Source organism: Bufo gargarizans, chromosome 2 (genome assembly GCF_014858855.1).
Source record: "Bufo gargarizans isolate SCDJY-AF-19 chromosome 2, ASM1485885v1, whole genome shotgun sequence".
Classification (NCBI taxonomy): domain Eukaryota; kingdom Metazoa; phylum Chordata; class Amphibia; order Anura; family Bufonidae; genus Bufo; species Bufo gargarizans.
Genome location: NC_058081.1, coordinates 410513255 through 410657433, shown reverse-complemented (window position 1 = coordinate 410657433; position 144179 = coordinate 410513255). Strand labels below are relative to the sequence as shown.

The 144179-nt window shown below is 43.9% G+C and overlaps 1 protein-coding gene across 1 annotated transcript; it reads left to right on the top strand.

The window, feature by feature from the left end:
* Positions 1–58783: 58783 nt before the first annotated feature.
* Positions 58784–122035, top strand: PFDN1 (prefoldin subunit 1). The gene is made up of 4 exons (XM_044277788.1): positions 58784–58883; positions 71839–72005; positions 97851–97935; positions 121898–122035. The coding sequence occupies exons 1-4, from the start codon at positions 58851–58853 to the stop codon at positions 121979–121981; spliced, it is 369 nt and encodes a 122-aa protein (XP_044133723.1). The 5' UTR covers positions 58784–58850; the 3' UTR covers positions 121982–122035.
* The last annotated feature ends 22144 nt before the right edge of the window (positions 122036–144179 follow it).

The following is a 144179-nucleotide window of genomic DNA, read 5'->3' as shown; positions in this document are numbered from 1 at the left end:
CAGGTGTAGGGGGGCACACTCCAAGAGGAAACACGAAGCGGTGTAGTGATGATACACTTTAATATACTAAAATATTAAGAACATACCCCTAAAACATACATAAAATATATAGCTCGTATACAGATAAAGGTGTAAACTTATATGATCCACACTCAGTCTCTGTGGCAAACACCGGTAAATCGCAATGAAACCGCGTGGTGGCTAATGGTCCCAATCAGGTATTCTCTCACAAGTCCTGTAACGCTGTCCAGAATCAATTTACCCAGCAAGTATTGTGATACTGAAAAGTTCTCATCCAATAGCCCACTTCACTGTTCAGTACAATGGTATAGTATCGGGGCACACTTAACTGTCCAATGCACTTGTAGTGTAGCGCCTGCAATCGTGAGCTCAATCTCGCTTGCTTCCACAAACAATACTAATAGTGATTACGCTCAAAACCGAGCCCGGTCTTACCTGTCTTTACTGCTTCTCCTGCAGCGTGAGTCCAGGTGGCCGCACACCCGCGGCGTCCCACGTGGTGTGCTTCTGCCTGTACATGGCGTCCCACGTGACCTGGTTACCAAGGGGACCGGATACACGCTCGTATGACGTGGATATTGAGCGACCACTCTCCAATCACTCAGAGCTACTTTGTTAACTTCGCTCTTCGTTGCCGGCTTTACTTTTTTTTTGGCTTTAGGTGGATCAACGCTCACTCTAACAACCGCAAGACGCGTTTCGGGGTCTCACACCCCTTCCTCAGTGGCCTACTGAGTGAACGGATCCTCACTCCTTATAAATGGCTAACTCCACCCACAATCCTCCATACACTACGTGCAGAATTATTAGGCAAATGAGTATTTTGACCACATCATCCTCTTTATGCATGTTGTCTTACTCCAAGCTGAATAGGCTCGAAAGCCTACTACCAATTAAGCATATTAGGTGATGTGCATCTCTGTAATGAGAAGGGGTGTGGTCTAATGACATCAACACCCTATATCAGGTGTGCATAATTATTAGGCAACTTCCTTTCCTTTGGCAAAATGGGTCAAAAGAAGGACTTGACAGGCTCAGAAAAGTCAAAAATAGTGAGATATCTTGCAGAGGGATGCAGCACTCTTAAAATTGCAAAGCTTCTGAAGCGTGATCATCGAACAATCAAGCGTTTCATTCAAAATAGTCAACAGGGTCGCAAGAAGCGTGTGGAAAAACCAAGGCGCAAAATAACTGCCCATGAACTGAGAAAAGTCAAGCGTGCAGCTGCCAAGATGCCACTTGCCACCAGTTTGGCCATATTTCAGAGCTGCAACATCACTGGAGTGCCCAAAAGCACAAGGTGTGCAATACTCAGAGACATGGCCAAGGTAAGAAAGGCTGAAAGACGACCACCACTGAACAAGACACACAAGCTGAAACGTCAAGACTGGGCCAAGAAATATCTCAAGACTGATTTTTCTAAGGTTTTATGGACTGATGAAATGAGAGTGAGTCTTGATGGGCCAGATGGCTGGATTGGTAAAGGGCAGAGAGCTCCAGTCCGACTCAGACGCCAGCAAGGTGGAGGTGGAGTACTGGTTTGGGCTGGTATCATCAAAGATGAGCTTGTGGGGCCTTTTTGGGTTGAGGATGGAGTCAAGCTCAACTCCCAGTCCTACTGCCAGTTTCTGGAAGACACCTTCTTCAAGCAGTGGTACAGGAAGAAGTCTGCAAGGTAAGAAAAACATGATTTTCATGCAGGACAATGCTCCATCACACGCGTCCAAGTACTCCACAGCATGGCTGGCAAGAAATGGTATAAAACAAGAAAATCTAATGACATGGCCTCCTTGTTCACCTGATCTGAACCCCATTGAGAACCTGTGGTCCATCATCAAATGTGAGATTTACAAGGAGGGAAAACAGTACACCTCTCTGAACAGTGTCTGGGAGGCTGTGGTTGCTGCTGCACGCAATGTTGATGGTGAACAGATCAAAACACTGACAGAATCCATGGATGGCAGGCTTTTGAGTGTCCTTGCAAAGAAAGGTGGCTATATTGGTCACTGATTTGTTTTTGTTTTGTTTTTGAATGTCAGAAATGTATATTTGTGAATGTTGAGATGTTATATTGGTTTCACTGGTAAAAATAAATAATTGAAATGGGTATATATTTGTTTTTTGTTAAGTTGCCTAATAATTATGTACAGTAATAGTCACCTGCACACACAGATATCCCCCTAAAATAGCTAAAACTAAAAACAAACTAAAAACTACTTCCAAAAATATTCAGCTTTGATATTAATGAGTTTTTTGGGTTCATTGAGAACATGGTTGTTGTTCAATAATAAAATTAATCCTCAAAAATACAACTTGCCTAATAATTCTGCACTCCCTGTATTTCTTGTGCACTTGTATTATATGGAGTGGATTTACCCCTTATGGAGCGGGTTCCCATTCCTAATAACATCATCATGTATACCTTTATTGATACATTATAACAGTTCATTATAAAAATTTGATTAAAACAATAAATATACCCCTGCAAAATTCATACCCTCCCATTTAAGGGTACCTACTCAATTTAAAAATAGGTAATGGAGAAGGCTGCAAGGTCATACATTCAATTTCAATAACCGCACAAAAAAAACGCATTGAAACCGCAAATATGTTCCCTGCGTTTTTTGTTGCGTTTTTCATGTTAAAGAAGAGATGTTCATCTAATGGTCCTCTAGTATTCATCCGAACATAAATGGGAGATTCATTCGCTGTTGTGGCTAAGAGGAGCCGTCCGGCAAGGAGGGGAGATCACAGTGTCGAAAAAAACCGCCAGACTGCAATGTCCCATCCCTACCGGACAGCCCTCACAGGAACCCAAAAACTTTCATTTCGGCATTGAGGCCCCTGGGAATAATTGTGTCATATTCAAAGATCCTCTGGGATTCTTGTCGTGACATATGTGCAATATGATTCCCCCCTCTCCATGCCTTTTTTACTCTTTCTATTGCTACAAACTTCAAACCCGTAGGGTCACAGTTGTGTGTTGTTTTGAAATGTTTGGATAGAGAGTGCGTCTCTAGGCCTTTCTTAATATTTGCCACATGCTCCGTTACTCTCTTTTTAAGTGTTCTTTTTGTCCTGCCTATATATTGCTTCCTGCATCCACATTGTAGCAAATATATAACATTTGTAGAATCGCAGGTTAGGCATTCCTGTATTTCCAAACTAAATTAATTCACTATAGACACTACTTTAGTAGTCTTTTTTGGGAAACTAGTGATTTTGCAATTAGCACATCTGCCACATTAAAAAAATCCATTTACTGCTAACCAATTTTCTTTTTTATGGCTTTCCTTCTTCATCTTCACAGTTGGAGCTATTTTACCGGCCAAGTTATTTGCCCTAGTATAGGTAATTTTGGGTACTTCACTTAAAAGACGGACGGCTCCTCTTAGCCACAACAGCGAATGAATCTCCCATTTATGTTCGGGTGAATACTAGAGGACCATTAGATGAACATCTCTTCTTTAACATTAAAAAAAAAAGGCAACAAAAAACGCAGGGAACATATTTGCGGTTTCAATGCGTTTTTTGTGCGGTTATTAAAATTGAATGTATGACCTTGCAGCCTTCTCTATTACCTATTTTTTAATTGAGTAGGTACCCTTAAATGGGAGGGTATGAATTTTGCAGGGGTATATTTATTGTTTTAATCAAATTTTTATAATGAACTGTTATAATGTATCAATAAAGGTATACATGATGATGTTATTAGGAATGGGAACCCGCTCCATAAGAGGTAAATCCACAAGAAATATGGAGGATTGTGGGTGGAGTTAGCCATTTATAAGGAGTGAGGATCCGTTCACTCAGTAGGCCACTAAGGAAGGGGCGTGAGACCCCGAAACGCGTCTGGCGGTTGTTAGAGTGAGCGTTGATCCACCTAAAGCCAAAGAAAAAGTAAAGCCGGCAACGTAGAAGAGCGAAGTTAACAAAGTAGCTCTGAGTGATTGGAGTGGTCGCTCAATATCCACGACATACGAGCGTGTATCCCCTTGGTAACCAGGTCACGGGGGACGCCATGTACAGGCAGAAGTACACCACGTGGGACGCCGCGGGTGTGCGGCCACCTGGACTCACGCTGCAGGATAAGCAGTGAAGACGGGTAAGACCGGGCTCGGTTTTGAGCATAATCACTATTAGTATTGTTTGTGGAAGCAAGCGCGATTGACCCCACGATTGTCGGCGCTACACTACAAGTGCATTGGACAGTTAATTGGGCCCCGATACTATACCATTGTACTGAACAGTGAAGTGGGCTATTGGATGAGAACTTTTCAGTATCACAATTCTTGCTGGGTAAATTGATTCTGGACAGCGTCACAGGACTTGTGAGAGAATCCCTGGTTGGGACCATTAGCCACCACGCGGTTTCATTTTGTTGAGATTTATACTAACTTTCTATGCAACGGTACCTTTTATCATCAGACGAAAGGTACCGCGATGGGGACCCCTTGTGCACCAACTTTCGCTAATCATTTTCTAGGGTGGTGGGAAGATAACATTGTTTTTTCAGTCACATTTATTTTTGGGGAAGATTCATTGACGACGTGCTGTTGTTCTGGGAAGGAGGAAAACCTGAATTTATAGAATTTATTATTAGACTGAATAGCAATGACATAGATATGCATTTTACCTTTGAAATTTACCCAAATGAAATTTGCTTTTTGGATTTAAAAATCCAGAAAGATGGAGATGGGCACATTCTGACGGATATTTTTCATAAGCCGATCTCGACAAATAGTCTCCTTTATTGGACAAGTTGGCACCTGACAGCACTAAAGAATGCAATATTTAAGAGCTAGGAGGAACTGTAACAAGGGGGAGGCTTTTAAAAGAGAGGCAGATTATCTATTTAAATGCTTTAGGGCTAGAAGTTACAAATGAAAAACCCTTAAAAAGGTTTACAACCGAGTGAAGAGTCAGAAATCAGAGGATCTCTTATCACAACATCTCTTATCAGATGATCTCTTATCACTTACCAGTGATTCGGACCTGAATGGGGTATTATCACCATATCCCAGTGTAACCTATAGAAGAGGACAGAATAAATCTTAAGGAAAATTTAGCCCATAGCTTCCTCCCTAAAATGCAATTGAGTAATGAATCTTGGTTAAAATAAAAAATTATGGGGTGATTTCCATGTGGGAACTGTACTCTATGTAAATACTTACCCAAGATCAAGAATAAATTTTGGTACTAATAAGTTTGGATAAATTATGTAAAATTGGCCTGCACAATTGGCTTTCATTATCCCTGGCTCTCCATATAAAACCATGATTCAATATAATATAAAAAATAACATGATTGAGTATGATTTATTAAAATAGTGTTCTAAATAATTTTATATGGTAAATAAATTCATTATTAATTATTACAATACCATAAGCAATATCAAGTAGCAGTGAACATCACAATACACAATAGCATGATCATGTAAAAAATAATTTATGAATATATTAAACAATTATGAACTGACGTTACATCATAATAAATATGCTAAATATGATATATAAATTAATTTGGTAATATAATAGATTATTGAATTAACTCTAACACAAATTGAGTAAACTGTAATCACATTAATTTGTGTATAATAAAGTGTGATGAGTTTATAATTAATTAAATACATGTTGTTGCTTAAGTTTTTATAATAGCAATTTGCATATACTCCAGAATGTTATGAAGAGTGATCAGATGAATTGCATAGTCCTTCTTTGCCATGAAAATTAACTTAATCCCCATTGCTTATGGTATTGTAATAATTAATAATGAATTTATTTACCATATAAAATTATTTAGAACACTAGTTTAATAAATCATACTCAATCGTGTTATTTTTTATATTATATTGAATCATGGTTTTATATGGAGAGCCAGGGATAATGAAAGCCAATTGTGCAGGCCAATTTTACATAATTTATCCAAACTTATTAGTACCAAAATGTATTCTTGATCTTGGATAAGTATATACATAGAGTAAAACTTTCCACTGCAGTTCATTGCTGTCATTAAAGGACCTGCTGAGATCATTTCAGTAATCGTCTTGTTAACTCAGGTGAGAATGTTGACGAGCACAAGGCTGGAGATAATTATTTCAGGCTGATTGGGTTAAAATAGCAGACTTGACCTGTTAAAAGGAGGGTGATGCTTGAAATCATTGTTCTTCCATTGTTAACCATGGTGACCTGCAAAGAAACGGGTGCAGCCATCATTGCGTTGCATAAAAATGGCTTCACAGGCAAGGATATTGTGGCTACTAAGATTGCACCTCAATCAACAATTTATAGGATCATCAAGAACTTCAAGGAAAGAGGTTCAATTCTTGTTAAGAAGGTTTCAGGGCATCCAAGAAAGTCCAGCAAGCATCAGGATCGTCTCCTAAAGAAGATTTAGCTGCGGGATCGGAGTGCCACCAGTGCAGAGCTTGCTCAGGAATGGCAGCAGGCAGGTGTGAGCGAAGACTTTTGGAAGATGGTCTGGTGACAAGAAGGGCAGCAAATAAGCCACTTCTCTCCAAAAATAAAATCAGGGACAGATTGATCTTCTGCAGAAAATATGGTGAATGGACTGCTGAGGCCTGGGCAAAGTCATATTCTCCGATAATGCCTCTTTCCGATTGTTTGGGGCATCAGGAAAAAGGCTTGTCCGGAGAAGAAAAGGTGAGCGCTATCATCAGTCCTGTGTCATGCCAACAGTAAAGCATCCTAAGACCATTCATGTGTGGGGTTGCTTCTCATCCAAGGTAGCATGGCTCACTCACAATTTTGCCCCAAAACACAACCATGAATAAAGAATGGTACCAAAACACCCTCCAACAGCAACTTCTTCCAACAATCCAACAACAGTTTGGTGAAGAACAATGCATTTTCCAGCACGATTGAGCATCGTGCCATAAGGCAAAAGTGATAACTAAGTGGCTCGGGGACCAAAACATTGACATTTTGGGTCCATGACCTGGAAACTCCCCAGATCTTAATCCCATTGAGAACTTGTGGTCAATCCTCAAGAGGCGGGTGGACAAACAAAAACCCACTAATTCTGACAAACTCCAAGAAGTGATTATGAAAGAATGGGTTGCTATCAGTTAGGAATTGGCCCAAAAGTTGATTGAGAGCATGCCCAGTCGAATTTCAGAGGTCCTGAAAAAGAAGGGCCAACACTGCAAATACTGACTCTATGCATAAATGTCATGTAATTGTAGATAAAAGCCTTTGAAACGTAGAATGCAGCATTTTTTCGAAGCAAGGCCTCGAAGTGGTGCATTCTGCCAGCCCTCTATAATGGTGTGGTAACATTTCCGCCATTTTGTGTTTGTACCGGGGGTCATTGCCACCCAGTACTGGTCCTTGCCCTTTATGCTTTTTATACGGGGGTCCCTCTTCAAACACTGGAGCATGAAGGCCCCCATTTGAACTAAACTGGAAGCGGTGGAGTGGCCTGGCTCCTGCTCATCATCCAGGATAATGTCGTCCTCATTCCCCCCCCCCCCCCCCATGGACGACACCAGGTATCCCAGATACGTTTAAAGCATGCTCTTTTTGCTCTTCCTCCACCCAGACACCATCCTTCTCTGACTCCTGTTGTTGACTTGTCTCAGATGGAGTAGCCCCCCCTGGGAATTCATCCAGCATTGCGACTTCCTCATCTTCCATCTCCTCGACGGCTTGATCAATGACACAACACAATGCACGCAGAAGTCAAATGGCCGCAGAAGTCTGCATACGTCGTGCATGAGCAGCCACTGGCGCGGTGAAAAAAAACCAAGGTACCCAGATCCTGTCCTGCCGCAGAGTTCCTACAGGTAGTCATTAATTGCACGTTTCTGCTGGAGCAGATCTTCTGAAATGGCCAGAGATTTTCCTGGCCTGCAAGACCTCCTGGACCCCGGGGTATTTGGCAACTAATCGCTGCTCAACTAAGTTCAGAAGGTGTGCCATGCACAGCACGTGTCATTTTGCCCTGTTTCAGCATGCTCAGCAGATTGGCACCGTTGTCGCACACTACTTTACCAACTGTTAAATTGAGCGGGATTAGCCACTGATCTGCCTGTGACCAAAAAGCTGAAAGGAGTGCAGGACCAGTGTGCATCTTGGCTTCCAGGCACAACAGACGCAGCACAGCATGGCAACGTCTCACACGGCACATCGAATAGGTTCTGGGGATCTTGGGGGGCTGAGCAGAAGAGACGGCAGCAGAGGAAAAGGAGGAGCCAGCCGAGGAGGAGAGGGAGGATGGAGTAGGAGGAGGAGAACAAGAGGCAGGCCTGCATGCAATCCGTGGCGGTAAAACCAAATCTACACGGGTGCCACGGGTTGAATGCTTGACGGCCATCAGAAGGTTCACCCAGTGGGCAGTAAAAGTTATGTACCTTCCCTGCCAGTGTTTGCTAGACCACATGTCTGTGGTCAGATGTATCTTGGCAGCGACACTGTGTGCCAGAGATACATTCACTTGCCGCTGAATGTGGCCATATAGCTCTGGGATGCCCTTCTGGGAGAAATATTTCCTTCCGGGGACCTTCCATTGCGGTGTTCCAATGGCCACAAATTTTCGAAAGGCCTCCGACTCCACCAGTTTATATGGTAGTAGTTGGCGGGCTAGCAGTTCTGACAAGCCAGCGGTCAGCCATTGGGCAAGAGAGTTATCCGGCGTCATCATCTTTTCTTGCTTGAACATTTGGGGCAAGGAAGCCTGCTATTTGCCAGATGAACGCAATGACGGCACGGTGGAAGGTGGAGGATAAGTGGGAAGAGAGAGGAGAAAGAAAAGTTGCAGGACGGTGAGCGCAGGGAGTGTGGCTTTGTGGATTCTGAGGGTGTTGCTCCCACTGGGCTCGGTAATGGGAGGCCAGGTGCCTTCTTAAGGCGATCGTCCCTAGGTGAGTTTTGGGCTTACCGCAACTTATGTTGTGACAGCACAGGCTGCAGATGGCAACACTATTGTCAGCAGCGGACACATAAAAAAAAAGCCCACATTGCGGAGCCATGTGCCGGCATCCTGGGAGCGCCCAAATGTGACCGTGCATTGTGGATGTTTCGTTCCAGATACATTAGCAGTCTGCTTTTTGCCTCCTGTGCACTGTAAGTTCTGCCTGCTTCATCTCCCTATCTGCTTCTCCTCCCTATCTGCTGCTCCGTCTCTCCCTCTGAACTCCCCTCCTCTTCCTCTCTTGTGGGCACCAACGTGACGTCCATCGACACGCCATCATCGGATTCGTCACCTTCACCACCACTGACATTAGAGATCTCGGAGTAGGCAGCAACAGCGGGGACCACCCTCCTTGGGCTGATCTGGGTACTGTCGTCAGACTGCTGGGTGGCGACCGTTAATACCTCCTCTTCCTGAGGCGATGCCAAGAATGGCTGCACGTCGGTAAGGTCTTGGAATGTATGGGAAAATAATTCCTCTGACTAAAGCGGAGGGGATATGGGGGGGTGGTGGTGTCTTTGGGGGTGGACACAGCAGAGAGTGAAGAGGGTGCAGATAGAGAGGATGAGAAGGCTGAGTGAGACACTCAACCAAGTCTGGTGCATCCTTTGACGTAATAGCACGCACCTTCTGCAACTCTGGCCTGGTGCACCTGCCCGACCCCTACCACCCCTGCGGAATGGCCTGCCTCTTCCTCTGCCTGTCATTTTCAAAATGACTCTGTGACAAAAGTCCCTATAGAAGAGCAGTATTTGTGGAAAAAGGTATATCACACCCCTGCCTCAATAAGTTTAATCACACCAGTAGAAATGATTTCTTCAAATAGTGTTTGTCACTCTGTTTAGATGTAACTGTCACGAGGGTGTCAAGAGCCACGTCTGACACCGTTGTAACCAGGGTCAGGAAGTCGCAGCTGGTGGCTGCGCGCTCTATGTCTAAAGATCACGCTGTTTCCTAATGATAGTTTTCTATGTTTGCCTTACTATCCTTTTTGTCTCACTCAGGGATCCGTAGCTTCTCCTCCTCAGCTGTTTCTTGTCTGTCACTCCCAATCTCCTTATATTCTCCTCTCTCACTTCTCTGGTTGCCAGATATAGAGCTTCCTGCCTGGACTTCTATACTGACCCACTGGAGCTGTGAATCCTGGTTGTTGTTCCAGAGTGTTACCCTCCGGATCCCTGTTGGGCTTTTTGTTGTCTTCTGTTGTCGCCCACCTGGGATTATATGTTGTCTGTATTGCACTCCAGTATGCGGTTAATGCTTTTTATTTGCCGGACATAAGGGTCCTTTTAGGAACTGAGGCAACGTTTCGGGCAAAACACATGCCCTTCATCAGGCTGATGTAAAGAAGGGAAAGGGAAAAGGGGGAAAATGTATAAATACATATAATATTTGCAATTTAACATGATTACAAATTTAAAGTCACATGATTCAAACAAGTAATTAGTATCAATACAATCAGTAACATGACTCAGAGAAACATGACATAATTCAAAGAAAATTGGTTCAAAAAGCATGATTCCGTAATATAAATTAATATGATTAAAGAAAAAGTGCATAATTATTATTCAAAAATTCGTACGTTCCATAAGACGGGTATCCAGCCATATGGCTGATGAGTATCATGTACCGAAAGTGTAGTATTATTTACATCAAGCATCAGAACAAAGATGGACCACTGAATAAAATGTACAACAGTGGAGACACAGAAAGGAAAAGATAAGAGAGAAGAAAAGAGAAAATAATAAAGAATAGGAGGAGTACGGCCAGAGTGTATGCATATTGAGTGCTGAATACGCATGTATATATGCAGAGGGAAGATGAATACCCTCTGAGAGTAAAGTAACAGCACAGACAGAAAGATGATTGAGGATAAATGTTCGCTGGGCTTACCTAGTTGCGTGCATGGAGGGCCGGCATGTCTGAAGTATGTTCGGCAGAGCTTTAAATAGGCGCCTTGAAGGTGACGCTTGCGATCATGTGATGTTGGGGGAGTCATAGCTAAGCGCCGGCCTAGTTGAATGACGTGTTGTCAATCGGCGCATGCGCATAAAAATGCGCGCATGCGCATAATTGTCGGAAAGTGCGCGCATGCGCACAAGGGCCGAGAGGTGAAGGTCGGCCATCTTGGTTATGGGAATGTCTCGAATCTAGGCACCTGCATGCGGCAAATAGACGGCACAGCAACAGTCAATATTATATGGGAGAAGTAATGGAAATGTGTGTGTTAGACAAATAACCGGTGGCGACTATATTAGGATCGGAGGCTGATACATGGTGGAATAAATTTGCATGTACCACTAGTAAGAAAGTGTGATAGCTAATGTGTGTTAAGGGGCACATCTGGTGAGTCCAACCAATATAAGAGAAACTAATGGGGTAGAACCCTAGTAAGAGGTCAGTAATGTCATCTATTCGTGGTGGAATGGACACAGTATAATGGCTGGAGCATAAGTGAGTATAGATATCACATAAGACATATACCAACGGCTAGGGCGTGCTTCACGGATGTCGCCACCCGTTATTAGACGGCTCTGGCCCTAAAAGGGGAAACATAAAAACAAGATTAACATAAGGGAACAAACATACAAGGAAATAGAGAACATAAACATAAGAAAGAGGATGATTAATCAGTCTAAGATATAATCTCTATTAAGACCATGAGGTTCAAGAGTGTTAAGGCGTCGGATCCAAGATATCTCTCTCTCCTGTAAAACCAAGTTTATCGTACTGTGACCCGCAACTATCCAACGTCAGGTCCATCCACCACTCAAGTATCGGCTTCATCCAGCACTAGTGGTGAGTTTGATTTTTTAGAACAAGGATCACCAAGAATCAGAGGAGGAGGCCGCCGAGGAGGTCAGGCAGGAAACACCAGAGGAAGAAGACGTGGCTACTATCAACAACAACGGGAACCAATCCGCACGAGATCCACCTACCAACCATGACCACTCAGATCGAGGAACCTACTCCGCAAGATCTAATCATCAACTTATCACACAAAACCCTGTCGACCGATGAGATCTCCACACTGAGCCTAGGACTTGGATTTGTCCCCACGAATTTCACAGACCCTTACCTCCTAGACAAGGAAATGTCCAAATTCTTCAGGGCCATTAGGTTACGGGCCTACATCGATATTGAAAGACCAACATGGACTTTAACCAATGAGAACGTCCTTCCACCATTTCAAGATCGCATCAATGGATGTAAACCTCCGAGTAAATTCACCCCCCCCCCCACCAGGTATGAGGTGGTTGAGGACTACATTTCACACGTTCTACAAGACCTCAGATCCTTGGAGAAAAAATCCTCTTCTATCAAGGTAAGACATAGTATAACCAAACAGCAATCTCTTGCCTTGAAGAACCTGCGTGATGATAAGAACATAATCATCAAGCCGGCTGACAAAGGCTCAGGTATTGTCGTGATGGACAGAATGGACTATAGACAGGAGATCCTTCGGCAACTTGGTGATCGAAGGATTTACTCACCTATAGATTATGATCCCACCAGAGAGTGCCTCAATGAGCTCTCTGCTATAGTTGAGATTGCTCTCAACAATGGGATTATTAACAAAAAAGCTGCAAATTATCTTGTTCCAACTTATCCTCGTATTCCGGTCATCTACGTGTTGCCCAAAATTCACAAAAGTATGGATCACCCTCCCGGCAGACCAATAGTCTCTGGTTGTGAGTCGGTTTTCCAACCAGCTGCCAAAATGCTAGACAACCTTTTAAGGACCTATGCACAACAGGGTGCCTCCTTTATCCAGGACACCACTGACTTTCTAAACAAAATTCAATGCCTGAACCTGGAGGGTGATAATATTTTTTTTAGCAACAATGGATGTTAGCAGTCTCTATACCAACATCCCCACCGATGCCGGTATAGAATGTGTTAGAGAAACCATCCGCCAACAAGCAGAATTCTCTATTTCAGAACCACAATTTATCTTTCTCTTTTGACATTTGTACTCAAAAGGAATTATTTTCTGTTTGAAGATCAATTCTATTTTCAAATCTCCGGGACAGCCATGGGCTGTAATGTAGCACCAACTTTTGCAGTTTTGTACATGAACCACTTTGAACGCTGCCATGTATATACGAATGAACTTTTTTCTAAACATGTGAAATGTTGGTATAGATACATTGATGATATCTTTTGTGTTTGGCAGGGTCCAGTGGAAGACCTGTATACATTCCATAAAACAATCGACTCGGCCACAGACTCTATCTCTCTCTCCTTGACCTGCAGTAACACCGAGATTTCGTTTCTGGATGTCCTAGTCATGGTAAGCAATAATACATTGCAAACTGATCTCTATACCAAACCCACAGACAGGAACAGTCTCCTCAGACACAACTCATTTCATCCCCCTGGGCTAATCCATTCCTTACCGTACTCACAACTCATGCGAGTTAAACGGATTGTATCTGATCCAGATACAACAAACTTTCGACTCGTAGAAATGTCGAATAAATTTATCAGCAGAGGTTTTCCAAAACATGTTCTAGATGAACATATTGACAAAACCACCCAGTTGTCCAGGACCGATTTACTCAAATCTACACATTCCAGATCCAACCCTACACAGAAACGCATTCCATGTGTTACTACATTCTCCCATTTAAGTTCAGACATTAAACGGATCATATACAAACATTGGTCCGTATTATCCAATAATTTCCCCAACATCTTCCCAGATAAACCACTGATGTCATACAAAAAGGCAAAAAATATCAGGGACAATATTGTACGGTCTGACCTTGGTTCCAATAAAACACATAGCATACAAAGCACTATTACTGGCTCCACCATTAAAGGTACATACCCTTGCCTATCCTGCGCCCAATGCGGGAATGTTACGAAAGGTTCGACCTTCACCCACCTATCCACTGGGAAAAAATACAACATCAATGGTCACTACTCTTGTGTCTCCAGCTATGTAGTATACTTAATCAAATGCCCTTGTGGATTGGGATACGTTGGGGAAACCATTCAAAAAATAAAAGAACGAATATCCCAACATAAGTGTAATATACGTACCACCAAACTAGAAGCACCCCTTGTCCAACATTTTACCAAACATGGTCACTCAGTCAGTCAGCTGCGTTTCCAAGTTATCGACTGGATATCACCACCAAGACGAGGAGGTAACCGCGAGCTGCTTTTACAGGAGAGAGAGATGTCTTGGATCCGACGCCTTAACACTCTTGAACCTCATGGTCTTAATAGAGATTATATCTTAGACTGATTAATCATCCTCTTTCTTATGTTTATGTTCTCTATTTCCTTGTATGTTTGTTCCCTTATGTTAATCTTGTTTTTATGTTTCCCCTTTTAGGGCCAGAGCCGTCTAATAACGGGTGGCGACATCCGTGAAGCACGCCCTAGCCGTTGGTATATGTCTTATGTGATATCTATACTCATTTATGCTCCAGCCATTATACTGTGTCCATTCCACCACGAATAGACGACATTACTGACCTCTTACTAGGGTTCTACCCCATTAGTTTCTCTTATATTGGTTGGACTCACCAGATGTGCCCCTTAACATACATTAGCTATCACACTTTCTTACTAGTGGTACATGCAAATTTATTCCAGCATCAGCCTCCGATCCTAATATAGTCGCCACCGGTTATTTGTCTAACACACACATTTCCATTACTTCTCCCATATAATATTGACTGTTGCTGTGCCGTCTATTTGCCGCACGCAGGTGTCTAGATTCGAGACATTCCCATAACCAAGATGGCCGACCTTCACCTCTCGGCCCTTGTCCGCATGCGCGCACTTTCCGACAATTATGCGCATGCGTGCATTTTTATGCGCATGTGCGCATTTTTATGCGCATGCGCCGATTGACAACACGTCATTCAACTAGGCCGGCGCTTAGCTATGACTCCCCCAACATCACATGATCGCAAGCGTCACCTTCAAGGCGTCTATTTAAAGCTCTGCCGAACATACTTCAGACATGCCGGCCCTCCATGCATCCATGCACGCAACTAGGTAAGCCCAGCGAACATTTTTCCTCAATCATCTTTCTGTCTGTGCTGTTACTTTACTCTCAGAGGGTATTCCTCTTCCCTCTGCATATATACATGCGTATTCAGCACTCAATATGCATACACTCTGTCCGTACTCCTCCTATTCTTTATTCTTTTTCTCTTTTCTTCTCTCTTATCTTTTCCTTTCTGTGTCTCCACTGTTGTACATTTTATTCAGTGGTCCATCTTTGTTCTGATGCTTGATGTAAATAATACTACACTTTCGGTACATGATACTCATCAGCCATATGGCTGGATACCCGTCTTATGGAACGTACGAATTTTTGAATAATAATTATGCACTTTTTCTTTAATCATATTAATTTATATTACGGAATCATGCTTTTTGAACCAATTTTCTTTGAATTATGTCATGTTTCTCTGAGTCATGTTACTGATTGTATTGATACTAATTACTTTGAATCATGTGACTTTAAATTTGTAATCATGTTAAATTGCAAATATTATATGTATTTATACATTTTCCCCCTTTTCCCTTTCCCTTCTTTACATCAGCCTGATGAAGGGCATGTGTTTTGCCCGAAACGTTGCCTCAGTTCCTAAAAGGACCCTTATGTCCGGCAAATAAAAAGCATTAACCGCATACTGGAGTGCTGTCTAAATTATTTGAAATATTTACTAGTTCCGAGAGGTGGAGCAAGGAACGCACCTAGACGCGCACCCTAAACCTATCAGCCTCAGATAGAGTGCCGTGATCAACACGTGATTTTTATATGTTGTCTGTATTGTCTGTCCTCCCCTTGGTGTTTTCCTTTAGAGCTAGTGGTGCGGACTAGTGTTCCCACCGCCCTATTCACTATCTAGGGCTCATCTTAGGGAAAGCCAGGGTTTTAGGCACGCGATCGGCGTACAGGTGAGGAACCCGTCTAGGGACGTCAGGGCATTCAGGTGCCAGCCTCAAGGTGAGATAGGGGTCACCACCTTTCCCTCTCCCTTGGACAGGGCCTTCCCTTTTGTGACAGATCCATCTGTATAGACCTATATTGCTGGTTCGTCTGTTTGCCTTCATTTCGCTGGATTTCCTGTCCGTATGCCCCTGTTCGTGTGTTTCCCCACATACCGATTGGAACTACTGAACGGATGGCCACCCAATGGCCTCATTGTTCACAAAGGACTTGAACCAACTTGAACTCCTGGTCTAATTCGTGCCATTGTGGGACGCTAAATGTCTGTGTATTGAAAAGGGTTGTGACATTGTGTGTGTAAATGGTGATGTCTGTTCTGTTGTCCCCACATGTGTATTGGTGATTTCCCTCTGTCTTGGGAGATAATTGGATTATTCCTAGGGTGTCGCCAGGGCAGAGAGGAGAAAACCATAATGCATTGTGGGGATGTATTGTCTCTGTAGTGCTGCATGTCTGTCCTGTGTCCCAGTCTCCATTCTGGGCCCCTAGGGGCGTGTCCACCAGATGGGGACCTGCATAAAAATGGGCGGGTAGCCCTCAATAAAACATTCCCTGTTTGACTTTCAAGACGGACCTTGGTCTCGTTTATGGAGGGATTTATTATTGGGACAGCGCTTTCGTATATTGCTAGCTGTGGAAGGAGTTCGACTGAATTGCTGATCGGGAGTTGCCACGTTCGTATGCTCCATTCGGGGGTTTGATGATCGGCTGGATTAAAAACTGCATTCCTGGAGAAAGGGGCTTATTCACTAACCAGCGGCGTCATCTACCTGGTGGTGAGTGTCGTAACACCTTTTCCCACCCTTTGTGTCACGTATGTGATAGGCACGCCGGTCGTGATATTATATCTGGCCCTTATTTAAAAATTATTATTATTATTTTTTTCTCTCTCTATTTAGAATCCAGTATGGATCCTATTGCTGCTTTGGCAAAACAACTTCAAGGCCTGTCTTTGGAGGTGGCAGGATTGAAGGTGTCGGTCCTCCAGCAACAGCAGCAAATGCAGCAGACCGCAAGCCCAGCGGTTGCTATGGGTAACCAGGTTGTTGCAGAACCCAAGGTTGTTCTTCCTGACAGATTTTCTGGGTGAAGGGACAAGTTTGTGACGTTCCGTGAGGCCTGTCAATTATATTTTAAGCTGCGCCCTTACTCCTCTGGTAATGAAGAACAGCGGGTGGGGATTGTTATTTCCCTGCTTCAGGGGAACCCGCAATCCTGGGCGTTCTCTTTACCCCATGGTTCCCAGGCTCTCCGGTCAGTGGATGAATTTTTTGGGGCCTTGGGTCTCATATATGATGACCCTGACGAGTCGCCCTGGCGGAGTCGAAGTTACGGAGACTCCTACAGGGAGATCGGCCAGCAGAGGAATTTTGCTTAGAGTTCCACAGGTGGGCTACGGATACTCAGTGGAACGACCCGGCTCTCAGGAGTCAGTTCTGCTCTGGGTTATCCAAAAGGGTTAAGGATGCGCTTGAGCTATATGAGACTCCCCTTTCCCTTGATGCTGTTATGTCCCTCTCTATCAGAATAGATAGACGTCTTAGGGAGAGATTGAAAATTCCTGAGCAATTGGTAACCTCTCCCAAGCAGTAGTTAGTCTGTACTGACCTAGACGAGCCAATGCAGCTAGGAGGAACTACTCGTCAGGTCCATCCTCCTGAGGCCCGCCGTAGGCGTGGGGCTTGTTTTTTCTGTGGGGAAAGGGATCATTTCATTAATGTCTGTCCTTCCTTTCTCAAAAACAAAAGACTGTCGGAACCACTAACCCCAGGCTGTGCGGAGGATGTCAGCCGGGGGGTATACGTTTCCTCCATACGAACATCTCAATTTGTGTTGCCAGCGGTTATTGTTTTTGGTGTTAAGACGGAGACTATTTCTTTCTTTTTAGACAGTGGAGCAGGGGTAAATTTGATTGATGCCCATTTTGCCCGCACTTTGGGTTTGTCTCTCTGTACGCTGCAGAGACCTATTCCCATATTCGCTATTGATTCTGCTCCTCTGTCTCAGAGAAACCTCACTCACATTGTCCATAACTTATACCTTCGGGTAGGGGACCATCATAATGAGTGTCTTTCATGTTACGTTCTGGAGGGCCTTCCCTCTCCTGTGGTATTGGATCTTCCCTGGTTGGTAGCGCACAATCCTGTGGTGGATTGGCAGGCCAGGGAGATATTGGAGTGGAGTGAGCATTGCAGAGAAAATTGCTTAGGGGGGCCTACAATCTGATTCGTATCAAGGAAGGGGATGAGTGGAAGACAGCTTTTAACACCCCTGAGGGGCATTATGAAAATTTAGTCATGCCTTTCGGTCTGACCAATGCTCCTGCTGTCTTCCAACATTTCGTTAATGATATTTTTAGTCATCTTATCGGCAGGTTTGTGGTGATATACCTAGATGATATCTTAATTTATTCGGCTGATCTGAAAACACATGAAGTACATGTCAGACAGGTACTGCAGGTCCTACGAACGAATAAATTATATGCGAAAATTGAAAAGTGTGTCTTCGCCGTTCAGGAAATACAGTTCCTAGGATATCTATTATCTGCTTCAGGTTTCCGTATGGATCCTAGGAAGGTCCAGGCAATTTTAGATTGGGATCTTCCTGAGAACCTTAAAGCTCTACAACGTTTTTTTGGTTTCGCAAATTTCTATAGAAAGTTCATTAAAAATTATTCAGTGATCGTCAAACCCCTTACTGACATGACTAGGAAGGGGACTGATTTTACTAAATGGTCTGACGCCGCTAAAATTGCATTTTCCTCTCTAAAAGAGAGATTTACTTCGGCACCTGTTCTAATTCAACCCGATGTCTCCCAGCCTTTTATTGTTGAAGTAGATGCGTCAGAGGTGGGAGTGGGGGCTGTACTGTCTCAGGGTCCGTCTCCTGGCAAATGGCGTCCTTGTGCTTTCTTTTCCAAAAAATTATCTACAGCTGAGAAAAACTATGATATTGGAAATAGGGAACTATTAGCGATTAAACTAGCGTTTGAAGAATGGCGTCACTTCTTAGAGGGAGCAATCCACCCCGTCACGGTGATTACGGATCACAAAAACCTTCTGTACCTCGAATCGGCTAAGCGTCTCACCCCTAGACAAGCTAGGTGGTCGCTATTTTTTACCAGGTTTAACTTTGTCATCACCTATCGTCCTGGGGCAAAAAATAGCAAGGCAGACGCATTATCTCGTAGTTTCCCTGGAGGGAGTAATGTTAGTGATCCGGTACCCATTTTACAAAGAGGAGTGGTTGTCTCTGCTGTACACTCTGTTCTGGAGGGGAAGGTGTTAGAGGCCCAGGGGGGCGCCCCAGTCTCTTGCCCCTCAGAGAAATTGTTTGTACCAATAAACCTGCGTCTCGAATTATTAAAGGAACATCATAATTCGGCACTTGCTGGGCACCCGGGTAGTAAAGCAACCTTGGAGCTATTGTCTCGTTGATTTTGGTGGCCAAGGTTGCGTCAGGATGTAATGGATTTTGTGTCTTCTTGTTCTACTTGTGCGCGCGCGAAAGTCTCTCATACACGTCCTGCAGGGTCCATCTGTCAATGGATTTCATCACTGACTTACCTTTGTCTGCAGGTAAAACAGTTATCTTGGTTGTAGTAGACAGGTTTAGCAAAATGGTACACTTCATTGCGTTACCCGCACTTCCTAATGCTAAGACTCTTGCTCAGGTGTTCATCAGTGAAATCGTGAAGCTTCACAGGGTCCCTTCCGATGTGGTTTCGGATCGGGGAACCCAATTTATTTCTAAGTTTTGGAAAGCTTTTTGTTCCCGTTTGGAGGTACACTTATCTTTTTCCTCAGCTTTCCATCCTCAGTCGAATGGACAGACTGAGCGTACCAACCAAAACCTTGAGACATATCTAAGGTGTTTTGTGTCTAAAAATCAAGAGGTGTGGTCATCATATTTACCGTTAGCCGAGTTTGCCATAAATAATCGCCGTCAGGAATCCACTGGCAAGTCACCATTTCTTGGTGCATATGGTTTTCATCCCCAATTCTGTACTTTCAAAGAGGGGGGGGTCTTCTGGGGTTCCCGAAGAGGAACGGTTTTCTTCATCGCTTTCATCTGTATGGCAGAAGGTGCAAGCTAACTTGAAAAATATGGGAGGTAAATATAAATGCATGGCTGATAAGAAACGGTCGCCAGGTCTGTACCTAGGAGTGAATGACTATGTGTGGTTATCTACTAGGAATATTAAGTTGAAGGTTCCCTCTTGGAAACTGGGTCCTAGGTTCATTGGTCCTTACAAAATAGTAGCCGTCATTAACCCCGTGGCTTTTCGCCTGGAGCTACCTCAGACTTTTAAGATCCATAACGTCTTCCATAAGTCGTTACTCAAGAAGTATGTTCCACCTCTAGAACCATCACCACTGCCACCCCCTCCTGTTATTGTGGATGGTAATCTGGAGTTTCAAATATCCAAAATTGTTGATTCTCGTCTGGTCCGCTGCTCTCTTCAGTATCTGGTGCATTGGAGGGGTTACGGCCCGGAGGAAAGAATGTGGGTTACAGCGTCAGAGGTAAACGCCAACAGGTTAGTTCAGGCTTTCCATGCCTCTCATCCTGAGAGACCTGGTCCTGAGTGTCCAGAGGCCCCTCGTAGAAAGGGGGGTACTGTCACGAGGGTGTCAAGAGCCACGTCTGACTCCGTTGTACCCGGGGTCAGGAAGTCGCAGCGGGTGGCTGCGCGCTCTATGTCTAAAGATCACGCTGTTTCTTAATGATAGTTTTCTGTGTTTGCCTTACTATCCTTTTTGTCTCACTCAAGAATCCGTAGCTTCTCCTCCTCAGCTGTTTCTTGCTGTCACTCCCAATCTCCTTATATTCTCCTCTCTCACTTCTCTGGTTGCCAGATATAGAGCTTCCTGCCTGGACTTCTATACTGACCCACTGGAGCTGTGAATCCTGGTTGTTGTTCCAGAGTGTTACCCTCCGGATCCCTGTTGGGCTTTTTGTTGTCTTCTGTTGTCGCCCACCTGGGATTATATGTTGTCTGTATTGTCTGTCCTCCCCTTGGTGTTTTCCTTTAGAGCTAGTGTTCCAACCGCCCTATTCACTATCTAGGGCTCATCTTAGGGAAAGCCAGGGTTTTAGGCACGCGATCGGCGTACGGGTGAGGAACCCGTCTAGGGACGTCAGGGCAGTCAGGTGCCAGCCTCAAGGTGAGATAGGGGTCACCATCTTTCACTCTCCCTTGGACAGGGCCTTCCCTTTTCCCTCCCTTTGTGTCACGTATGTGATAGGCACGCCGGTCGTGATAGTAACGCAGCAAAACCGCAGACAAATGCTGCACTACCTAAATGCACTATATAGAACGTATATTATTGGTATATAACAACCCTGCTTCAATCAGTTTTTTTGGGGGGGCAACTGGTATATCACACCAGTAGAAATTATTTCTTCAAATAGCGTTTGTCACTCTGTGTAGCTGAGGTAACGCAGCATAACTGCAGACAACTGCAGCACTACCTAAATGCACTATATAGAATGTATATTATTGATATATAAAATCCCTGCTTCAATCAGTTTTTTGGGGGGGCAACTGGTTAATCACACCAGTAGAAATTATTTGTTCAAATAGTGTTTTTCACTGTGTGTAGATGTGGTAACGCAGCAAAACCGCAGACAAATACTGCACTACCTATATGCACTATATAGAGCGTATATTATTGGTAAATAACACCCCTTCCTCAATCAGGTTTTTGGGGGTCAACTGGTAATTCACACTAGTAGAAATTATTGGTCCCAATAGCGTTTGGCACTCTGTGTGGCTGCAGTATCGCAGCAGAACCGCACACAACTGCTGCACAATACAAATGCACTATAATATACTCTCTATGTTAGAAAGTATATTATAAGTATATTATACCCCTCAGTATGTCACACCTATTGATAGCACACCTATACCAGTCCTTAAAAGGACTTTTGTGGACCTATTAGCTAGCGTTTGGTGTCCCTAACAGTCTATCCCTGCTCGACACAGCAACCTCTCCCTACACTGGCAAAAGATTGAATGTAAAATGGCAGCCAGATCAGGTTTATTTATAAGGTAGGGGGTATGTCTATGTGCTGAAACGTCTCAATTGGCTGCCCTGTACCACCTGATGGATGTGTCATGGGTCAAAGTTCTTCACAATGTAAAAGAATATGGCGGGTGCGAATATCGCCATATGTTCACATGTTTGGCGAATCGCGAAGGTGCAAAGTTCGCCGCGAAATGACCACCGGATGAACCGCAGAGCCATCTCTATTAATCAGGTATTGTATAAGCATAAGTATAAGTTAAAGAGGACCTTTCACCGATTATTACACTGTGAACTAAGTATACAGACATGTAGAGCGGCGCCCGGGGATCTCACTGCACTTACTATTATCCCCAGGCGCCGCTCCGTTCACCCGCTATGCCCTCCAGTATCACTAAGTTAAAGTAGACGCAGTCTGCTGTTGATCTTGAACATTGTAATAATCGGTGAAAGGTCCTCTTTAACCACTTCAACCCCGCTAGCTGAAACCCCCTTAATGACCAGGCCACTTTTTACACTTCTGCACTACACTATTTTCACCGTTTATCGCTCGGTTTCTTACCACCCAAATGAATTTTACCTCCTTTTCTTCTCACTAATAGAGCTTTCATTTGGTGGTATTTCATTGCTGCTGACATTTTTACTTTTTTTGTTATTAATCGAAATGTAACGATTTTTTTGCCAAAAAATGACATTTTTCACTTTCAGCTGTAAAATTTTGCAAAAAAACCTGACATCCATATATAAATTTTTCGCAAAATTTATTGTTCTACACGTCTTTGATTAAAAAAAAATGTTTGGGCAAAAAAAAAAAATGGTTTGGGTAAAAGTTATAGCGTTTACAAACTATTGTACAAAAATGTGAATTTCCGCTTTTTGAAGCAGGTCTGACTTTCTGAGCACCTGTCATGTTTCCTGAGGTTCTACAATGCCCAAACAGTAGAAAAACCCCACAAATGACCCCATTTCGGAAAGTAGACACCCTAAGGTATTTGCTGATGGGCATAGTGAGTTCATAGAACTTTTTATTTTTTGTCACAAGTTAACGGAAAATGATGATTTTTTTTTTTTTCTTACAAAGTCTCATATTCCACTAACTTGCGACAAAAAATAAAAAATTCTAGGAACTCGCCATGCCCCTCACGGAATACCCTGGGGTGTCTTCTTTCCAAAATGGGGTCACTTGTGGCGTAGTTATACTGCCCTGGCAATTTAGGGGCCCAAATGTGTGAGAAGTACTTTGCAATCAAAATGTGTAAGAAATGGCCTGCGAAATCCGAAAGGTGCACTTTGGAATATGTGCCCCTTTGCCCACCTTGGCTGCAAAAAAGTGTCACACATCTGGTATCGCCGTACTCAGGAGAAGTAGGGCAATGTGTTTTGGGGTGTCATTTTACATATAACCATGCTGGGTGAGAGAAATATCTTGGCAAAAGACAACTTTTCCCATTTTTTTAATACAAAGTTGGCATTTGACCAAGATATTTATCTCACCCAGCATGGGTATATGTAAAATGACACCCCAAAACACATTGCCCAACTTCTCCTGAGTACGGTGATACCAGATGTGTGACTTTTTTGCAGCCTAGATGCGCAAAGCGGCCCAAATTCCTTTTAGGAGGGCATTTTTAGACATTTGGATCCCAGACTTCTTCTCACGCTTTCGGGCCCCTAAAAATCCAGGGCAGTATAAATACCCCACATGTGACCCCATTTTGGAAAGAAGACACCCCAAGGTATTCAATGAGGGGCATGGCGAGTTCATATAATTTTTTTTTTTTGGCACAAGTTAGCGGAAATTGTTTTTTTTTTTTTTTTCTCACAAAATCTCCCTTTCCGCTAACTTGGGACAAAAATTTCAATCTTTCATGGACTCAATATGCCCCTCAGCGAATACCTTGGGGTGTCTTCCTTCCGAAATGGGGTCACATGTGGGGTATTTATACTGCCCTGGCATTTTAGGGGCCCTAAAGCGCGAGAAGAAGTCTGGAATATAAATGTCTAAAAAAATTTACGCATTTGGATTCCGTGAGGGGTATGGTGAGTTCATGTGAGATTTTATTTTTTGACACAAGTTAGTGGAATATGAGACTTAGTAAGAAAAAACAAAAAAATAAATAAAAAAATTCCGCTAACTTGGGCCAAAAAAAATGTCTGAATGGAGCCTTACAGTGGGGGTGATCAATGACAGGGGGGTGATCAGGGAGTCTATATGGGGTGATCACCACCCTGTCATTGATCACCCCCCTGTAAGGCTCCATTCAGACGTCCGTATGATTTTTACGGATCCACGGATACATGGATCGGATCCGTAAAACGCATACGGACGTCTGAATGGAGCCTTACAGGGGGGTGATCAATGACAGGGGGGGTGATCAATGACAGGGGGGTGATCAGGAAGTCTATATGCGTGATCACCTCCTTGTCATTGATCACCCCCCTGTAAGGCTCCATTCAGACGTCCGTATGTGTTTTGCGGATCCGATCCATGTATCCGTGGATCTGTAAAAATCATACGGACATCTGAATGGAGCCTTACAGGGGGGGTGATCAGGGAATCTATATGGGTGATCACCCGCCTGTCATTGATCACCCGCCTGTCATTGATCACCCCCCTGTAAGGCTCCATTCAGACGTCCGTATGTGTTTTGCGGATCCGATCCATGTATCCGTGGATCCGTAAAAATCATACGGACGTCTGAATGGAGCCTTACAGGGGGGTGATCAATGACAGGGGGGGTGATCAATGACAGGGGGGTGATCAGGAAGTCTATATGCGTAATCACCCCCTTGTCATTGATCACCCCCATGTAAGGCTCCATTCAGACGTCCGTATGTGTTTTGCGGATCCGATCCATGCATCCGTGGATCTGTAAAAATCATACGGACGTCTGAATGGAGCCTTACGGGGGGGTGATCAATGACAGGGGGGTGATCAGGGAATCTATATGGGTGATCACCCGCCTGTCATTGATCACCCCCCTGTAAGGCTCCATTCAGACGTCCGTATGTGTTTTGCGGATCCGATCCATGTATCCGTGGATCCGTAAAAATCATACGGACGTCTGAATGGAGCCTTACAGGGGGGGTGATCAATGACAGGGGGGGGATCAATGACAGGGGGTGATCAGGGAATCTATATGCGTGATCACCCCCTTGTCATTGATCACCCCCCTGTAAGGCTCCATTCAGACGTCCGTATGTGTTTTGCGGATCCAATCCATGTATCCGTGGATCCGTAAAAATCATACGGACATCTGAATGGAGCCTTACAGGGGGGTGATCAATGACAGGGGGGTGATCAATGACAGGGGGTGATCAGGGAATCTATATGGGTGATCACCCGCCTGTCATTGATCACCCCCCTGTAAGGCTCCATTCAGACGTCCGTATGCGTTTTGCGGATCCGATCTATGTATCCGTGGATCCGTAAAAATCATACGGACGTCTGAACGGAGCCTGACGGGGGGGTGATCAATGACAGGGGGGGGATCAGGGAGTCTATATGGGGTGATCATGGGTTCATAAGGGGTTAATAAGTGACAGGGGGGGTGTAGTGTAGTGTTTTGTGGTACTTTACACAGCTACCTGTGTCCTCTGGTGGTCGATCCAAACAAAAGGGACCACCAGAGGACCAGGTATATTAGACGCTGTTATCAAAACAGCGTCTAATATACCTGTTAGGGGTTAAAAAAAATCACATCTCCAGCCTGCCAGCGAGCAATCGCTGCTGGCAGGTTGGAGATCCACTCGCTTACCTTCTGTTCCTGTTCACAGGAAATCTCGGCCCTCGCGAGATGACGCGTATATGCGTCACTCTGCGCAGGGCTGCCGCCTCCGGACCGCACGTCTGCGTTAGGCGGTCCGGAGGCGGTTAAAGGGAACCTGTCATTTGGATATTTGATTATAATCTAACTAATTATATACAATCATTAACTACTAAAAAGTACCTTAGATATATTCACTTACTGGTGTGACAGATAGTTACCTCATAATATACACACAAAGATGCCGCATGCAGCATGCTAATGAGCTGTTTCGAGTCCGGCGTGATGTCAGTGAGTTCAGCGTATATTTAATTCAGAGCTATAGCGACTCCCCTGCTGCTGATTCCTATGGAAACAAACTGTCATTCAGCGGCAGGTGGGTGGGGAGAGTCAGGAGCTCATGAATATTCATGACTCATCATTATCAGCTGGAGCTTTTCAATACAAGATGTTGGCAGATTGACTGGGTCAGTTAAAGAAAGTGACCCAGCATTTTGCTAAGCGAATCGGTCACTTATTTATGTTGCCCTTAGTTAGGACACCATAAAACTGGTGACAGGTTCCCTTTAAGGTAGTTTATATCAAATTCAATCATGTATAAAATAATGTAGGTTACATCGCATTTAATCAGGTACTGTATAAGTATGTCCCTCATTTATACTGTAATAAAGCTTATAGATGCCCCAAAATCCCTGAGCAGTCTACTTGTAGTCACAATGTATATACTGAGGTACTCTAGTATAAACTAGTTACATGTTTAAAGAATAATCCATTCAGCCTTGCTCTCCCGTCATTGGATATAGCGCGGGGAGCACCGAGAAAAGGGCAGTGGGGGGTAGAGCTGGAGCGAGTAGGAGACAGGTAGAGGGGCTGGAGCGCGGGCATCACACTGACGTGTATGCGCTCGCACTCACTACAGGCAAACGCCAGTACCTTTATCTCCCCTGACGAAGCCACACATGTGGCGAAACATGTTGGGAGGGGTGGTGTAGTGCATTTAGTTTTAGGCAGAGGACAGTGGAGGGTTTAAATTAATCAATACAGGGACAGTGAGAGGGCATATGTGCAATAGTAGGTGTGTGATATAGACACCTAGTGCTTGAATTGTGTGTGTATAGAAGACACGCTGTATCAGTGTGCTTGATCTGGTAGCCACATTGTATCAGACTGAGCAGTGTAGGCTCGTATGAATATGTATTCAGCAGTGTGCGTTTATAATATGCAAGGCAATTGAAAAGAGAATGCAGCTTACAAGAATAATGAAGCTGTATGATAACAGACTGTCAGATAATGTGGTCTATCTGAACAGCACTGACTATTATCATGGTTATAGAATAGCATGGGTAGCACACATCTCAGACCAAATACAATTGGTATATTTGCACCCCCCACCCAATATGATATCTGCTGAGTAGTAAAAGAGAGTGTATAAAGAAAGCGCTAAATAGACAAATAGAATCTAAGAGGTGTGACAGTGAATAAAGACTCATAATAACAACACCACACTAAATAAAAATAGTGTTTATTCAAACACAAAAAGAGTTCATGCCCAAATATTTCCCTCCCCCCTGTTCCACTGTCCTCTGATAGTTTTATTTAAACATGATTTTCCTTTTTTCACATTTATAAGGTTTTAAGGATGACAAAATAAAGGTGGAGTTTTAATTTGGGATTTTTTGGGGTCAGTTGACCGTTTGGGATTATATAGCCTGCCTTGCACAGATACGGTAAGAGCTGCATAGGTGGAGCAGGGTTTAGTGCACCTGTTGGGGACTGTAAAGAGGGGACTGAAAGGGGTCAATAAATATTGTGAATCAGGGACTGCTGAAAGGTGTTAATAATTACTGTGAAGGGCCTTCACAGTAGTTATTAACCCCTTTCAGCAGTCCCCCATTCACAGTATTTATTGACCCTAGCAGTCCCCTCTTCACAGTCCCCAACAGGTGCACTAAACCCTGTTCCACCTATGCAGTTCTTACCGTGTCTGTGCAGGAAAGGGGTTAATGCCTACTGTGAAGGTGGGACTGACTGGCTCCAGTACACCCCACCCCCTGCCCCTCCAGGACACCCCCAGCCCCTCCAGAACTCCCCTACACAAGTTTTTAGCCCCTGCAACTGCCGGAGATGGGGGCATGGCTTCACGGAGGTTGGCGTTGAGGTCCGGCTTTCTGGGGTGAAGCCAGTGTCCACCCTACCCTATAGGCTCCTTTGAGGTTCTCCCTGTAGACCATATGTTGTGGCCTGTATATGAAGTACTCAGAATGTATGAGGCATTCCTGGAGACCATATAAGCTCCTTTGAGGTTCTCCCTGCAGACAATACAGTTTAGCCTGCTCAGCACTGAAGTGCCTAGAATGTACTGGCTCCTTTGTGATTTTCCTTGCACATTATTCAGTCTAACCTGTATATGAGGTGCTCAGAATGTATAAGGCATTCCTGGAGACCCTTTGGGCTCCTTTGAGGTTCTCCCTCCACACAGTATATTGTGGCCTGTATATGAAGTGCTCAGAATGTATGAGGCATTTCTGGCAAACATATGAGCTCCTTTGAGGTTCTTCCTATAGACCAGGCAGTTTAACCTGTCCAGCACTTAAGTGCCTAGACTGTACTGGCTCCTTTGTGATGCTCCCTGCACATTATTCAGTCAAACCTGTATATGAAGTGCTCAGAATATATGAGGTGTTCGTATAGACCCTATAGGCTCCTTTGAGGTTCTCCCTGCAGACCGTATATTGTGGCCTGTATATGAAGGGCTCAGAATGTATGAGGCATTCCTGGCGACCCTATGGGCTCCTTTGAGGTTCTTCCTGTAGACCATACAGCTTAGCCTGTTCAGCACTGAAGTTCATAGACTGTAGTGTCTCCTTTGTGATTCTCCCTGCACAATATTTAGTCAAGCCTGTATATGAAGTGTTTAGAATATATGAGGTGTTCATATAGACCATATGAGCTCCTTTGAGGTCCTCAATGCGGACCGGATTTTGTAGCCTGTTCAGTACTGAAGTGTCTAGAATGTACTGGATCCTTTATAATTCTCTTTGCACATTATTCAGTCTAGCCCGTGGAAGTGCTTTGAATGTATAAGGTGTTACTGCAGACCATATGAGCTTCTTTGAGGTTCTCCCTGCAGACCCTATATTGTGGCCTGTATATGAAGTGCTCAGAATGTATGAAGAACTCCTGCAGACCATACGGGCACCTTGGAGGTTGTCCCTGCTGATCATATATTGTAACCTGTTCAGTAGTGAAGTGCAGCCCACACAATTTATACAATTATTTAAAGGGTAACTGTCATACCATATTTTTCGCCCTATAAGACGCACCAGCCCATAAGACGCACCTAGGTGTTTGGGGAGGAAAATAAGAATAAAAATATTTTTAACCAAAAGGTGTGCTTTTGGTGGGTTTGGAACTAATGGTGGTCTGTGGGATGCACTATTACTGGAGATCTGTGGATGACGGACAGTTATGGGGGATCTGTGGATTACGGACACTGTTATGGGGGGATCTGTGGATGCCGGACACTGTTATGTGGGGGGATCTGTGGATGACGGACACTGTTATGGGGGGATCTGTGGATGACAGACACTGTTATGGTGGGATCTGTGGATGACGGACACTGTTATGGGGGATCTGTGAATGACGGATACTGTTATGGGGGATCTGTGAATGACGGATACTGTTATGGGGAATCTGTGAATGACGGATACTGTTATGGGGGATCTGTGGATGACTGACACTGTTACAGGGGGGGATCTGTGGATGAGGGACACTGTTACAGGGGGCAGGGCCGGCGCTTCCATAGAGGCAAGGGGGGCAATTGCCCCCGGGCCCCCGAGTCCTTAGGGGCCACCACACGCCGGCCCACAACTAACTATAGGCAGGACAGTCAGTGTCACACGGAGATGAGAAGTGCTCATCTCCAGTCATCTGTATCGCTGTCCTCAGGACAGCGATACAGATGGCTGTGCAGCAGGGCAAGGGAGGGAGTGGTGTGTCCCTTCCCCTTCCTCTGATAGGCTGCAGGCACTAGGCCGGCAGCCTATCAGAGGCCGGAGCAGGCGGCGCAATGACGTCATCACGCCGCCTGAGCCCTGAGCGTACAGCGCGGGACACAGGTCTGCATCGCATCGCTGCCAAGGAGGTAAGTAGAAGTGTTTTTTTTTTTTTTATGTGTACTGTATGGCTACTGGCACATGATGGGGGGGCTCAGGCTACTGGCACATGATCGGGGGGCCTATGGCTACTGGAACATGATATGGGGGGGTTTGGGCTACTGGAACATGATATAGGGGGGTTCTGGCTATTGGCACATGATATAGGGGGGCTCTGGCTATTGGCACATGATATAGGGGGGCTCTGGCTACTGGCACATGATATAGGGGGGCTCTGGCTACTGGCACATGATATAGGGGGGCTCTGGCTACTGGCACATGATATAGGGGGGACTCTGGCTACTGGCACATGATATAGAGGGGGCTCTGGCTACTGACACATGATATAGGGGGGCTCTAGATACTAGCACATGATATAGAGGGGCTCTGGATACTGGCACATGATATGGGGGGCTCTTGTTATTGACACATGATGGTGGGGGGCTCTTATTACTGGGCGTGATTCATACTTAATATATATATTATTTTTTTTACACTTTTTATTTAATAACTATTTCCCCCCTTAGGGGCTAGAACCTGGGATCTTTCATCTCTTGTCCTATTCACCCTGATAGAGCTCTATTAGGATGAATAGGATCTCACACTGTCCCTGCTGCTCTGTGCTTTGTTCACACAGCAGCAGGGAGCTGACTACGGCAGCCAGGGCTTCAGTAGCATCCTGGCTGCCATGGTAACTGATCGGAGCCCCAGGATTACATTGCAGGGCTCCGATCAGAAGCTGCCACTGACACCAATGAAGAGGAGTGGAGGGGAGCCTGTGGCCACTGCCACCAATGAGAAGGGGAGGGGACCCTGTGGCCATTGCCACCAATTATTTTAATACTGGGGGGTTGAGAGGGGCGGGCGCACTGTGCCACCAATGATTTTATCGGGGTGGGGGGTTGAGGGGGGGGGGGGGTGCACTGCGCCACCAATGATAATTAACCCTTAATACAGGAGGTGGGTACTGGAAGCATATCAGCGGCAGTTAAACCCTCAGGTGCCGCACCTGAGGGGTTAACTGCAGCTGATCGCAGCTCCCTGTCAGAAACAGGGTGCCAGCTATGGGATTCTGCTGCCGGCAGCCGTCTCCTGTATTATGTATTATAGACGACCTTATATGGGTCCAGACTTTAAGTAGCAGGCTACACAGAGCAGCGCCCAAAGATGTCCCAGCACTTACTATTATTCCTGGGCGCCGCTCTGTTCGCCCACTGTGCCCCATTACTGTCTCCTGCTCCGTATGCTAATTACTATTAGAGCAATGGAGAGGAGACATCAGATTCTCTAAGGGGTGTCCTCTAGTGGGCGTAGAGCTTTTCTGTCTTCCCTTTAGTATAAACAGGAGGGCGGTTTTTGATGAAAACATACGACCCTGCCATATTTCACCTTAAGGACTAGGGGGCTGGATCTCACAGGCTGTCACGGAAGGCAGCCACGATGCCTAAGGAAGGCATCGGGCTGCCTTCCCTGTTATCAGGTCCCCGTCACAGCAGCGTGGGGACCTGATGGCAGCTCCCCGCAAGTACATTGCACGCGCCGTGGTCAGCGCTGACCGCGGCACATCAAGGGTTAATGCGCTGGTGCATGCAGCAGGGGTCCGGCTATCAGTGACTGACGGACACCTGCTGCGGATCGGGTGGGCGCATCTTCTGCACCCGCTGGATCACCGCGCCGTACTTGGTCCTTAAGTCACGGACACCCGCACATGTACGGTGCGGGCCCTTAAGGGGTTAATGGACTGTATGGGTTCCTTGGATGTTTTTGATGGTAGTAGGTAACTGCAGCAGTTATCATGGTAGCCCATATGTATGTGCTCCTTGAAGGTATTGATGGATATATTTCTTAATTGTATCATTTGGGAGAACAGGACATAGAGGCTGGGGATGGAGCCTGAAGGAAAAAAAATAAAAATATCAGCCAGAGGCTACCCTACTGGGCCCCCGATACTGTGTCCCCCAAAAGAGGTGTTGCCTCTGCTGTAGGCACTTCAGAGGAGGTGCTGGACACAGAAACTGATCACCAGGTGAAAAGCTCAAAATAGAAGTAGAGAAGAAGTGTTGGAGAAGTCTCCCCACGCTTGGAAAGGATTGGGAGGGAAGGAAGCCCTCCAAAGAATAGATAAAGGGTGCCAAAGAAAAGAGAATAAAATAAAAGAGGCAGAGAACGGTAGAGCTTACTCAGGATGGAAGCTGTGGCCGTCTAGTACAAAGCAGCGTGGGTGACGCTAGGGAGGCTAATCCCCATCACCGCCTGCTATCTCCGCATGAAGGGTAAATGCAACGGCGGTCGTGCTAGTATGAGCAGCGACGCGAATATCGGGGAGAGAGGTAAGTACAACTTCTGTGAGGGGCCTGGGCCTTTCATTTACACTTTGATCACTGGTAGAATACATTTTCATGCTACTTCAGCATGGCAATGTATTTTCCCTGTCAGTGCTTGGCTTCCAACCCTTGTGGCAGTTATGAAGCCTCTGCCTACCAGTGGGACTAGTGCTAGGCAAAAAAAATAAAAAATTTAAATAATAATCTTGATCATTTCAACTTTATGGATGATTATAGGTTATAATCGCAATTATTTATTTCTGGCAATAACGTTTTATTTGTCTGTTGGGGGTGCACTTTATGTAGAAGGGTGCACATATACATTAGATACTGTCCTTCAGTCCTCCCTTTACATACTATAATGCACTGTATATAGTGGAAGGACTGGATGAGAGTTTCTGATGTATACAAAGAAAGGGGTGGGAAAGGGTATACAGAGGAGGAGGGTATATAGAATATATATATATATATATATATATATATATATAGGGAGGAGGATATATAGAGTACATAGAGGGAAGAGGAGTAGTCCTGGTTATAATTGCAGGCGGCAGTGGGGGGCAGTAGGAGAAGAGCGCTTCCTCAGGACGGCGATACAGATGGCTGTGCTCCGGCGGGGCAGGAGAGGGAGAGGCATCTCTCTTCCGGTTCTTCTGATAGGCTGCATGCAAAAGTGTCTGCAGCCTATCAGAGGCCGTCTCAGGCGGCATGATTATGTCATTATCATCGCGCCGCCTGAGCTGGGCAGCACACAGCGGGGGACACATCGCATCACTGCCAGCCTCATGAAGGTAAGTATTAGTGTTTTTTTATTTTATTTTTATAGATTGCACATTATAGGGGGCACCTGGTGACACTAGGGAATTTCTTACTGGCCCATTTTTGGAGGGGCACTATGGGGGTATTTCTCACTGGCCCATTTTGGGGTGGGGCCCTATGGGGGCATTTATTTCTGGACCATTTTGAGGGGGGGACTATGGGGCATATGGTGGCACTATGGGGGAGTGGAGAACTATGGAGGCATCTGGGGGCTTTAAAGGTGCCTTTTTTATTGGCATATTATGGGGGTCACTGTGGCAACTGGTGGCACAATGGGGCATTATTTGGGGGCACTATGGGGCAGTGGAGCACAGATGGATGTCATATATCTGGACTTCTCCAAAGCATTTGACATTGTACTGCATAAAAGGTTAGTATATAAAATGAGAATGCTCAGACTGGGAGAAAATGTCTGTATGTGGGTAAGTAACTGGTTCAATGATAGAAAACAGAGGGTGGTTATTAACGGTACACACTCAGATTGGGTCACTGTTACTAGTGGAGTACCTCAAGGGTCAGTACTGGGCCCCATCCTCTTCAATATATTTATTATTGATCTTGTAAAAGGCTTGCACAGTAAAATATAAATTAAAAAAAAAACTAAACTGTGTAAAGTAATTGACACGGAAGAGGACAGTATACTGCTACAGATGGATCTGGATAGATTGGAGGCTTGGGGAGAAAAGTGGCAAATGAGGTTTTACACTGACAAATGTAAGGTTATGCACATAGGAAGGAATAATGCAAGTCACCCGTACATACTAAATGGTAAAACACTGGGTAACACTGACATGGAAAAGGATCTAGGAATTTTAGTGAACAGCAAACTAAGCTGTAAAAACCAGTGTCAGGCATCTGTTGCCAAGGCCAATAAAATAATGGGTTGCATCAAAAGGGGCATAGATGCCAGTGATAAGAACATAGTTTCACCACTTTACAAATCACTGGTCAGACCACACATCGAGTACTGTGTACAGTTCTAGTCTCCTGTGAACAAGGCAGACACAGCAGAGCTGGAGAGGGTTCAGAGGAGGGCAACTAATGTAATAACTGAAATGAGGGTACTACAGTACCCTGAAAGATTATAAAAATTAGGGTTATTCACATTAGAAAAAAAGACGACTGAGGGGAGATTTAATTACTATGTATAAATATATCAGGGGTCAGTACAGAGATCTATCCCATGATCTATTTAATCCCAGGACTATGACAAGGGGACATCCTCTGTGCCTGGAGGAAAGAAGGTTTGTACACAAACATACAATGCCTTGCAAAAGTATTCACCCCCCTTTTCGTATTTTGGTACATTACAGCCTTAAGTTCAACGTTTTGTTAATCTGAATTTGATGTGATGGATAAGAACACAATAGTCTAAGTTGCTGAAGTGAAATGATAAAAATATATAAATAAAACTATTGTTTAGAAATAGAAAACAGAAAATTGTCATGTACGTATGTATTCACACCATTTGTTAGGAAGCCAAAAAAAAAATCACATAATTAGTGAAATAATGTCCACCTGTGTGCAATCTAAGTGTCACATGATCTGTCATTACATATACACACCTTTTTTGAAAGGCCCAGAGGCTGCAAAACCTAAGCAAAAGGCATCACTAGCCAAACACTGCCATGAAGACCAAGGAACTCTCGAAACAAGTAAGGAACAATGTTGTTGAGAAGTACAAGTCAGGGCTAGGTTATTAAAAAAAAATCTAAATCTTTGATGATCCCCAGGAGCACCATCAAATCTACCATAACCAAAGGGAAAGAACATGGCACAACAGCAAACCTGCCAAGAGACGGCCTCCCACCAAAACTCACGGACCAGGCAAGGAGGGCATTAATCAGAGAGGCAGCACAGAGACCTCCGATAACCCTGGAGGAGCTGCAGAGTTCCTCAGCAGAGACTAGAGTTTCTGTACATAGGACGACAATAAGCCGTATGCTCCATAGAGTTGGGCTTTATGGCAAAGTGGCCAGAAGGAAGCCATTACTTTCAGCTAAAAACAAAAAGGCATGTTGTGAGTTTGCGAAAAGGCATGTGGGAGACTCCTAAAATGTATGAAGGAAGATGCTCTGGTCTGATGAGACTAAAATTTTACTTTTCGGCCATCAAAGAAAACGCTATGTCTGGAGCAAACCCAACACATCACATCACGCAAAGAACACCATCCTCACAGTGAAACATGGTAATGGCAGCATCATGCTGGGGGATGGGACTGGGAAACTGGTAAGAGTTGAAGGAAAGATGGATGGTGCGCTATTTGAGGATAAGAGGGAGGTTCACCTTCCAGCAGGACAATGACCCCAAACACACTGCTAAACCACACTTGAGTGGTTTAAGGGAAAACATGCACAGTCAGTTCCATAAATATTGGGACATCGACACAATTCTAACATTTTTGGCTCTATACACTATCACAATGAATTTGAAATGAAACTAGCAAGATGTGCTTTAACTGCAGACTGTCAGCTTTAATTTGAGGGTATTTACATCCAAATCAGGTGAACAGTGTAGGAATTACAACAGTTTGCATATGTGCCTCCCACTTGTTAAGTGACCAAAAGTAATCGGACATAATAATAATCATAACTCAAACTATCACTTTTTAATATTTGGTTGCAAATCCTTTGCAGTCAATTACAGCCTGAAGTCGGAAATGCATAGACATCACCAGACGCTGGGTTTCATCCCTGGTGATGCTCTGCCAGGCCTCTACTGCAAGTGTCTTCAGTTCCTGCTTGTTCTTGGGGCATTTTCCCTTCAGTTTTGTCTTGAGCAAGTGAAATGCATGCTCAATCGGATTCAGGTCAGGTGATTGACTTGGCCATTGCATAACACTTCTTTCCCTTAAAAAACTCTTTGGTTGCTTTTGCAGTATGCTTTGGGTCATTGTCCATCTGCACTGTGAAGCGCTATCCAATGAGTTCTGAAGCATTTGGCTGAATATGAACAGATAATATTGCCCAAAACACTTCAGAATTCATCCTGCTGCTTTAATCAGCAGTCACATCATCAATAAATACAAGAGAACCAGTTCCATTGGCAGCCATACATGCCCACGCCATGACACTACCACCACCATGCTTCACTGATGAGGTTTTATGCTTAGGATCATGAGTAGTTCCTTTCCTCCTCCATACTCTTCTCTTCCCATCACTCTGGTACAAGTTGATGTTGGTCTCATCTGTCCATAGGATGTTGTTCCAGAACTGTGAAGGCTTTTTTAGATGTCGTTTGGCAAACTCTAATCTGGCCTTCCTGTTTTTGAGGCTCACCAATGGTTTACATCTTGTGGTGAACCCTCTGTATTCACTCTGGTGAAGTCTTCTCTTGATTGTTGAATTTGACACACATACACCTACCTCCTGGAGAGTGTTCTTGATCTGGCCAACTGTTGTGAAGGGTGTTTTCTTCACCAGGGAAAGAATTCTTCAGTCATCCACCACAGTTGTTTTCCGTGGTCTTCCGGGTATTTTGGTGTTGCTCAGCTCACCGGTGCGTTCCTTCTTTTTAAGCATGTTCCAAACAGTTGTTTTGGCCATGCCTAATATTTTTGCTATCTCTCTGGTGGGTTTGTTTTGTTTTTTCAGCCTAATGATGGCTTGCTTCACTGATAGTGACAGCTCTTTGGATCTCATCTTGAGAGTTGACAGAAACAGATTCCAAATGCAAATAGCACACTTGAAATGAACTCTGGCCTTTTATCTGCTCATTGTAATTGGGATAATAAGGGAATAACACACACCTGGCCATGGAACAGCTGAAAAGCCAATTGTCCCATTACTTTTAGTCCCTTAACAAGTAGGAGGCACATATGCAAACTGTTGCGATTCCAACACCGTTCACCTGATTTGGATGTTAATACCTTCAATTCAATTCATTAAAGCTGACAGCAGTTAAAGCACATCTTGTTTGTTTCCTTTTAAATCCATTGTGGTGGTGTATAGAGCCAAAAATGTTAGAATTGTGTCGATGTCCCAATATTTATGGACCTGGCTGTAAATGTGTTGGAATGGCCTAGTCAAAGCCCAGATTTTAATCCAATAGAAAATCTGTGGTCAGACTTAAAGATTGCTGTTCACAAGCGCAAACATCTAACCTGAAGGAGCTGGAGCAGTTTTGCAAGGAGTAATGGGCAAAAATCCCAGTGGTAAGATGTGGCAAGCTCATAGAGACTTATCCAAAGCAACTTGGAGCTGTGATTGCCGGAAAAGGTGGTACTACAAAGTATTGACTTTAGGGGGGTGAATAGTTATGTACATTGACTTTTTCTGTTATTTTGTCCTATTTGATGTTTGTTTCACAATGAAAAGAAAAAAAAAAATGTTGTGGGCATGTTCTGAAAATTTAAATAATGCAAATCTTCAAACAATCCATGTTAATTCCAGGCTGTGAGGCACCAAAGTACGAAAAAAGTCAAGGGGGTGAATACTTTTGCAAGGCACTGTAGAAGAGGATTCTTTACGGTAAGAGCAGTGAGACTATGGAACTATCTGCCTGAGAAGGTGGTGATGGTGAGTACAATAAAAGAATTCAAGAGAGGCCTGGATGTATTTCTGGAAAGATAACAGGCTGAACCTTTTGGCCTTATATACTATGTTACATGGGGGACACTATAGGGGAGAGCAGCACTATGGGGCATTTGGTGGCACTAAGAAGGGGCATTTTCAACTGGCACATTATGGGGGCACTATGGGGGAGAGGAGCACTATGGGGCATCTGGTGGTACTAAGAAGGGGCATTTTTTACTGCCACATTATGGGGGCACTATGGGGAAGGGGGAGAGGAGCATTATGGGGGCATTTATTGGGGCACTATAAAGGGGTATTGTATACTGGCATACATTATGGGGACATTAGCTCAACTGAGGGCACTAATTGGGGGTATTTCTTGTACTGTCATATTATAAGGAGAATTATTACTACTATGGTGAGCTTTACTACTCCTGGGGGGCTATGGGGAACATGATTACTAGTATGGGCACTATGGGGTATTATTACTACTAAGTGTGCTCTGGTAGAGAATTATTTCTATTGGTGGGATTTTGGGGAACACTGTTACTTTGGTGGGCACCCTGGCACAGTGTCAGTTTAGCAAAATCATTGTTGGGGACATTATGTCCGGGATACTATTTTCTGGGAGCAGTATTTTTTTTAGAGCACTGTGTGCCAATAATTGCTGAAGGGGGAACTATCTGTGTGGTACTAATATTTTTTCTGGGGACAGTTTCTGCAGTATAGTATTGGGCAGCAGAGCTGGCACAGTATTGGGGGTGGTAGGATGGGGTATTCCAAAGATGTGAACATGATGGAAAAGTGGGAAACCAATGTTAGTGTCATGGAACCATGAACCAGACGTACAACAAGAGATAAGTGGAAAATAAGAAGGTTTTATTGAAGAGCAAGCCGTAAGCAAAGTCCGAACGGATGGCTAAACCGAAGCAGGGTCTTGCGGAGACAGAGGTCAGGAACCAGAAGGGTAGTCAGACGAAGCCAGGAACAGGAACCAACGGGGTAGTCAGACGAAGCCGGAATCAGGAACCAACGGGGTAGTCAGACGAAGCCGGAATCAGGAACCAACGGGGTAGTCAGACGAAGCCGGAATCAGGAACCAACGGGGTAGTCAGAGGAAGCCGGAATCAGGAACCAACGGGGTAGTCAGACGAGGCCAGGATCAGGAACCAGAAGCAGCAGCAGTCTTGGAAGCATGTGAACACAGGAGGACCAAGCAAGGAACTGAAGCCACAGACCTCCTATATATATGAGCTGGGCATCCAGCTCCTCCCAGTGGGAAGGAGGAGCCGCAGGGTGGGAGGCTACAAGAAAACCCAGAAACCAAGATGGCCGCCAGCACATGTCAAACGAAGGGAACAGCAAGGAGGTAAGACCATGACAGTTAGTCTCTGCAGAGATGGGAGATGGCTGAAAAATCATCGGTTGTGGATGAGATAAAAACAGATGAACCTCTTCTGCGGGAGCTGCCAAGTATACCATTCAAATGAAGCGTATAGTTTAAATGGCTTTTATTTGTCTATGCGTTTCAGGGGTGAATAACCCCTTTCATCAGGACATTAAAACAAATATATAACAGATGGGCCACATGTATTTATATGGTATTGTGGTTGTGTTCTGGCGCCAAAAACACTGTGGGGGGGGGAGAGTTTTGTGGAGGGTGTATCTACAGGAGGAGCGCCCCCAGAGTGACAGCACCGATTGGGGTGTTTTCTGGTCAATCAGAGCTGTGTCAGCTGTATATGTAAACACATGCTCTGAAGCGATCAGCGTGTAGGAGGGGGCGTAGTGTCGCAGGTATCTTCTCAACAGCGCTAGTGCGCTTGGCCGGTATAGGGGCGTGGTTTATGGTCCTGCCTCCCCTTTGTCCTCACGTGATTGGTTCCCTCAGCGGTGACGTCATAGCCACGCCCCGGCTAGTGTCCGGAGCTCCTAGTGTGTTCGCTGTGCTGTTTCTTACTGTCATGTCACCGCAGCATGAGCGAGCACTATAACGGATAGGAGTGTAGTACATAGGATTCAATGTAGCTAGGGCATATAAGTTGGTACTGTATAGGTGTGCCAGATGTTTACATATTTCTGTTGATAGACAGGTTCAATAAAATGCAGGGATGTGATAGTCCCTACTATTAAATTCATTATAATATAAAAAATACCTTATTATTGGTATTTTTAATTCATATTATATGGGCTGATTGGGTAATGCGCTGATTGGGTCACAGGAGACAGTAGACACTTTGTGAATGTTTCATACGCATGGACCTGCGTGATGATTAGTATGATTTATTCACATGTCTGGGGTGCTTTTGTAGGTTTGGCTGTCACGGCTGAGGATGAGGAAAACCCTCAGCTATGCGATGCCATAAGATGATGGTCGCTGCAAGGCCAGGACAGGGAGCAGGTCACCTCCTATCACATCCCTAATTCTGACCCTGATGGTAGGAGGGATCATACTCTGGAACTTAAAGATTCCTACTAGCCCTCAGGGTGCCCCTGGACTAGGAGCAGAGTAAGACAACCTGTACCTCCTGGATACAGATGAACAGGAGTTTCACTGGCCAAGCTACAAAGAAAGGGGAACATAAACAGCTTATGGCAGTGGCAGGTAAATGAAACAAGTACAACACCTACCTGCCACAGACACAAAGCCTGGAACCCATGTACAAGTGCTGCTGTTCACAACAACATAAAAGGACACAGCACACCACACATCAACACATCACACAGAAAGCCAGGACCATAAGCTGCAATAAACAGAGAGACCAACATCTTCATAACATCATGTATAACTTAAACTTATGACCACAAGGGTGGCCCTCACTGGCAGATGTTAAATAACCAGGAGGATGACTCCCGCTAACCATGGCTGAAGTACCCCTCAGATACTGGCATCAGCAGGAGCTAAATAGCCCCAAGTAGCCACACCCACACTCAGACACACCCAGTGTTCACAGACAAAGAAGGGAATTAACCCTTCCAAAACCAGGCGAGGGATGGACACTACTTAAAGGGGAAGTGCACACATACAGAAACCCCATGCAATACAAACAGGGAAAGTGCACACCATACAAGCTAAAAGCACACCTCACCTACAAAGAGAGTTTGCCAGGTGCAACCGCATGCACTACACAGCAAGCTGCCTCGCAACAGTACAGGCTGCTATACTGAAAATAACAACATGTTGCCAGCGGCAACCACAAGTGAGGCAACATACTAGCGGCCCTCATCTGTGGTTGAACAACCATGGTCGTGACATTGGCATTGCCAGACGTACGGGATTAAAAAATAGGAAAAGGGGACCAATATTATTATTAACCTAAGTAGAAGGTGATTATAAAAATACGCAAAATTTAACATTAAAAAAAGTAAAAGGTAAAAAATAAAAGGTATATATATGTAAATTAAAATACAAGTTATATTTAATTATATATTTAAAGAGATTTAAAATAATTTAGGCTGTCTCACAGTATTTTTGCATACATAAATTTATTACTCATTTAAAATACACTTACATTAGTGTCAACACTTCAGCATAATTGTATGGACATAAATAGTGCGGAGCTCACGCACACACCTATACGGCTGGAGTACTCCAAAATATATATGACCTTTGGTTAGTGTTATTTGCGTTTTTTCTGCAGACTTCAAATATATAAAAAGTTTAGTATGTACTATGTACTATTTTATCGGTTGTTGGAACCAAATAGTTCAAGGAACGTCCTTTTAGCGGCTGTTGGTGTGAATAATGCTATATTCAAATGTCGCCCGCTCGTGTTGGCGCCATATTTTATTGTATCCCCAAGATACACAAGGATCCGGTCAACCCCCCTGGAAGACCAACCATCATCCCAAAACTTGGGGCGGACCTGGTCCTATGGCGGCGCTACATTGACGACATTTTATTAATTTCGGGAGGGTCACATATGGCACTATTACAGTTTATAAATGATATATAATAATAATTAGCTCAATCTCAGATTCACAGCTAACGTTAACCCACATATGGTAGAGTTTCTGGATTTACGCATTGAAAAGAAACAGGAAACTTTTGTCTGTAGCACATTCCAAAAGGATGTGGCCAAAAACAGTTTTATTCTCAACACAAGTTGCCATCTTCCGCGATGGCTTTTGAATGTCCCTTTTAGCCAGTTTAGGCGGCTTAAAAGAAACTGCACTGAACAAGCCCAATTTGAGTTGGAGGCACAGCGTATGAAAGCGCAATTTTTAATGAAAGAGTATCCCAATGAGCTATTGGAAGACTCAATAGAAAGGGTGAGGAAATTAGATAGATCCTCCTTCTTTGAAAGGAAGGGCCAAATAGTACCCAACAAGAAGACACGACAGCGAAAATAATTTTACCATTCAACAAAGATTACAGGATGGTTAATAAAATTGTCCAAAAACATTGGTACCTATTAAAGGATGATAAAACTTTGGGTTCTTTACTTCCAACACACCCTCCAATAGTTTACACCAGAGCCCCCAATTTGGGACTCCAAGTAGCTCCCACGATAAGAAAAAAAGAAGGAAAATCAATGATAACTCCATGGTCTAACCTAAAAGGCTTTTTTAGATGCGGCTGCTGCCAAAACTGTAGACAAACACAGTTTGAGAGAAATATAAAGGAGATTACATCGACCTCCAACAACTTTAAGTGGGAAATCAAGGAAATCCTGTCATGTAACAGTAAAGCAGTTATCTATGTTATCCAATGTCCATGCCCAAAGCAGTACAAAGGGCACACAAAAAGGGTACTTAAAACTAGAATTGCTGAGCACATTAATAATATAAAAAAACAGTCAGAAATGCATCCTTTATCCAAACACTTTAAACTACACCATAAAGGAGATCCCAGCAAAATGAAATTTTTAGCAATACAATCAATTAAACAAGACTGGAGAGGGGGAGATTTCGTGGCCAAGATGTCTAGACAGGAATATAAAAAAAATCTTCGAATTTGGATCCCTGATGCCCTTGGGTCTAAACTCGGAGATAGAAATCTTTGGTTTCCTATAGGAGAGATGGGTTGTCATGCATAGGGAGTCGATGCCGGGCTGTTTATCACTACACATCCTTCCCCTCTCCTCCACACTCCCTCAAAAGCCAGAAGTTGCAGCAATCCATACATGTATATTTTGCATTTTATATCTGTTACACAATCTGTATATTTTTATGTATTTATATTTTTAGATAATTTGTGTTCTTTTTATATATATATATAATTATAATGCATTTGTGTCATTTTTAATGGATGGTTTTAATTTATGATATACTATGGCCAATTTTTTTTTTATATCTTAAGCAATATAATGGCTTGAGAATGGATCAGGATCGCACAGGTGGAAAATCTATTTGGAACAATGCGATCCGGAACCCACACCACTTTTTATACTAAACCTAAAATGCTATATAAGGACACAACCAAAATGTCTACATTCAGCATTTCACATCTACTGAGGAAGGAACATAGTTCCGAAACACGTCTAGTGTGAACCAGACCTAGCTATTGATGCGTTTTTTTAAATTTCATTTGAAAAAGGACTTCATTAAAAATAACGGGATATACACCTTCAAAAGGAACAAGCCTAACAGCGATTTGAGCTAAACTATCGGTAAACTGGACTGATCTATGCTCATATGCCCAACCTAGGCAACTAACTTTCTGATCAAAACCGGACCGCATACCGAAAGAACTGTGCTGTATCAGCTTCCACTACGCCATCGACCACAGGCTATCTTCCGGGAGGTCACGTGGGACGATGTGTGGAGTGAGGTCGGAGCCCATTCTGCAAAGATAGCTGGTGGAGTAACATCAGGTGAAGGCGGGGGCACCAACACCAGCGGGCGACATTTGAATATAGCATTATTCACACCAACAGCCGCTAAAAGGATGTTCCTTGAACCATTTGGTTCCAACAACCTGTAAAATAGTACATAGTACAAAACTTTTTATATATTTGAAGTCTGCAGAAAAAACGCAAATAACACTAGCCAAAGGTCATATATATTTTGGAGTACTCCAGTCGTATAGGTGTGTGCGTGAGCTCCGCACTATTTATGTCTATACAATTATGCTGATATGTTGACACTAATGTAAGTGTATTTTAAATGAGTAATAAATTTATGTATGAAAAATACTGTGAGACAGCCTAAATTATTTTAAATCTGCTTTTCTATCAGTTGGTAACTGACAGGCTGGGCTCCAGTAGTTTGCTGGTAGAGCTTTTCTTATCATATATTATTATATATTTAAGGAGTCTGTATAAAAATGCCTGACCCTGATAAGGGATAGAGGCATATGTCAGGCACCTATAGGTGCTTAAATCCTAGTTGGTCATATATTTCTTTGTTATTACTTTTTAGTTTTTTGATTATTTCTTGTGTTGATTTTTTTGTAATCATAAGAAGGTATACAGGTTTATCAGGAATGGTTCATAGTATAGTCTCGTTCGTTTCGTTTAGCCCGTATGGGGCTAACGTATCAAGTTGATAGATCCAGAAAACCTCTCTTTTTTGGAGGTTATCAAATCTATTGAAGGGATTCTCTGGTATTTGTTCAATGGGTGTCACTCGGATTGAGCGTTTTTCTTTTTCTAAGGTAGACGTACAATGTCTGGACAGACTGTGTTTTGCATATGTCTTTGAATGTTGTAACGATGTTGATTCATCCGGCCGTGTAATAGTGTAGTGCAACATATTGTAGGCCGCAACTACATTCGATCAAGTAGATGACGTAGTTTGCTTGACAGGACATGTGTTGTTTGATGGGGAATGTTGCGCCATTATGTTTAGACGCAAACGTAGTTTGGTTGAGTGTAATTGTCTTGCAGCATAGGCATCTATTTGTTCCACATCTGAAGCTTCCTGTCCTTAGGGGTTTGTATGTTTGTGTCTTACTGTCATCTCGTCTTATTTTATGCTGTTTTGGTTTGCTGGGGGCCAGGACACTCTTTATGGTGGGTGCCCGTCTGTAGGTAATCCTCTGAGTCTTTGGTAGGTGCTTTGCCAAGTATGGCTCACGGAGTAATATGTGCCAGTGTTTTCTGAGTGTCGTCTGGATATATTTGTTTGAAGTACTATATTGGGTGATAAAGTTTATATGGTAAAATCCTTCTTGTTCTTTGGGGGATGTATTTAAATGTTCTTTCTGTGTTTTTGACATACAACTATCAACTGCATTTTTGATTAATTGTTTTGGGTATCCTTTTTCTGCAAATCTTAAGTATTTTGGCCTGTGTTAAAAAGTCATCATTGTTGGTGTAATTACGCCGGATTCTTTTATACTGGCTGTACGGGATGTTTTTTAACCATTTTTTGTGATGGAAACTGGTGAAGTGAATATAGCTGTTCATGTCGACTGATTTAAAATAAGTTCTGGTAGATAAGGAGTTGTTGGTGTTTGTAACAATAATATCCAAAAATTCTATTTCTTTTTTATTGAACATGGGGGTAAAAGTGATCCCCCAGTCTGTGCCATTCAGAGACTCGCTGAATGATTTGGCTCCATCCCAAATTATAAAGATATCGTCTATGTATCTTTTGAAGTACACTACTTTATCCTTATATGTTGGATGGTCCATAATATGTGTTTTCTCGAATTCAACCATAAACAGGTTAGCAACAAGCGGCGCTACCCGCGTCCCCATCGCGGTACCCTTACATTGATGGTATGTGGTATTATTATATATGAAATTGTTGTTTGTGGTGGTTTCAGTGTGCCGTCTCGTTCTAGTACTGTCTTGATGCAATTGATCCCCAGTTCATGCTGAATATTAGAATATAGTGCTGTGACATCTAGGGTAAGAAAGGTGTACGAGTGATGCCAGTTGATAGTATACAATTCTCTAATTAATTGGCTGGAGTCATGGAGATAGCTGGGTAGTTCTTTAACGTATGGTTAGAGATATAAGTCAATGAAATGGGATAGATTACTGGTAGCACACCTAGTGTTTAGATACGATTAGCCTGCCAGGGGGGGTTGATGACACTCTTATGTATTTTGGGGAGATGGTAAAAATAGGGATTACAGGGAATACGTGGTAATAGGAAGTTCTTTTCTTTTTTATTTATATATTGTTTTTCGTAGGCAAACTTAATTAGATTTAATTTCTTATTAACCTCCGGAAATGGGTTATGTGTGACCTTGGTGTAGTAGGATGTGTCACTGAGGATCCTCTGTGCCTCCATTTCATAATCACTGTCATCTTGGATTACAATACCCCCCCCCCTCCTTATCTGCTGGACGTATAATTAGTTCGTCGTTATGCCTTAGATTCTTGAGTGCTTTCTGCTCGTGTATTGTGAGGTTTCCTTTATATTGGAGCGCATTTGGCTCAAATGGGACCCTTTTTAAGTCTGTGGTGACTAGGTCAAAGAAAGTGGGGATACAGTTACCTTGAATTTGTGCTGGATAGAAGTTTGATTTGGGGCGGACAGCTTCATGTTTGAACTCCTCCTTATCTGTAGGTAACAGATTCTGACCGTTAGTGGATTCGAGATCAAAACGTCTCTTTATAGTGAGGTATGAATGTCAATAAACCGTTCAAAGGGGTTGACCTTATTGTATGGACAAAAAGACAGCCCCTTTTGTAGTAGGATATTTTCAGATAAAGTGAGTTTGACAGGATAGATGAAATATTTAAATGGTTTTTGTGGGGCTATTCGTTATTAGTTGTAAGCCTTTATTTAGGTGTTTGGTGCGGAGCATTTTTCTAGCTTCCCTCTTTTGTTTTCCTCTTGTTTCACGGGTTTTAGTTTTCTTTTTTGGGGTGTGGATTTGAAGTATTGTGTTACAACATTCAAAGACACTATGCAAAACACAGTCTGTCCAGACATTGTACGTCTACATTAGAAAAAGAAAAACACCCAATCCAAGTGACACCCATTAAACAAATAACAGAGAATCCCTTCAATAGATTTGATAACCTTCAAAAGAGAGAAGTTTTCTGGATCTATCAACTTGATACGTTAGCCCCATACGGGCTAAACGAAATTAACAAGACTATACTATGAACCATTCCTGATAAACCTCCTTACGATTACTCAAAAAATCAACACAAAAAAATCATAAAAAAACTAAAAAGTAATGACAAAGAAATATATGACCAACTAGGATATAAGCACCTATAGGTGCCTGACATATGCCTCTATCCCTTATCAGGGTCAGGCGTTTTTATATAGACTCCTTAAAGATATAATTAAATATAACTTGTATTTTAATTTACACATATATATATATATATACACCTTTTATTATGTACCTTTACTTTTTATGTTTAATTTTGCGTATTTTTATAATCACCTTTTACTTAGGTTAATAATAATATTGGTCCCGCTTTTCCTATTTTTTAATCCCGTACCTCTGGCAATGCCAAACCTACAAAAGCACCCTAGACATGTGAATAAATCATACCAATCATCACGCAGGGTCATGCATATGAAACATTCACAAAGTGTCTCCTGTGACCCAATCGGCGCATTACCCAATAAACCCATATAATCTGGATAAAAAATACCAATAATAAGGTAGTTGTTATATTATAATGAATTTAATAGTAGGGACTATCACATCCCTGCATTTTATTGAACCTATCAACAGAAATATGTAAAACATCTGGCACACCTACATAGTACCAACTTACTATACTATAGCTACATTGGATCCTATGTACTACACTCCTATCCGTTATAGCGCTCGCTTATGCTGCGGTGACATGGCAGTAAGAAGCAGCATAGCGAACACACTAGGAGCTCCGGACACTAGCAGGGCGTGACTATGACGTCACTGCTGAGGAAACCAATCACGCGAGGACAAAGGGGAGGCAGGACCATAAACCGTGCCCCCTTACCGGCCAAGCGCACTAGCGCTATTGAGAAGATACCTGCGGCACACTACGCCCCCTCCTACACACTGATCACTTCAGAGCATGTGTTTACATATACAGCTGACACAGCCTGATGCGATGGACCAGAAAACATCCCAATCGGCGCTGTCCTCCTGTAGACACACCCTCCCCAAAACTCTCTCCCCTCCCCAGTGTTTTCTGCTCCAGAACACAACCACAATAGCATATAAATACATGTGGCCCCTCTGTTATATATTTGCTTTAATGTCCTGATGAAGGGCGTTATTCACCCCTGAAACACGTAGACAAATAAAAGCCATTTAAACTATACGCTTCATTTGAATGGTATACTTGGCAGCGCCCGCAGAAGAGGTTCATCTGTTTTTATCTCATCCACGTCCGACTCTTACTTCGGCACCCATAAGTGGGCGCAGGCAAGAACCCAGGCTGCAGCCATGACCCCGTTTGCTGGTTGGGATATACACCAGCAGGAGCCTATAATCTGGTAAGCAAATCTTTTATGCATATATAATAATACTGTTGCTGCTGCCACTAGAAGGCGACACTAGGCTAAAAAGTGTTAGCTCCTCCTGCCGGCTATACCCCCTCCAGCCTGGAGAGAGCATATCAGTTTGTGCACAAGCAGTAGGAGGAGAAAAAAAACTGAAATGAAATAACAGAACAACCAGTGGGTCCGAACACATAACTGAGGACCCCAACAATCAAACAACCACCATCACCCGTGGCAAAATTAGAGAACAAACAATGGGTGGGAGCTGTGTCCTTCAATGAACTCAGCGAGAAAGAGATTTAACAGGTGAGTCCTCAAAAATCTTGTTTGCTCGCTCATATCATTGGGGGACACAGGACTGTGGGACGTTCCAAAGCAGTCCATGGGGAGGGGAAAAAAACACACGCCTGTGGAAAGCACAATCGCGGGAGCCTAACATACCGCAGCCTGCAAGACCTTTCGGCCCAGAGCGAGAGCGGCGTACCCCGACACAAAGGTATGCACTTGGTAGAACTTGGTAAACGTGTGCAAGGAAGACCAGGTTGCTGTCTTACACAGTGTGAGACAGTGACAGGTCTCATGCAGGTTGGAGGCAAGGATGGGGTGGATAGTGCGGTCCACGCCCCTATTCCACCACAGGGGAGACCAGCTGGATGTAGTCAGACTGGCATAAAGCACCTCCCAGGGTGTCAGAAAGGGAAGAGTGTGTCACCTGTGGATAGAGGCCTGGAGGCTCTGTCAGTGTGCTATCAGCTGGGCAAGGCTGAGGGACCACAAGGCTGGGAGATAGCCTGGAGGTGGGGGACAAAGCGACGCCTGGGAGGTTCGCAGGGCTATAGTCAGGCGGACTACTAAGCCCCAATCCCCCACAAGAGACACTGGTCTGGTGGACAGAGGCCTGGAGGCTCTGTCTGTGTGGTCTCAGCTGGGCAAGGCTGAGGGACCACGAGGCTGGGAGATAGCCTGGAGGTGGGGGACAAAGCAACGCCTGGGAGGGTCCCAGGGCTATAGTAAGGCGGACTACTAAGCCCTAATGCCCCACAAGAAATACTGAACTAGAGACAGTGGGCGTACTGTGCTCTGTACAGCCAGGAGGGTGTGGGACATTGGCTGTCAAAGCCACATGAGTTCACAGGGTGTGAACTAGGGTTGGGCGATATACCGGTATCACGATATACCGCGGTATTAAAAAAACGGCGATATGGCGATATCGCCGTTTCCTAAATATCGCGGTATTTCGTGACGTCATAGACCGCTTCTAAATCCGCGGCCGCCCGCCCCAGCGTGAAGTACCGTACGGCACATTTACAGAGTACTTGCGGCGCTCTTATCCATTCGGCCGGCGTGAGGGAGGGAAGGAATACTGTGACTCGCATTCCCAGCACCCGACCTCTGAGAGGACTCTGTGATCCGCGCAATTAATCCCAGCGCGGTGATCACAGCGTCCTCTCAGAGGTCGGGTGCCGGGAATGTTCTTAAGTCCCTGCATTGGTGGCAGCAGTGGGGCAGTTCCGATCGGAGCCCCAGCAGTGTAATGCTGGGGCTCCGATCGGTTACCATGGCAGCCAGGAAGCTACTGAAGCCCTGGCTGCTATGGTATGTTAGTGAGCGGCATTATACTCACGTGCGCAGTGGCCGCCGGGCGCTCCTTTTTCTCATAGGTCTGTGCGGCGCATTGCTAATGCTATAAGCATTAGCAATGCGCCGCACAGACAGAAGAAGGAGCGCCCGGCGGCCACTGCGCACGTGAGTATAATGCTGCTTACTAACATACCATAGCAGCCAGGGCTTCAGTAGCTTCCTGGCTGCCATGGTAACCGATCGGAGCCCCAGCATTACACTGCTGGGACTCCGATCAGAACTACCCACTGCCACCAATGATGGGGGGACGACCCTGTGGCCTCCAAAGATTAATATTGGGGAGGGAGGAGGGGGGGCCCACTGCCACCAATGATGGGGGGACGACCCTGTGGCCTCCAATGATTAATACTGGGGAGGGAGGGGGGCCCACTGCCACCAATGATGGGAGGGGGACCCTGTGGTCACTGCCACCAATGATTAATACAATTAACGTCTCCTTGTGGCTGCCTGGCTGCCCCCATACAGTGTAACGTCTCCTTGTGGCTGCCCCCATACAGTGTAACGCCTCCTTGTGGCTGCCCCCATACAGTGTAACGCCTCCTTGTGGCTGCCCCCATACAGTGTAACGCCTCCTTGTGGCTGCCCCCATACAGTGTAACGTCTCCTTGTGGCTGCCCCCATACAGTGTAACGTCTCCCTGTGGCTGCCTGGCTGCCCCCATACAGTGTAACGTCTCCCTGTGGCTGCCTGGCTGCCCCCATACAGTGTAACGTCTCCCTGTGGCTGCCTGGCTGCCCCCATACAGTATAACGTCTCCCTGTGGCTGCCTGGCTGCCCCCATACAGTGTAACGCCTCCTTGTGGCTGCCCCCATACAGTGTAACGCCTCCTTGTGGCTGCCCCCATACAGTATAACGTCTCCTTGTGGCTGCCCCCATACAGTGTAACGCCTCCTTGTGGCTGCCCCCATACAGTGTAACGCCTCCTTGTGGCTGCCCCCATACAGTGTAACGCCTCCTTGTGGCTGCCCCCATACAGTGTAACGCCTCCTTGTGGCTGCCCCCATACAGTATAACGTCTCCTTGTGGCTGCCCCCATACAGTATAACGTCTCCTTGTGGCTGCCCCCATACAGTGTAACGTCTCCTTGTGGCTGCCTGGCTGCCCCCATACAGTGTAACGTCTCCTTGTGGCCCCAAGTGTTTTTTTCTTCTAAATGGGCATTTATCGCGATATATATCGTTATCGCGATAAATTTCTTAATATCGTTATCGTGGGTATATTTTTGATATCGTCCAACCCTAGTGTGAACTGTAACTTAGGTGAGTCAGGAAACTCTGTGTTAGTTAGAGCCCAGCAGGTCAAGTGTTTATTATTTTGTCATTTTGTTGTTGCTGGGGTTGCACAATAAATGCACTGTTTGGACATTATATCCGTGTCTGGTGAAGTAACCTGTGAAAATGACCCCCGGAGAAGAGCTAACCCCCCATAACAGCTATAAAGTGGAAGCCTGGTGGAAACGAGCCCAAGAAAGGCCCACCGCCCTGGTCGAGTTAGCGGTGATGCAGAGGGGCAGTGCCTTGCCCCGGGAGTATGAGCCACTACTTGGAGAAAGGTCTTAACAGGGGCCTTTTGTGCCATAGGTCGCTGGAAAAAGATTGAGAGTGTTCATACCTGCCCCTTTAGGGAACTAAGACCGAGACCAAAATTCAGTCCCAAGGAGAGGACTGTGGAAAGGGAAAAATGGAGTGGAGAGAGGCGATGGTCCGCACAGAAGAGAAGGAAAGATTTCCAAGTCTTATGATATAACTTGGACCACATTGGCCAAGAGCATGATGGGCTCCGATATCTTCCTGACAGGAATATATTGGCAAAAGTCTCAGCTTTTAATATCTACTTGTATGACTAGCCAGTATAGTCAGTGGTATATCCGTTTGGTGCAATGTTTTTGTGATATATGATTGTATTTTCATCCGCACAATGCCTTGTTGTGTATGGGATGCCTTAGTGGTGCATGTGGACCGGGCCGACATCCTCCATTGTATGCATTTTTTGATGGGGATAGTCGTCTGCTGCAGTCCACATGCGGTGGGACTGCTCCCCCAATGTAAACACGCTACAGTGTTCGGGGTTTGAGCAGTTCCTCCATATTTGCCACGATATTTTTGTGTTTTTTTGTTTGATATGCAGTGTATGTGCCTTTACTTGGCACTTAAGCACTTCTGCACCTGGTAACCTCCATCACATGGTCTGATATTGGTGTGGCTTACAGTCTTGCTTTGTTCACATTGCATTAGTTGTCCTGCTATGCGGTTGTGTGGAAGCTTGGCTGTGAGCTGGATTACATCACCTTCAGACCTTGTTCACACCATAGGTAGCTTAGTGGTACGACCCCTTGCCATGCTGAGGACCGTGACGTGGTGCATGATGGGCTCCGATATATTCCTGACAGGAATATATTGGCAAAAGTCTCAGCTTTTAATATCTACTTGTATGACTAGCCAGTATAGTCAGTGGTATATCCGTTTGGTGCAATGTTTTTGTGATACACACATTGGCTTCCTGGCCTTTATTATGGTGCATCGGAGAAACCCTGATGCTTCAGAATGGCGGTCTCAATAGCCACGCCGTCAAACGTAGCTATTCTAAATGCTGTTGGAAGACTGGTCCCAGAGAGAGAAGGTGGTCCCTTAGCAGAATAGGCCACGGAGAGTCTCCTAGAATGAATGAGATTGGTGTACCAGGCTCGATGCGGCCAACCCAGGGTGATGAGAATCACCCTCCCTCTTGATTCTGCGAAGGACCCGTGTAGGAGAGGAAGAGGGGGGAAGACATACAAGAGGGAAAAGCCGTCCTATGGGGCCACCAGTGCATCTACTGAGCATCGGGTATCTCTAGTCCGAGGGATGAATGTGGGAAGCTTGTGGTTGATCCTGGATGCCATCAAATCCACATCCAGACAGCCCCAATGGAGACAACTGGAGTTGAACACCTCTGGATCCACGGTCTCCTCGCTGAGGAAGTTCGCCATCCAATTCTCCAGTTCTGGAATGTGAACTGCCGACAGAGCTGGTACATGTTCCTCCGCCCACTGTACAATCTTGGCTGACAAGTGGAGGCAAAAATGGGATGAAGCGCAGAGCCAGTCGCCGCGAAGGCGGACTTGGTAAAAGACTCCAGGTGGCGATCCACGGGGTCCTGAAGGAACGTGCCATCAGCCACGGGGATGGTGCTATGTTTAGCGAGACTAGCGACAGGGGGGTCCACTTTGGGTGGGGACAACCATTTAGCAACCAAGTCCGCTGGAAAGGGAGATAGCAGATTGAGGTGCTTGGAAGTGCTGAAACGACGATATGTATGGTCCCATGCCTTGGCAACGACAACCAAAAAGTCTTCATGGAAGGGGAAGGCCTTAGGGGCTTGTCTGGAGCAGAGAAACTCCCTGGCGGCTAGCCGAGGGAGAGTCGTCCTGAACCTGGAAAGTGTCGCAGACAACTCAGGGCTCCAGACAAAATAAAATATCAAGGAGCCATTGGCTCCTAACCTGAAAAATTTAGGAGCCAAATGAATTTTTTTGTCGCCAAATTTTAAATGCATATAATATAGCTGGGATGCTTAGAACTAGGAGCATGGGGTGTTCTAAGCTACAGCCCACACAGTTTAAGGGGTTGTACACTCATTTCCATGACCTGTCAGACTAGCCAGATTCACATTGGTTTATCTAGGTGCTGGGTCCTGGCTCATTTGCTTCCCGACCTCCGCTGCTTATCTTGGGTTTCTCTATGAAAAGGTTAGACTGCAGTGGCATCAAAACAATCACTGGCCACAGTGGAGACCTGCTTCCCTTGCATCGCATGACAATTTAACATAATGCAAGGGAAGCAGACAGGAGTCCATGGGTGCAGCCACTGGCATCTAATGTGTATGAGGACCTTAGTCCTGAAGAGGGGAGTCACCCGATACAGCGACTGTGACCGGACTATCAGAGAGGGCAGAGGACGGCTATGGCTGTGACCGGACTATCAGACAGGGCAGAGGGCGACTATGGCTGTGACCGGACTATCAGACAGGGCAGAGGGCGGCTATGGCTGTCACCGGACTATCAGACAAGGCAGAGGGCGGCTATGGCTGTGACCGGACTATCAGACAGGGCAGAGGGCGGCTATGGCTGTGACCAAACTATCAGACAGGGCAGACGGAGGCTATGGCTGTGACTGGACTATCAGAGAGTGGCTGACTGTAGGGACTGTCACCAGGTCCCCAAACACAGCGAACACTCCTGACGGAACGTCACCTCCGCCCCACTGGCCGAATCCAGCACAGTAGGGGTTGTCAGAGGGACCTTTCAGAGAAAACTCCAGTGGGACACTTTACCTAGCACTGTGTTACCTTGGGTCTATGAACTGTTGGGGACCCCAGTGTGAGAAAATCCCTTCTTTGCTGTAACACATGGCAGTTATGATGCACCCAGGATTGTAAAGGGGTACTATAAACTAAAAATACACTTAATAAGATATAGTAAAAAAAAAAAAAAGAAAAAAGTTAGATCTTCAAGAGAGCAGAATTACATACATAAAGTGTGGTTAGCCTCTGCAGTACATGATCTAAACCTGGAGATCACACCGCTGTCATGTGGGAGGTTTCACAGGATCCATTCATCTTCGGCTACATGGCAGACTTGCTATGTAACCTCAGCGCTGAAGGTTAATACCACCGGTTCAGAGCCAACATGAAATCTAAGCTGAGCGGCTTCATGACATATTTCAGGGCAGAGGAGACAGAGATTCCATTAAAAAGAGCCCAGCCTCTGCTCGTCAGTCTCATTACCTGGTATGTGGAGGCCGCATCGTGCTCGGCAGAGGCACAGTCCTCAGGCAATGAGGCTCCTCCCACTGATGAATCAGTGGGAGGAGCTCTCCTCACCTACCAGACCAGCAGATTGTAGTTCCCGGGTTATACCTGGCAGCCAATGGTGAAGTGGGTAGGCGGGGCTTTCTTCTGACATTGAAGCGCGTCGGCTTAAAGAGACAGAGCAGCAGAGGGTTTAGGCGCAAATGGCGACAAGACTACAAAGTCTTGTCGCCATTTTCTAATTCTATGTCGCATTGGCGACCACTTTGGGCGCCATCTGGAGCACTGCAGCTGCGCCCAGGCTGTCTACCATGAAAGCAATCTTTGAAGATTGTTCCTGATCTGAATCTAGCACCTCCCCTTCGGACAGTGTCTCATCTGGAAGGGAGGAAACATCCGAGCATGGCCTGGGAGAGGGTGGAGACACCAAAGCATCAGAAGAAGAACAATGTACATTCTGGCTCACTTGTGCGAAGGTCTGCCACTGGGTCAGTCACCTGAGGAAGGAGCGGGTTGTGCAGGTGGGGACTAGGCAACCAATCGACCCAAGAGAGAGAGGGTGGATTCGGAAATCTTTGATAAATCCTCTACTGGCCGGGACAGGGCGCAGGCCCAATCCGGTTCCGTGCGGTCAGTGCGGCTGCTTGGGTGGGAGGGCAAGGGCCGGTTCTGGGCACACAGGGTGTCCGTCTGGTCACATTCTATGTTTCTATGGTTGTGAGGAAACTTAAGTTCGCATTTTGCTCAAGCGTAATGGGTAGGGGCTGATGGTGGGTGGGCATCACTTGTAGGATTCTGACATGGCTGAATAAGTATAAACCAAGAGCTGGAGGGATATAGGGCTGTCCTAACAGAAAAAGGTGCACGTGGAACCAGGTCCTGATGTCCCCCAGTAAAAGCTTACTCACAGAGCAGGCGCGGGAAAAAGAGGGAGCTCCACCCTCCCAGAGGCATTTGGTGGGAAGGAGAGTCCCGCCCCCTTAAGTGTAGGGGGAGGAGGGAGGGCCTTGAAGGTATTGCAGCCTACTAGGCCCCTGAAATCGGGGTCTAAATTAGTTGAGGCGGCAGGCCGTGAAGCGGCGCGCGAGGAGCGGGCGCTGCCCGGAAGAGAAGGCATACGCCAGAGGGCCCACCAGAGGGGGATCCTGAGAAACGCGGGGACCGGGAAGGCCGCAAACTGGGGTAGGCCTGAGATGGGACCGTGGCATAAATTAGAGCAGCGGGCGGCCGAAACGGCGCTTCCGGGCAAACCGCAAAAAGGAGTGCCGGAGGTGCATCCTAAGGTTACCAATACCAGGGGCCAAACTGTAGCCCTGGAGGAATAGGGGAGATGAGGAACAGGTGGACCCTGGGAAGGGGGGGGTTGTGGAGGGGAGCATAGTAATACTCACCCAATCACCCCATCTTCTTCCTCTTCTGTTCACCCTCCATCGGTGGGCCAGTAGGGTCACCTCCTCAACTGCTGGTGCCGATGTGGCAGGGAGCTGGCATAAAGGGAGGGGCTGCCAGATCCAGGTGCCCCCTGGCTGGCGGGATGCAGGGTAGCTGGGCTGCCCTGCTCCTCTTTTTCTTCTTGGGGGTGCTGGACCGAGAGGGAAACCAACCAGGTCCATGCTTCCCGGGGGGAAAAAAGATAGCAGAATTGACCCTGCAATGCAGGGAGGTCTGCCTCCTACGACACTAAGCTATAAACTGATATGCTCTCTCCAGACTGGAGGGGGCATAGCCGGCAGAAGGAGCTCACACTTTTTAGCCTAGTGTCGCCTCCTAATGGCAGCAACAGCTACAGGGCCGGTGCAAGGATTTTTGCCGCCCTAGGCAAGATAAAATTGCGCCCCCCCCTTATCAGATGATCTGCCCATATCATGACATCACATATGTTCCACCCGTTTCTCAGCATTTAAATTAAAAGAGAGTTACGGTATATGTTGCAATAAAGCCACCTATTAAGAACGGTGGAGAATAACTACCATAACTTAAGCCATAGCTAAAGAAACAAGCCTGGGATGAAAAAACTGTATATTGTGGGGCACAGTGTTTGCTATATGTGTATAATATAAACATATTTCATATGAAAACTTACAGTTACTTGGCTTGACCCTTGGGGATCTCGGACACCACTTCAACACTTTGGCTGGGGGGCTCGGCGGAGCAGATGTGTTTTATCCTAATGAGAAAGATTTCATAATAAGGATTTGGAGAAAGGGCAGAGTGATAGCAGAGCAGAGAGAGGCTGGTGCTGTTACTAGGGGTCATACCATGGGGGAGTAATAAAGCCCACCATAATGCCCCCCCCCCCCCAGTAGAAATAATTATCCTTATGATGTGACAGTGCAAAAAATACCCCCTTGTAATGCCCCCAGTTGAGCTAATGTCCCCATAGTGCCTCCATAATGTGCCAGTATAAAATACCCCTATACTGTATAATGCCCCCAGTAAATGTCCCCATAGTGCTCCACTCCCTCCTAGTGCCCACCATAATGTACCAGTATAAAATGCCCCATATATAGTGCCCCAGTAGATGCCCTGTGTCCCCCATAATTTGTAAGTATAAAATACCCCTTCTCAGTGCCCCCGTAGATGACCCCATAGTACTCCTCTCCCACCTTCCCCATAGTACCCACCATAATGTGTCCCAATATAAAATGCCCCTATATAGAGCCCCCATATGAAATAGCCGTTCTTTGTGGCCTCAGTAGATGCCCCTATAGTGCCCACCAATAATGTGCCAGTAATAAGTGCCCCCATAGATGTCCCCCAATAATGTGCCAGTAAAATGTGCTCTCATAGATGCCCCCCAATCATGTGCCAGTAATAAGAGCTCCCCCACCATCATGTCAGTAACAAGAGCTCCCCCCCATATCATGTGCCAGTAGCCAGAGCCCCCCCTATATCATGTGCCAGTAGCCAAAGCCCCCCCCTATATCATGTGCCAGTAGCCATAGGGCCCCCCCATCATGTGCCAGTAGCCATAGGGCCCCCTATCATGTGCCAGTAGCCATACTCCCCTATCATGTGTCAGTAGCCATAGGGCCCCCCTATTATGTGCCAGTAGCCATACCCCCCCTATCATGTGTCAGTAGCCATAGGGCCCCCCCTATCATGTGCCAGTAGCCATAGGGCCCCCCTATCATGTCCCAGTAGCCATAGGGCCCCCCTATCATGTCCCAGTAGCCATAGCCCCCCCCCCCCCCCCCCCGATGATGTGCCAGTAGCCAGAGTCCCCCATCATGTGCCAGCCCAGTAGCCACCAGTATTGACAAAAAAAAAGTATACTTACCTCCATGTCAGCGATGCAGGCCTCTTCTGGCCTCTGTCCTGCACTGTACAGCTCAGGCGACGCGATGACGTCACTGCGCCAGCCTAGTGCCTGCAGCCTATCAGCGGAAGGGACACACCTCTCCCTCCCCTGCTGCACAGCCATCTGTATCGCTCTCCTGAGGACGGCGATACAGATGACTGGAGATAAGCGCTTCCACCACGCGCCTAAGGACTCTATGGAAGTGCCAGCCCTGCTTACTAGACAGGAGGCGCGGCATGAGGGACGCTGCCGGCCACTTAATCTTTTTTTTTTTTTTATCTTAACGGTTCCGGTGCCTCCTGCTAAATTGCGCCCTAGGCGGCTGCCTAAGTCGCCTTACAGGTGGCGCCGGCCCTGAACAGCTATACCCACGGTCCTGTGCCCCCCAATGATACGAGCGAGAAATGTGATTTTTCATTTTTAGGTTTGGTATTGATGTATTCATATTGAGCCGCAGAATAAGGACGTCTGTCATTTTTAGTGCACAGTAAACGTAGTGATGGTAAAACCCCAAACACCCTTTGAGGATTTTTTTTTTTCCCAATTTAACCCCACAAATAATTTTTTCCCTATTTTCCAATAAGACATGGTAAATTAAATGGTACCCTTAAAAAAATGCAACCTATCCCACAAATAATGTGCCTTCATATGGCTATATGAAAGGAAATAAAAAAAAAATAATGGCTATTGGAATGTGGGGGGGAAAATGAAAATACTAAACTAAAAATGTCCCCAGTTGTGCAGTAATCTATATTTTTAGGTCATCAATATCCGACACCCTCGCTATCAGCTATTTGGAGAGAAGGTGGCGCTTTTTTCTCACAACGCCCGTCACTGGGAAACAATAGCACAGTTCAGCTATTCCCCATCACTAAGGTAAGGACAAGGTCGGGTAGGATGACAGCGGCCTATATGCTACTTCAGTTCAGGACCTGACACAACAGTCCTTACCAGTGAGGGGAAATAATTCACCCTGAGTCGGCTAATCCCCATCACTGATAAGGACCAGGTCCTTACGTAGAAGGGAATTTAGTCATAACCCCTGCAAAAAAGATCCATTCTGCCCATCCACACAACAACCAGCTTCTCCTCTCCACCAACGTGCTCGGAAGTGTTTCTTGCGAGTGTGAGACCACGCCTCTTAGACAACGAGACCCCGCCTCTTCCCGTGACGTCATACTACCGGGCGCAACAGTCTGCGCATTCTTGCCAGGGAAGCGACATGGCGACAGCTGTGGACCTGGAGCTTAAGAAGGTACAAAACGGTGCACAAATGGTGGTTTTTTGTTGTAATTGAAAGTTCCCTTTTGTTACGTTGCCGGGCACTGTAAGATCGTAGTATGTGTTGTCTCTGCTAAATCTGACAGAGAGCACGGGCTCCAGCTTAGGGTATGTTCAGACAGAGGGTATTGTGGTGTGCGGCGGTTTTCTGCGGACCCGCTCTACATTTAGCTGTGGCTGGAATGGAACAGTTCATTCTTGACATTGTGCTGCAGATATCCTCGGCCCAGTACCATGGAACATGATGGGAGCTGCCTTCAGCACAGATTTGGAGATGTTTTCGGGACAGTGAATCAAACAAAAATCCTTTTTTTTAAATATATTTATTTTTGTCACTTTTTTTCTTTAAAGGAAGTCTTTCACCTAAAATCACCATTATATTCCCTTCTATCATGTTAGTACATCAGGATCTCCATTACATTCCCCATATTAGAATGCTACCTTCCATATTGCTGTCCGTCGCCGATTTTCTCAGAAAAAAACTTGTATTCAATATGTTAATTAGCTTCTGAAGGTGCCCAGGAGCGGCGTTCATGTGGCCGGTGCCCAGGACCCTCGTCACTTTTCATACGAAACCCCCTCCCCTTTAACCCTTCTGGCCCGCCCTAGGTTCTTCTGATTACGTCCTCTTCTTCTTGGTGAGAACCGATTTGCCGCGCCTGCGCACTTCATTCCCCATTATGGGCAGAGGCCCAGGGTCGGCACATGCGCATTAAACACTGTTGAACGGCGCTGGCGCTGGATTTCTCACTAAGAAGAGGATGTAATCAGAAGAACCTAAGGCAGGCCTGGGGGTTGAAAGGGGAGGGGTTTTGTATGAAAAGCGACGAGGGGCCTGGGCAACGGCCACATGAATGCCGCTCCTGTGCACCTTCAGAAGCTAATTAACATTTAATAAGTGTTTTTCTGAGAATCTGCAATGCACAGCAATATGGGGAATGTAATGGAGATCCTCATGTTAGTGTTCTATAATGGTGATTTTAGGTGAAAGACTCCCTTTAACCTCTTGGGGACACAGGGTGTACAGGTACGCTCTGATGTCCCGGTACTTAAGGACACTGCGCGGCGGAAATCATTCTGCAGGCACTCTATGATAATGCCGAGCGGGGGGGTCCTGTGTATCGGCGATTGATGCAAACACATCAGAAACTTCAAAATGACAGAACTTTAAATTTATGTTTCGGCGGGGGGTGGGCAAGTAATCGCCCGCCCGCCCCCTCTCTCAGTATAGCCGGGCCGAATGCTGACACTCTGCTTGAAACGGCTGACGTCTGTGCTCACAGATGTCAGCCGTTTAACCCCTTCCATGCTGCGGTCTGTAGGGACCGCTCTATGGAAGGGGTTAACAGGGAGGTAGCGCTCTCCCATCGGGGGCTGCTGTGCCATTTCAGCCCTCAATTCTTGACAGGATCACAGAGGGAGGGAGGGCCCCCCCTCCCTCCCTCCCCATCACCCGCTGCTCTGTTGTGGCAGCGGGTAATGGTTACCATGGCAACTGGACGCCTTCACAGGCTCGGCCTGGTAAGGCTAAGTCTGATCAGACTTCTGCTAAAGGCAGAAGTCTGATCAGACTAAGTGTAAAGTGAAAATACATTACAGTACACTATATAGTGTACTGTATTGTATTATACAGACATCAGACCCACTGGGTCTTCAAGAACCAAGTGGGTCTGGGTCCAAAAAATGTAAAAAAAAAAGAATTTTAATAAAAAAACACATTTATCACTGATTAAAAATAAAATGCACTACACATGTTTGAAATCACCGCGTCCGTAATGAACTGATCTATAAAACGGTTATGTTACTTTCCCGCACGGTGATGGCCATAAAAAATAAATAAAAACCATGATGAAATTGAAATTTTGCCCACCTTACTTCACAAAAAAGGTAATAAAAGTGATCAAAAAAGTAGTATGTACGCTAAAATGGTACCAATCAAATCGGCATCTCATCCCGCAAAAACAGACATATTAGGTATCGCCGTGTCTGTAATAACTTGCTCTATAAAAAATATCAATCAACAGTCTTTAACTCCTCATGTAAATACCATAAAAAAAACTGTGTACATTTTTTATTTTAATTTTTTAAAATTTTTTGTCACCTTACATCACAAAAAGTGTAATGGCAAGTGATCAAAAAGTCATAAGCACCCCAAAATAGTGCCAATCAAGCCATCTCATCCCGAAAAAAATGAACCCCTACACAAGACAGTCGCCCAAAAAATAAATAAAACTATGGCTTTCAGAATGTGGAGACTATGGCTTTGTTATGTAAAACTGAAACAAACAACCCAAAAAAGTAGTCATATTTGGTATTTTCGTGTCCATGACAACCTGCTCTATAAAAATACCACATGATCTAACCTGTCAGATGCATGCTGTAAATAAAAACGGTGCCAAAACAGCTATTTCTTGTTACCTTGCCTCACAAAAAGTGTAATATAGAGCAACCAAAAATCATATGTACCCTAAAATAGTACCAACAAAACTTCCACCATATCCCGTAGTTTCCAAAATGGGGTCTACTCTAGGGGTGCATCAGGGGGGCTTTAAATGGGACATGGTGTCAAAAACCAGTCCAGCAAAATCTGCCTTCCAAAAACCGTATGGCATTCCTTTCCTTCTGCGCCCTGCCGTGTGCCCATACAGCAGCTTATGAACACATATGGGGTGTTTCTGTAAACTACAGAATCAGGGCCATAAATATAGAGTTTTGTTTGGCTGTTAACCCTTGCTTTTGAAACTGAAAAAAATGGATTAAAATGGAAAATCTGCCAAAAAAGTGACCTTTTCCATTCTAGTGGAACACCTAACGGGTTAACAAAGTCTGTAAAATCAGTTTTGAATATCTTGAGGGGTGTAGTTTCTAGAATGGGGTAATTTTTGGGTGGTTTCTATTATGTAACCTCACAAAGTGACTTCAGACCTGTACTGGTCCTGAAAAAGTGGGTTTTAGAAATTTTCTGAAAAATTTCAAGATTTCCTTCTAAGCTTTCTAACGTCCCCAAAAATAAAATGGCATTCCCAAAATGTTCCAAACATGAATGGAATTTTTTTATAAATAAAAATTTATTTTTTTGACTCCATTTTACCAGTGTCATAAAGTGCAATATGTGACGAAAAAACAATCTCAGAATGGCCTGGATAAGTCAAAGCTTTTTAAAGTTATCACCACATAAAGTGACACTGGTCAGATTTGAAAAAAATGGCCTGGTCCTGAAGGTGAAAATGAGCTCGGCCCATAAGGGGTTAAAGGGTTTCTGTCAGCAGGAAAATGGGTATTAACCTGGCTGACATTAGTGATGTACTAATGTCAGCTGAACATAACTATATTAGTGCCATCTCACTGCGCTTTCCGGCCCTGTCTCCTGTGGAAATCTCACGCCTGCGCAGTCCCGTTCAGTATTCGGAGCAGTTTGTGCAGCTGGCGAGCGTCTTTCACTGCCTGCGCCGAATACTGAATGGGATGGCACAGGCGTGAGATTTTCACGGGAGACAGGGCAGGCAAGCTGAGACCAACACTGCCTGGCCCTGTCAACGCCCCCTCCCCCCCTCCCCTCCCAGAGGCTCATTTGCATATTATGCAAGTTAGTTTTTCTAAATAACGGCGGCACATAGTGACATGGGACTAATATAGGTATGTTCAGTTGCTATTAGCACATCGCTCGTGTCAAATCCAAAGCTGCTTTTTTAGCTTGAGGTTTGTGAAGCAGATGTCCAGAAAATGCACAAAAAACACATGGATAATGGAGCTGTTTTTTTTTCTGCTTCCAATTCATTTCGATGGGAGATTCAGCACGGATTCTACCCCAAGATAGGGCATTCTTCCTTCTTTCGTCCCCACCCTCCCCTGTCTCCTGGCCATGATTGGCAGTGTTATTTTCTATACATAAGGGCTGTTTCACACGAGCGAATGCCGTGCGTAACATCCGCTGCGTGAATGACAGCCAAGACCCGATGCGGACAGCAGAAGCACGGAGCAGTAACATGACTGATAATGCTCCGTGCCTCTCTGTGATCTCTTTACTACGAAATCGCAGTGAGATAAAGTTGTCACCGTGATTTCGTAGTAAAGAGATCACAGAGAGGCACGGAGCATTATCATCAGTCATGTTACTGCTCCGTGTCTCTGCAGTCCGCATCGGGTCTTGGCTGTCATTCGCGGAGCGGATGTCACGCACGGCATCCGCTCGTGTGAAACAGCCCTAAGGCTCCTTTCACACGTCTGCAATTCTGTTCCGCATTTTGCAGAATGGAATTGCGGACCTATTTATTTCTATAGGGCCACACGATGTGCTGTCCTCATCTGGAAATACGGATCCGCCAGTTATGGCCAAGAGGCGGGGGAGGGCGGGGACCAGAGAACGCAATAATGCCATTGCAGGCAGTTTTACTCCCTAAAAAATGGCTAATGCGTATTCATAATGCATAATACGTTACGGACGTGACAATACCTAAATATGTAAACTTTTTTATTTATTTCACTTCAACACAATAGTTGAATTTTTTTTCAAACCCACAAAAATTATGTTTTAGTGTCTCCATGTTCTGAGAGCTATAGTTTTTTTTAGGCGATTGTCTTAGGTAGGCTTGAATTTTTTGCTGGATGAGGTGACGGTTTGATTGGTACTATTTTGGGGGGGCATACACCTTTTTAAACGCTTGGTGTTTTCTGTTTGTGATGTATGGTGACAAAATTATATATAGAGATAGATAGATAAAGATATGTATGTGTGTATATATATATATATATATATATATATATATATATAAAAAATTCCCAACAGTTTTAATTATTTTTTTAACAGTGTTTATCGGACCGGGTGGATCATGTGATATATTTATAGAGCCAGTCGTTACGGATGTTGGGAAACCTATAGGCACCCGTAGAAGGCAGGGCATTGGGCAGCCTCTGCACGGCATCGGGCTGCCTGCTCACCCATCGGGTCCCTGCAACAGCAGCGAGGGGACTCGATGGACTCCCTCACCCCCCTCAAATCCCTTCTATGTCGCAGTCAGCGCTGATCGCGCCATAGAAGGGGTTAATCCGCCGGCATCGGCTTGTACAGCGATGCCGGCGGATACAGCAGGGGCCTGGCTATCAGGGACTGCCGGACCCCTGCAGTGATCGGGCGCACACCGCTCCAGTGTCCGCCCGATCTCCATGACGTTATAGTACGTCAAAATGCGAGAACGCACTTGCCTCCGTGACGTACTATTAAGTCATATGTCGGGAAGGGGTGTTCCTGCCCCTGTAGAGGTCAAGGGGTAAATCTCGCGTGAAGCCGTCATGGTGGATTCAATTTAACGTAATTACCGGTAAGTCTAATTATAGTGTTCTGCATGGAAGACATTATAGAGAAAACTAGTAATGGTTTCCGTACATAAATACGGCCCCTTTCACACGAGCATGGCGGATTAGGTCTGGGTGCGTTCAGTGAAACTCCCACCATTTTGTAAGTAAGTCTTGTCTGCAATTACGTTCAATTCATTTTCTTTCCTCGCGGGTGCATGCGTTTTGATGCATTTTCCACACGTGTGATGAAAAAACTGTGAAGGTTTACAAACAACCATCAGTGAAAAACGCCTTGCATCCGCACTGGTTTCCGGATGCAATGTGTTTTTCACTGAAGCACTTTTCACTTCTATGGGGCTAGGGCTGCATGAAAAGAATATAGAACATGCTGCATTTTTCTCGTATACACAGACCCATTGAAATGAATGAATCAGGATTTAGTGCGGGTGCTGTGCGTTCACGTCACGCATTGCACTCGTGCGCAAAACTCGCTTGTGTGAAAGGGGCCTTAATGCTATGTAGGCCTACCTTATATATGCATAACTGCAATTTACATGAAGCACTGATGGTTGGCTAAAAATAGTAAGAGGAGTGTTTTTACTCTTCCGGAAAAAATGTAGTGCAGCCTCTGGTTGGCACACAAGTCTCATCATGATGGTCTCCCTTGCAGTGCTAGGAGTACTGAATACTAGCCCAGAAGTGACAGCTTGCTGAAACCAGTGTGAGGAGACAGGTTCCCTTTAAAATGTTATGTAGCAAAGTTCGCCGAAGCTGCATTTTTTAGCCCATTCGCTACCAGCGCCGTACGTGTACAGTGCTGGAGCGATGTGTAAACATGGAGCTATTTTGTATGTGCAGCGGGCGCCATGGCCAGCAGATCTCTATTGTTTCAAAATCCTCACAAAAAAATAAAAGAACAATGTTAAAAAAATATCAAAAAGTTAAAATCGCCCCCCCCCTTTCCGTATAATTAAAAAATAAATGCATAAATGATAAATATAAACATCATGGGTATCGCCGCGACCAAAAACTCCCATACTATTAAAATATAAAAAATAAAATCCAATACGGCGAATGGCGTAAAAGGGTCAAAATGGCCAATTTGCCATTTTTTCATTGCTTTTTTTTTAATTTTTATAAAATGTGATCAAAAAGTCACGCGCACTCAAAAATGGTATCAATAAAAACTACAGATTGTTTCACAAGAAATGAGCCCCTAAACGGCTCAGTAGACATAAGGGCTCTTTCACACCTGCGTTATTGTCTTCCGGCATAGAGTTCCGTCGTCGGGGCTCTATGCCGGAAGAATCCTGATCAGGATTATCCTAATGCATTCTGAATGGAGTGAAATCCGTTCAGGATGCATCAGGATGTCTTCAGTTCCGGAACGGAACGTTTTTTGGCCGGAGAAAATACCGCAGCATGCTGCGCTTTTTGCTCCGGCCAAAAAAACTGAAGACTTGCCGCAAGGCCGGATCCGGAATGAATGCCCATTGAAAGGCATTGATCCGGATCCGGCCTTAAGCTAAACGTCGTTTCGGCGCATTGCCGGATACGACATTTAGCTTTTTTAGAGTGGTTACCATGGCTGCCGGGACGCTAAAGTCCCGGCAGCCATGGTAAAGTGTACGTGATCGCATGGCACGTCATCCATGCGCATGGGGCGCTCTGACGTCACTCTGGAGCGCCCCGGGAGCCGCACGGATGGTAAGTATGCCGCTCCCCCGCTCCCCGCTCCTACTATGGCAACCAGGACTTTAATAGCGTCCTAGCTACCATAGTAACACTGAAAGCATTTTGAAGACGGATCCGTCTTCAAATGCTTTCAGTACACTTGCGTTTTTCCGGATCCGGCGTGTAACTCCGGCAAGTGGAGTACACGCCGGATCCGGACAACGCAAGTGTGAAAGAGGCCTAAGTCTAAAACAGTTATGGGGGAAGAAAATGGTAATATGAAAAAAATAATTTAAGGCTACTTTCACACTTGCGTTAGGAGCGGATCCGTCTGGTGTCTGCACAGACGGATCCGCTCCTATAATGCAAACGCTTGCATCCGTTCAGAACGGATCCGTTTGCATAACTGTTTATTTTAGATCTGATTTTTCACTTCGGAAAACTCAGATCCGACAGTATATTCTAAACACAGAAGTGTTCCAATGGTGATGGGGACGCTTCAAGTTAGAATATACTGAGAACTGTGTACATGACTGCCCCCTGCTGCCTGGCAGATGCTGCCAGGCAGCAGGGGGCAGACCCCCCCCCCCCCTCCTGTATTTAACTTATTGGTGTCCAGTGCGGCCCCCCTCCCTCCCCAGTATTAATTGTAACCAGTGCGGCCCCCCTCCCTCTATATTCATCGGTGGCCAGTGCGGATTCCCAGTATTAAATATGACCAGTGCGGCCCCCCTCCCTCTATATTCATTGGTGGCCGGCCAGTGCGGATACCAAGTATTGGAAACAGCCTATACATATGGGGTATCGTTGTAATCGTACTGACCTAGAGAATGAAAGGCATGGGTCAATTGTGCCGAAAATGAAAAGCCGTGGGAACAAAACCCGTAAAACATAGTATATAAGGCTGAAAAAAGACATCTGTCCATCCAGTTCGGCCTATTATCCTGCAAGTTAATGCAGAGGAAGGCAAGAAAACCCCTGTGAGGTAGAAGCCAGTTTTCCCCCACTTAATGGGGATAAAATTCCTTCCTGACTCCAATCAGGCAATCGGAATAACTCCCTGGATCAATGACCCCTCTCTAGTAGCTATAGCCTGTAATATTATTACGCTCCAGAAATACATCCAGGCCCCTCTTGAATTCCTTTATTGTACTCACCATCACCACCTCCTCAGGCAGAGTTCCATAGTCTCACTGCTCTTACCGTAAAGAATCCTCTTCTATGTTTGTGTACAAACCTTCTTTCCTTCAGACGCAGAGGATGTCCCCTCGTCACTAGGGATCGAACGATATAGATTTTTTTCTAAAGTGAATAACCCTAATGTTGATAATATTTCAGGGTACTGTAGTTGCCCCATTCCAGTTATTACTTTAGTTGCCCTCCTCTGGACCTTCTCCAGCTCTGCTATGTCTACCTTGTTCACAGGAGCCCAGAACTGTACACAGTACTCCATGTGTGGTCTGACTAGTGATTTGTAAAATGGTAGGACTGTGTTCTCATCACTGGCATCTATGCCCCTTCTGATGCAACCCATTATCTTATTGGAATTGGCAGCAGCTTAATGACGCTGGTTTTTACTGCTTAGTTTGCTGTTTATAAAAATTCCTAGGTCCTTTTCCATGTCAGTGTTACCCAGTGTTTTACCATTTAGTATGTACGGGTGATTTGCATTATTCCTTCCAATGTGCATAACCTTACATTTGTCAGTGTTAAACCTCATCTGCCACTTATCTGCCCAAGCCTCCAATCTATCCAGATCCCTCTGTAATAGCATACTGTCCTCTTCCATGTTAATTGCTTTACACAGTTTAGTGTCATCTGCAAAAATTGATTTTACTGTGCAAGTCTTTTACAAGATCATAATAAATATATTGTATAGAATAGGGCCCAATACTGACCCCTGAGGTACTCCTCTAGTGACAGTGACCCAATCTGAGTGTGTACCGTTAATAACCACCCTCTGTTTTCTATCATTGAGCCAGTTACTTACCCACATACAGACATTTTCTCCCAGTCCGAGCATTCTCCTTTTATATACTAACCTTTTATGTGGTACAGTGTCAAATGCTTTGGAGAAGTCCAGATATATGACATCCAGTGATTCACCACTGTCAAGTCTAGAACTTGCCTCCTCGTAGAAACTGATTAAATTACCGTATTTTTCGCCGTATAAGACGCACCTAGGTTTTTGGGGAGGAAAATAAGAAAAAAAATATTTTTAACCAAAAGGTGTGCTGTGGGTTTGGAACTAGGTGGTCTGTGGATGGCACTATTACTGGGGATCTGTGGATGACGGACACTGTTATGGGGGGATCTGTGGATGACGGACACTGTTATGGGGGGATCTGTGGATGACGGACACTGTTATGGGGGGATCTGTGGATGACGGACACTGTTATGGGGGGATCTGTGGATGACGGACACTGTTATGGGGGGATCTGTGGATGACGGACACTGTTATGGGGGGATCTGTGGATGACGGACACTGTTATGGGGGGATCTGTGGATGACGGACACTGTTATGGGGGGATCTGTAGATGACGGACACTGTTATGGGGGGATCTGTGGATGACGGACACTGTTATGGGGGGAACTGTGGATGACAGACACTGTTATGGGGGGGATCTGTGGCTGGCACTGTTATACATGTGTCATCCACAGACCCTCCCAGCCCATAACTGTGCCATCCACAGATCCCCCGCCGCTCCAGTATACTAATATAATATGTCTTATTCAATTAATAGTTATTAAATATGCCTCTTTATTCCTAATAGTACCTTAAATCCTAAGCGCTTCAGTACAATGCCGGCAGGCCGGGCAGCCGGCGCGGCGCGTCACTCACTGACGCCACTTGCCTGCGCCGCCTGCTTCATTCATAAAGTAGGCGGCGCAGGCACGTGACATCAGGGAGTTACGCTGCCGCCCGCCCGGCCTGCATTGTACGGATGCGCTTAGGATTTAAGGTACTATTAGTCATAAAGGGGCATATTTAATAACCATTAATTGAATATGACATATTTTATTAGTACACCGGAGCGGCGGGGCGGGCCTTTAGTACAGTGCCTGCACCGCCCCACCGCTATTGCCGGCCCCAGCTCCTCCTCCCAGTCCCTCCCCGAGTCCCCGCTCGCTTTACATCGCTGCCAGCGATGTAAAACTGACTGCATTCGCCGTATAAGACGCAGGGGCATTTTCCGAAAAAGTGCGTCTTATACGGCGAAAAATACGGTAGTTTGACATGACCGATCCTTCATGAAGCCATGCTGATATGATTTTATTTGCTTGTTTTCATTAAGATCGTCCAAGATAGCATCTCTTAGAAAACCTTTAAACAGTTTACCCACAACAGATGTCAAACTAACCGGCCTATAATTTCCAGGGTCTGTTTTTGCACCCTTTTTGAATATTGGGGCCACATTTGCTTTGCGCCAATCCTGTGGAACACTCCCTGTCAGTATAGAGTCTATAATTGTCAGAAATAAGGGTCTGGCTATGACATTACTTAATTCTCTTAGGATACGGGGGTGTATGCCATCTGGTCCTGGCGATTTGTCTATTTTAATCTTTTTAGGTCGCTGTTGTACTTCTTCCTGGGTCAGACAGGACACTTTAAATGGGGAATTTATTTTTACACTCTGCATTTCATCTGACAGCTTACTTTCCTGTGAATACAGTGGAGAAAAACAAAAATTTAATAGCTTTGCTTTCTCCTCGTCGCTCTCTGCAACTTCCCTCTCATTGCTCTGTCGAGGGCCGACACCTTCAGATTTATACTTTTTACCATTTTATATAATTGACGAACATTTTAGGTGGATGAATTACGTTTTGTTTTCCAATTCCACCCCATTTGGATTTTTTTTTGTGCTTCCCACTACATTTTATGCCATAATTAATTGGGGCATTAGAAAGTACAACCTGTCCCGCAAAAAATAAGCCCTCCTACAGCTATGTGACCGAAAATATAAAAGTTATGGCTCAATGAAAATAGGGAAGAAAAATGAAAACGAAAAAACCTCTGGTAGCCTAAGGGTTAAGTTTTTTTTCAGATGGGACAACTCTAAAGCCTCTTTCACACGGGTGTTAAAGGTGCATTGTGGGAAACCCACGCAAGTAGGCGTTCCGATGTTCAATTTTCTTTCCGCGCGAGTGCTCCAAAAGGTCCCTTTGCACGTGCGTGAGAAAAAACTGAATGTGATACCCAGACCCAAAGCCGGATTTCTTCACTGAAGTTCGGGTTTGGTGTTCTGTAGATTTTATTTTCCATTATAACATGGTTATAATGGAAAATAATAGCATTCATTAATACCGAATGCAAAGTCCAATGTGAATTGAGGGTTAAAAATAAAAACATAACTCACCTCATCTACTTGATCGCGCATCTTCTTTCTTCTTCTTTCAGGACCTGCAAAAGGACCTCATGTGTGAGGGCCTTATAGGATGCGGGTGTGTCGCGGGAAAATGCGCGTTTTTTTTTTTATTTTCACGCGAATGCAAAGCATTTTAATGCGTTTTGCACGTGCGGGAGAAAAATAGGCATGTTTGGTACCCAGACCTGGACTTCTTCACAGAAGTTTGGATTTGGGTTAGGTGTTGTGTAGATTTTATTATTTTCACTTATAATATGGTTATAAGGGAAAATAATAGCATTCTTAAATTTGTTTATTTTTAACCCCTCAATGGACATTTTACTAAGCATTCTGTATTAAAGCTATTATTTTCCCTTATAACCATGTTATAAGGAAAAATAATAAAGATCAGGTCCCTATCCCGATCGTCACCTAGCAACCATGCGTGAAAATCGTACCGCATCCGCACTTGATTACGGATGCTTGCGTTTTTCACGCAACCCCATTTACTTCTATGGGGCCTGCATTGCGTGAAAAACGCACAATATAGAGCATGCTGCGATTTTCACGCAACACACAAGTGATGCGTGAAAATCACCGCTCATGTGCACAGCCCCATAGAAATGAATGGGTCCGGATTGAGCGCGGAAAACGCGCCCGTGTGAAATAGGCCTTAGGAGCCAGGGACACAGTATAGGACCAGTCAAAGCAGTCTCTCCTTCAAATAGTAAAACTGCAGAGAGTAAAATATGTAAATTAGGCTACTTTCACACTAGCGTTCGATCGGATCCGTTCTGAACGGATCCGATCATATTAATGCAGACGGAGGCTCCGTTCAGTACGGATCCGTCTGCATTAATAACTTAGAAAAAATTCTAAGTGTGAAAGCAGCCTGAGCGGATCCGTTCAGACTTTCAATGTAAAGTCAATGGGGGACGGATCCGCTTGAAGATTGAGCCATATGGGCTCATCTTCAAGCGGATCCGTTCCCATTGACTTACATTGTAAGTCTGAACGGATCCGCTCCATTCAGACTGCATCAGGGCTGGACGGAGGCGTTCGGGTCCGCTCGTGAGCTCCTTCAAAGGGAGCTCACGAGCGGACCGACGAACGCTAGTGTGAAAGTAGTCTTACTCCTTTGCTTTTCCCACAAAAATAAAAATATACACTCAGGTGGACAAAATTGTTGGTATCCTTCCGTTGTGCTACTTTCACATCTGCCTAGACAGTTGCAGAAGTCTAATTTAGAAGAATTGCTTGACTGCAGTGCAGTTTAGGGTACCATCATTTTTGTCCAGGCCAGTTTTAATAGTTTGGTTTTATAAAATATTCTGTTGAACCACAATTCAAAAGCAATCTCTGATTTGTCATCCTTGTCACCAGTGCATTATCTATTTGCCATGGCAATTAGGTTATGTTCTGCCCTGTGTTGTATACATTGAAATTGCCTTCTCCATAACTAAAGTTGTCTTTCATTGTGAACGTTATTATATTAGTATTTTTATCACTTATTTTCTGCTTTCTTTCCTTTTTTTTTTTTTTTTCTTATTTCTCTGCCCTGTCAAGCATTTTTCTTATTCAGTTCTTCATTATTAAATTCTTTGTAATTCACAGGCCTTTACAGAACTTCAGGCTAAAGTGATGGACACTCAGCAAAAGGTGAAACTAGCTGACCTTCAGATAGAGCAATTAAATAGAACAAAGAAACATGCCCATCTTACAGACACTGAAATTAAGAACTTGCCTGATGAAACTCCAATGTATGAAGGTGTGGGAAGGATGTAAGTAAAAGTGTTCGCTATATTAATTTTTACAAAAGAACTGGAAGACTGTCCAGCCCATAATAATGCCATCTTGAGGAGCGCCTAGACCACAAACATAAGGCTTGATGTAGAGACACAAGGTTTTCCAATGTAATGAATGAACAGTCAGGATGTTATTTTGCTTTTTAATAATAAGATCAGATGCATCTGACTGTCAAATTCGCAGCAGCTTATAACACCGTAGTGACCAGCCTTCCAAGAGCTGTAACTTTTTTTTTTTTACTTTATGCTGTATGAGGGCTTTTTTTTTTGTCAGGACTAGTTTGTTGGTTTTTGGTATAATTTTTTTATTTTTTGAATCCCTTAACCACCTCCCGTCCGTTGACTATAAACGTCCGGGAGGTGGTTCTCTATTTCTGAATGGATGTTCCAGAACGTCCGTTCAGAAACTGCAGCTGTACGCTAATCGTGCAGCTGCTGATCAGGTTGCCCACTGTCAGTGACAGCAAGACAACCCACAGAGAAGGCAGGGACAGTGCCCAGGTGTCCCTGCCTTCTCACCAAGCACTGTGTATGCAGAGCAGGAAGCTCTATGCGCTTCCATGATCGCCCGGACCGGAGAGTGCAGGAGCTGTGTGAGGTCTTTCAGAGACCTTGATCAGCCCTGCACTAAGGCTGTACAGCCCCTCTGGGTGGTGTATTTCTCCTGTAACTGGGGCTACTATGTCAGGCCCAATTACAGGAGAAATCAACAGTGAAAAAAAAAAAAAGAGAAAGTGAAGTAAATGTCCCCCAGAGGTCTTGTATGACCTTATGGGGGACGAAAAGTGTAAAAAAAAAAATATATATATATTCCCCAAGTAAGGAATAAAAAAAAAAAGACATATTTGGTATTGCCGCATGAGTGACGGTCGGCTCTATAAATATATCACATAATCGACCCAGTCCGATAAACGGCATAAAAAAATAAATAACTGTCAAAACAAGCCATTTTTGTCACCTTACATAACAAAAAGTGCAACACCGAGTGATCAAAAATGCGTATGTCCCACAAAATGGTACAAATAAAAGTCACCTCATCCCACAAAAGATGAGCCCCTACTTAAAAAAAACTCTCAATAAATAAAAAACAACTATAGCTCTCAGAACATGGATACATTAAAACTATACTATTATTGTGTAAAACTTAAATAAATAAGAAAAAGTATACATATTAGGTATTGCCACGTCCGTAACAATCTGCTCTATAAAAATGTCACTTGACCGAACCCCTCAGGTGAACGCTGTAAAAATAAATAAAAACTGTGCTAAAACAACCAATTTTTGGGGTTACCTTGCCCCATTAAGTGTTATGATGAATGATCAAAAAATCATATGTACCCAAAAATAGTACCAATAAAACTGGCACCTTATCCCCTAGTTTCCAAAATGGGATCACTTTTTGGGAGTTTCTACTGTAAGGGTGCATCAGGGGGGCTTCAAATGGGACACTGCATCTAAAATCCATGTGGAGTTCCTTTTCTTCTGCGCCCTGCCGTGTGCTCATGCAACATTTTATGACCACATGTGGGGTGTTTGTGTAATCCGCAGAATCTGGGTAATATTGAGTTTTGTTTGGCTGTTAACCATCGATGTGTTAAAGAAAAAATTGGATTAAAATGGAAAATCTGCCCAAAAAGTGAAATTTTAAAATTTGATCTCCATTTTCCTTTAATTCTTGTGGAACGCCTAAAGGGTTAACAAAGTTTGTAAAATTGGTTTTAAGTAACTTGTGGGGTGTAATTTCTACAATCGGGTCATTTATGGGGGGATCCACTATGTAGGCCCCACAAAGTGACTTCAGACCTGAACTGGTCCTTAAAAAGTGGGTTTTGGCAATTTTCTTAAAAATTTGAAGAATTGCTTCTAAACTTCTAAGCCTTCTAACGTCCTAAAAAAATGAAATTACATTTCCAAAATGATGCCAACATAAAGTAGGCATGATGAATGTTAAGTAATATTTTATAAGGTATCACTTTCTGTTTTAAAAGTAGATAAATTGAAATTTGGAAAATTGTAAATTTTTGGTAAATTGGATTTTTTCATAAATAAAGGTGAAATATATTGACTCAAATTTATGACCATCATGAAGTACAATGTGTCACGAGAAAACAATCTCTGAATGACTTGGATAAGTAAAGGCGTTCCAAAGTTATTACCACATAATGTAAGATATGTCAGATTTGCAAAAACAGGCCTGGTCAGGAAGGGGGCAAATGGCCCAGATGGGAAGTGGTTAAGGATCTTGTCATTTTTCACCTTTTAAAGGGATTCTGTCACCTGGATTTTACCTATAGAGCTGCGGACATGCGCTGCTGGATCGCCGCTAGCAGGAGCCCAAGGGGCTGTTACTAACGTTTCGGGAGCCCAGCCACACTCACTGTAAAGGAGCCCAGTACTGCCCGCATCCTCCGAATCTCCTCCTTGCTCCCGGACGTCACAAAGTTAGAGCGCCGTAATCTCGCAGCTAGCGCATGCGTAGTTGGTTCCCTGAGGCTGATGCCAGCACAGGGAAGGAACACTATGCTGGTGTTCCGGAATTGACGTGGGAGGTGTGTCTCTCACCTCGGCTTCTCGGCTCTGCCAGGGGCTTGTCGGCGCAGGCGCGGAGGATTCACCCATAGCGTGAACGAGCCGAAGGTAGCATAAAATTCCGTCCCACTGCGCATGCGCGAAGAAGACGGCCGAAGGTAGCAGAAAATTTCGGCTTCGCGTATGCGCAGTGGGCCGGAATTTTCAGCTACCTTCAGCTCCTACTGCGCCTGCACCGAGCCATCTTTTTTAGACCACATTACGTCTAGCTTGAAGTGCTGACTAATATAACATTTTAAATCTTTATTTCATTTCCTTAAAACCATCTTCCACAATATAGACATAATACTGTCAAGTAAATGTCACAGAGATGCTGAAGAGGTCTAGATATTTGCATTTTGTTAACATTTACTGTTAACTGACTTGGAGCTACTGAGCCTGCCGTCTTTTTTTCGCGCATGCGTAGTGAGCCGGAATTTTATGCTACCTTCGGTTGTCTTCTTCGCGCATGCGCAGTGGGCCGGAATTTTATGCTACCTTCGGCGCGTTCACGCTATGGGTGAATCCTCTGCGCCTGCGCCGACAAACGACCGGCAGAGCCAATAAGAAGCCGAGATGAGAGACACACCTCCCACGTCACTTCCGGTAGTGACGTGGGTAGCAAAAAATTCCGGAATTGTCTGCTACCCGGAACACCGGCACTGACATGTCGTGTACTCGCGCATGCGTGAGAGTAAGGCGCTCCAACTTGGTGACCTCGGGGAGTAAGGAGGAGATTTGGAGGATGCATTTTATAGTTGTTGTTTTTTTGCCTTAATAAAAGCACTCAGAGCTATGTGGAATGTATATTGCGGATGTGCTAGCACAATCTAGTAGCACATGTCCGCAGCTCTATAGGCAAAATCTAGGTGACCTAATCCCTTTAAAGAGAACCTTTCACCACTCCTGACATGCCTGTGTTAATAGCTACACACATTTCCCATGAAATAACAATTCTGGAGCATCTATTCTTATGGCTCTATGTTGTGCTATTCCTTTATTATTTCAGTTAGAAGTTATTAATGAATTGCTAGCAGTTTGCAGTGAGGGTACAGAGAAGTGTTAATAAGTAGGTGTACCTGCACAGAGACTCTCTCTATCCAACTGGTTACCACCCCTGTGTACCCTTACTGCAGACTGCTAGCAATTCATTCATAATCTTCTAGTGGAAATAATAAAGGAATGGCACAACATAGAGCCATAAGAATAGATTCTCCAGAATTGCTATTTAACCGCCTCCGGACCGCCTAATGCAGATGTGCTGTCCGGAGGCGGCAGCGCTGCGCACAACGACGCATATACGCGTCATCTCGCGAGACGCGAGATGATGCGCTATACTGCCCGCGCATGCGCAGTTCGGGCCGGCATTTCGAAGAGGACCATGTTGTCATCAGCTTGCCAGCCAATGATCGCGGCTGGCAAGCTGATGATTTTCAAAAAAAACAATCACAGCGCCAGATAACAGATCATATTTGTAAAAATGATCTGTTATATGGCTGCCTGCTCCTCTGCTGGTTCTTTTCGTCGGTTGGATCCAGCAGAGGAGCAGGCTTCACAGTGAGTACACCAAACACTACACTTTAGCCCCAGATCACCCCCCCTGAACCCCAATTAACCCTTTGATCACCCCTTTGTCAATCACTAGTGAAAGGAAAAAAGTGATCAGTGTAAACTGTCACATTTTTTTTTCACTGGTATTGACCGTTTTTAGGTATAGTTTAGGTCCCTTGGTTAGGTAGTTAGCGATCAGTTAGCGCCCAGCCCACCGCACCGCAGTCCGTTATTCGCTGATTAGCGTATCGCTAATCAGCATTTGTACTTTTATAGTATCTGGAAGTGATCAAAACTGATCACGGTCAGATCTATAATAGTACTAGTGTCACTTTAGTTCGCCCTCCACCCAAAACGCAGTGTTTGCCCGATCAGGCCTGATCGGTCGCCCACACGTGCGTTCGCCCACACCCGCCCCACCGCAGTGACAAAAAAAATATTTTTTTTTGATCACTGCACAATCACTTTACACGCACTGCGGCGATAAAAAAAACTGTTTTGATATTTTTTATCAACCGCAGCGGCCTCCGGTACTTCGCTAGCCTCCCCTTTGTAAGACAGGCTTGCTTTTTTTTTCTTGGGTAGTCTCGGGGAATACCCCTAAATTTAGTTGCCCAAAATGTCAAACAGGGGGTATTCCTCTGAAGAGGCCTACAGGCTTCTGACCCAGTCGGATGAGGAGTGGGAACCCTCATCTGATGAATCCAGCGGGTCAGAATACGAACCTGTAGAAAGCAGTGGCTCTCTGACCCAAAGTTCGGACGAGGAGGCTGAGGTCCCTGATACCACCAGGCGTACCCGGCCCCGTGTCGCTAGACCACAGGTTGCGCAGGATCCGCTTCAAGAGCAGCAGAGTGGGGCTGGTGCTGTCGGATTATGTGGTGAGGCATACACCAGCAGCCCAGCCCTCCCTGGACCTAGTACCAGCACTGCCGTACAACCTGGTGAAGTAGCGAGCACCAGAAGGGCAGTTGAAGCTGGTACGGTGGCACGTGCAGTAGTGACCCTGTCGCAGCCACCGCAAAGACGTGCCCGTAGAGCCCCTAGAATCCCAGAGGTGCTGGCAAACCCTGATTGGCAGTCCCCAACTTCAGCCGCACCTGTAGTTTTCCCTTTCACCGCCCAGTCTGGAGTTCGGGTTGAGACAGCTCAGATCGGTTCGGCCCTGGGATTTTTTGAGCTGTTCTTGACTGCGAAGCTTTTAGACATAGTTGTGGCCGAAACAAACAGGTATGCCACACAATTTATCACCGCTAACCCGGGAAGCTTTTATGCCCAGCCTTTCCGGTGGAAACCAGTCCAAGTTTCCGAAATTAAAACTTTTCTGGGCCTCCTCCTCAACATGGGCCTGACAAAAAAGCATGAATTGCGGTCATATTGGTCCACGAACCCGATTCATCACATGCCCATGTTCTCTGCTGCTATGTCCAGGGCACGTTTTGAGGCCATCCTGCGTTTCCTGCACTTTAGTGACAACACCGCCTCCCGTCCCAGGAGCCACCCTGCTTTTGACCGGCTCCACAAAATTCGGCCCCTCATAGACCATTTCAACCAGAAATTTGCAGATTTGTATACCCCAGAGCAAAACATCTGCGTAGACGAGTCCCTGATACATTTTACCAGGCGCCTTGGCTTCAAACAATACATCCCAAGCAAGCGCGCCCGGTATGGGGTCAAATTGTATAAGCTCTGTGAAAGGGCCACAGGCTATACCCACAAATTTCGGATCTATGAGGGAAAAGATCAGACCCTGGAGCCGGTCGGTTGCCCTGACTACCTGGGGAGCAGTAGGAAGACAGTTTGGGACTTGGTGTCACCCTTATTCGGCAAGGGGTACCATCTTTATGTGGACAATTTTTACACAAGTGTGGCCCTCTTTAGGCATTTGTTTCTAGTACGGATTGGCACCTGTGGTACCGCGCGAACTAGTCGGGCGGGCTTCCCCTAACGGCTCGTTACCACCCGTCTTGCAAGGGGGCAGAGGGCCGCACTGTGTAACGAACTGCTCGCGGTGAAATGGAGAGACAAGCGTGACGTTTACATGCTCTCCTCCATTCACACAGACACGACAATACAAATTGAGCGAGCAACCCGTGTCATTGAAAAGCCCCTCTCAGTCCACGACTATAACCTTCACATGGGAGGGGTGGACTTCAATGACCAGATGTTGTCTCCGTATTTAGTTTCCCGCAGAACCAGACGCTGGTATAAGAAGGTGTCTGTATATTTAATTCAATTGGCTCTGTACAATAGTTTTGTTCTCTACAGTAAGGCTGGGAGAACTGGATCCTTCCTCAAATTTCAGGAAGAGATCGAGAACCTCCTGTACCCAGGAGGTTCCGTGGCCCCATCCACCAGTGTAGTTAGCAGTCTACACGAGCGACATTTCCCCAATGTCGTTCCTGGTACCTCAACCCAACTGTCACCCCGAAAAAGATGTCGTGTCTGTAGCAGGAGTGGAATAAGGCGTGACACCCGCTATTTCTGTCCTGACTGTCCTGACCACCCTGCCCTATGCTTTGGAGAGTGTTTCTGGAAGTACCACTCACAGGTACACTATTAGCATAGGGATCATCTCACCAGGACAGGCACACAGGGCTATTAGGGCCCATTCACTCACTGCTGCTGCAAACGTCTCCTTTCACATGGGACAAAGTGCATAACGCACTTCGCCACATCTTTGGGCGCTTTGCACATTGACCCATGGGGAAGGAGAGGTTTGTTCTACACTACGTGCAGAATTATTAGGCAAATGAGTATTTTGACCACATCATCCTCTTTATGCATGTTGTCTTACTCCAAGCTGTATAGGCTCGAAAGCCTACTACCAATTAAGCATATTAGGTGATGTGCATCTCTGTAATGAGAAGGGGTGTGGTCTAATGACATCAACACCCTATATCAGGTGTGCATAATTATTAGGCAACTTCCTTTCCTTTGGCAAAATGGGTCAAAAGAAGGACTTGACAGGCTCAGAAAAGGCAAAAATAGTGAGATATCTTGCAGAGGGATGCAGCACTCTTAAAATTGCAAAGCTTCTGAAGCGTGATCATCGAACAATCAAGCGTTTCATTCAAAATAGTCAACAGGGTCGCAAGAAGCGTGTGGAAAAACCAAGGCGCAAAATAACTGCCCATGAACTGAGAAAAGTCAAGTGTGCAGCTGCCAAGATGCCACTTGCCACCAGTTTGGCCATATTTCAGAGCTGCAACATCACTGGAGTGCCCAAAAGCACAAGGTGTGCAATACTCAGAGACATGGCCAAGGTAAGAAAGGCTGAAAGACGACCACCACTGAACAAGACACACAAGCTGAAACGTCAAGACTGGGCCAAGAAATATCTCAAGACTGATTTTTCTAAGGTTTTATGGACTGATGAAATGAGAGTGAGTCTTGATGGGCCAGATTGCTGGATTGGTAAAGGGCAGAGAGCTCCAGTCCGACTCAGACGCCAGCAAGGTGGAGGTAGAGTACTGGTTTGGGCTGGTATCATCAAAGATGAGCTTGTGGGGCCTTTTTGGGTTGAGGATGGAGTCAAGCTCAACTCCCAGTCCTACTGCCAGTTTCTGGAAGACACCTTCTTCAAGCAGTGGTACAGGAAGAAGTCTGCAAGGTAAGAAAAACATGATTTTCATGCAGGACAATGCTCCATCACACGCGTCCAAGTACTCCACAACGTGGCTGGCAAGAAAGGGTATAAAAGAAGAAAATCTAATGACATGGCCTCCTTGTTCACCTGATCTGAACCCCATTGAGAACCTGTGGTCCATCATCAAATGTGAGATTTACAAGGAGGGAAAACAGTACACCTCTCTGAACAGTGTCTGGGAGGCTTTGGTTGCTGCTGCACGCAATGTTGATGGTGAACAGATCAAAACACTGACAGAATCCATGGATGGCAGGCTTTTGAGTGTCCTTGCAAAGAAAGGTGGCTATATTGGTCACTGATTTGTTTTTGTTTTGTTTTTGAATGTCAGAAATGTATATTTGTGAATGTTGAGATGTTATATTGGTTTCACTGGTAAAAATAAATAATTGAAATGGGTATATATTTGTTTTTTGTTAAGTTGCCTAATAATTATGTACAGTAATAGTCACCTGCACACACAGATATCCCCCTAAAATAGCTAAAACTAAAAACTACTTCCAAAAATATTCAGCTTTGATATTAATGAGTTTTTTGGGTTCATTGAGAACATGGTTGTTGTTCAATAATAAAATTAATCCTCAAAAATACAACTTGCCTAATAATTCTGCACTCCCTGTATAAAGGTAAAAAAAAACAACACCAGTAAGCAAAAAGGTTAATGTTCAGTTAAAAAAGTTAAAGTTTATATGTTCTGTTGCAAAGTTAATAAAATTATTGCGTTGCGGCCTGGTGTGTTTTTTTTTTTTTTACCTTCCAGGTGGACCAACCGATCGACCAGCTGCAGCACCGATGTGCATTCTGACAGAAGCATTGCGCTGCTGTCAGATTACACGCAAGTCGGTGTATGCGGCGCTGCAAGACGGGATTTTCTCCTCTGCAGTAACAGATATGTTTGCCGAGGCATACGAGCTGAGGAGGAGGCGGCGTTCCTATGCTTTGGCAAACACTTTGTATATATATAAAAAAAAAATCCACATTGATCGATGCGAATGAAGAAATCTGTGCCGTTCATTTTTTTCTTTCAGCCCAGAGGCTGAACGGAAAAAAAAATCTCATTACCTGTATGCTCAATATAAGGAGAATAGCAGAAACTCCTAATGCTGGCCATACATGTAATGATTGCGGAGACCCTCAAATGCCAGGGCAGTACAAACACCCTACAACTGACCCCATTTTGGAAAGAAGACACCCCAAGGTATTTGCTGAGGGGCATATTGAGTCCATGAAAGATTTAAATTTTTGTCCTAAGTTAGCGGAAAGTGAGACTTTGTGAGAAAAAAATAATAAAAAAATCAATTAAATTTCTATGAACTCGCCAGGCCCCTCATTGGATACCTTTTTATTTTTTGTCGCAAGTTAGTGGAATATGAGACTTTGTAAGGAAAAAAGAGAAAAAAAATAAATCATCATTTTCCGCTAACTTGTGACAAAAAAAATAAAAAATTCTAGGAACTCGCAGTGCCCCTCACGGAATACCTTGGGGTGTCTTCTTTCCAAAATGGGGTCACTTGTGGCGTAGTTATACTGCCCTGGCAATTTAGGGGCCCAAATGTGTGAGAAGTACTTTGCAATCAAAATCTGTAAAAAATGACCGGTGAAATCCAAAAGGTGCACTTTGGAATATGTGCCCCTTTGCCCACCTTGGCATCAAAAAAGTGTCACACATCTGTGGCATTTGACCAAGATATTTTTCTCACCCAGCATGGGTATATGTAAAATGACACCCCAAAACACATTCCCCAACTTCTCCTGAGTACGGCGATACCAGATGTGTCACACTTTTTTGCTGCCAAGGTGGCCAAAGGGGCACATATTCCAAAGTGCACCTTTCGGATTTTGCAGGCCATTTTTTACACATTTTGATTGCAAGGTACTTCTCACACATTTGGGCCCCTAAATTGCCAGGGCAGTATAACTACGCCACAAGTGACCCCATTTTGGAAAGAAGACACCCCAAGGTATTCCGTGAGGGGTATGGCGAGTTCCTAGAATTTTTTATTTTTTGTCGCAAGTTAGTGGAATATGAGACTTTGTAAGAAAAAAAATAAAAATAAAAAATCATAATCATTTTCCGCTAACTTGTGACAAAAAATAAAAAGTTCTATGAACTCACTATGCCCATCAGCGAATACCTTAGGGTGTCTTCTTTCCGAAATGGGGTCATTTGTGGGGTGTTTGTACTGTTTGGGCATTGTAGAACCTCAGGAATCATGACAGGTGCTCAGAAAATCAGAGCTGTTTCAAAAAGCGGAAATTCACATTTTTGTACCATAGTTTGTAAACGCTATAACTTTTACCCAAACCATTTTTTTTTTTTGCCCAAACATTTTTTTTTTTATCAAGGACATGTAGAACAATAAATTTGGCGAAAAATTTATATATGGATGTCGTTTTTTTTTTTTGCAAAATTTTACAGCTGAAAGTGAAAAATGTCATTTTTTTGCAAAAAAATCATTACATTTTGATTAATAACAAAAAAAGTTAAAATGTCAGCAGCAATAAAATACCACCAAATGAAAGCTCCATTAGTGAGAAGAAAAGGAGGTAAAATTCATTTGGGTGGTAAGTTGCATGACCGAGCGATAAACGGTGAAAGGAGTGTAGTGCCGAAGTGTAAAAAGTGCTCTGGTCATGAAGGGGGTTTCAGCTAGCGGGGCTGAAGTGTTTAATGGGGAATGCATAAAGCTATGAAAACGGGGGTTGTCAGGAGTGGTGAAAGGTCCTCTTTAACACAGGCTGTTTTTTGGAAATCTGATATGTAATTTTATGTGGTAATAACTTTTGAGTACTTTTACTTATCCAAGCCATTCTGAGATTGTTTTTTTTTCGTGACACATTGTGCTTTGATAGTGGTAAATTTGAGTGGATATAATTCACCTTTATTTTTTATTTTTTTTTAAAGTTCAAAATTTACAGAAAATGAGAAAAAATTAGCATTTTTCAAAGTTTTAACTTTTTTGCCTTTAACCAAATTGAGATATCTCATAGTTATACTTTAAATATCCCATATGTCTACTGTAAGTTGGCATCATTTTGTGAGGCTTACACACTAGTTATTGAAAATTGACTTTACAAACTTTTTTAGGTGTTCCACAAGAATTAAAGGAAAATGGAGACAGCAACCGTTAACAGCCAAACAAAACTCAACTCCTCTATTACCGTGGATTCTGCAGTTTACATAAACTCCCCATCTGTATGGGCAGAAACTACATGGAATGGTGACAGTTTTATTGGTAGTGTTTTGGAGTACATGTGATTTTTGATAGCTCTATATTAGGCATATTATGAGGCAAAGTAGAAAAAAAAATTGCTGTTCTGGCAGTTTTTATTTTAGTTTTTTTACAATGTTCACCGAACAGGTTAGATCATTTTATTTTTATAGCCCAAATCAGTCTTTCGTCATAAAGCTTTTTTGAAAAAAAATAATTATATTTTCTCCACGGCACCACCTGGAGAGAACCCGCCTCCCAGGGGCAGTTAACAACTTGGAGACCAGCGCTTTAAATGCCTCCTCCCTCTTACCTTCTCCAGTTGTTTCCTGTCCCTTGGGATGCAGGTGTGGATCAGCGCTAGAGGTAGTAGTAGTAGTAGTAGTAGTAACATAAGGCCGTAAAAAGACATTTGTCCATCCAGTTCGGCCTGTCATCCTGCAAGTTGATCCAGAGGAAGGCAAAAAACCCTGTGAGGTAGAAGCCAATTTTCCTCACTTTAGGGGAATAAAAATTCCTTCCTGACTCCAATCAGGCAATCAGAATAAATCCCTGGATCAACGATCTCTCTCTAGTAGCTATAGCCTGTAATATTATTACGCTTCAGAAATACATCCAGGCCCCTCTTGAATTCCTTTATTGTACTCGCCATCACCACCTCCTCAGGCAGAGAGTTCCATAGTCTCACTGCTCTTACCGTAAAGAATCCTCTTCTATGTTTGTGTACAAACCTTCTTTCCTCCAGACGCAGAGGATGTCCCCTCGTCACAGTCACCGTCCCGGGAATGAATAGATGATGGGACAGAGCTCTGTATTGGACCCCTGATATACTTATACATATTAATTAGATCTCCTCTCAGTTGTCTTTTTTCTAAAGTGAATAACCCTAATTTTAATAATCTTTCAGGGTACTGTAGTTGCCCCATTCCAGTTATTACTTTAGTTGCCCTCCTCTGGACCCTCTCCAGCTCTGCTATGTCTGCTCTGCTCACTGGAGCCCAGAACTGTACACAGTACTCCATGTGTGGTCTGACTAATGATTTGAAAAGTGGTAGGACTATGTTCTCATCCCGGGCATCTATGCCCCTTTAAATGCAACCCATTATCTTATTGGCCTTGGCAGCAGCTGCCTGACACTAGTTTTTTGCAGCTTAGTTTGCTGTTTATTAAAATTCCTAGATCTTTTTCCATGTCAGTGTTACCGAGTGTTTTACCATTTAATAAGTACGGGTGACTTGCATTATTCCTTCCCATGTGCATAACTTTACATTTTTCAGTGTTAAACCTCATCTGCCACTTATCTGCCCAAGCCTCCAGTCTATCCAGATCCCTCTGTAGTAGTATACTGTCCTCTTCAGTGTTAATTACTTTACACAGTTTAGTGTCATCTGCGAAAATTGATATTTTACTATGCAAGCCTTCTACAAGATCATTAATAAATATATTGAAGAGAATAGGGCCCAATACTGACCCCTGAGGTACTCCACTAGTGACAGTGACCCAATCTGAGTATTTACCATTAATAACCACCCTCTGTTTTCTATCATTGAGCCAGTTACTTACCCACTTACAGACGTTTTATCCCAGTCCGAGCATTCTCATTTTATATACTAACCTTTTGTGTGGTACAGTGTCAAATGCTTTGGAGAAGTCCAGATACACGACATCCATTGATTCGCCGCTGTCAAGTCTACACCTTACCTCCTCATAGAAACTGATTAAATTAGTTTGGCATGACCGATCCCTCACGAAGCCATGCTGATATGGCGTTATTTGCTTATTTCCGTTAAGATGCTCTAATATAGCATCTCTCAGAAAACCCTCAAACAGTTTACACACAACAGATGTTAAACTTTCCGGCCTATAGTTTCCAGGCTCTGCTTTTGGACCCTTTTTGAATATTGGCACCGCATTTGCCATGCACCAATCCTGTGGGACATTCCCTGTCAGTATAGAATCTGCAAATATCAGAAATAAGGTTCTGGCTATGACATTACTTAATTCCCTTAGGATACGGGGGTGTATGCCATCCGGTCCTGGCGATTTGTCTATTTTAATCTTTTTAAGTCGCTGTTGCACTTCTTCCTGGGTCAGACAGGACACTTTTAATGGGGAATTTATTTCAACATTCGGCATGTCATCTGACAGTTTATTTTCCTCAGTAAATACATTGGAGAAAAAAATATTTAATCATGGAAGCCTTTAAGTTTTGTTAACCCTAGCAGGAGGAGGACCCCGGGGCTGCACGTTTAGACTCCCTCTTTCTCTAGGTGTAAGTCCGGCTGATGCCGGCATCCCTGGGCTTTCAAATGCTTCCCTGGTTTCATGGAGGCATGGGACAGTGGATTGGGGGCGTTCCCAGGGTAGAGGAACAATCATTTCAGTATGCAGGAAGGTGTGCCGGCAATGATGACGTCTGACGTCTGCCTCAGAAGAGGCGCTACATTTTAAAAAGGAACTCTGCATCCGCCGGGAGGTGTGTGCTTCTGACATCATGTCCCTGCAGCCAGAGAGCGATTTTCTCCCGCAAGTCCACTGATCCCTTGCTGCTTTCCAGCCCAGTAAGCCGATTCTCTCTTTTTTTTTTTTCCCCCCCCTCACTACAATTGGGGTGTTCACGTGGGGGTCCTTTCCTTCTTGGTGGCAGCCCTCTATTCAGGATATTTGATTCCTGGCTTAATTATGGCCCATTACTCTATCTTAGGGGAAGGAGGGTGTAAAGCTGGGTGGAGAGCCGTCACAAAAGAGGAGATGCCCCTTATGCAAAAGGGCCCTTTCTGCTTCATGTAAAAAAGCACTATGCGCAAAATGTACCGAAAAAGTGGTGTCTGAATCCCCCTGATTAGTGGAAAATATTAGATCACTAATAAAGGAAGAAGTGGGGGCTGCTATTGAAGCAAAACTGTCTGCTGCTCCTTCTAGACCTTCCACATCTAAAGCTTTATCTTCTCCACCGTGATTCGCCTCCACACCTATCCCTCGGTTGAACTTGATGGACTTATGTCTTTTTATGGCTCCAGATTATCAGAGGACATATCGGGTCGGCCGTTATGCTCCATTGAGGAAACAATCACTTAAAAAAAAATATTAGGGCCACTTTAAATCTGGAAGAATCAAAAAAAAAACTTTGTCTGTACAAGACCAAATGTTTTTGGGTTTGGCATGTAGAAGAGTCTTTCCAGTTTACAATTACATTAAAAAACGTATACTTAATGAGTGGAAAGGGCTAGAAAAAAAAGCAGACTACATCCCGAGTTTTCAAGCAAAAATACCCATTAAGGCTACTTTCACACTAGCGCTTGATCGGATCCGTTCTGAACAGATCCGATCATATTAATGCAGACGGAGGCTCCGTTCAGTACGGATCCGTCTGCATTAATAACTTAGAACATTTTCTAAGTCTGAAAGTAGCCTGAGCGGATCCGTTCAGACTTTCAATGTAAAGTCAATGGGGGACGGATCCACTTGAAGATTGAGCCATATGGTGTCATCTTCAAGCGGATCCGTCCCCATTGACTTACATTGTAAGTCTGAACGGATCCGCTCGCCTCCGCACGGCCAAGCAGCGTTCAGCTGTCCGCCTGGCCATGCGGAGGCGAGCGGAGCGGAGGCTGAACGCCGCCAGACTGATGCAGTCTGAGCGGATCCGCTCCATTCAGACTGCATCAGGGCTGGACGGAGGCGTTCGGGTCCGCTCGTGAGCCCCTTCAAACCGACGAACACTAGTGTGAAAGTAGCCTTACGGAGGAAGACTCCTCTTCTTGGGATAAGACGCCTAAGGTAGTCCGCTTTGCCATTTGAAGACTTAGGTCTTTTGAAAGAGCCAATGGACAAAAAGTCTTTGCTCAAAAAAATAAAAATAAAATGTGAGTCATCTACCGCTATCCTACACCCAGTTATTTCTGCTACATATACGGCCCTACACCCGAGCGTGCCTCATCTTCGCTTAACAGCCTGGATGTTGAACGGGCAATCTTAAAACAAAAAGGCCTATCTAACTCTGTAATCACTGCCCTATTAAGCAGCAGGAAGCCGATGACTTCAAAAATCTACCTAAGATCCTGGAAGGCCTTTCTTACAGTAAGAGACCTGGGACCCATCCTTGCCTCCCGATGTCAACCTGGTTTTAAGTTTTTTTGCAGTCTGGCCTTGAGAAGGGTCTTAGAGAGAGTGCATTTTAAAAGTACAGGTGGCAGCTCCTAGTGCCTTTATGGGTAGAAGACTAGCTGAATTGGACTTGGTTAAGAGATTTTATAAAGAGATTGCGATTTAAACTTGGTTCTGTCTGTCTTAATGGTACCTCCTTTCAAGCTTTTTTGTTAGCAATTACAACAGCTAGGAGAGTAGGAGAAATTCAAGCATTTTCCATTTTGCCTGGTCCATTTTAGAAGATCGGATTATTTTAAGGCGCTCTCCTAAATTCCTCCCCAAAGTCATGTCAAAATTCCATTGCCAACAGGAAGTTTTTTTACCTTCCTTTTGTCCATAGGCCGTATCGGAGAGAGAAAAGCTGTTCCATAATTTAGATGTGATAAGGAGTGTATTAAAGTATCTGGAAACCACAAAGCTCTTAAGGAAATCGCATCAGTTATTGATGCAGTATTTGGGGGCAAGCCAAGGAAAATCTTCCATTGCCCGCTGGATCAAATCTTGTATTACCATGTGTTATGAAATTAAAGACTTCTCTCCTTCGGCGGGGTTGAGAGCTCATTCCACTCAGGCAGTGGCCACTATTTGGACGGAAGGGGCTTCACTTGAGATTTGTCGGGCATCCACCTGGTCGAATCCTTCGACCTTCTTCAGACATTAGACTGGTAATTGAATTTTCCTTTAGCCTCCTTTTTTTCCCGCCCTTAAAGATTCTTTGACACAGAGGTTTATTTTGGCCATTATGTCCAATAGTCTTTAATTTGGAGAATGTGTTTATTTTTTATAGTTTTATTAAACTTCTGGCATCTATATTGAGTCCTAGGTTATTAACTGGAGAAGGTAAGAGGGAGGAGTCTTTTAACCTCTTAAGGACACATGACGTAGCGGTACATCATGTATGGTTCCGATCACCACCGCCTGCTCAAATCATGTCGCCCCCCACCCCATGTCTGCGATCACAGAAAAACGCAGGTCAATTCAGACCTAGGGTTTTCGGGTTATTCGGGTCTCTGATAACCCGGAACAGGATGGTGATGGTTGTGTGATTTCACCCCACCAATCACCATCCAGCGATCCTGAGTGGTGATGGTGACATCACCACTCAGGATCGCTTCTGATTGGTCTGTGGGCGGGTCGGTGGCAGATTCAAAAGAGGCAGGCGCTCCTCTCCTCCTCCTTTTGTGTTCCGGAGGAGAGAGGAGCTGCCTGCACATGTCGTCCGTGGGCACCAGCATCACCCCTGTGCCCCCCAGGACCCGATCTGTGCCGCAGCACCCCCCATCTGAACTTCAGGTACATAGGGAAAGTAATAGGGAAAGTTTGGGTTAGGCAGGGAAAAAAAAGGGAAAGTTAGCTTTGATTGGGTTAGCTGTGTGACCCTAGACCCCCCCCAGGGTGCTGCCGCTTGCCCTGCCCCCACTTCGGGCGGTTGATCAGTGGTTTTGAATTATTTTTATTTCACTTTTTTTTTTGTTTTGTTTTAGTATTAAGTCCGCAAACACCCATGCCCCCACACACGCAGACACACACTCCCCTATGGCCCGCCGGACGTTCTTGGCCGAGGAGGCATACGACCAGCTTGCCTCGGACTCCGAGAGTCCCAGTGAGGACGAGGATGACCCCACATTCCTGTTGTCATCCGTGTCCTCCTCATCTAGCGATGATGATGAGCCCCTAAGGCGGCGGAGACGCCGCCAGGCGGAACAAGGGGACTGCCATCTTAGGGACCCTGTGGCCCAGCCTAGTATGAGCAGCTCTGGGGCTCGTACTGGTTTCCCGGCCCACCAGTTAAATCCACCGGAGAACCCTGCCGGTGAACTAGTCTGGTGTATCCCAGAGCGATACGAGCCCGTGATTCCTGATTTTGTAGGCCAATCAGGAATCCAGATTTCCACAATGGGCTACACTGAATATTACTTTTTTTGCCCTTTTTTCAGTGACCCACTGGTAAATCTGATGTTGGAGCAGACGAGCCTGTACCGAACCAACAATTCGTTGCATAACACCCAGGCTCCTTTTTGGCCAGGCCCGGTGGCTGGACGCCGGTCAGTGCAGCCGAAATGAGGACATTTTGGGGCCTCGTGCTGCATATGGGCCTGGTCAAGAAACCCAGTGTCAGGCTGTACTGTAGAAGACCCCACTTTACAGTACGGCCATGACACGCTCCCGGTTTGAGGCCATCCGGAAATGTCTGCATTATTCCGATAATGCATCATGTCTTCATGGTAACGGCATCACCCCTGTCCCTGTGCGAGGTACCGCGGCAACGGTCCTCAAGCCCGATAGTATCGTCGACTACAATCGGTATATGGGAGGAGTTGATCAAGTCCTCAACGCCATGCGCAAAACCCGGCCATGGTACAAAAGTTGCGGTCTACTTGGTACAGGTTGCCATGTACAACTCTTTTTTGTGCTGTCCCGGAGCGCTGGCAACACAGGGACATTCCTCCAGTTCTATGAGGCAGTCCTCAAGGCCCTGATCTTTTCGGACCAGGAAAGAGCAGGCCGGAGTACCTCCGGAAATGTAGGCGCCCGTATCGTCCCTGGCCAACACTTTCAGGTGTGGTCCCCCATACTGGAAAGAAGGGACGAACCCAAAAAAGGTGCAGAGTGTCACAGGAGGGGGATACGGAAGGACACCACAACTCAATGTGACACGTGCCCTGATCATCCGGGCCTCTGCATTATTGGTTGCTTCAGGGAGTATCACACTTCCATGGAGTACTAAATTTATATCCCAATTTAGCACTGACATCGGATAAAAAAAACTGGTTCTCAGACTTGAGACACCCAAAGAATACTAAAATAATTTATTTAAAGTAGACATATTAGGTATCGCCGTGTCGGTAATAATCGCCTCTATAAAAATACCTAACCCCCCAGATTAACACGGTCCAGAAAAAAAGATATATATTTTTTGTCACCTTACATAACAAAAAGTTTAATAGCAAGCGTTCAAAAAGTCATATAGCCCCCTAAAATAGTGCCAATAAAACCGTCCGCTCATCACGCAAAACATGAGCCCCCACATAAGAGAATCAGCTAAAAATAAAAAATAAATTACACTTAGACTTAAAAAAAATTTGTATCAAAAAGGATAAAATAGTCAAAAAACCTAATCTCCTCTATAAAAATATCCCATGACCTAACCCCCCAGATTAACACAACCGCTATTTTTGGCACTTTTCCATTTCAATCTGTTTTTTCCGGTAACAAAACAAGGGTTAACAACCAAACAAAAGTTTATATTTATTACCCTGATACTGCAGTTTACAGAAACGCCACATTTGTGGTCGTAAACTGCTGTATCAGTAAAAGGGAGGCCGCAAAAGGAAAGGACCGACATGGTTTCTGAAAGGCCCCCTGATGCCCCCCCTAGAGTAGAAACTCCATAAAAATGCCCCTAAGAAACTACACCTCTCAAGGTATTCAAAACTGATTATACAAACTTTATTAACCCTTTCGATGTTCCTCAACAGTTAATGGCAAATGGAGATGAAATTTCAGAATTTCAATTTTTGGTAACCTTGCCTCACAAAAATGGAGCCACCAAAAATCATATGTACCCGAAAAAAAGGCCACCTTATCCCATAGTTTCCAAAATGGGGTCACTTTTAGGGAGTTTCTACTCCAGGGGTGCATCAGGGGGGTTGAAACAGGACATGGTGTAAATAAACCGGTCCATAAAAATCAGCCCTCCAAAAACCAAACGGCGCACCTTTCACTCTACGCCCCGCTGTGTGGCCGTACAGTAGCTTACGGTCACATATTGGGTGTTTCTGTAAACGGCGGTGTCAGGGCAATAAAGATACAGTCTTGTTTGGCTGTTAACTCTTGCTTTGTTAGTGGGGAAAAAAATGGGTTCAAATGGAAAATTAGGCAAAAAAATGAAATTCTCAAATTTCATCCCCATTTGCCAATAACTCTTGTGCAACACCTAAAGGGTTAACAACATATGTAAACTCGGTTTTGAATACCTTGAGGGGTGTCGTTTCTTAGATTGGGTCATTTTTGGGTGGTTTCTATTCTGTAAGCCTCGCAAAGTGACTTCAGACCTGAACTGGTCCCTAAAAATTGTTTTTTTTTTGTAAATTTCTGAAAATTTTCAAGATTTGCTTCTAAACTTCTAAGCCTTGTAACAGCCCCAAAAAATTAAATATAATTCCCCAAATAATTCAAACATGAAGTAGACATATGGGGAATGTAAAGTCATCACAATTTTTGGGGGTATTACTATGTATTACAGAAGTAGAGAAACTGAAACTTTGAAATTTGCTAATTTTTGACTTCATTTTACCAGTGTCATGAAGTACTTTATGTGACGAAAAAACAATCTCAGAATGGCCTGGTTAAGTCAAAGCGTTTTAAAGTTATCACCACTTAAAGCGACACTGGTCAGATTAGCAAAAAATGGCCTGGTCCTTAAGGTGAAATAAGACTGTGTCCCTATGGGGTTAAAGCACTGGTCTCCTAGTTGTTTCCTGCCCCTGGGAAGGCGGGGTACCCTCCGGGTGGTGCCATTGTGGAGGCTAAAGGGAAATCCAATTACCACTAAGTAATTATCTCCAATTTCCAAAAGCCAATTTTTTTTTATTTTTCTGCCAATCATCTTGTGTAGGAGCTTGTTATTTGCGGTAAGAGTTGACGCTTTTATTGATACCATTTTGGGGTACATATGATTTATTTTTTTGCCACTTGTCTGATGTATGGGCTCGTTACGGTTTGGTGCCATTTTGGGCTACTCACAACTTTTTTTTTTTTATCACTTATTACACTTTTTTTGTGAAACAAGGTGACAAAAAATGGCTGTTTATAACTTGTATCTTTTTTTTTTTTTTTTTTTTTTATCATGATCCATTATGATGGACTAATGCTTTGAAAAGTGGCAGGGCTATGTTCTTATCACGGGCATCTATGCCCCTTTTAATGCAACCCATTATCTTATTGGCCTTGGCAGCTGCCTGACACTGGCAGCAGAGATCTCCCCATTCATTGCTCTGCTAGATTTATATCAAGCTGGCAGCTCAAGGGAAGTGTTTTCTGCTGCAGCTAAGGAGGCATGTCCATGCTCTCCCTATCACAGCTCAGGAGGCAGTTGAAAGATGAAACTGAGCATGTGCAGCCTTCTCAGTGAATCAGACAAAGAAATAAGAAAAAGAACAAAGAGCATGTGGCGCTATTCACACATTTTATTAAGTAACTAAATAGCTATTTTTTTTTATTGCATATAATTACAAAAGTCTTTAGATCCAGATGCTGGTTTTAAAAACTGTAGAATATTTTTTGTGGGACAATCCCTTTTATTATGTACAGAAACTGGCGAAGGATAACCATTTTTACAAGTCCTGTCTGTCCTGGAAGGAGGACCTTGTCCTATACTAACACCTTTAATCTAGCCCTGTGAACCAAAAGGATCACTAGGAGTGCAACATTGTTAAAAGTGCATTATACCATATGTTGTGTCAGTATTAAACTTCCTTCTAGAATTATATTCATCTGTCTTTTATTGGTCTTGAGGTAGTCTGCAGATAATCTGTAGACCATCTAGTCATGATTCAGGGAAGTGTGCCAGTTCTGGGCGTGCAGCCAAAGAGTGAACCAAGAGACAAAAACATAGATAAGTGGAGTACAAGGAGTTTAAGGGATCATCCCTCTTCTGTACCAATTAATGGAAATGTCACATGTTATGTTTATGGTTTATGAAGGTTGGCTTGTATCCGCCACCTTTTCTGTAAGTATTAGTTAATCTTATAAACTGCTTCATTAAGGGCCTATCCATTTTTCACCTTCTGGCATGTCACTATATGTGGTGATAACTTAAAAAAACTTTTACTTATCCAGGCCATTCTGAGACTTTCTAGTCACATATTGTACTTCATAGCAGTCAAAAAATAAAAATTTTATTTATAAAAAAATACAAAATTTACCCACATTTTTGAAAAATTAGCAAATTTCAATTTCTCTACTTTTAGAATAGTAATAACTCCAAAAATAGTTATTACTTTACATTCCCCATATGTCTACTTCATGTTTGGATCATTTAGTGAATGCCATTTTATTTTTTGGGGACGTTAGAAGGCTTAGAAGTTAAGAAGCAAATCTTGAAAAATTCCAAAACTGCTGTACGGGCACATTGCATTGCGCAGAAGGAAGGGAAAGCCATATGGTTTTTGGAAAGCAGATTTCACTGGGATAATTTTAAGCTGCCATGTCATATTTGAAGACCCCCTGATGTAGAAACTCAGAGTATTCAAAACTGATTTTACAAACTTTGTTAACCCTTTAAGTGTTTAACTTTATTTTTTTACATAATAACAGCATTTTCTGAGTGTCTCCATATTCTGAGAGCCCTATTTTTTTTTTTTTTACATTTTTGGGCAATTGTCTTGGATAGGGTCTCATTTTTTTCAGGATGAGATGAGTTTAGTACTATTTTTGGGTTGCCTATGAATTTTTGATCGCTTGGTATTACACTTTTTGTGATGTAAGGTGACAAAAACAATGGCTTATTTGACACTGTTTTTATTACATTTTTTATGGTGTTCATCTGAGGGGTTAGGTCATGTGATATTTTTATAGAGCAGCACGGTGGCTCAGTGGTTAGCACTGTTGCCTTGCAGCTCTGGGGTCCTAGGTTCAAATCCGACCAAGGGCAACATCTGCATGGAGTTTGTATGTTCTCCCCGTGTTTGAGTGGGTTTCCTCCTACACGCCAAAGACCTACTGATGGGGAACTTAGATTGGGGACGTTAGAAGGCTTAAAAGTTAAGACAGTGTGATGGTAATGTCTGTAAAATGCTGAGGAATATAGTAGTGCTATATAAGTACATAAAATAAATAAATAGAGCAGGTTGTTACGACGTGGCAATACCTAATATGTATAATGTATTTTAAGTTTTACACAATAATATTTTTGAAACAAATAAAATCATGTTTTAGTATCTCCATAGTCTGAGAGCCATAGTTTTTTTATTTTTTGGGCGATTGTCTTAGGGTATCATTTTTGCGGGATGAGATGATGGTTTGGCGCTATTTTGGGGTGCATATGACTTTTTGATTGCTTGCTATTACACTTTTTGTGATGTAAGGTGACAAAAAAATAGCTTGGGCGCGGCATGTGGTATTTTGGGAGTATGTGGGGCAATGCTCTTCCTGGGATAGACCTCCTAAGATAGACTCTCCTATTGCCAAAATCTTCAAGAAATCAGCCTTACAGTTTGAAGATCTAGGGGCTTTAAAAGATCCAATGGACAGAAGAGCAGAAGTATACCTTAAGAACGCCTGGGAAGTCTCTACTCAGACATTCAAACCTAACATTGCCTCTACTTCCACATCAAGATCTCTTAAGTTATGGTTACAGGACCTGGAATCCCACATAGAAAACAAAACCCCAAGAGAACAATTACTAGAGGTTTTCCCTACCATCATGAAAGCGGCCGACTTTATATCAGATGCCTTAAAACTGAGTGCAAGATCCGCGGCCTTAGCCAATTCTGCAAGAAGAGCTGTATGGTTGAAAGGGTGGTCAGGAGATACACTATCCAAAAATAATGTGCTATTCCCTGCCAGGGGGATTTCTTATTTGGATCGGTTCTGGACGATTTTATTGGAGAAAGCCGCAGATGACAAAAAAGGCTTTCCATCCTCCAAACCTACAAAAAGCGTCCGTTTTTTCGTAAAAACAAGAGGGAATATAATCAAGATAAAAGACGAAAATACTGGAGGCGTAACAAGGCTAGGAAAGAAAAAGGTTTCCTTTTCAGCTCCCAGTCCAGTAACCGTTCTAAAAACAGTCAGCAATGACTGTTCCATTCCGGTGGGAGGAAGGATCTTTTTCTTCAGGCTTGGGAGAATATCTCTGCAAGTCCTTGGATTCTGGGCTTTATAAGAGACTGGTTCCGTCTAGAGTTTGCCTCTCCCCCACCGGAAAGGATGATCGTTACAAATCTGGATCAAAACTCTATAAAAAAAACAGGCCTTAAAACAAGTGTTACTTTCCCTCTTAAACAAGAAAGTCTTAATAGAGGTTCCGGAGTCAGAAAGAGGGAGAGTATTTTATTCTTCATTTTTTCTGGTCCCCAAACCGGATGGGACTTTCAGGATGATGATGATAAACAAAAAGTTCAAAATGGAATCGGTACAATAAGCAGTAAAATCAGCTGTTTCTGGAATGCGTAATGTCAACCCTAAACATAAAAGACTCATATTATCATATCCCAATCCATGCAGACTCCCAGAAATTCCTAAGGGTAGCTGTATCCATGGACGGCAGACCCACCACTTTCAATACAGAGCGCTCCCATTCGGAGTATCCCCAACTCACAGGCTTTTCACCGAGATGATGGCTCATGTGAGAGAAAAGGATATCCTAACAATACCCTATCTGGACGACATACTGGTAGTGGCAGAATCATAAAGCACTCTGTCCTCCCACCTCTCAGAAATAATCAGGATATTGGAAGAATGGTATGGTGGATAAGGCTGCTTTCACACTTGCGTTCGGAGCGGATCCGTCTGATGTCTGCACAGACAGATCTGCTCCTATAATACAAACGATGGTATCCGTTCAGAATGGATCCGTCTGCATTATATTTTATAAAAAAAATCTAAGTCTAAAAGTTAGTCAGACGGATCCGTCCAGACTACATTGAAAGTCCATGGGGGACGGATCTGTTTGACATTGCACCATATTGTGTCAATGTCAAACGGATCCGTCCCCATTGACTTACATTGTAAGTCTGGACGGATCCGTTTGGCTCCGCACGGCCAGGCGGACACCCGAACGCTACAAGCTGCGTTTGGGTGTCCGCCTGCTGAGCGGAACGGAGGCCAAACGGTGCCAAACTGATGCATTCTGAGCAGATCCGCATCCACTCAGAATGCATTAGGGCTGGACGGATCCGTTCGGGTCCGCTTGTGAGAGCCTTCAAGCAAAACTCACAAGCGGAACCCCGAACGCAAGTGTGATAGTAGCCTAAATTGGGAGAAATCAAGCTTAATCCCATCAAAGAGCTGTCCGTTTTTGGGCCTAATTCTAGACTCCGTAAAACAATGCTGCTTTCTTCCTCAGAACAAGATCTCAAAAATTCTGAAAGGAGTACAATCTTTAATTTCATCAAAACACAGAACCATCATACAGGGGATGGCGGCTATTAGGCAGGATGACATCCACAATTCATGCAGTCAAATGGGCATTGTTACGTTCGCGGAAGCTTCAATGGCAGATTCTGAGAGAGAGTTGCAGGGGTCTCTATCCCCTTTGGATGCCCCACTTCCTCTTCCATCCCAGGTTTTTTTTATTTTTTAAGCGATTGTCTTAGATGGGGGCAAATTTTTTGCAGGAAGAGGTGACTTTTAGATTAGTACTATTTTGGGCGGGCATACACCTTTTTGATCGCTTGGTGTTGCACTTTGTGTTTAGTTTTTAGTTTTTTTTAGCAAGTGCCCACTGCATGCCTCCTGAAACATAAGATTCATACTTGCCTGCTCCACTGTGCATGGTCACATGCCTGGTCGCATGTGGTGCATGGTCACATGACTCGCTGCAACCAATGACTGGCTTCAGTGGTGATGTGGCTGCAGCCGTACATGTGACCATGCCTATACACTGTTGGATGTAAACAGTGCAGGGACTGGAAGAAGGAGGCAGCGCAGAGGACCAGTGTGGTCTGGTCTGTGTGACTGGTACTTGCACTTTGTGCCAATAAACCTTAACTCTAAACTACTAAGAGGTCATAAACATTTATTTAAGCCACATTTTTATCAGTAAGATTAGAGTGTTTACAATGTCAGAGAGCAGAGATAAGGAGCCTGTCTGCTCCCCAGATGTGAACCCAGCTATGTGAACAAACAAGGATTCCATATTTTTAATAAAGAAAAGTGATTTTTTTTTAGCTCAAAATAAGTACAGTGTAATAATTGAAAAAATAAATAAAATACCCCTAAATTTGTACATAGGGATTCTGTCACCTCTTTTTACCCTATAGAGATGTGGACATGTACGGTTAGATCGCGCTAGTATGTCTGCAATATACCCGTCCCATAGCTGAGTGGTTTTATTGAGTGTAAAAAATGATTTTTTTATATATAATGTGTAAATCAGCCTGGTAAGGAGCCCAAGGGGCTGTACTAACCGTTCTGGAGCCCAGCCACACCCCCTTGTGAAGGAGCCCAGCACTGCCTGTATCCACAAATCTCCTTGCTCATGAAGTCAGATCGCTGTAATCTTGCGATGCACGAGCTTGCGCATGCGCAGTGCCGGCATAGTGTTCCTTCACTGTGCTGGTATCAGCCTGAGGGAAGGAACTGCGCATGCGCGAGCTCGAGCACCACGAGATTGCGGCGATCTGACTTCGTGAGCAAGGAGATTCGTGGATACAGGCTGTGCTGGACTCCTTCACAGGAGGGCGTGGCTGGGCTCCAAAACAGTTAGTACAGCCCCTTTTTTTTTTTTTCCTCTAAATAAAACCACTCCGAGATATGGGACAGGTATATTACGGACATGCTAGCGGCGATGTAGCCGTGCATGTTCGCCTCTCTATAGGGTAAAAAGAGGTGACAGAATCCCTTTAAGCCATAAATTGAACACAATATGCAATATTTGTAACCATTTCATAGATGTCTGTTAAACTTTTTACATGAATCCTATTAGCAAATATCACGGAATGCCTTTTGACATAAGCTGCCTCTTTTTAGGTTTGTTCTTCAAACTAAAGAAAAAGTTCACAGTCAACTACTTCATAAACAAAAAATTGCCGATGATAAGATAGCTGAAATAGAGGTTAGTACTTTTTTTTTTGTACCTAGCTGTTAATGTTATTTGGACATCAGTTGAATGTTGAGACTAGTGATTGGCTGCAGCAGTCAGATGATGTTGACTTGATGTCGCTACTGTAGAAGAGTAAGGCGTTTGTCATATCTCCGGTTTAAATTCCGGCATGCTGTTTCGGTTGAGAACAGCCTGCCGGATGCGGACAGAAAGTCCGCCAGCTCCATTAAGTAATATGTGGTCCGTTGGAGAATCTAAAAAGAGCCTGGCCAGAAGCACTACAGTTGCAGTCCAGGATCTGCCAGGTAGGTACTTACTAGTTCTTTATGCATACGCATCCTGAAAGTTGTCAGGTTTCCTTCTGAAACTAGACGACCTCTTTAAGGCCTGAATGAAGCAGCAAAAGCCACAAAGTGACAGGTTGATTGGAGGCATCTGGACACAAACAAATGGGGCACTACTGTCCAATCTGTACAGGAAACGGTGAAGCTAGTTTTCCAGTTCTACAGAGCAGTGAGCCCCAAAAGTACTATTTGGAGACCAGTGGAGGCAGAGAAGCAAGGGCACCAAGTACATGCTGTGTTGATGGAGGAGACTGGAACAGCGCAGAGAAGAGCAGCCTATCCCTAGAGCAGATCTCACGTGCCTGACCTAACCACCACTCCAACCTGGCCACTTGGTAACGGGGTCTGCAACCTCATGAAGTCTCAAAGACCACTTCCCTATTTAATGTAAAAGGGTTTTCTGAGTTCTTATTACTGATGATCTGTCCTCAGAATAGATCATCAGTATCTGATCAGTGGGAGTCCAACACCTGGGACCCCCGCTGATCAGCTGTTTGAGAAGGCACGGACACTCGCCATGTTGATGCGGCCTTCTCTCTGCTCACCAAGCACAGTGCAATCAATTTGATAGCAGCTGTGCTTGGTATTGCAGCTCAGCCACATTCCCATTAGTGGCTAGGCCATGTGACCTTTGAACATGTCCTCACATGGCCTAGGGAAAGCTCCGAGAAGGCTGTGGTGTTACTACAAGCGATGGTGCCTTCTCAAACAACTGATTGGAAGGGGTCCAGTGTGTGGACCTCCACTGATCAGATACTGAGAATCTATAGAGGATAGGTAATCAGTAAAAAGATCTCAGAAAACCCCTTTAAGGCTCCACCAGACCCGTTTCAAATATAAAGCACGGCAGAAACACTGAGAAGGTGGCTTTGGTGGCAGGAGCAATGAGCAAGCAGCAGCCACAGCCAAGAACAATAGAGAGCACAAGATAGCAGTTGACCTCCAGTGACAGTGTTTAGTAGTATAAATGGGAGAAAAAAGCCAGCAGCTTCTTCCTTTATTAAACATCCAACATGTACAAAAATAAGCAATGTTTCTGCTTATAGCAAGCCTTTCTCAATCCATTAAATCAATGACTTAACGGGTTGTCTCATCAAAGACAATGGGGGCATGTCGCTAGGATATGCCCCCATTGTCTTATAGGTGCATGTCCCACCGCTGGGACCCGCATCTATATCGAGAATGGAGCCCCACAAGGTGTTGGCTGGAGGGCTCCGGTCCGGCCACCACCAAGCCGGCTCCCCATAGAAGTGAATGGGAGTGTACCTCGCATGCACGGCCCCCATTCCCATTAATTTCTATTGGGCCAACGGAAATGGCTGAGCCAGCGCTCTGTTATTTTCGTCGGCCCCATAGAAAATGAATGGAGGGCGGCTGTGCATGCACATTGTCGCCTCCTTCATTTGCGGGGCTCTGTTCTCGATATAGGTGCGGGTCCTAGCAATATGCCCCCATTGTCCATGATGAGACAACACCTTTAAAGATTTAGATATCATATCAAGTAAGAGTGAGTAAAACAAATATCCAAGCATAGTGTATACCCATTACTAACATATATCTCATCTGTGAGCCAAACAATACTTCTCCATAAATCATCTTATTGCACAAGAAGAGCAGAGGGTCCGTAGAATGGATCCTCCACATGTTGGCAACATTCTTATGATGGAACAATCACCAGCTCATAGCTATGTCACAGATTGCCAGTTAACAGAGCCAACCAAGATTCAATACATAAAGTTTAGACAATAGTCCCTACCACCAGCCTCAAATGTTCCATTTGATAGAGTATGCCTTCATTTCACTCTGCACCAATCACATTATACATATCTAATACCAGCTCCCAAAAACCTATCCCCGTAATGATATGTCAGTACGTGATCTGCACTTTTCCATGACAACTCCCCTCCCTACAGTCAGCACAACTAAACAATAACTGCCCATACCCCTGAAGACTCCAACGAGCTTGGCGAAACATGTCGGGGGGCAGAGTGTGATTTCAGTGTTTTTAGACAGTTAGTGCCGCGGTACCAGTCATGACTGACAACTAACTATAGCAAAGTGGATGTTAGACGGGTATCTCACAAAACTAACAGGCAGCTCACTGTGAAATGAACAGAGCGCACACGAGTCAAGTGCTGAGCACTGAATAAACACTTAAGAGAGAGCCAGGGAGTGAACAGTGCAGTTCGTGTCTCATCCACAGACACCACTAGGATACTAGCGGTAATGCACCTAACTGAAAGTTTTAACTAAATTAGATGGCTCTAGGAGATTTATTTAAATTTTAAAAGTATATCAATAAATGTTAAATTTTAGGAAATAAATAAGCAGCACATGTCAATCAAAAGACATTTTTGGTCAAAGTGGCCATTTGTAAATAATAAAATATAGAAGTCTCAACACGTGCGAGTGGGTCTAATGTAAATGTAGTGAACACAACTAAATAATGGACTCCACAAGGGAAACCAAACTCAGTATGTGCTGTTGCATATTCCACTAGGGGCCCAGGTTTCACAGATCTTGCTATCTCAACTGCAGCGACTAGAACAACATGTATACCGTCATTCTAAATAAAACCGGGTGTCTTTCCACTGTCATATCTGTAGCTCCAAACAGCCCCGTAAACCCCTCTGCTCACCACCATTTACAAAAAGGAAGAAAATCAAGTGTTAATAAGTATCTATAACATACACCATAATTGTATAAAAACTCCATTAACCATTGTTGACCAGCCTGTTTTGGGCCTTAATGACCAAGCAGTTTATTTAATGTTTTCTTTGTCACATTCCAAGAGTTATAACTATATTGCGTCTATACAGCTGTATGAGGACTTGTTCTTTGTGGGGGGTTTTAATTACTGTGTACAGAATAAGTTACTTAATAATTGTGTAGTGTGCGTCATTACATATGCTGCGAGACAAAATACGTGGAGAGGATTTTATTAGCAATTTTTTTCAGTGGTATTTTATTTTTCAGAACCCAGCCATTTTTCACCTCCAGGACCAGGCCATTTTTATGTGGTGATAACTGTTAAACGCTTTTTACTTATCCAGGCCGTTCTGAGATTGTTTTCTCGTCACATATTGTACTTCATGACAGTCATAAATTTGAGTCAATATATTTCACCTTTATTTATGAAAAAATCTAATTTACCGAAAATTTGGAAGCGTTATATGAAAATAGTTATTACTTTACATTCCCCTTATGTCTACTTCATGTTTAGATCATTTTGAAAATGACATACATTTTTGGGGGACATTAGAAGGCTTAGAAGTTTAGAAGCAAATCTTGAAATTTTTTAGAAAATTTCCAAAGCCCAATTTTTTCAGGACCAGTTCATAAATCACCCCATTTTAGAAACTACACCCCTCAAGCTACTCAAAACTGATTTTACAAACCCTTAGGTGCCCCTGTTAACCCTTTAGATGCCCCATGAGAATTAAAGGAAAATGGGAAGGAAATTTCCAAATGTAACTTTTTTTTTTTTAAACATATTTAAAATTTTTATCTTTTTTTTTTTTTTTTCTGCAACACATAGTAACATGGTACATAAGGCAGAAAAAGACATTTGTCCATTCAGTTCGGCCTGTCATCCTGCAAGTTGATCCAGAGGCAAAAAAAAAAACTGAGGTAAAAAAAACCTGTGAGGGTTAACAGCCAAACATAACTCAATCTATTATTACATATGAAGATGCCCTGAGGTGGCCCTACAGTGGAAACCCCCAGGTGTGTAGTAAGCACTTTAACCCATCAGGCGTTTCACAGAATTGGGAAACACTTGGCTGTGAAAAGGAAGAAAAATTATTTTTTTTCACTTTCACAAGGGGTAACAGTACAAAATGCACCCCGCATTTTGTTCACCATTTCCCCCTGAATACGGCAACACCCCATATCTGCTCAACAAATGATGTATTGGCGCACAGCAGGGCTCTAGAGTCAAACGGCAAAATATGGCTTTTATTGACCTCAATTGGCAGACATTGATTTTAGCTGCCATGTCTCATTTAAAACATTCCTGAGGTCCCCAGAAATTAAAACCCCAAAAAGTAACCCCATTTTTGAAATGGCTCCGACGTATGAACATTTTAAAGGAAACCTGTCACCATGATTTTGCGCATAGAGCTGGAGTCCTCCGAATCTCCTCCTTGCTGGCTGACGTCACAGAGCTGGAGAGCCGAAATCTCGCGATGCGCGAGCGCAGTGTCGGCATCATGTTCATTCCCTGTATTGGCATCAGCACAGGGAACGAACTACGCATGCGCTAGCTCGCGCATCGCGAGATTTCGGCGCTCCAGCTCTGTGACGTCAGCCAGCGAGGAGGAGATTCGGAGGACGTGGGGCGGTGCTGGGCTCCTTTCCGCTTGACTCATCTCAGGATACAGGACTCATATCGGGTCATTTGCATATCGATCAAAACTGTTTTTTAACACAATAAAAGCGCAGAGAGCTATGGGACCTGGGTACTGCAGATGTGCTAGTGGCCATCTAGCAGCCCATGTCCCCAGCTCTATGCGCAAAATCATGGTGACAGGTTTCCTTTAAGTGGTAGAAAGGGTACTTTTCAGCACATGGGTGTCTCACAGAAGGCAGAACACTTGTTAAAGGATTTCAAAGCACACATTTGTGAAAAAAAATTACTAGCAGACCCCAAATTTTCACTTTCACAAGGGGTTAAAGGAGAAAATGCACCCCAGTATATGAAACAACCCATATGTGCGTGTAGTCTGCTGTATTGGCGCACAGCAGGGCTCTAGAGGCAGGAAGTGGAAAATGTTTTTTGCAGGCTTAAATAAACAGACATGGATTTTAGGTCCCATGTCTCATTAAAAAGATTCCTGAGGTCCCCCCAAAAAAAAAAAAAAAAGTGACCCCATTTTGGAAAAAGCACCCCCTTACAAACATTTTAAGTGGTAGAAAGGGTACTTTTCAGCAAACTGGTGTTTCACAGAAATTAATATGTAGTGGTTGTTGGAAAGTAGATATGCAAGCGAGGTGGACTAAATCAGAGGTATAAAGTGGAAATATTACAGGGAGCATAAAGGATTGAATTAAATTAATAATCAATGGATCAGTTGTAGATTTTAAATCACTCCTGCATGCACAGGCCAGGTTTTTCAGGGCAGGTTTTACAGTGGTAAATGGTGTCTTTCCTTATCCCCCTTAGGAACACACCCTGTATCTTTTTTGGGGTCCTTCCATTCCTTGCTGTCTGGGGAACTTGACCTGGAAAATGTTGCCCTGGTACAATACTGGCACCATGACTTCCAGAAGTACTGGGACCCTCCCCGGCCTGGGTTTGAAAAATTAAGCCCTTGATAACTACCTCTTGGAAGTGAAGGAAAGTTCCTGTGTGGCCTACACATTGAAATGGAACATACGCATTGCACATTGCCATCTGTAAAATGAAAAACGAAAATGTGGTACAAAAAGCTGGCCATACACATTGGTGTGGCACTGTAGGGCTTCAGAAGTTGATCTGAAAGAGCCACCCCTCCCATGTGCCTGTTGTAGTGCTGAACACAATCTGGTTTGGGGACAGTGGTAGTGGTACCACGTACAGGGGCAGGGGAGCTGGCGTTAGTGTGAATGGTGGTCAGTACAAGGATGTCCCTTTTGTCCTTGTACTTAACCTCCAGCATGTTCTCACGGAGGAGAGCCCTCTTTCACCCATTCTCAGTGATTGCCCTACCAGGGATCTAAGGAGGCCTCTCTGATTTTTGCGCACTGTGCCGCAAGCCACAGTACCTCTGGCAGTTAGGCATGTGAATAGGGGTATGCTGGTATAATAGTTATCCACATAGAGGTGGTAACCCTTAACAAGCAGTGGGTGCAGTAAGTCCCACAGGATCTTCCCACTAACTCCTAGGACAGGGGAGCATTCTGGGAGTTCTATCCGGGAATCTTGTGGGTGTACCTGGAGCTATTCTCACAAAGTTTGTATATCTTTATGCCATACCTTGCTGTTTGCTAGGCAGGTACAGGCGGAATCTAATCCTCCCTTTGAAGAGTAAAGGGACTTATCTACACAGACCTTTTTATCTAGGTTGTACACCTCAGCAAACTTTGTGTTAAGTGGTCAATGACAGGCCTAACTTTGAACAGACGGTCAAATGTTGGGTCGTTTTGGGGTGGGCACTGTGAATTGTCATTGTAGGGTAGGAATTTCTTAATTGACCCAAATCGTTTCCGGTCATGATGTTGCTGTAAATTGGAGTCTGGTAGAAAATGTCCGAACTCCAATATGCTGCATGTGTCCCCAAAACTTCATCTCTGCTGCACTTACTGGGGTCCAACCTAGGGGTCTAGCGTATAGCGATGTAGGGTTCTGAGCAATGAATTGTTGGGTGTATAAATTGGTTTGGGACACCATTACATTGACAAAACTTTCAGAGAAGAAGATTTAAAAAAAAAACAGTTTCTGTGAAGCCCGCACAATCTATCACAGACTGCGATATATCAGCTGGAGGGAAGAGGGGCCGGTGTCATGCAAATGTGGCGGGGCCGCTGCGGTCACGGTACTCCGGCCCCGCCACTCACTCACTTCCTTAATGCCTAAACCTTTTATAATAATAACTTTAAAGTTCCGATCCCCAGCCCCATCTGTACTACTTACTAAATGTCCTGTAGCAGGACAGGCGGCCGGCCGTAACTCACTGATGTCACGTGCCTGCGCCGCCTACTTCATTCATAAAGTAGGCGACGCAGGCACGTGACATCAGTGAGTTATGGTATGTAAATGACCTTGCTAAGGAGCCCAAGGAGTTGTCCCACGATCTGTTGGAGCCCAGGTGCGCCCATCGTTCCGGAGCCCAGCACCGTCTACCAGTTAATTTATTCACTGCACTTGTCCTGACGTCATTCCTTCCAAGGCTGTAATCTCATGCAGGCGCAGTGTACACAGTAGTTTGCGCCCGTGCGGACTACTAGCACAGGCTTCGGCGATCCAACTGCGGGAGTCGCCGCATGCGCAGTTGGGTTGACAAAGCCAGTGCCAGTAGTCCGCACGGGCACAGACTACTGTGTCTCTCCGCTATTTATTGGGGAGAGCGATCTGCCTGCTGACAGACCACTCCCCTCTCAATTGGATGAGCCAGGCCAAAGAGAAAAATGCCTGAGTCACCAGGTGCTTCCTGTCCTTATAAAACGTTAAGTTCTGCGTAGAACACGGGGCAGGCCAATGCAGGGAAACGCAGATGCCCTGTCCAGAGTATACTGTATGGCATGTGTTCACCCCCTCAGGGTTGAACAAAGGGGGGGGGGGGTGTATGGAAGTATGTAAGAAGGTACAAGGAATCATCGTGGTTGATGGGTACGTGTCACCGAGGTTCCTAGCCTCGGTGGAGTAACAGCCAGTTTTTATGTGTCAGCAGCAGTTGCTGTTTGACACCTTAGTCTAGTATGGCTGTATAGCTGATCCGGGACGGCTCTTAATGGGAGTATTTAAAGTGCTGGGTGGGTGACTACTCCCTATGTTCCAGGCCGGCTTTTGCCAGGCCTAAAAACCAGCCAAACTGCCAGATGAGGAGGATTATCTCAGTCTGGTGGTGGAGCTCAGAAGGTGTGTGTGTGCTGGGATCTGAGGCTTGTGCTGTGCTGGAGGGCTGAGACCAGTCTGTAAGGGAAACAGGCCCCCTAAAAGGCCGCTATGGACTGCTGGAGGCAGAACGGCCAACAAAGTGATTTTTGTCATGTGGACTTTCCATTGTGTGTGAACTAACACAAAGACTGCAAAGTGTGACATTTAGTTTTTGCCTTATGTGTGAATAAACACGGAAGTTTGATTTAAGAACTCAGTCTACTATATATATATATCAGTACAGACCAAAGGTTTGGACACACCTTCTCATTCAAAAAGTTTTCTTTATTTTCATGACTATGAAAATTGTAGATTCACACTGAAGGCATCAAAACTATGAATTAACACATGTGGAATTATATACATAACAAAAAAGTGTGAAGCAACTGAAAATGTCATATTCTAGGTTCTTCAAAGTAGCCACCTTTTGCTTTGATTACTGCTTTGCACACTCTTGGCATTCTCTTAAGCTTCAAGAGGTAGTCACCTGAAATGGTCTTCCAGCAGTCTTTAACCACCTCCGGACCGCCTAACGCACATGTGCGTTCCGGAGGTGGCAGGCTGTCGCACAGTCACGCATATATGCGTCATCTCGCGAGACGCGAGATTTCCTGTGAACGCGCGCACACAGGCGCGCGCGCTCACAGGAACGGAAGGTAAGCGAGTGGATCTCCAGCATGCCAGCGGCGATCGTTCGCTGGCAGGCTGGAGATCCGAATTTTTTAACCCCTAACAGGTATATTAGACGCTGTTTTCATAACAGCGTCTAATATACCTCCTACCTGGTCCTCTGGTGGTCCCTTTTGTTAGGATCGACCACCAGAGGACTCAGGTAGGTCAGTACAGTCGCACCAAACACCACACTACACCCCCCCCCCCCCCCCGTCACTTATTAACCCCTTATAAACCCCTGATCACCCATGATCACCCCATATAAACTCCCTGATCACCCCCCTGTCATTGATCACCGCCCTGTCATTGATCACCCCCCTGTCAGGCTCCGTTCAGACGTCCGTATGATTTTTACGGATCCACGGATACATGGATCGGATCCGCAAAAAGCATACGGACGTCTGAATGGAGCCTTACAGGGGGGTGATCAATGACAGGCGGGTGATCACCCATATACACTCCCTGATCACCCCCTGTCATTGATCACCCCCCTGTAAGGCTCCATTCAGACGTCCGCATGATTTTTACGGATCCATGGATACATGGATCGGATCCGCAAAACACATGCGGACGTCTGAATGGAGCCTTACAGGGGGTGATCAATGACAGGGGGTGATCAGGGTGATCACCCCCCTGTCACTGATCACCCCCCCTGTAAGGCTCCATTCAGACGTCCGCATGCGTTTTGTGGATCCGATCCATGTATCCATGGATCCGTAAAAATCATGCGGATGTCTGAATGGAGCCTTACAGGGGGGGTGATCAGTGACAGGGGGGTGATCACCCTGATTACCCTGATCACCCCCTGTCATTGATAACCCCCCTGTAAGGCTCCATTCAGACGTCCGCATGCGTTTTGTGGATCCGATCCATGTATCCATGGATCCGTAAAAAATCATGCGGATGTCTGAATGGAGCCTTACAGGGGGGGTGATCAGTGACAGGGGGGTGATTACCCTGATCACCCCCTGTCATTGATAACCCCCCTGTAAGGCTCCATTCAGACGTCCGCATGCGTTCTGTGGATCCGATACATGTATCCATGGATCCGTAAAAAATCATGCGGATGTCTGAATGGAGCCTTACAGGGGGGGTGATCAGTGACAGGGGGGTGATTACCCTGATCACCCCCTGTCATTGATAACCCCCCTGTAAGGCTCCATTCAGACGTCCGCATGTGTTTTGTGGATCCGATCCATGTATCCATGGATCCGTAAAAAATCATGCGGATGTCTGAATGGAGCCTTACAGGGGGGGTGATCAGTGACAGGGGGGTGATCACCCTGATCACCCCCTGTCATTGATAACCCCCCTGTAAGGCTCCATTCAGACGTCCGCATGCGTTCTGTGGATCCGATACATGTATCCATGGATCCGTAAAAAATCATGCGGATGTCTGAATGGAGCCTTACAGGGGGGGTGATCAGTGACAGGGGGGTGATCACCCTGATTACCCTGATCACCCCCTGTCATTGATAACCCCCCTGTAAGGCTCCATTCAGACGTCCGCATGCGTTTTGTGGATCCGATACATGTATCCATGGATCCGTAAAAAATCATGCGGATGTCTGAATGGAGCCTTACAGGGGGGGTGATCAGTGACAGGGGGGTGATTACCCTGATCACCCCCTGTCATTGATAACCCCCCTGTAAGGCTCCATTCAGACGTCCGCATGTGTTTTGTGGATCCGATCCATGTATCCATGGATCCGTAAAAAATCATGCGGATGTCTGAATGGAGCCTTACAGGGGGGGTGATCAGGGAGTCTATATGGGTGATCACCCCCCTGTCATTGATCACCCCCCCCCCCCCCAAGTTAGCGGAAATTTTTTGTTTGTTTTTGTTTTTTCTTACTAAGTCTCATATTCCACTAACTTGTGTCAAAAAATAAAATCTCACATGGACGCACCATACCCCTCACGGAATCCAAATGCGTAAACATTTTTAGACATTTATATTCCAGACTTCTCACGCTTTAGGGCCCCTAAAAAGCCGGGGCAGTATAAATACCCCACATGTGACCCCATTTCGGAAAGAAGACACCCCAAGGTATTCCGTGAGGGGCATATTGAGTCCATGAAAGATTGAAATTTTTGTCCTAAGTTAGCGGAAAGTGAGACTTTGTGAGAAAAAAACAAAAAAAAAATCAATATCCGCTAACTTATGCAAAAAAAAAAAAAAATTCTAGGAACTCGCCATGCCCCTCATTGAATACCTTGGGGTGTCTTCTTTCCAAAGTGGGGTCACATGTGGGGTATTTATACTGCCCTGGCTTTTTAGGGGCCCGAAAGTGTGAGAAGAAGTCTGGGATCCAAATGTCTAAAAATGCCCTCCTAGAAGGAATTTGGGCCCCTTTGCGCATCTAGGCTGCAAAAAAGTGTCACACATGTGGTATCGCCGTACTCAGGAGAAGTTGGGGAATGTGTTTTGGGGTGTCATTTTACATATACCCATGCTGGGTGAGAAAAATATCTTGGTCAAATGCCAACTTTGTATAAAAAAATTGGAAAAGTTGTCTTTTGCCAAGATATTTCTCTCACCCAGCATGGGTATATGTAAAATGACACCCCAAAACACATTGCCCAACTTCTCCTGAGTACGGCGATACCACATGTGTGACACTTTTTTGCAGCCAAGGTGGGCAAAGGGGCACATATTCCAAAGTGCACCTTTCGGATTTCGCAGGCCATTTTTTACACATTTTGATTGCAAGGTACTTCTTACACATTTGGGCCCCTAAATTGCCAGGGCAGTATAACTACGCCACAAGTGACCCCATTTTGGAAAGAAGACACCCCAAGGTATTCCGTGAGGGGCACGGCGAGTTCCTAGAATTTTTTATTTTTTGTCACAAGTTAGCGGAAAATGATGATTTTTCTTTTTTTTTTTCTTTTTTCCTTACAAAGTCTCGTATTCCACTAACTTGCGACAAAAAATAAAGAATTCTAGGAACTCGCCATGCCCCTCACGGAATACCTTGGGGTGTCTTCTTTCCAAAATGGGGTCACTTGTGGCGTAGTTATGCTGCCCTGGCAATTTAGGGGCCCAAATGTGTGAGAAGAACTTTGCAATCAAAATGTGTAAAAAAATGCCCTGCAAAATCCGAAAGGTGCACTTTGGAATATGTGCCCCTTTGCCCACCTTGGCAGCAAAAAAGTGTGACACATCTGGTATCGCCGTACTCAGGAGAAGTTGGGGAATGTGTTTTGGGGTGTCATTTTACATATACCCATGCTGGGTGAGAAAAATATCTTGGTCAAATGCCAACTTTGTATAAAAAAATTGGAAAAGTTGTCTTTTGCCAAGATATTTCTCTCACCCAGCATGGGTATATGTAAAATGACACCCCAAAACACATTCCCCAACTTCTCCTGAGTACGGCGATACCAGATGTGTGACACTTTTTTGATGCCAAGGTGGGCAAAGGGGCACATATTCCAAAGTGCACCTTTCGGATTTCACCGGTCATTTTTTTACAGATTTTGATTGCAAAGTACTTCTCACACATTTGGGCCCCTAAATTGCCAGGGCAGTATAACTACGCCACAAGTGACCCCATTTTGGAAAGAAGACACCCCAAGGTATTCCGTGAGGGGCATGGCGAGTTCCTAGAATTTTTTATTTTTTGTCGCAAGTTAGTGGAATATGAGACTTTGTAAGGAAAAAAGAGAAAAAAAAAATCATCATTTTCCGCTAACTTGTGACAAAAAATAAAAAATTCTAGGAACTCGCCATGCCCCTCACGGAATACCTTGGGGTGTCTTCTTTCCAAAATGGGGTCACTTGTGGCGTAGTTATACTGCCCTGGCAATTTAGGGGCCCAAATGTGTGAGAAGTACCTTGCAATCAAAATGTGTAAAAAATGGCCTGCAAAATCTGAAAGGTGCACTTTGGAATATGTGCCCCTTTGCCCACCTTGGCAGCAAAAAAGTGTGACACATCTGGTATCGCCGTACTCAGGAGAAGTTGGGGAATGTGTTTTGGGGTGCCATTTTACATATAACCATGCTGGATGAGAGAAATATCTTGGCAAAAGACAACTTTTCCCATTTTGTTATACAAAGTTGGCATTTGACCAAGATATTTTTCTCACCCAGCATGGGTATATGTAAAATGACACCCCAAAACACATTCCCCAACTTCTCCTGAGTACGGCGATACCAGATGTGTGACACTTTTTTGCTGCCAAGGTGGGCAAAGGGGCACATATTCCAAAGTGCACCTTTTGGATTTCACCGGTCATTTTTTACACATTTTGATTGCAAAGTTCTTCTCACACATTTGGGCCCCTAAATTGCCAGGGCAGTATAACTACGCCACAAGTGACCCCATTTTGGAAAGAAGACACCCCAAGGTATTCCGTGAGGGGCATGGCGAGTTCCTAGAATTTTTTATTTTTTGTCGCAAGTTAGTGGAATATGAGACTTTGTAAGAAAAAATAAAATAAAAAAATCATCATCATTTTCCGCTAACTTGTGACAAAAAATAAAAAGTTCTATGAACTCACTATGCCCATCAGCGAATACCTTAGGGTGTCTACTTTCCGAAATGGGGTCATTTGTGGGGGTTTTCTACTGTTTGGGCATTGTAGAACCTCAGGAATCATGACAGGTGCTCAGAAAGTCAGAGCTGTTTCAAAAAGCGGAAATTCACATTTTTGTACCATAGTTTGTAAATGCTATAACTTTTACCCAAACCATTTTTTTTTTGCCCAAACATTTTTTTTTTTATCAAAGACATGTAGAACAATAAATTTGGCGAAAAATTTATATATGGATGTCGTTTTTTTTTGCAAAATTTTACAGCTGAAAGTGAAAAATGTCATTTTTTTTGCAAAAAAATCGTTACATTTTGATTAATAACAAAAAAAGTAAAAATGTCAGCAGCAATAAAATACCACCAAATGAAAGCTCCATTAGTGAGAAGAAAAGGAGGTAAAATTCATTTGGGTGGTAAGTTGCATGACCGAGCGATAAACGGTGAAAGGAGTGTAGTGCCGAAGTGTAAAAAGTGCTCTGGTCATGAAGGGGGTTTCACCTAGCGGGGCTGAAGTGGTTAAGGAGTTCCCAGAGATGCTTAGCACTTGTTGGCACTTTTGCCTTCACTCTGCGGTCCAGCTCACCCCAAACCATCTCGATTGGGTTCAGGTCCGGTGAATGTGGAGGCCAGGTCATCTGGCGCAGCACCCCATCACTCTCCTTCATGGTCAAATAGCCCTTACACAGCCTGGAGGTGTGTTTGGGGTCATTGTCCTGTTGAAAAATAAATGATGGTCCAACTAAACGCAAACCAGATGGAATAGCATGCCGCAGCAAGAACCTGTGGTAGCCATGCTGGTTCAGTATGCCTTCAATTTTGAATAAATCCCCAACAGTGTCACCACCTTCTCATTCAAATAGTTTTCTTTATTTTTATGACCTATGAAAATTGTAGATTCACACTGAAGGCATCAAAACTATGAATTAACACATGTGGAATTATATACATAACAAAAGTGTGAAACAACTAAAAATATGTCATATTCTAGGTTTTTCAAAGTAGCCACCTTTTGCTTTAATTACTGCTTTGCACACTCTTGGCATTCTCTTGATCTTCAAGAGGTAGTCCCCTCAAATGGTTTTCACTTCACAGGTGTGCCCTGTCAGGTTTAATAAGTGGGATTTCTTGCCTTATAAATGGGGTTGGGACCATCAGTTGCGTTGCGGAGAAGTCAGGTGGATACACAGCTGATAGTCCTACTGAATAGACTGTTGAAATTTGCTTTTATGGCAAGAAAAACGAGTGGCCATCATTACTTTAAGAAATGAAGGTCAGTCAGTCCGAAAAATTGGGAAAACTTTGAAAGTGTCCCCAAGTGCAGTCACAAAAACCATCGAGCGCTACAAAGAAACTGTCTCGCATGCGGACCGCCCCAGGAAAGGAAGACCAAGAGTCACCTCTGCTGCGGAGGATAATTTCATCCAAGTCACCAGCCTCAGAAATCGCAGGTTAACAGCAGCTCAGATTGGAGACCAGGTCAATGCCACACAGACTTCTAGCAGCAGACACATCTCTAGAACAACTGTTAAGAGGAGACTGTGTGAATCAGGCCTTCATAGTAGAATAGCTGGTAGGAAACCACTGCTAAGGACAGGCAACAAGCATAAGAGACTTGTTTGGGCTAAAGAACACAAGGAATGCACATTAGACCAGTGGAAATCTGTGCTTTGGTCTGATGAGTCCAAATTTGAGATCTTTGGTTTCAACCACCGTGTCTTTGTGCGATGCAGAAAAGGTGAACGGATGGACTCTACATGCCTGGTTCCCACCGTGAAGCATGGAGGAGGAGGTGTGATGGTGTGGGGGTGCTTTGCTGGTGACACTGTTGGGGATTTATTCAAAATTGAAGGCATACTGAACCAGCATGGCTACCACAGCATCGTGCTGCGGCATGCTATTCCATCCGGTTTGCGTTTAGTTGGACCATCATTTATTTTTCAACAGGACAATGACCCCAAACACACCTCCAGGCTGTGTAAGGGCTATTTGACCATGAAGGAGAGTGATGGGGTGCTGCGCCAGATGACCTGGCCTCCACAGTCACCGGACCTGAACCCAATCGAAATGGTTTGGGGTGAGCTGGACCGCAGAGTGAAGGCCAACAAGTGCTAAGCATCTCTGGGAACTCCTTCAAGACTGTTGGAAGACCATTTCAGGTGACTACCTCTTGAAGCTCATCAAGAGTGTGCAAAGCAGTAATGAAAGCAAAAGGTGGCTACTTTGAAGGCCCTAGAATATGACATATTTTCAGTTGTTTCACACTTTTTTGTTATGTATATAATTCCACATGTGTTAATTCATAGTTTTGATGCCTTCAGTGTGAATCTACGATGTTCATAGTCATGAAAATAAAGAAAACTCTTTGAATGAGAAGGTGTGTCCAAACTTTTGGTCTGTACTGTATGTGTGTGTTTCACCCCCCAAAAAAACCTCAATATGCAGATACAAATGAGCATGGTACTGGGCGGTGCTCTGCAGCACACACACAGATCGTGCGGGGGTGCAAAAACTGTAGTATGAAAATTCACTACAGTGTTAAAGTGAACACTGGCTAAAAATTTACTTACCGTATTTTTTGCCTCATAAGATGAATTTTTTCCCCCAAAATAAAAATGCCCTGGAAGCTCACATTAGCATCGTAGACTGGACTGGGAAGCGGTGAAGCCAGATAGAAGACGGAGCCAGTGTGAAAGTAGCCTTAGGCCTCTTTCAGACGGGCATTGCGGAAAAATGTGCGGGTGCGTTGCGGGAACACGCGCAATTTTTCCACGTGAGTGCAAAACATTGTAATGCATTTTGCAAAAATCACGCATGTTTGGTACCCAAACCCGAACTTCTTCACAGAAGTTCGGGCTTGGGATCGGTGTTCTGTATATTGTATTATTTTCCCTTATAACATGGTTATAAGGGAAAATAATAGCATTCTGAATGCAGAATGCATAGTAAAATAGAGCTGGAGGGGTTAAAAAAAAAATCTTAAATAATTTAACTCTCCTTAATCCACTTGATCGCGCAGCCGGCATCTCCTTCTGTCTTCATCTTAGCTGTGTGCAATAACAGGACCTGTGGTGATGTCACTCCGGTCATCACATGATCCATCACATTGATCTTTTAGCATGGTGATGGACCATGTGATGACCGGAGTGAGGTCACCACAGGTCCTGTTACTGCACACAGCTAAGATGAAGACAAAAGGAGATGCCAGCTGCGAGATTAAGGGGAGTTAAATTTTTATTTTATTTTTTAAAGTTTAACCCCTCCAGCGCTATTTTACTATACATTCTGTATTCAGAATGCTATTATTTTCCCTTATAACCATGTTATAAGGGAAAATTAATAATGATCGTGTCTCCATCCCGATTGTCTCCTAGCAACCGTGTGTGAAAATCGCACCGCATCCGCACTTGATTGCGGATGCTTGCGTTTTTCACGCAACCCTATTCACTTCTATGGGGCCTGCATTACCTGAAAAACGCAGAATATAGAGCATGCTGTGAAAATCACCGCTCATCTGAACAGCCCCATACAAATGAATGGGTCTGGATTCAGTGCGGGTGCAATCTGTTCAACTCGCACATCGCATCCGCGCGGAATACTCGCCTGTGTGAAAGGGGCCTTAGCCTATAATCGTACTGACCAGCAGAATAAAGATAACTTCATTTTGTGTACACTGCAATAACAAAACCCAAAAATCAAGAGCAGAATTGCTACCTTTTTTTATCCTGCTTCCCAAAAGAGTGAAATAAAAAGTGATCAAAGCCAAAATAGTACTAACTCATCCTGCAAAAAATAAACCCTCACACAGCTCCGTCAATAGAAAAATTGGGCACCGAAGTGCCATATCTGTGGAAAAGTTGCAGTCTTCACTTTGCACCATATGCTGTCTATCAATTTTAGCAAAACACCTCTGGGGTCAAAATGCTTGCGATTTCCCTTGGTAAACTCTGTGAGCGGTGTGGTTTCTAAAATTAGGTTACTTCTTGGGAGTTTCTTTTTACATTCAACCTCAGAGTCACTGCATTTGTCTGTCAGTGCTGTATAAATCACCAAATGCACCTGGTGCTCTTTCTGTTCTGAACCATACAGTGTTCCCAAACAGCTGTTTATGTCCACGTGGGGAATATTGTCTTACCTGTGGAAAATTGTTTAACGCAATTTGGGAAGCTTTTTCTGCTGTTATCACTTGTGAAAATGAAACATTAGAAGCTAAAACTACATGTGTTTGAAAAAAGATTTATTTTCCCAATTTTATATTCTACCCCTTGAAGGTGGTTTTTCCCTGTGCCCATACAATAGTTTCTGACCACAATTTGGGTGTTGCCGTTTTCAGGAGAAAATGGATAGGAAGTTGTGGGTTGCTTTTTCTCATGTTTCCCTTTGTGAAAATAAAGAATGTGGCGCTAAAGCAACATTTTATTGGAACACTTTTTTTCTTTTTTCTTTTTTTCCATTTTTATGGCCAAATGTTTCTAAATTCTGTGAAACGCTTGTTGGGTCAAAGCACTCACTCTATCTATCAAAAAATTCCTTGAGGCTTGTTGATTCCAATATGGGGTTAATTTTGCAGCGGTTTCCACTGTAGGGGTACTTCAAGGTCCAGCAAAATCTGTCTTCCAAAAAGTATATGGCGCTCCTTCTATTCTGTGCCCATAGACTAGTTTTCTGTAAACTGCAGAATCAGAGTAATAAATATTGAGGCTTGTTTCACTGTTAACTCTTGTGTTACAGGCAGAAAAGGATTAAATTGAGAAATCTGCCCAAAAAAATTCACCTTCATTGTGCTTTAATTCCCATGGAACACCTAAAGAGTTAACACAGATTTAAATTTATTTTTTTTTTTTTTTTTTTTACTTGATGGGTGTAGTTTCTAAAATTTATAGGGATTTCTATCATTTTACAAATGTGCAATGGGGCCTGAAACATGGGGTCCTGACACAGGAGTAGGGCCACAACTGGGATATTTCTGAAATGGGGAGAAAATAAGGTGATAAAATGTGTGGTACATTTTTTCATTCCAAGTCATATCTCTGGGTTCACATCACGTAATCAGCCTTCCGTCAGAGGTATACGCCACGAGGATTCCTTATGTATACCTATTAGGGATCGACCGATTATCGGTTTTACCGATATTATCGGCCGATATTGAGGATTTTGACTGTTATCGGTATCTGCATTTATTTTGCCGATATTCCGATAACATATGGGGAACAGTGTCTCCCACCCCCTGTGCTGCTGCAGCCATTGGGAGGACAGGGAACAAGAGAAGAGAAGGGAAGGGGCTGTGGCCACTGCGCCACCAATGAAGAGAAATCTCTCATTCATTCAAATTCAACAGGAGGCGGGAGCTGCAGGATCACATAGCCGGCTCCCGACCTCTATGAGCTGTAGCTGCGATCCTCTGTTAACCCCTCAGGTACCGCGGATCGCAGTTACCGCTCATAGGAGGTCGGGAGCCGGCTAGGTCATTCTGTAGCTCCTGCCTCCTGTATATGAATAAATGAGAGATTTAACTTCATTGGTGGCGCAGTGCGCCCCCCCAAGCCCCCCAGTATTAATCATTGGTGGCGCAGTGCACCCCCCCCCCCCCAAGCCCCCCCAGTATTAATCATTGGTGGCGCAGTGCGCCCCCACATTAAAAACATTAGTGGCGCAGTGCGCCCCCCACCCAAGCCCCCCTCCCTCCAGTATTAATCATTGGTGGCAGTGGCCAAAGGATCCCCTCTCCCCTCCTCCTCCAATTGGAACCCCAGCAGTGTAATCCTGGGGCTCCGATCGGTTACCATGGCATCCAGGATGCTATTGAAGCCCTGGCTGTCATAGTAAGCTCCATGCTGCTGTGTGCACAGAGCACAGAGCAGCAGGGACAGTGTGATCTCCTATTCATAGGACAAGGGTTCTAGTCCCTAAGGGGGTTAAAAGTAAAAAAATATAAAAAAATAAAAAAATATTAAGTATAAATGAAAAAAATAAATTACAAAAACAAAACTACACATTAACAATAATCATTCATTTTCAGCAGATTTGTGTAGGAATTTTTATTTTTTTTAAAAAAATGAAAATTCCCAGAATATCGGTATAAATTATCGGCTATCGGCCTGAAAGTTCACAAATTATCGGTATCGGCCCTAAAAAAATCAATATCGGTCGATCCCTAATACCTGTGATGGAAGGCTGTAACAGAACCCACAGTATAGGCATACAGTGAGAGAGGCTGCCCATATATCCCCACCCCCTCTGTTGCAGCCCTACCTAGCAGCAGGCTCCCAGTGCACGGATGGAGTCGCATGACGATCCTCGTCATGGCTCCTCCACCTAAAAGCACTGTGTGTCCACCTTATTTCTTCAGTTAACACTTTCTTCAGTAAGCTTACTTCTGTAGCTCTCACAAGCTTCTAAACTGCCTTCTGGCTATAACTCACTCCTCGTGTCAGCTAGCCACCGCCCCCCTCCCCTTGAAACACAACCATGAGGATTTATATTTTCTCTGTCCTATTGCGGGAATCTGAACGTCTGTCTACATATTGATTCCAGATGCTCAGGTTGCAGTAGTAGAACAGATCGGACTCCTACACAGCCCTGTGAGCAGGAGAATAGCAGTTGGCTACTATCCTTGCCGGCATGGCTGCCATTTTAATGAATATTACAGTGCTCTCTGCTTCAGGGAGTTCCTTTCACTACTGTCCATATGTAGGCAGTAACATGACAGGATCTCTCTTAGGCATCCAATTAACGGAGGCTAGTGACGGATGCTATACAGAGGCATCCGTCACACATAGGCTATTGCAGCCTCTGTTAAACGGAACAACAGACTTCCAAGTTGGGGGACACCTGGGAAATAGTGACCATAAAGTAATAACCTTCCAGTTCTCATTCAGAGGTGTTTCTTTCTACCTGGAGGAACAAAAATACCAAACTTCAAAAAAGCTAAATTAAGCCAACTAAGAGAGGCCATAGGCCTAACTAACTGGGACAAAGTCCTCAAAAAATAAAAATACAGCCACAAAATGGGATATCTTTAAAAGCATCCTAAAATCTCATTGTAAGAGGTACATACCGTATGGGAATAAAAGGTTAAGGAACAAAAAGAAACCAATGTGGATAAAAAGAACTAAAGAAAGCAATAAATTACAAAAAACAAAGAATATAAATCACTAAAACAGAAGGGTGGCACTGAAGCACTGAAACTATAAGGAAAGAAATAGAACATGTAAAAAAAACAAATAAAAGCGACCAAACTAGAGACCGAGCGTAGAACTAAAATGTTCTTCAATTATCTATCTAAATGTTAAAAAGTATAAATCTGAAGGTGTCGGCCCTTTAAAGAGTAATGAGGGGGGAGTTGCAGAGAGTGATGAGGAGAAAGCAAAGCTGTTAAATATTTTTCTCTCCAATGTTTTCACTGAGGAAAATAAACTGTCAGATGAAATGCTGAATGTAAAAATAAATTCCCCATTAAGTGTCCTGTCTGACCCAGGAAGAAGTACATCAGCGACTTAAAAAGATTAAAATGGACAAATCGCCAGGACCGGATGGCATACACCCCCGTATCCTAAGGGAATTAAGTAATGTCATAGCCAGACCCTTATTTCTGATATTTAAGGACTCTATACTGACAGGGAATGTCCCACAGGATTGGCGCATACCAAATGTGGTGCCTATATTCAAAAAGGGTCCAAAAACAGAACCTGGAAACTATAGGCCAGTAAGTTTAACATCTGTTGTGGGTAAACCTGTTTGAAGGTTTTCTAAGAGATGCTATGTTAGAGCATCTTAACGGAAATAAGCAAATAACGCCATATCAGCATGGCTTCGTGAGGGATCGGTCATGCCAAACTAATTTAATCAGTTTCTATGAGGAGGTAAGTTCTAGACTTGACAGCGGCGAATCAATGGATGTTGTATATCTGGACTTCTCCAAAGCATTTGACACTGTACCACATAAAAGGTTAGTATATAAAACGAGAATGCTCGGACTGGGTGAAAATGTCTGTATATGGGTAAGTAACTGGTTCAATGATAGAAAACAGAGGGTGGTTATTAATGGTACACACTCAGATTGGGTCACTGTGGAGTACCTCAGGGGTCAGTATTGGGCCCTATTCTCTTCAATATATTTATTAATGAACTTGTAGAAGGCTTGCATAGTAAAGTATAAATTTTCGCAGATGACACTAAACTGTGTAAAGTAATTTACACTGAAGAGGACAGTATACTACTACAGAGGGATCTGGATAGATTGGAGGCTTGGGCAGATAAGTGGCAGATGAGGTTTGACACTGACAAATGTAAAGTTATGCACATAGGAAGGAATAATGCAAGTCACCCGTACATACTAAATGGTAAAACACTCGGTAACACTGACATGGAAAAGGATCTAGGAATTTTAATCAACAGCAAACTAAGCTGCAAAAAACAGTGTCAGGCAGCTGCTGCCAAGGCCAATAAGATAATGGGTTGCATCAAAAGGGGCATAGATGCCCGTGATAAGAACCTAGTCCTACCACTTTACAAATCATTAGTCAGACCACACATGGAGTACTGTGTACAGTTCTGGCTGGGCTCCTGTGAACAAGGCAGACATAGAGCTGGAGAGGGTCTAGAGGAGGGCAACTTAAGTAGTAACTGGAATGGGGCAACTACAGTACCCTGAAAGATTATTAAAATTAGGGTTATTCACTTAGAAAAAAAGACTGAGGGGAGATCTAATTACTATGTATAAATATATCAGGGGTCAGTACAGAGATTTATCCCATCAGCTATTTATCCCCAGGACTGTGACTGTGACGAGGGGACATCCTCTGCGTCTGGAGGAAAGAAGGTTTGTACACAAACATAGAAGAGGATTCTTTACGGTAAGAGCAGTGAGACTATGGAACTCTCTGCCTGAGGAGGTGGTGATGGTGAGTACAATAAAGGAATTCAAGAGGGGCCTGGATGTATTTCTGGAGCGTAATAATATTACAGGATATAGCTACTAGAGAGGCGTCGTGGATCCAGGGAGTTATTCTCATTGCCTAATTGGAGTCGGGAAGGAATTTTTTATTCCCCTAAAGTGGGGAAAATTGCCTTGTACCTCAGTTTTTTTGCCTTCCTCTGGATCAACTTGCAGGATAACAGGCCGATAACAGGTCTTTCTTTTTGGCCTTATGTACTATGTTACTATTCCAGATTTCTAAAATCTGCCTTGGTCATTAAGGGGGTTGGCCAGTTTCCAGTATTAATGTCATAATCAATATCATATCAGCGGGGGGCTGACATCCTTGCCAATCGGCTGTTTGAACAGAAAGCAGCTGTCATGTGAGTGCTGCCTGCTCTTCAGTGTTTACCTGCTTGCTGTCAACATTGCTCACTAGCAGGTGTAATTACAGCTCCTCCATCCTCATTCATTTCAATAGGAAGGAGCAATTTCCATCAGTCTGCTCCGTCCTATTGAAGTGAATAGGGATAGAGGAGCTGTAATTAAGCCTGGTCACCACTGCGATCATGACGGCAAGTATTAATCAGTGAAGAGAAGACGGCGCTTTCACGAGTGCTACGTTATCCTTCAACTTTGACCCCTGTCGACCTGATATTGGTAACCTATTCTGGTCTTTACAGATCACTTTTTAGCAGTATACTCCTAATCATTACAGGCAGGATTAGAATAACAGATTATATATTACAGGATCCACCATTCGCAACTGATGTCACAATTTATCTACTCTCGCTTGACCTAAGCACAGATCCCAGAGCATGCCTAGAAAAATCTTGCATAGAAGTCAATGAGGTCCCCTTCTGTCTATAGTAACGAAGGCCCTTGTATCTGTTTTAAAGCACATCTCTAAATGCTGTTAACAGCTCAGACAAGATGGCAGCCCCATTATCATATCCAGGAAATAAAACAAAAAAAATTAGAGATTAGGAAAAAAGATTTGTCACTATCTGATTTTTAACTGGAAGAAAGAAAAATTATGGATTAAACATTTCCCTTTAAAGGCTGTCATATTTTCACTCAAAATGTAATTTTCATATATGATGTTGCTGCTGTGGTGATAATCCATAATCACTAAATATTGTTCACATACCACTTGTTTAATAAGATTCCGTCCATAGCAACTGCTCCTCACAAGACTTCTTTCTGACTATCTTCTCAAGATGGCCGCCGATGCCCTTACCCTGAGGCTAAGGCCTCCCTCCCTAACTACCCAGAATTCATTCGGCTCATCTCGCGAACGCCCAGCCTCTCCCCAACCAATCGGCTTTCTCCAGACTTAAATGTGCCCTCTTCCTCCTGAGTAATCGCGAATATTCTAATTGTGCGGAGGCAAACGGATCCGTCCAGACTTACAATGTAAGTCAATGGGGACGGATCCGTTTGAATTTGACACAATATGGCTCAATTTTCAAACGGATCCGCCCCCCATTGACTTTCAATGTAAAGTCTGGACGGATCCGTCTGAAGCTACTTTCACACTTAGAATTTTTTCTACAATATAATGCAGACGGATCCGCTCTGAACGGATCCCATCGTCTGCATTATATGAGCGTATCAGTCTGTGCAGACACCAGACGGATCCGCTCTAAACGCAAGTGTGAAAGTAGCCTAAGACTACAATGGAAGTTACACATTCCCTATGGCTTAACGCTTTATCTCTGTTACTGTAAATTATTTAACAGGAAAACTGATATTGTTGTCCATGGTAATAGATTCCAGTGCAACCTTTATAACAGCCATTTTGGAAATGTAAGCCCTGTTTGGGTGCTATGGATATTGAGGCTAGTGTTTCAGCTTTCTGTCCCAATATCAATTTAAAATACATTATTTTGTATCTGTATCTTACAATATTTTATTTTGTTTTGCAGCAGAAAAAGTTGTATCTGGAGAGAAGTGTGAAAGAAGCTGAAGATAACATTAGAGAAATGCTAATTGCTAGAAAATCAATGTAATGGCAGTGAAATGTTCATATATTGTAGGGTATTAAAATGGCTCTAATACCTTTAGTCTTATAACAAATGTGTTTTTGTTAAAGTTTTTGAGCTGCACATTAAATAATCATGTTTATATACATAAATTAACCAAAACCTTTATTCAGACCTTGTCCATATAACGTTTCTTCACATGCTTTAGAAGGACCATACAGTATTGTAATGGGCTGGTTTTCTAGTTACATAATATGCTTTAAAGACATGTTCGTCAATCTCAACAATCGGAAGCTTGATATAAATTGCATCAAATACCTGGACTGGCTAATGGCTTGTTGACTGTGACATTTGAATATCCATTATGGCTAAGGCTAGGTTCACAATGCTGTTTAAAATTCTGGCGCCCAGCAGCAATATTTTGTCTGGCCAATTGCTGGTACTCATACCAGAAACCTGACGACCCCATTGTAGGGAATGGATTATATCCGGCATTAGCGGTATCTGGCAAATCTGGTATTCTGTTCCTGTGCCAGAGAAGAATACCAGAATTTTAAACAGCGCTGTAAACCTAGCCTAAGTCGTAGTCCAAAAAGTTAAAGGGGTTTTACAGTTTGTGTTAACTGATCTATCCTCTGGATAGATCAGCAGCATCTGATCAGTGGGGATCGGACACCCGACACCCCCGCCAATCAGCTGTTTGAGAAGGCAGCGACGCTCCCGCAGCGACGTTGCCTTCTGTTTACCGCAGGCCCAGTGACGTCACGACTTGTATCAACTGGCCTGGGTGGGACTAAGCTCCATTCAAATAAACAGAGCTTAGCTGCGCCCAGGCCAGTGATACTAGTCGTGACGTCACTGAGCCAGCTGATCGGCGGGGCTCCTGGGTGTCTGATCCCTGCCGATCAGATGCTGATGATCTATCCAGAGAATAGATCATCAGTTAAAACAAACTGTAGAACCCCTTTAAGAAGAGATCAAGCAAAAACATAACAAAATTTAGCAAATGCACTGAATGCTTCTAGAGTTGCAATTGGAAGCATTTAAAGGAACACTGTCAACGCTACCTGGATGTGACAGAAAGGAAACAATCATCGGCTGATACCAGATTCCTGTGGCAGGTGGTAAAAAAAAAAAATCTTAACTATACTGATTAATGAGAAAAAAAGGGGTTGACCGAAAATATAAATATCACTATTAATCAAAGGTGAATACTGTATATGAAAGATTATAATAAAATGTAACATTTAATCAGACCTCTAAAACAAGTGAGTAGAGATATACAAATTAAGTAATATAGATTTTCCCTAGAAAATTAACAATTGATACATGGCGGTATCCAGGTGCACGGCAGCACCAAACCAGAAACTGTATTTAAAGAACACAATTCTCCTACAACATCCTGGTATAGTTGCTTGCGGTAGTCATTCTGGAGGTTTGTTCAGCTGACCATTTGTGTTCCGCTGTGGGGGTAATCCGGTATGGCTTCCTTTCATTAGAGGAGCACACAGTAAAGGAATTAATCTGTCCCTAGATAGTCATGAGCACACGCCCCTAAATAAAAGCACACTAGAGTGGCCTGTCAAATGTTCCCTACATGCATGTTTCACCTTGGATTATCAGGGCAAATGGCATTGGCTGAAGTCTAGATATGAGATAGGGGGAGTTGTCAAATAAGGCTAATCCCCCTATTTTACATATACATATGAACTATTACACGGCTCACTAACTGATGATGTAGTGTGCCCCCCCCCCCCCAAAAAAAAAACCAAAGGCACAGATGGAGCCCAGTGGGCACGCCCCAATCCTGCTAAGGGCCTCACCAGGTGTGTTAACATTCATAATGTGTCCCTCTGATTAAAGGAATCCATTTCGGATACCCCCATAGCGGAACAGAAATGGCCATCTAAACAAACCTCCAGAACGACTACTCCTAGCAACTATGCCAGGATGTGGTAGGAGAATTGTGTTCTTTGACCCCTTGAGGACCGGGCTCATTTTCACCTTCGGGACCAGGCCATTTTTTGCAAATCTGACATGTCCCTTTATGTGGTGATAACTTTTGAACATGTTTACTTATCCAGGCCGTTCTGAGATTGTTTTCTTGTCACATATTGTACTTACATGACAGTGGTAAAACTGAGTCAAAAAAATACATTTTTGTTTATAAAAAAAATTCAAAATTTACCAAAAATGTGGAAAAATTAGCTAATTTCCACATTTAAATTTCTCTACTTTTATAATGGATAGTAATGCCTCCAAAAATTATTACTTTATGTTCCCCATATGTTTACTTTATGTTTGGATCAATTTGTGAATGCCATTTTATTTTTTGGGGACATTAGAAGGCTTAGAAGTTTAGAAGCAAATCTTGAAATTTTTGAAACCCACTTTTTCAGGACCAGTTCAGGTCTAAAATCACTTTGTGAGGCTTACATAATAGAAACCACCCAACAATGACCCCATTCTAGAAACTACACCCCTCAAGGTATTCAAAACTGATTTTACAAACTTTGTTAACCCTTTAGGTGTTCCACTAGAATTAATGGAAAATAGAGATAACATTTCACTTTTTTGGGCAGCTTTTCCATTTGAATCCATTTTTTACCAGTTACAAAGCAAGGGTTAGCAGCCAAACAAAACTATTTATGGCCCTGACTCAGAAACACCACATACGTGGTTGTAAACTGCTGTACGGGCGCAGAAGGAAAGGAATGCCATACTGTTCTTGGAAGGCAGATTTTGCTGGACTGTTTTTTGACACAATATCCCATTTGAAGCCCCCCTGATGCACCCCTAGAGTAGAAACTAAAAAAAAAAAAAATAATTTTAGAAACTACGGGCTAGGGTGGCAGTTTTGTTAGTACTATTTTACTATTTTAGGGTACATATGATTTTTGGTTGCTCGATATTACCTTGCCTCTGCTTTTATTTTTAGTTATTTACAACATTCATCTGACAGGTTAGATCATGTGGTATTTTTATAGAGCAGGTTGTCTTGGACGCGACAATACAAAAAATGATTCTTTAGTGTGTCCAAATTCTTACGCCATAGTTTTATTTAAAAAAATTGGGCGACTGTCTTGTGTAGGGGCTATTTTTTGGGGGGAATGAGATGACTGATTGGCACTATTTTGGGATATGTATGTCTTTGATCGCTTGCTATTACACTTTTCGTGATGCAAGGTGACAAAAAAGGCTTTTTATTTTTACGGTATTCACCTGAGGGTTTAGGTCATGGACCCCCCTCAGCATTGTCACAGAGTGCCTGCTGTACGCCCTGTGTCCCCAAGAGGTTAAATTTAAGTTTCTGGTTTGGTGCCGCCTGGATACTGCCGTCTATCGATTTGTTAATTTTCTATGGAACATCTATAATTACTTAGTTTGTATATTTCTACTCACTTATTTTAGAGGTCTCGCTCACAAACCGTTGAGTGACAGCAAAGGACTTGCAACAAGATTTGGTGGCAACAGACACTGAAGTTTGTTTGCAGACTAAGGGACATTCTACACGCTAAAGGTCTCCATGCCCAAACTCCAAGACATACACCTCTACTGCTAACCATAATGCACCAGATAAGTCTGCTCAGATGTGCCCAACTTGCGGCCCTCCAGATGTTGCTAAACTACAACTCCCAGCATGCCTGGACAGCCCACAGCTATCAGTCTACAGTAGGGCATTGTGGGAGGCGTAGTTTTACAACAGCTGAAGGGCCACAGGTTGAGCATCCTTGCTCTACACCATGGCTGCCCAACCTGTGGCCATCCAGCGGTTTCAAAATTGAAAACTTCCATCATGGGCTGACAGTCTTCAGCTTTTGCAACAGCTGGAGTGCCGCAGATTGGTCATCCCTGCTCTAAACCGTATAAATAAGCCACAGATGTTATGGGATTCTGATCTGTGGAGCAGTGAGAAAACCAAAACTTTTCGTGCCTATAGATCAGCGGAATGTCTAGAGGAGAAACCATGAAGCATATGCTTGAAAATAAAAACATGCCTCTATTCAAGTATAGTGGTGGTTTGGTGATGCTCTGGGGATGCTTTGCTTCCTCTGGCACTGGAAACCTGCAGCATTTGGAGGGCAAGATGGATTCAATTAAGTTTCAAAGGTTTAGTTTTAGAAGAAGTCCTGAAGAATCTGGAGTGGGATTTGAATAAGATGATTCCAGTCCATTTTAGGCTTCTTTCACACTGCCGTTTCTAGGTCCGCCTGTGAGATCCGTTTCAAGGCTCTCACAAGCGGCCCCAAACGGATCAGTTTAGCCCCAATGCATTCTGAATGGATAAGGATCCGTTCAGAATGCATCAGTTTGGCTCAGTTCCGCCAACGGATCAGTTTGACTTACACTTGGGGCTGTTTCACACGAGCGGATGCCGTGCGTGACATCCGCTCCGTAAATGACAGCCAAGACCCGATGTGGACTGCAGAAGCACGGAGCATTAACATGATTGATAATGCTCCATGCCTCTGCAGTCCGCATCAGGTCTTGGCTGTCATTCACGGAGTGGATGTCACGCACGGCATCCGCTCGTGTGAAACAGCCCTTAGACTTTTTTTTTTGTCTGAGTTATGCAGACGGATCCGTACTGAACGGATACAAACGTTTGCATTATGGGCGCAGATCAGTCTGTGCAGATACCAGACTGATCCGCACCTAAACGCAGGTGTGAAAGTAGCCTTACACCTTTTCAAATCCACACTGTACTGCTGCTCCCAAATAAAAGGGATACTTTCTCCAGGCTTGTTCAGCTTTAGAACAAGCCACAGTTGCCTAGAATATTATCTATGGCAGTGAAAGGCTTTTTCTGAACATGGAACACTGCCACCCATGACCCTGGGTTGCCACTGTCATTTTTCTTTTTATTAAAGTTATCCAACAATCATGGACAGAATTTTTTAGGGAGTATTTGGAAAGCCATAATGAAAATTATTAATAATACACGTCTGTATACCAGAATAGTCAGCTCGCCTCCCTGGTGCACAGGATCTGGACAGCCTAGTCAATGTGAAGCAATACATGGAAAGTCGATCCAGCACTGTGGTTCAGTAAAACCAGGCTTTTAGGTGTCACTAGACTTGCCTAATCAGTTACACTTCTTTGCAGGTCTCACTGGAGATTCACTGCATTCTTTTTTTTTTTATCTGTAACCCTCCCACTATTGATACCTGGCTTATTTGGTATCCAGTTGGTTCTCTTTGAACTGGACTTTGATAAGTCTTTAGATCCAGTTAAGTTACCTAATTTGTTTTTAATTTGTTAGTTGATTATTAAGTGGCAAGTGAGCTTGATATCTCTTTATCTAAAGCTGCAGGGCAAGTACAACACACACTAGTACTATCTGGGGACTTGCTCTTGCCCTGTAGCATATTGCATTGCCTAATACTGCACTAACCACACTGATAGGAATGGTTCTTAATATCTCTTCAATTAATGCCAATGGATTAAAGAGTCAGTTTAAAAGGTCTTTATTATGGAAGAAAGTCAACACTCTTAAAAGTGATGTGATCTGCATTCAGAAAACTCACTTGAATGAGTTTGATACTTTTAGGCTTAACCTCTTCATGCCATAGCTTCGCCGGGCGCCATAGCCACGGATGGCTGTCTGCTTCTTCAAGCAGACACCTGCGACTCATGTCCGCAACTGGCAGTAATGCAGATTGTGGAAATTTAACCCCTCAGATATCGTTGTCAATCCTGACCACAGCATCTGAGCGGGCCGAGAGTGCAAACTTTCGGTTGTGCGTCGGTTCCCCTGTGTGGCGATCGGAGGATCCAGAGCATGTATGCAGCAGCCCCTGTCTTATGAATGACAGGAGGCTGCTGCATAGTATTTCCTATGGAGCCCTTGTCTGTAATAGGGCTCTATAGGAAACTAGTAAAATCATCCTAGATTCCAATGCAAAATTACACTTCATGGGTGTTGCAATGTGCGAAAACGCCCATAGTATAAAAATATATTACCCATACGGCAAACAGCAAAATAGAAAAAAGCGTCCAAATGCCCGATTCAACATTTTTTTTTCACTTCGTTTTCTACAAAAAATTTATGAAAAGTGATCAAAAAGTCATACACACTTCAGAATGGTATCAATGAAAAGTTCAGATCACCACTCAAAAAATGAGCCCCCATACAGCTCCATACACATAATTACAAAAAAAGTTTATAGGAGGCAAAATATCGCCTCCCTTTAACTGTTTTTCCTCACTCAAAACGCAAGAAAAACTATACATATAAGGTATCGCCAGATTCGTACTGACCTGTAGAATAAAAGTGACCAATCAGTTTTATCAAATGTTGTAAAAAAATAAATAGAAATATTACAAAATTAAAACTGTAGTGGAATTGCTTTTTGCAATTTCACCTTATTTGGAATTTTTTTCAATATTAAATGGTGGCGTTGGAAAGTACAACTTGTCCCGCAAAAAACAAGCTCTCATATGGCTATGTGAACAGAAAAATAAAAAGAATTATGGCTTTAGGAAGGCAGGGAGTGCAAAACGAAAACAAAAAAAAAAAAAACTCTGGGCCTAGAAGTGTTAATCATAAAAATGTCACTAATATCATCGCATCACCTGCTGTGAATAAGAAGGGTAGTTTTTTATTATCTAAATTTCCCTGTCCTTCCAAACGATTCACAGAAGGACTGACTATGACTGGAGATTTATTATACTTGTAATATCAATAATGCAATTTATACCTTAGTATCTTTTGTATGCACCAAATGTAAATCAATTCGCATTTACTAAGGAGGTATTAGCAAATGCTCTATCCCTCAAACAAGTTTGATCTGTGGAGACTTAAAGGGGTTGTCAGAGTTCATTTTTTGTTCTTTTGTATGTTTCTAACTCAGCAAATGTAAGGACTTTACAATTCACTTACTCTAACTTTATTTTCATTTGCTGCTTTCTTAGATTACACTGAGGGTCATATGACCTGTGATGTCAGCTTCTCCCCCTGCTCTGATGTTTTGTGCACAAGCCTGAGAGAGCAGATATATGCCTGTACAAGTGAGAAGTCACTATGCTGGCCACGCCCCCCCCCCCTTCCCCCAGATGGCCTGCCGGTGGGGTACTTCAAGAAGTTCACAGAAATTCTTATGCCTCATCTCACCAAATAGTGTAACTCGCTTATGACAGGTTCCTGCCTACACAAGTAATCTCTAGAAGCAATAATTACAATTCTCCCCAAGAAGGGTAAGGATCCTCAGCTGTGTGGGAGTTACCCATTTCGCTCCCTAACGTGGATGTTAAATTATGGGCAAAATTACTAGCTACCCGCCTCAGCCACCTTCTATCCAGACTGATACACCCTGAGCAGGCAGGGTTTGTCTCGGGCAGGGAGGGATACCATAACTCCTGTAGACTTATCACAATAATACAAAAAGCTAAAATGAAGGGCCTTCCACTTATCCATTTGGGAATTGATGCGGAGAAGGCTTTTGACAGGCTGAGCTAGGACTTCCTTTAGAAGACGCTGCAGAAATCTGGCTTCCCAGTACAATTCCAACAGGCCATTATGTCCTTGTACAGGGATCCTAGCACCAGGATAAGGGTTAACGGAGTACTGTCTGCCCAATTCCTCATCAAAAATGGAAAGGCAGGGGTGTCCCTTGTCTCCCTCCTTGTACATTTTATTAATGGAAACTTTACTACAAGCCATCAGAGGCCATCCAAATATACATGATATCCAGACTATGGAGAATGGCCCTGAATATACCAATGCAGCGTTTGCTGATGATCTTGTCATGCTTTCTAACCCTGTCGAGGCCTTCCCGCATCTACTAGAACTCTTTACCCAATATGGACGTCTTTCAAACTTCAAGGTCAATCAAACTAAGACAGAGGTGATGAACATCTTGGTTCCTCAGACGATAGTCTCTGCCCTTAGGGCTTCATCCTCGTTTAAATGGCAGGAATCCCACATCTCCTATTTGCGAATTAAAATCCTTTCACGACCAGATAATTTATTTCAGCTAAACTTCCCCCCACTAATCAAAGACATACAAGCACACTTACGGACCCTCAGAGTCCCCTTTTTCCTGGATGGGCCGGAAGAATCTGTTAAAAACTTTCATTATGCCCAAAATATTATATACGATGCAGATGCTCCCCATTTTCCTCCCCTGTTCCTTCTTCTCCCATATAAGGAGGGCTTTTTCCACCTTCCTTTGGATATGGTAAGAGACATAGAATAGCCTACTCTAGACTAATACTTAGAAGCGAGCATGGAGGGTTCCGCCTCCCGGATGCTCAAACGTATTACCAAGCAATACATCTTAACCACCTCAGCCCCCCTAGCTTTAAACCCTCTTAATGACCAGACCACTTTTTACAATTCTGCACTACACTACTTTCACAGTTTATTGCTCGGTCATACAACTTACCACCCAAATGAATTTTACCTCCTTCTCACTAATAGAGCTTTCATTTGGTGGTATTTCATTGCTGCTGACATTTTAACTTTTTTTTGTTATTAATCGAAATTTAACGAAATTTTTGCAAAAAAAATGACATTTTTCACTTTCAGTTGTAAAAATGTTGAAAAAAAAGACATCTATATATACATTTTTCTCTAAATTTATTGTTCTACATGTCTTTGATAATAAAAATGTTTGGGGGTAAAAAAAATTGTTTGGGTAAAAGTTATAGCATTTACAAACTATGGTACAAAAATGTGAATTTCCGCTTTTTGAAGCAGCTCTGAGCACCTGTCATGTATTCTACAATGCCCAGACAGTAGAGAAAAAAAACAAATGACCCCATTTCGGAAAGTAGACACCCTAAGGGTACTTTCACACTAGCGTTTTTCTTTTCCGGCATAGAGTTCCGTCTCAGGGGCTCTATACCGGAAAATAACTGATCAGGCATATCCCCATGCATTCTGAATGGAGAGTAATTCGTTCAGTTTGCATCAGGATGTCTTCAGTTCAGTCGTTTTGACTGATCAGGCAAAAGAGAAAACCGTAGCATGCTACCGTTTTTTCTCCGGCGAAAAAAACTGAAGACATGCCTGAACGCTGGATCCGGCATTTTTTCCCATAGGAATGTATTAGCGCCGGATCCGGCATTCAGAATACCGGAATGCCGGATCCGTCGTTCCGGCATGCGCATGCGCAGATCGGTAAAAATGAGAAAAATGTACAAGACTGATCCGTCGGTCCGCATGACAAGCGGAGAGACGGATCCGTCCTTGCAATGCATTTGTGAGACGGATCCGCATCCGGATCCGTCTCACAAATGCTTTCAGGCAGCAGCAGATCGGCGGATCCGGCGGCCAGTTCCGACGACGGAACTGCCCGCCGGATCACACTGCCGCAAGTGTGAAAGTAGCCTAAGGTATTTGCTGATTGGCATAGTGAGTTCATAGAACTTTTTATTTTTTTTGTCACAAGTTAGCGGAAATTATTTTTTTTTTCCTTACAAAGTGTCATATTCCACTAACTTGTGACAAAAAATAAAAACTTCCATGAACTCACTATGCCCATCACAAAACACCTTGGGGTGTCTTCTTTCCAAAATGGGGTCACATGTGGGGTAGTTATACTGCCCGGGCCCTAATGTGTGAGAGGAAGTTTGAAATCAAAATGTGTAAAAAATGCCCTGTGAAATCCTAAAGGTGCTCTTTGGGATTTGGGCCCCTTTGCCCACCTAGGCTGCAAAAAAGTGTCACACATGTGGTATCGCCGTACTCAGGAGAAGTAGGGCAATGTGTTTTGGGGTGTCATTTAACATATACCCATGCTGGGTGAGATAAATATCTCGGTCAAATGCCAACTTTGTATAAAAAAAAAATGGGAAAAGTAGTTTTTTGCAAAGATATTTATCTCACCCAGCATGGGTATATGTAAAATGACATCCCAAAACACATTGCCCAACTTCTCCTGAGTACGGCGATACCACATGTGTGACACTTTTTTTCAGCCTAAATGCGCAAAGGGGCCCAAATTCCGTTTAGGAGGTCATTTTTAGACATTTGGATCCCAGACTTCTTCTCACGCTTTAGGGCCCCTAAAATGCAAGGGCAGTATAAATACCCCACATGTGACCCCATTTTGGAAAGAAGACACCCCAAGGTATTCAATGAGGGGTATGGCGAGTTCATAGAAGATTTTTATTTTTTGGCACAAGTTAGCGGAAATTGATTTATTTATTTATTTTTTTCTCACAAAGTCTCCCTTTCCGCTAACCTGGGACAAAAAGTTAATATGCCCCCCAGCGATTACCTTGGGGTGTCTTCTTTCCAAAATGGGGTCACATGTGGGGTATTTATACTGCACTGGCATTTTAGGGGCCCTAAAGCGTGAGAAGTCTGGAATATAAATGTCTAAAAATTTTTACGCATTTGGATTCCTTGAGGGGTATGCTGAGTTCATGTGAGATTTTATTTTTTGACACAAGTTAGTGGAATATGAGACTTTGTAAGAAAAAACTAAAAAAATTAATTTCCGCTAACTTGTGCCAAAAAAATGTCTGAATGGAGCCTTACAGGGGGGTGATCAATGACAGGGGGGTGATCAGGGAGTCTATATGGGGTAATTAGGGGTTAATAAGGGGTTAATTAGTGACAGGGGGGTGTAGTGTGGTGCTTGGTGCTACTTTACTGAGCTGCCTGTGTCCTCTGGTGGTCAATCCAAGCAAAAGGGACCACCAGAGGAGCAGGTAGCAGGAATATTAGACGCTGTTATCAAAACAGCGTCTAATATACCTGTTAGGGGTTAAAAAAATCGCATCTACAGCCTGACAGCGATCACCGCTGGCAGGCTGTAGATCCACTCTCTTACCTTCCGATCCTGTGACCGCGCGCGCCTGTGTGCGTGTGTTCACAGGAAGTCTCGCGTCTCACGAGATGACGCATATATGCGTGACTCTGCCTGGGACAACCGCCTCCAGACCGCGATCCTGCATTAGGCGGTCCGGAGGCGGTTAAAAGATGGTTACAATTACATACCCCTAGTTACAGGGACCTAGGCAATGAAACAAAATTATTCCAGCTCACGCAGGAGCAGAAGGCGGGTCTATGGAACCTTAATAAGACATCATTGGAAGATCATCCCTTTCTTAACCCCTTAAGGACCAGGCTCATTTTCACCTTAAGGACCAGGCCATTTTTTGCAAATCTGACCAGTGTCACTTTAAGTGCTGATAACTTTAAAACGCTTCTACTTATACCAGGCCAGTTCTGAGATTGTTTTTTCGTCACATATTGTACTTCATGACACTGCTAAAATTGGGTCAAAAAAGTTAATTTTTTTGCATAAAAAAATACATTTTTACCAAAAATTTTGAAAAATTAGCAAATTTCAAAGTTTCAGTTTCTCTACTTCTGTAATACATAGTAATACCCCCAAAAATTGTGATGACTTTACATTCCCCATATGTCTACTTCATGTTTGTAGCATTTTGGGAATGATATTTTATTTTTTGGGGATGTTACAAGGCTTAGAAGTTTAGAAGCAAATTTTGAAATTTTTGAGAAATCTTCAAAATCCCACTTTTTATGGACCAGTTCAGGTTTGCAGTCATATTGTGAGGCTTAGATAATAGAAACCTCCCAAAAATGACCCCATTCTAGAAACTACACCCCTCAAGGTATTCAAAACTGTTTTTTCAAACTTTATTAACCCTTTAGGTCTTCCACAAGAGTTGATGGCAGATGGAGAAACAATTTTGAAATTTCTATTTTTTGGAAAATTTTCCAATATAATCAATTTTTTCCAGGAGTAAAACAAGGGTTAACTGCCAAACAACACTCAAAATGGGTTGCCCTGATTCTGTAGTTTGCAGAAACACCCCATATGTGGTTGTAAACTACTGTTTGGCCGAACGGTAGCACATAGAAGGAGGGGAACACCATATGGGTTTTGGAAGGCAGATTTTGCAGGACTGGTTTTGTTTATACCATGTCCCATTTGAAGCCCCCTGTTGCACCCCTAGAATAGAAATTTCAAAAAAGTGACTCCATCTAAGAAAGTACACCCCTCAAGGTATTCAAAACTGGGTTTACAAACTTTGTTAACCCTTTAGGTGTTCCACAAGAGTTAATGGCAGATGGAGAAACAATTTTGAAATTTCTATTTTTTGGAAAATTTTCCAATATAATCAATTTTTTCCAGGAGTAAAACAAGGGTTAACTGCCAAACAACACTCAAAATGGGTTGCCCTGATTCTGTAGTTTGCAAAAACACCCCATATGTGGTCGTAAACTACTGTTTGGCCGAACGGTAGCACATAGAAGGAGGGGAACACCATATGGGTTTTGGAAGGCAGATTTTGCAGGACTGGTTTTGTTTATACCATGTCCCATTTGAAGCCCCCTGTTGCACCCCTAGGAATAGAAATTTCAAAAAAGTGACTCCATCTAAGAAAGTACACCCCTCAAGGTATTCAAAACTGGGTTTACAAACTTTGTTAACCCTTTAGGTGTTCCACAAGAGTTAATGGCAGATGGAGAAACAATTTAGAAATTTCTATTTTTTGGAAAATTTTCCAATATAATCAGTTTTTTCCAGGAGTAAAACAAGGGTTAACTGCCAAACAAAACTCAAAATGGGTTGCCCTGATTCTGTAGTTTGCAAAAACACCCCAAATGTGGTCGTAAACTACTGTTTGGCTAAACGGCAGGACATAGAAGAAGGGGAACGCCATACGGTTTTTGGAAGGCAGATTTTGCTGGACTGGTTTATTTACACCATGTACCCTTTCAAGCCCCCTGATGCACCCCTAGAGTAGAAACTCCATAAAAGTGACCCCATCTAGGAAACTACGGGATAAGGTGGTTGTTGTTTTGGGACAATTTTTGGGGTAAATTAGATTTTTGGTTGCTCTATATTACTCTTTTTTGAGGCAATGTAACAAAAAAATTTAATTCTAAAATTGTTTCTACATTCGCTATTTAGTTTTGTGGAACACCTAAAGGGTTAACATAGTTTGTAAAGTAATTTTTGAATACCTTGAGGGGTGTAGTTTCTTAGATGGGGTCACTTTTTTGGAGTTTCTAGTCTAGGCTACATCAGGGGGGGCTTCTAATGGGACATGGTGTAAAAAAAAAAAACTGTCCATCAAAATCTGCCTTCCAGAAACCGTATGGAGTTCCCTTCGTTCTATGCCCTGCCGTGCGGCTATATAGCCATTTACGACCACATATGGGGTGTTTCTGCAAACTACAGAATTGGGGCAATAAATGTTTAGTTTTGTTTGGCTGTTAACCCTTGCTTTATTACCGGCAAAATGGATTTAAATTAAATTTTGCCCAAAAATAGGTGTTTTGGCACCGTTTTTATTTTATATTTTTAACACCGTTCATCCGAGGCGTTTGGTAAAAAGTTATTTTTATAGCGACGACTTTTACGCACGCGACGATGCCCAATATGTATGGCTCTCAGACTTTGGAGACACTAAGCAGGCATCCTAAAACTGCGGCCCTCCAGATGTTGTAAAACTACAATTCCCACCATGCCCTGATGATGGCTGTAGGTTGTCTGGGCATGCTGGGAGTTATAGTTTTACAACATCTGGAGGGCCGCAGTTTGAGGATGCCTGCACTAAAACTAATATTTTTTGGGGAAAGAAAAATTGTTTTCGTGTCTCCAAAGTCTGAGAGCCATAGTGTTTTATGTTCTCTAGTGAACTGTTGGGGATTATAAAAATTTAGTACTCCATGGAAGTGTGATACTCCCTGAAGCAATCGATAATGCAGAGGCCCGGATGATCGGGGCACGTGTCACATTGAGTTGTGGTGTCCTTCCGTATCCCCCTCTTGTGACACACTCTGCACTTTTTTTGGGTTCGTCCCTTCTTTCCAGTATGGGGGACCACACCTGGGGGGTATGCGGGGGGGGCAAGTGGCAGGGGGGGTCTGGGGTCTGAAAGTTGAAAAAAAAAAGTTTGGAATAAATGTGCTTTTTTTTTTTTTTTTTTTTTTCTAACTTTTCCCTTCTATCCCTGCCTAAAGGTGCCTCTTCCTCACTGACCCTAACCTACCTGGGTGGCGATGGGTGCAGGAGGGTGATGGATGCCGATTTAGGGGGACACAGGAGCTGGTGCTGGACGATGCTGCACGGTCAGGGTGCTGGACAGGAAGAGGAGGGGAGAGAGGAGCGCAGGAAGTTTGAATCTCGCGCCTCTCTCCCCTGCACCAATCAGCACCCTGGACAGCGGCGTTCAGCACCAGGGCCAGCTCCGCCTCTGCAAATCCTCGGACTGCGATTGGTGGTGTAAAATTACGCCACCGATCGCAGTCTTTTTCCGGTTCATCGGGTCACAGGACACCCGAATGGACCGGAAACGCAGAAAACCGCAGGTCTGAATTGACCTGCGGTTTTCTGCGATCGCCGATACGGGATGCCGGCTGAATGATTTCAGCCGAAATCCCGTTTCGATTAACCCCCGCGGCGCCGGAATTCAGATTTTAAGTCAGGACGTACCGGTACGTCCTCGGTCCTTAAGGACTCGGGAAATAGGGCGTACCGGTACGTCCTCGGTCCTTAAGGGGTTAATGGAACAGCCTCTGTGTTAAGAACCCTTTCAAACAACCACAACCTACTGACACATCTTTCCTTAAACATGTCAGCAGACCTTGTACCCTTCGTCGTGAGACCCAAACTGGTAGCTCCAGCTCCGATCTGGGGGAAACTTAAAAACTTCACAGTGGAGGAATTCCTTGAAAGCCTATCTTATAGGCTGGGGGCAGATCATCCTCTGAGCCTAGTCCTAAAATCTGGTAATTTCCTGGAATCCTCTGAGCTTAACCCCTTAAGGACATAGGACGTACCGGTACGCCCTATTTCCCGAGTCCTTAAGGACCAAGGACGTACCGGTACGTCCTGACTTTAAAATCGGCATTCCGGCGCCGCAGGGGTTAATTTGAACAGGATGCCGGCTGAAATCTCAGCCGGCATCCTGTTAAAACGCCAGGGGGGGTCATGTGACCCCCCCCGTGTCGGCGATCGCAGCAAACCGCAGGTCAATTCAGACCTGCGGTTTGCTGCGCTTTTTGCAGTTTCTGATCCCCGCGGTCCCTGACCGCGGGGATCAGAAACTTTAGAGTGTCTAAAATCAATATAGTACACCCCCCCCCCCCCTGCACCCCTGCATGATTTGATGGCGGCGGGTGGTGCAGGGGGGGGGTGTCGCAGGCGGTGGGGGCGTTGCGGGAGGCGGGCGGTGCGGCAGGCGGGATCGCGATCCCCCGCCCGCCTCCCATTGAATAATCGTTGGTGTACAGGGGGTATACCAGGGTGCCAGCACATTGCTGGCACCCTGGTATAAACGGCTGACATCGTTGATGCGATGTCAGCCGTTTAACCCTTTCCATACAGCGGTCCGTACGGACCGCTGTATGGAAAAGGTTAACAGTAAAAGGGAGCTCCCTCCCTCTCCGATCGGGGGGCTGCTGTGCCTTTGCAGCCCCCCGATGGGAGAGGGAGAGAGCCCCCAGACAGCCCCCCCAGAGCCCCGTCCTTACCCTTCCCCGTCTGCGCAGTTCTGACCATAACTGAGCAGACGGGGAAGGTTCCCATGACAACAGGACGCCTGCTCAGGCGTCCTGCTGTCCATGGTGCTGAACAGATCTATGCTGAAAGCATAGATCTGTTCAGTGTAAGTAAAATACAGTACAGATACCTATATAGGTTCTGTACTGTATTTTACAGACATCAGACCCACTGGATCTTCAAGAACCAAGTGGGTCTGGGTCAAAAAATAAATAAAAAATAAGTGAAAAAAGTTAAGATAAAAAAAACAAACATTTATCACTAAATAAAAATTAAAAAAAATAAAATAAACTACACATATTAGGTATCGCCGCGTCCATAGCGTCCATAAAACGGTCATGTTACTTTCCCCGCACAGTGAACGCCATAAAAATAAAAAAATAAAAACTATGAGAAAATTGAAATTTTGCCCACCTTACTTCCCAAAAAAGGTAATAAAAGTGATCAAAAAAGTCGCATGCACGCCAAAATAGTACCAATCAAACCGTCATCTCATCCCGCAAAAAATTAGACCCTACTCAAGATAATCGCCCAAAAACTGAAAAAACTATGGCTCTTAGACTATGGAAACACTAAAACATCATTTTTTTTGTTTCAAAAATAAAATCATTGTGTAAAACCTACATAAATAAAAATAAAGTATACATATTAGGTATTGCCGCGTCCGTATCGACCGGCTCTATATAAATATCACATGACCTAAACCCTCAGGTGACCACCATAAAAAATAAAAATAATAAATTGTGCAAAAAAAGCAATTTTTTGCCATCTTACGTCACAAAAAGTGTAATAGCAAGCGATCAAAAAGTCATATGCACCCCAAAATAGTGCCAATCAAACTGTCATCTCATCCCGCAAAAAATTAGACCCTACTCAAGATAATCGCCCAAAAACTGAAAAAACTATGGCTCTCAGACTATGGAGACACTAAACAATTTTTTGGTTTTAAAAATGAAGTTATTGTATAAAACTTACATAAATAAAAAAAATTGTATACATATTAGGTATCGCTGCGTCCGTGACAACCTGCTCTATAAAATTACCACGTGATCTAACCTGTCAGATGAATGTTGTAAATAACAAAAAAAAAACGTGCCAAAAAAGCTATTTCTTGTTACCTTGCCGCACAAAAAGTGTAATATAGAGCAACCAAAAATCATATCTACCCTGAACTAGTACCAACAATACTGCCACCCTATTCCGTACTTTCTAAAATGGGGTCACTTTTTTGGAGTTTCTACTCTAGGGGTGCATCAGGGGGGCTTCAAATAGGACATGGTGTCAAAAAAACCAGTCCAGCAAAATCTGCCTTCCAAAAACCGTATGGCATTCCTTTCCTTCTGCTCCCTGCCGTGTGCCCGTACAGCAGTCTACAACCACATATGAGGTGTTTCTGTAAACTACAGAATCAGGGCCATAAATAATGAGTTTTGTTTGGCTGTTAACCCTTGCTTTGTAACTGGAAAAAAAATATTAAAATGGAAAATCTGCCAAAAAAGTGAAATTATGAAATTGTATCTCTATTTTCCATTAAATCTTGTGCAACACCTAAAGGGTTAACAAAGTTTGTAAAATCAGTTTGAATACCTTGAGGGGTATAGTTTCTTAGATGGGGTAACTTTTATGGAGTTTCTACTCTAGGGGTGCATCAGGGGGCTTCAAATGGGACATGGTGTCAAAAAACCAGTCCAGCAAAATCTGCCTTCCAAAAACCGTATGGCATTCCTTTCCTTCTGCGCCCTGCCGTGTGCCCGTACAGCGGTCTACAGCCACATATGAGGTGTTTCTGTAAACTACAGAATCAGGGCCATAAATAATGAGTTTTGTTTGGCTGTTAACCCTTGCTTTGTAACTGAAAAAAAAATATTAAAATGGAAAATCTGCCAAAAAAGTGAAATTTTGAAATTGTATCTCTATTTTCCATTAAATCTTGTGCAACACCTAAAAGGTTAACAAAGTTTGTAAAATCAGTTTTGAATACCTCGAGGGGTGTAGTTTCTTAGATGGGGGTCACTTTTATGGAGTTTCTACTCTAGGGGTGCATCAGGGGGCTTCAAATGGGACATGGTGTCAAAAAAACTGTCCAGCAAAATCTGGCTTCCAAAAACCATACAGCGTACCTTTCACTCTACGCCCCGCTGTGTGGCCGTACAGTAGTTTACGGCCACATATGGGGTGTTTCTGTAAACGGCAGAGTCAGGGCAATAAAGATACAGTCTTGTTTGGCTGTTAACCCTTGCTTTGTTAGTGGAAAAAATGGGTTAAAATTGAAAATTAGGCAAAAAAATGAAATTCTCAAATTTCATCCCCATTTGCCAATAACTCTTGTGCAACACCTAAAGGGTTAACGAAGTTTGTAAAATCAGTTTTGAATACCTTGAGGGGTGTAGTTTCTTAGATGGGGTCACTTTTATGGAGTTTCTACTCTAGGGGTGCATCAGGGGGCTTCAAATGGGACATGGTGTCAAAAAAACTGTCCAGCAAAATCTGGCTTCCAAAAACCATACAGCGTACCTTTCACTCTACGCCCCGCTGTGTGGCCGTACAGTAGTTTACGGCCACATATGGGGTGTTTCTGTAAACGGCAGAGTCAGGGCAATAAAGATACAGTCTTGTTTGGCTGTTAACCCTTGCTTTGTTAGTGGAAAAAATGGGTTAAAATTGAAAATTAGGCAAAAAAATGAAATTCTCAAATTTCATCCCCATTTGCCAATAACTCTTGTGCAACAACTAAAGGGTTAACGGAGTTTGTAAAATCAGTTTTGAATACCTTGAGGGGTGTAGTTTATAGAATGGGGTCATTTTTGGGCGGTTTCTATTATGTAAGCCTCGCAAAGTGACTTCAGAGCTGTAGTGGTCCCTAAAAATTGGGTTTTTGTAAATTTCTGAAAAATTTCAAGATTTGCTTCTAAACTTCTAAGCCTTGTAACATCCCCAAAAAATAAAATATCATTCCCAAAATAATTCAAACATGAAGTAGACATATGGGGAATGTTAAGTCATCACAATTTTTGGGGGTATTACTATGTATTACAGAAGTAGAGAAACTGAAACTTTGAAATTTGCTAATTTTTCCAAATTTTTGGTAAATTAGGTATTTTATTATGCAAAAAAATTAATTTTTTTGACTTTATTTTACCAGTGTCATGAAGTACAATATGTGACGAAAAAACAATCTCAGACTGGCCTGTATAAGTAAAAGCGTTTTAAAGTTATCAGCACTTAAAGTGACACTGGTCAGATTTGCAAAAAAATGGCCTGGTCCTTAAGGTGAAAATGAGCCTGGTCCTTAAGGGGTTAAAGTAACAGGCAAACTACTATTAGACAAAATAGGGGAGAACAGGGACAAAACATGGTTCGAGAAACTAACGCAAATGGAGGTCTTTCCTAGGAAACTGATTTCACAATTTTACCTCTCCTTGTTGACCCCAAGATGTAAAACTATACAACCATACATACATTCCTGGGCTTCAGAGCTTGGTAGAGAGTTTTCTTAAACAGATATTATGCACTCGCACTCTAATGGGTTCTCAAGATGTGTTAGAGTCCAAGAACACTCCTTCAAGTCTTAACGCAGTGGTACAAATCTCCCAAGCAGATGTTTGTAAGGGGTCTTCAGAGCTCTGATAGGTGTTGGAGATGCAAAACAGAATCTGGTTCTTTGAGTCATATCTTTTGGTCATGCCTTAAGATTGTATTGTTCTGGTCGGAGGTATTACAAATACGTAACAGTTTGGTCATATAGCCCATTACTCTTACTCCAGAGGCAGTATTGTGGCTCCCTACACCAACCTGGAGGCCTTCGAAGAGAAGTCTCACGATTCAAGCAGCAAGACTGCTCATACCCCTGAATTGGCTCAGGGAAGACCCTCCTACCATAGATCAATGGAGGGATAAAGTTGACCAATTGTGCCGATTGGAGGAGTTGGTGAGTTGGGAAGATGGAGAACATGAAAAATATCTGAAGCAATGGAACCCGTGGATAAATTATAGGCTTACCAACACAAATGTTAACGTTTCTCAATAGAGAGGCATAATCCGGGCTAGTCTTGGCCTTAACTGGGGACGGTTTGGTTCCATATCTCTGACCATAAATAGCACCCTAAAGCACAAACACACGCCGTGTATGTGTGTGTGTGTGTGTGTGTGTGTGTGTGTATATATACAGGTCCTTCAAAAAAAAATAGCATATTGTGATAAAGTTCATTATTTTCTGTAATGTACTGATAAACATTAGACTTACATATATTTTAGATTCATTACACACCAACTGAAGTAGTTCAAGCCTTTAGAAGGACCTGTATATACAGTACAGACCAAAAGTTTGGACACACCTTCTCATTCAAAGAGTTTTCTTTATTTTCATGACTATGAAAATTGTAGATTCACACTGAAGGCATTAAAACTATGAATTAACACATGTGGAATTATATGCATAACAAAAAAGTGTGAAACAACTGAAAATGTCATATTCTAGGATCTTCAAAGTAGCCACCTTTTGCTTTGATTACTGCTTTGCACACTCTTGGCATTCTCTTGATGAGCTTCAAGAGGTACTCACCTGAAATGGTCTTCCAACAGTCTTGAAGGAGTTCCCAGAGATGCTTAGCACTTGTTGGCCCTTTTGCCTTCACTCTGCGGTCCAGCTCACCCCAAACCATCTTGATTGGGTTCAGGTCCGGTGACTGTGGAGGCCAGGTCATCTGGCGCAGCACCCCATCACTCTCCTTCATGGTCAAATAGCCCTTACACAGCCTGTAGGTGTGTTTGGGGTCATTGTCCTGTTGAAAAATAAATGATGGTCCAACTAAACGCAAACCAGATGGAATAGCATGCCGCTGCAAGATGCTGTGGTAGCCATGCTGGTTCAGTATGCCTTCAATTTTGAGTCCATCCGTTCAACTTTTCTGCGTCGCACAAAGACACGTTGGTTGAAACCAAAGATCTCAAATTTGGACTCATCAGACCAAAGCACAGATTTCCACTGGTCTAATGTCCATTCCTTGTTTTTTTTAGCCCAAACAAGTCTCTTCTGCTTGTCTGTCCTTAGCAGTGGTTTCCTAGCAGCTATTCTACTATGAAGGCCTGATTCACACAGTCTCCTCTTAACAGTTCTAGAGATGTGTCTGCTGCTAGAACTCTGTGTGGCATTGACCTGGTCTCTAATCTGAGCTGCTGTTAACCTGCGATTTCTGAGGCTGGTGACTCGGATGAACTTATTCTCCGCAGCAGAGGTGACTCTTGGTCTTTCTTTCCTGGGGGGGTCCGCATGTAAGCCAGTTTCTTTGTAGCGCTTGATGGTTTTTGTGACTGCACTTTGGGACACTTTCAAAGTTTTCCCAATTTTTCGGACTGACAGACCTTCATTTCTTAAAGTAATGATGGCCACGCTTTTTTCTTTACTTAGCTGCTTTTTTCTTGCCATAATACAAATTCTAACAGTCTATTTAGTAGGACTATCAGCTGTGTATCCACCTGACTTCTCCACAATGCAATTGATGGTCCCAACCCCATTTATAAAGCAAGAAATCCCACTTATTAAACCTGACAGGGCACACCTGTGAAGTGAAAACCATTTCAGGTGACTACCTCTTGAAGCTCATCAAGAGAATGCCAAGAGTGTGCAAAGCAGTAATCAAAGCAAAAGATGGCTACTTTGAAGAACCTAGAATATTACATATTTTCAGTTGTTTAACACTTTTTTGTTATGTGTATAATTCCACATGTGTTAATTCGTAGTTTTGATGTCTTCAGTGTGAATCTACAATTTTCATAGTCATGAAAATAAAGAAAACTCTTTGAATGAGAAGGTGTGTCCAAACTTTTGGTCTGTACTGTTTATAATTTTGAGAAAAGAAAAAAAAACTTTTTTATTATTACTATTAGTTTTATTTTCAATTTTCATCTTCAAATTTTTAATTATTAATGTATTTTATTCATTTTTTTTCTATATTTATCCTTAATTATTATATTTCTTATCTACCATTTTTTCAAATATATATATTTTTTGCTATCCCCTCCCTTTCTTTCTTTCTTCTTCCTCGACTCCTTATCCTTTAATTCTATGATCAAAATATAACCAACAGTGTACCCAACTTGACGTTTAAACATATAAACACACTGTAACAAAATGTTGCCACGTCAAAACATATTGACAGAATACAACTTTCTTTCCTCCCTGTTTCCCTTTTTGCCGAGTTGTAACATAAAAAAACGCCAATACATTGACAGTGCCTGCAGACAGACTATAGGTCTACTGACGGTCACTTTCAACCCGGAATGCTAGCAATAACACCATCCATAAAAAACACCAAAACTAACCAATATTCCCCCCTGTTGTCGGTAAGTGCCAGACAGGCGCACCGAGGCGGTCCACTGCCAGCCGTGAAAAATCAGAATACTAGAAACAAACACCATCCTCTTTATATCCCTCTGACATCACCCACTTGAGTACCCATTAAAATATGAAAAGGAGGCAGGCCGCCGCTATACCATGGGACTAAAGACATAACCCCTAACCAAAATAGCCACCGCAAACCCTGCCCAACCCAACCAGTCCTCTTCAAAACAATCCCAAAGGATATACCTTTCATCCTCCACAAGAAAGTAAGTACCAGAATACTGCCGTGTCCACAAACAATGCTGCGACCTGCGGTGCGCCTCCCCCGCTGCCTTTTAGTGCCAGATCCGCACAGTTATGAGAACATTATTCAACTCTAGATCCAGCAGCA

What these genes read in the sequence shown, in the direction of transcription:
- PFDN1 (XM_044277788.1), top strand. Translation starts at nt 58,851, where the DNA reads ATGGCGACAGCTGTGGACCTGGAGCTTAAGAAG. An exon ending in TATGAAGGTGTGGGAAGGAT is followed by an intron (nt 72,006 to 97,850) that starts GTAAGTAAAAGT and finishes GCCTCTTTTTAG; the next exon opens with GTTTGTTCTTCAAACTAAAG. An exon ending in ATAAGATAGCTGAAATAGAG is followed by an intron (nt 97,936 to 121,897) that starts GTTAGTACTTTT and finishes TTTGTTTTGCAG; the next exon opens with CAGAAAAAGTTGTATCTGGA.